This window comes from Megalobrama amblycephala, linkage group LG17, assembly GCF_018812025.1.
Source record: "Megalobrama amblycephala isolate DHTTF-2021 linkage group LG17, ASM1881202v1, whole genome shotgun sequence".
Classification (NCBI taxonomy): Eukaryota; Metazoa; Chordata; class Actinopteri; order Cypriniformes; family Xenocyprididae; genus Megalobrama; species Megalobrama amblycephala.
In genome coordinates, this window is record NC_063060.1 from 19,750,997 (window position 1) to 19,895,175 (window position 144,179).

A 144,179-nucleotide genomic window follows, 5' to 3' on the forward strand; every position below is an offset into this window, starting at 1 on the left:
GTAACATATTATACAATTTTACAAAATACTTTACAATCAAATTTTGATGGACACAATCAAGCCTGTCCTACATTTTTTTCGTTAAAAAAGCCATTTTTCTAAGAAATATGTCAAAATAGTGAAGAAAGACATTTGAAATTTTTGCTTTCATTCCAACTTTAAAAGAGAAGTGGGCCATCAAGTTCCGCTGCGTACATCAGTTTTTGTATCGTTGAATTATCTAAAACAGGGGTTCTAAACTCTGTTTTGCTCCAACCCTAATCAAACATACCTGAACAACCTAATCAAGGTCTTCAGGATTATAAAATTATAAGCAGGTTAATTTGATCAAGGTTGGAGCTAAATGCAGGAAAGTGGACTTTGAGTGCCAGAGTTGAGAACCCCTGATCTAAAACATCCTTCAAAATATGGAGAGTTTAACTGATGGATAAAAAGTTAGATCAATCAATTCATAATCAATGTAAAATAATTACTGCATACCATTTTGTAATGTAAAACTTTGTTTTGTGTGTGCCATATTGTAATGTAAAAAACTGATTTTACCTGCTTTTTAGAGCTTTTGAAGAGCTGAGCAATGATGTGGTCTGTGAGACCAGAATTACATAATTAATTTAATATTCTACAAAGAAGCACTTGTTCACTTAAATTGAGTAAACAAGCACATTCTAAAATTAACGTGCACAACTTGTGTAAAATAATTTAGCCTCATTACCTTTAGGATTATTCTGAAGTGTCAGAGCTGTCTTTGCATACCCTTAGCAATTTGCTGATTTTATACTCATTAATGTCAGTCAAAACTCATATTGCCTTGGAGAAACTAGGTTTTAAGCTCCAGTGGTGACAGAAACCTCTGTTTACGGCAACCTTTTAGTCACAAGCTGATCTCATTAAAAACACTTAAACAGCACCAAAGTTATGCAGCAAATATAACATTTGGAGAACTTTAGCCAGTCAATGAATGCTATGTTTATTATGTAATGATTAAATATTTCACTTCAGTAACCTTGGGAGATGTAAAGGTAAATGGAAGCTCAATTTTAAAAATAACAATTTCAAAACTTAACGTAATTGCATGTTTTCAGTTTTGTACTGGGTTTGACATGCAACAAACCTTTCTAAACTACAAAAAAAAAAAAAATGTTTTGATAGTTATCTACATACAGTTGAGGGCAAGTTTTGATCCTCCTTGCAGAATCTCCAAGATGTTTATCATTTGAAAAAAATTAGAGAGGTCAAGCACTGGACTGCTTTTCCCAAAAGCACTGTAAGCCTAAGTAGAATGTGACTAGTTTGTACTTAGGCTTAGAATGCTTTTGGGAAAAAGCCCAAAAATATTATATTCACTGCACATACATGCGCATTGGCTCGTCTAGCCTGACAAATACTTTTTAATGCTATTTGAGCATAAGAAACATCATATATGGGACAGTCAGATTTTGTTGCTGATTTGAAATATGTTATTTAATTGTAAGTTCGCCAAGCAGTTTTTGAGATTTCAGGATTCCCCCATTCAAATAGATAGGACTTGGATGCCTGAAATAGCTGCCTGGAAGTGTTGCAAATATGGCCGCGGAGTGAACAGACTTTCCTTGAAAGGGACGTTGGCTACATTCACTATAGCAGTTTGCAGCATGCTTCAGAGTTTCTCTGGATTCAGCATCTATAGATAAGTGAATGGTTTTCTTGTGCTATATCACTGTGCGCTTGCGTTGTCTGCTTTATCGGTTTCTTATGAAGTAGTAACACAAGGTTAATTTATTTGTTATGTTAACAGTCCTGTTTAATGCTCAGAGTGAATTGCTGGGCATGTTAGCAGCTAGTGAATAAGCATATTGCATTTATGCTGCAGCAGTAAGCAGACAATGTAGTTGCATGAGGAAACAGGAATAAGCTTTGCTGAACTCTTCAAAGTGAAATAGGCTTTCACTTTTGTATTCACATATCAAACGGTGCTAAAGCAATCCTAGTTTTTTTTTGCAGCATGTATAGTCATGTGTTGGCAAATGAATCGATCATGCAATGATTATGGGATTCACTATCAAATTTGCTTTGGGTCCACATCAAATACAGTACTTTAGTGCAGCAGTAGCAATTCAGATTGCATGTAGCGAAAATATAACAGCAGCAGCATGCATAAATTCAGACGGTAATGTTAGAGATTTTGCTAACAAGCAGCTGCATGCATAGCTATTTATAATGTTGCAAATAATATTAGCAGTGCAATGACAATATATATAAAAAAAAAAATCACTGACTTTGTGCAGCAGCATCATTCTATGTTTAGCAAACTCAGATTGTAATGTTTGTTAATAGTATTAACAGCAGCAGCATGCATAGCAAACTCAGATTGCAACTATGCAAACTGTATTAACAGCAACATCAACAAATTCAGTATTGCATGAAGTAAATATCATTATATCAAAAAAAAGATCATAAATATCAAATATCATTGTGATAGTGTGATAAAAACATATTTGTGATAACTTTGCAATTATTAAAAACAAAACAAAAAAACCCTGAAACATTACATTGACATAGGTATTCAGACCCTTTGCTTTGACATTTAAAATTTAGGTCAGGTGCATTCCATTTCTCTGGATCATGTTTGAAATGTTTCTACACATTGATTGGAGTAAATCTGTGGCAAATTCAATTCAAAAACACACCTAATTATAAGGTCTAACAGCTGAAAATGCATATCAAAGCAAAAACCGAGGCATGATGTCAAAGGAACTGCCTGCAGAGCACAAAGACAGGATTGTGTCAAGGCACAGATCTGGGGAAGGCTGCAAAAAATTCTGCTGAACTGAACATTCTAAAGAGCAAGAAAATACAGGACTCTTCCATGAGCTGGTCGTTTATGATAGAGTTGCTAGAGAGAAGCCTCTCTCTCAGGGGTCACTATGATTTTGCCAAGTAAGACATGTTCCTGGAGAAACATATTTTGTTGATCCTGGAACAACATTCCAGTCTGAACAGTCTTAACCCTATTCCTACCCCTAAACCTAATCCTACCCATAACTTATCCCTAAAATCAGAGGGGAATGGTAGGTGAATAACATTGATGTAGAAGCACCTAACCCTGGTTGCAAGCCTAAACTTGACATAAACAGTAAACTTGTCCCTCAAATCTGATTAGTTGATTGGAATGTTGTTCCAGGATCAACAAAGATGTCTTACTTGGCAAAATCATGGTGACCCTCTCTCATGCCCGTTTACACTAGTGCATTTTCATTTTGCTATGGTTACACCTGTCGTTTACTCTACTCTGGCGTTTTCGAACCTCGAAAATGGAGACTTTCGAAAATGCTGCAGACTCCGTTTTAGTTTGAAAACCCCGGGGTTGCCTTTCAGTATAAACAGACCAAAGCGGAGACTTTTGAAAACAATTGCGTGGCTGCCCACGTTCGCTCTTTTCTATCCTTTCGGCCGTGTAGAGTAGACAGAGATTGTTTCTGAAACGCTGTGGAAACGCCAATGTAAAAAATTTTAAAACAAAAACGCACTAGTGTAAACGGGGCCTCAATGCATGACACATGAAAGCCTGCTTGAAATTTGCAAAAATGCACCTAAAGGACTCTCAGACTGTGAGGAACATAGATTCTGTGATCTGATGAACCTCATTTTCAAGCATCTGTCTGTAGAAAATCAGGCACTGTTCATCACCTGCACAATACCATCCCAACTGATTCTCATTTTGATGAACCAATATTGATTCTTAAATGCCAAGAATTGAACTCTTAAACTGAAATTGCATACTTCCCTACTATATAGAAGGCAAAAAGCAGTATGTGACAAAAATATATCCGAATTCAAAGTACTCATAAAACAGTCAGCAAAAAGTACCCGGATGACCTACTTCCAGCGAGATCCTGAAGTGTGCATATGATGGACACTACTTTCTCATGAGGCCACAGGAGAGGATTTGTGAATGGCACTTATGCGACACAACTGATTTTGGTAGGTTCAATAGCCAAATTAGCTTTTAAGTTACTGAGCTTGTAATCTGAATTGATCGACAGAGGGAAAGTGAGATTACATAAGTCTGTTACCAAAAATGCAGCACAGCAAAAACTTTTTTCTCATGGATTCAGCTGGGCACTGTGCAAATAAGATGGTTTGTGCATGCTGTAATAATCAGGATGACAGGTATTAATATTTTTCTGGGGTTTTGGGACACTGAACAATAGCCCAGAACAAAAAGATGAATGGTCTAAGGCTCTAAGAGTCTGATCAATGAGCAGCCAGAACAGAATATGAACAGAAGCACAGAGCACAGAACAGGCCGTCTGCTACAAATTCACATTGAAGGCGTGTTTCATACTTCATGTGGGTTCTTGTGTTGTGTACAGTAAGTCAATCATGCAAGTATTGATTTCTCAATCAATGCACAATATTATTCATAAATACCAGTTTTTCCCAGAGGATCTGAGCAGGAATTTAAGATAAATGCCACAATAGTAAAATTATAAGCTTAATACAGTATGTTCTTTACTCCAGTGATCAAGGGGTATTTGTTTTAGTTCACCCAAAATGAAAAGGTGAAAAACACAAAAGGAGATACTTTGAAGAATGTTAGGTTACTTGCATAACCCCAGTTCTCTGAGAACAGAGTGAGGTATCTCACAATGGGAACCCCCAGGCGTGATAGACTATGGAAGCACCAATTACACCACGTCTGTCTGAAGGACGGACCAATCACAGCTCATTACAAGGAGCCCACCCCCTTCCTATATATATGGCTGTGATCCCCGAAAACGGCATTCTAAGCATGCTCTTCCCCTGTGTTATGCGACTAGGGAAGCTTGGTGAGATACCTCGCTCTGTTCTCAGAGAACCGGGGTTACGCAAGTAACCTAAAGTTCTCTTTCAAACAATCACTCAGTATCTCACAATGGGAATGATATAGCAAATTCCCGAAACACATGCTTTCCGAAGCCGCCGAACGAACCCGGCAAGAACGAAAGGTAACCTTTCAATTCCCCAAAGAGCCAACATTGAGAACTGCATGAGCCATAGAAGGCGCAGTGACATCCAGACGGTAAAATCTGATAAATGTATGAGGGGAAGCCCAGCTTGCCACTGCACAAATATCTCCTACCGAAATCCCCTTGAACAATGCTCACGAAGCAGCCATACCCCTTGTTGAATGAGCCCTTAAGCCTACTGGGGAATGAAGACCCATAGATGTATAGGCTAATTCAATCGCCTCCACCATTCAATGGGAAAGGCGCTGGGAGGAGATCGGCTTACCCTTACATTGATTGGCCCATGAAACAAATAACTGATCATTCTTCTTGAATGATCGTGTCCTGTTTACATAATAGCGTAACGCTCGTACAGGACAGAAAGTGTGCAATTTCCACTCCTCCTCCAAAGAAAAAGGAGGGGGTAAAAGGTACGCAACTCCAAAGCAGAGCAGTTATAAGCTGAATCACTGACTTTGGGAATGAATGCTGGGTAACTCACACACTCGCTTAGCTGAGACTAAAGCAAGTAGTAAGACTGTTTTCAGAGATAGGAGCTTAATATCAACACTCTCCAGAGGTTCAAATGGAGCCCGAGTTAGAGCATTAAGAACCATGGACAAGTCCCATGACTGGACCAGGCGCTTAGATACTGGTGTCAAATGCTTCACTCCCTTCATAAAATGGTATATAAGAGGGTGCCGTCCCACTGAAACTCCCTCAAAGCCTACATGACAAGCCAAAATAGCAGCCAGGTAAACTTTAATAGTAATTGTTCATTAAGCTTTGTAAAAAGCAGAGTACATTACTCACCATGCACTGAAAAGGAATAACTCCTTTACACTAGTCCTCAAACACACGCCATTTAAGGTCATATAGTGAGCACGTTGATGGAGCTCTAGCGCTCTGTATATAACCTCTTGCAGAAGCCCGAGTGCATTTAAATTTAACCCTTCATGGGCCAGACCCAAAGATCAGAGCCGCCTGCTCCGTGCTCTGGGTTTTTGCAGTCCTGGATGCATTCAAAAACCTCCTGTTCTGCATCGGAGGAGCAGGACACGGGGGAACAGGAGAACGCATTTTTTTTTTTTTTTTTTACGTGGCAGACATATGTCAAAGTCTCGCCTTCCTTCTTCTGGAGGTCGCACCTCTGTCTCATCGCCACAACAGCCAGGCCAAACAATCCACTCTAATCCACAGGAGTGTTGAGAAAATCTAATTTCTCCTTGTCTTCAACGCTCAAGAGATTTAGCCACAGTGACCTCTTGCCCGCAACGGCAAGAGCCATGGTACGGCCGCAGCTTTGCACCACGCCACGTGAGGTGCGTAAATTGAGATCTGTTATGTTGCAGATCTCCTCCCAGACCACCGGGTTTGGATTGCCGGCCTCCAGCTGAGTGCCCAGCTCCTCCAACAAGTCGGCCTGATAGACTGTCAACAACGAAGTGACGTTAAGTGCCCGCACCGCCAATCCTGAGGATTTATACATTTTTTGGTACATGGAAGCGGTGAAGTGTTCCATTTTTCCTGGGAGTGAGGGACTGGCGGATGAGAGAGTGGTCTGCCTGTTCGGATACAGGTGGTGAGCCACTGACTGCTAGACCGTGGGAGGATTAGAGAGCCCAAGCCCTTTCATTTCACTCACATCAAGCGACGAGTAACCCTTGACGGGCACACAGTGAGAAAAGGGTTTGTCCCATGATCGCTTCATCTCTGCTACACACGCCGGCAATGCGGGAAGTAGTTGTTTAGCAGGTGGAAGGCGAGCAGGAAGCTTTTTGCCGCACTCTGAATCCATAATATCCCCCCACGAAGAAAGATCCTGTGGGGGAGAGTGCTGGACCCCATTTGTCAAAGGAGGGACAGAAGAGAGACCCGGATCATCTTTAGAAGATGCAGCCACCCGAAGCCTTCTTTCTAAGATCCTGGCCGGCATTACACGACAATGCGCGCAACTCTCCATAAACACGCGATACACATCGGACACCATACACTCTCCCATTGTGAGATACTGAGCGATTGTTTGAAAGAGAACTGTTTTTGTACATATAATGAAAATCAGTGAAGCCCAATATCCCTGTATTGGTAACACTTTATAATTATACAGTAATAAAGTATTTACAAATCATTTGCTAACTATTAGTTTGTAGTTAATAGTTTATAAACTGTAGTTAATACATTAATAGACTATATACAAACAGTGATTCTTCATTCATTGTCACTGTAATTTACAAATAATTGTTTAATTGGCTCATTTATAAAAAGTTAGATAATGATTTGTTAACGTATTAACTGTAAGTAGTTCTCACTTTAGATTAGGTCATGAAATATAGGAAAATTGCTTTACACCATCCTTTATTGGACATGAATTACATTAGAATTAAGAGTTCCTTAAAATGTTTACAAATACATTTAACCTTTTCCAAAGCTAAACATAACCACTTAAAAAAAATAACAATGCTGTCAATATGAAATACATACAAAAATATATTTGTACAGTATAAAAATCGTGATTTCTATGAAAAGTCCCCTTAAAACATGAAAACCCAATGTGTGTGTGCTCCTAATGTTTTGTAAACATTTTAAAGAACTCTTGATACTAATGTAATTAATGTCTCATAAAGGCTAGATTAGAGCACTTTTCTGATTAATGACAATGAATGACATTTTCTGATTTTCTGTGACCTAATCTAAAGTGAGAACTATTTATGGTTAAGTTGTTAACAAAGCATTATCTAACTCTTTACATGAGCTAATTAAACAATTATACTTTGTTATTACAGTGACAACAAATGAACAACTCACTATAGTCTATTAATGTATTAACTATAGTTTATAAATTATTAATAACTATAAACTAATAGTTTGCAAATGATTTATGAGTGCTTGGTTACTGCATACTTAAGTGTTACCCTTTTATTTAATGGGGAAAAAATCAAATATTTTCATTTGTGTTGCACAGAGGAAAGAAAATCATACAGGTATGGAATGACATGAGGATAATTAAATGATGATGGGTAAACCATCCTTTTAAGACAATCGGGTTTTCTTCTTGAGGTGGTGTGATGTAGTGACTTGGAGCTGGTAATCAAGAGGTTGCTGGTTTGATTGAACCCTGAAACAAGCAAGTCATGAGCAACCACCATTGCCCTAGAGCATGAATTCAAAATTGACCCTATTTACTTTAATAGTGCACATTACTAGTCTTGTGGTGAATTAATCTTCACTCAGAAATACATCACAATACTGAAAGGGTTAGTTCACCCAAAAATGAAAACTCTGTCATTAATTACTTACCCTCATGTCGTTCCACACATGTAAGACCTTTGTTCATCTTCAGAACACAAATATTTTTGATAAAATTTGATGACTCAGAGAGGCTTGCATTGCCAGCAATGTCACTGAACTTCTCAAGATCCAGAAAGGTACTAAAGGCATCATTAAAACAGTCAACGTGACTACAGTGGTTTTATGAAGCGACGAGAATACTTTTTGTGCAAAGAAAAATAAATAAATAAATAAATAAGGACTTTGTTCAACAAGTTCTCTTCCAGCTGGGCTTCTGGCATGCGCTCATGAAAGCACTGCATGAAGTAAAATTAGAAGTAAAGTAAAATTGCAGACAAATTTAACAGTCATTCCCATTCTATCTATCTATCTATCTATCTATCTATCTATCTATCTATCTATCTCAGGCGATTTCAAACTGATTATTTTGGTGTGGATCCTGTGTTCATATATGCTTAAAAAAAAAAACTAGGAGAAAATGTTCCAGGTTCTAAAACAAACAAACAAACAAACAAACAAACCGGTAAAATTAGGGGTTCTCAACTCTGGCCCTCAAGGTCCACCTTCCTGCAGAGTTTAGCTCCAACCCTATAATCAAACACACAAGCTAATCAAGGTCTTCAGGATTACTACAAAGTTACAGGCAGGTGAATTGGATCAGTGTTGGAGCTAAACTCTGCAGGAAAGTGGACCTTAAAGTCCAGAGAACCCCTGTTTTACAATAAGTTGCATTTGTTAGTTAATATGAACTAACAATGAAAATTATTCACCCTCATGTCATTCCACACCCATAAGACCTTTGTTCATCTTCGGAGCACAAATTAAGATTTTTTTGATAAAATCCGATGGCTCAGATGATTTCAAAACACTGCTTCATGAAGCTTTGAAGCTTTATGAATCTTTTGTTTTGAATCAGTGGTTCAGAGCACGTATAAAACTACCAAAGTCACGTAAACCATTAAAATTTCAAAACACTTCTGACGTAACAAAACCTTGTTTACTGAAATCACGTGACTTTGGCACTCTGAACCACTGATTTAAAATAAGATTTGTAAAGCTCTGTAGCTTCATGAAGCAGTGTTTTGAAATCGCCCATCATTAGATATTGTTGAATAAAGTCGTTATTTATTTTTTATTTTTTTGTGCACAAAAAGTATTCTTGTTGCTTCATAACATTAAGGTTGAACCACAGTAGTCCCATAAACTGTTTTAAATATAACTTTAGTACCTTTCTGGGTGTTTGAAAGTGTAGATGAACTTGCTTTCAATGCAGGCCTCACTGAGCCATCGGATTTTATCAAATGAGGGTAATTCATGACAGAATTTTCATTTTTGGGTGAACCATTTAAACCCTTTATATCCATGCTTGATTGTTTCTGTGTTTGCAGCTCACAAATCAAAGTCATGTTTGATCTTGCTACATGTTTTTGTGCTGTTAGTACCAAGAAAGTTACCCAACGGTTCATTGTATCACTACACAACACCCTTAGCAACCACTCTTAGCAGCATAAACTGTATGTTCTCAATTGATATTGTTCATTGAAGCTTACTATATTATGTAGAAGAGTATTGTGAGAAAGAGATCGAGTGAGTGAGTTTGTTACCTGCATTCAGATTTATCATTTCCTTCAGGTCAGTCCTATGTTCATAATAAAAAATCTGTTTAAATGTCTGATGTATTATCTTGTACTTTTAACAGTTAAGGGATTTTCCCGTAACTGACAGTCACTTTGTCAGTTGTGTCTTGTTCCGTGTTCACAACAAATTGTCTTTTCAATGTAAAAGTCTTCACTACTGACTGACACACTCATATAGACAGTCTTTGCTGCCATCTAATGGCATAATAATTTAACTTCTGTTGCCGTTTATGGTCAGGGACTATTTTTTTCCGGCGGTAGAAAGGCTTTAGTGAAAGTTTACTTCATGAAAGTTGCATTGATACATATTTTTGGCTTTAATATCTTTAACCGTTTTATAAAAGCAATAAGGTACTCGAGGCTAATGCTGTATTGTGAATAAGTCACGGCTGAAGGGGTTGCAGGCACTCCGCTTCGCGTTGTGCCTAACAACGCCCTTCAGCCATGACTTATTCAGGATACAGCACAGCCTATAAGCTGATTTAAATATTTAAAATGAATTATAACTTATCAATAATTACTTCCTGTTTGAGCTAATTTGCTACAGATTGACATTCTATTTCCGGGTGGTCGGTGAAAAATATGAGGGAAAAAACTATCCAAAATAAGGCTGTCAAAGTATAAGTACTGTTGTCCCTTCACACAGTATTTTGCATCACAGTGTTTTAAAAGTGTTCAAGAGGAAGGAAGAAAATATAAAGACACTTCCACAGAAAAAGATAAAAAATAATCATTTTAATAAAAAATACATATATTTATATTATATACTATAAATGTGCATCATTATGCTTTTTACACAATTAGGATACAAAGGTTCTAGTTTGTAAAGCTATTGTGAAAAATGGAACTAATGAACATGTAAATGGGAACACAGGGTTATCAGGCAACTCACTTCAGTCTTCCTAAAACTACAACAGCATAAATGTAAGACTAGCTTCCACTCTTGACTGAATCTTCAGATGATCAGCAGCAGGGTGCAGAATGGTGTTCCATCATGCACAACACAGAATTTACCAGGGTAACAAATACTATAAGTCCCATTCTCAGATTGCCGGGACACAGGAGAAGACGGTGGACAGCGTTCCATCACGAACACGGAAGCAGCATCTATGCGGTACCCACACATACAACACTGAGCATTCACAAAGTAAGGGTGCTACAGTCAACACACAACACAGTTAGAATGCCATTCAGTGGTACAGGAAAAAGGGCTCTCTTAAACTTTTAACATTGCTGTGGACTCATTTGCTGTTTTTCTGTTATTTGTTGGTCACTGTTCAAGCACATCTATTTATGTAAGCAAGCAGTCTGAAACACCTTATTGCAGACATAAAATCTTTTGTACCTGAGTGTTACGATGCCAAAAATGCCATAACATGACTGTACAACTTTATAGGAGAAACTAATTGAGTCTAGTGTTGTGTCAACCACACTGAAACCGACATGTTAACAGTTGTGCTTCGTAAAAAATGACTAAGAAAAGGTTCAGTCACTTAATTGTGCTTAGGAGGTCTCCTGATGCATTTTCAAGCCTTTTGTCTTTTACTTTCAGATTGGAAGTATTGTGCAAATCAACAAAAAAAAGTGTTTCATGACTTCATCGATGACACCAGCTAAATCAATTGGCTTAAAATGAGTGATTCATAGTGATTCATGAGCAAAGTACAAAGTAAAAAAAAAAAAAAAAAAAAAAAAGGCAGAGAGGGTCTTAAGTCTGTCAACATGAAGGGCTTTAACATATAATACATCAATTCAACATACTGTACATACAACAATTGAAATAGGTCAGGATTCAAGAACTCTTACTCTGTTGCAAGTGACCCACACAAAAACAGATTAAATTAAAGCAAATGTAAAACTGACAAATATCTGACAAAGAACAACTCGAATCAGATGCACACATATAACCAAAACATCTGACAATATATACATACGTACGGCTTTTATAAGTTTGTCTATTCACCTCTCGTATAAAATTATGAAAAATGACAAGCAGCACCTTGTTTTCCATCTGTTGCAATCAACTGGAAAATAAAAAGCGGGTTCTTTAAAATTTGACCTGCGAATTCAGTATTGCACCCTAGAGGGAGACTTCTGGAGGAACACAGTCACTGTCTTATGCATGCATGTATAACACACACACAAAGTCAGATCTGGAGGTAAAATGTGCTAGGATAGAGTTATGGTTGGCCATCGGTGTCCCCTCTGTGCTCTCAACAGTCTTTTAGAGCATGAGGCTTTTCTAATGCATCATCGTCTGCAAAAAAAAGAAAATAAATATTTTATGCATAGAAATTTTGACAAAAACTTAAAATGGGTAGCAAAGCTAATACAGTACTTCAATATGATATAATCAAAAATGGGAGAGAGGAAAAATAGGAAAAAGGAAAATTGAAAAATAAAAATAATTGAAAGCTACACAAAAAAATGCCAAGAATGCAACTTGAAATGCAGTCCTGCAGAACTAAGTAGTGAAGGTATACAAACTTTTTTTTTTCTTTTTACAGGCAGCAAAAAACAAAATGTGCTGACTTTGGAATACCACACTCAACACTGACTGACTTTTTTTTTTTTTTTGTAGACTCAGCCCCCTCCCTGGATGTTTTCTTAAAGCAGAAATGTCTACAACAGATGGAAATTGAGGATAGGTACTGAAATTGATTAAAACTAGGATGAGCATTCCCTGAAGCATAATTGTAACGTTTAAAGTTATTGACTGAAATTAGTTTAGAGTTAATGCAACATCTCTGTGCAGGTGTCAGGAAAACTGCCTGAAGGCTCAGCAAACAAATCTGTCTCTTATCCTTGTTCAAGGCGTTGATTTCACTGTAGTCTGAGTACAATACACTGAAATGTTGTAACTAACGGCACATCAATTCCATGAAAGTTTTTAAAAGATTAGTTCACTTTCAAATGAAAATTAGCTCAATCTTTATTCACCCTCAAGCCATCCTAGGTGTATACGACTTTCTTCTTTCTGTTGAACACAATCTGAGAAATATTAATAAATATCCTGACGCATCCAAGCTTTATAATAGCAGTGAACAGGGTTCACGAGTATGAGCTGAAGTATAGAAGAAAGTGCATCCATCCACATCCATCTATCATAAACATAATCCACATGGCTCCGGGGGGTTAATAAAGGCCTTCTGAAATGAAGCAATGCATTTATGTAAAAAAAAAAAAAAAAAAAAATCCATATTTAACAAGTTATGAAGTAAAATATCTAACTTCCACCAGACCACCTTCCATATTCAACGTATGATGAATGTGTAAAACTGTTGCAGTTCAAAAAGCTTACCCTACGTCCTACACCTTCCCCATTTAGCTTACGGAAAAAGTGTAACTGATGAGACAGACACTTTCTTCATAACTTGAATGTGGAAGGCGGTGTGGCGGAAGCTAGATATTTTACTTCATAACTTGTTAAATATGGATTTTTAGGGCCCAAGCCCTATGCAATGTCCTCACTAAGACATAAATACAAACCTGTGGGTGTGTGTGTGTTTACCCATTTTTTGATGAACTTATAGAAATATTGAACTGCAAATGAGAACTTCACACTCATTTGAAATTGAACCATGATATTATAATCACTATTTGGACAGGACTACTTTTCAAATGTCATTTGAGTTACAACATACAAGACTTAAATCTTTGTTTTGTTTTGTTTTTACAAAGGAGAGTGTGTGTTTTCTTGACATGGGTGTTATAGAAAGTCATGTGCTGTGTTTGCAAACAACATGTACAACGCACGTCTTTAAATTAATTGATAAATAGTGATTTTTAATAAATTTGAATTATAAGTAAATTTCACTTGATTTTATAAAAGTGGCTGTCTGTTTAAAATAAACTTGCATACATGAGCAGAAAAATTTAGACATGTACCTTACTATTACCTGACACTGATATTAAAATTGTCTTTGCAGGTTCTGTGATTTGGCTTTATTTATTAATTTTTTTAATTTTATTTTTTCATCTTATACCACACATATTGAAATTAAATGAAAGCATGCTTTTGGAGCATAAGACTGGTGCACAAACGATAGTTCAGGGAGGTCTAAAAACACATGAAGAGAAGTGTTAGGATTATACAACATCAGAAATCACAGACATTCGCATTAGACTGGATTAGATTTCTCAGAGCACAGTAGAGTTTGAGCAAATAACAGTATATAATTTGCATCAAAATCTTATGGATGTGGTTGTTGTGGTTTGTGATCAAATGGGCACCAGCTGCTGCATTAAATGTGGTGTATTCAAATAACTTTGTCATAATCCTTTTATGTTTACCCCTTTTAAATGCCTCTTGCCCACTGTGCACAGTTACCGGGTAGGCGGTGCAACCGGGCTTGGGCCCGCCATATACATATCAGAGGTCGCGTTAACCGGAAATTTTCCGTCATTGACGGAATTTTTTTTTTATCAATGACGGAAAAATCTGAAGGCCGTCCGTCACGGTGACAGATTACACTGAGGGTGATCTACTGTAAATTGTAACTGTAATTCACACCCCTGTCCAGTTGGTGGCGAGTGCGCTCCAATGTAGCAGCAGAGCACTGGATCCAGAACAAAAATAAAACTGGCAGGAATCTTTTGCTATGCGTTTGATACTGATAACGCACAGGCGAGTACCCAGAAGCTATAACTCTCTATCACGCCACATTAAAGAGCGCCAAAACGGTATTTATTGCTTGAATTTCTTAATGAAATGGACAGAATTTGAAATCTGAGACTTTTGTTCCATATCAAAAGCAACACAAAGCGTTAAGCCTATTGCGATTTATTGGATGGGAGGGTTTAATCATCAACTGAAAACAGCATATAGCCTACCAAGAGATCGATTGTGATTTACGAATCGATATTGGTCTCATGAATGCGCAAAACAGCAAGGAGACATTTTAATTGTTTATTAATAAAGTAATGTTTTCTGAATCAGTGTCGGCTGCAAAGATGAAGTTGATATTGACTCATCATCTCATGATGCGCTAGAGAGAGAATGCACTTCATTCGGTTTAGTCTACATAATCAGGGTAGCCTATTTCTTTTCGTTTTGAATTAATTAGTTTTTGTTTAAAGTAGGTATTTAAAGCTTTCTGTAGATATATTTCTCATGTCTGTGAGGCAAGCAGCCGCTGAGTTTCGGTTCATTTAGCTGACGCGTTCCAGTTCACGCGCCAGTGATCGCGCCCGCGCCTCCATGTCATGATTATATTGTCTGCTATATTTGCTTCTTATTTATTACATCCAGGCAATTGGTTAATGAAACATTGATTAAAATTAAGATACAATTTTTACAAAACGAAATTCACTTTAAAGAAAGGCTTTCTACAAAATAAAACATAATGAAGTGTTTAAAATCATGTCTGACCCTCTCCATGTCTCCCGATATATTGCGCATCTTATGATGCATCTTACTCATGCTGTTTACTTTTCATAATCAAATAGATGAATTTAAAATATAACCTAGGACTATTTAAACATAAATATGAAACTACGTTTTCTTTAATGGCTACCATTGTAGCCTATAGTACAGTACAGAGAAATTTCACGTGTGAATTACCCGTCATTTTAATTTTCATATTTTAATTATAATAACACATTTAATTGCTTTTATTTTTGTTCAAATGCTATAACACATTTAATTTATTTTATTTGTGAACAAAAATAAAACCAATTAAATGTGTTATTATAATTAAAATATGAAAATTAAAATGACGGGTAGTAATAGATTATGACGGAATTTTTACGACCCTGTCCGTCGGACAATGTTAAAGTCTAACACAACCTCTGATATATATATATATATATATATATATATATATATATATATATATATATATATATATATATATATATATATATATATATATATATATATTTTTTTTTTTTTTTTTTTTTTTTTTTCCTCCAAAAAGGCATTGCTTTGCTTCAGAAGGCCTTTATTAACCCCTGAATTGGGTGCTATGGACATAAGTTTTCTGGAAAATTACAGACTCATGCTACAGATGAGAGGTTAAATTACCAGTAGGGGGCAGCACAGAATAACAAAAGAGAAAGATTACCTCAGCTTGACCGAGCCGTATGAGTCCAACAGTTGTGTACTGGCTAACTCCAGATTCCAGTCATACATCTCTAGAATCTTATGACACTCTACCCTTGTCTTTAGCCCTAGACAGAAGAGCTGCTCTACCTGTGAACCAAAAAAATGGGAAAAATGGAAAAGAGTAATTTAAGTCATTAGGTTCTACATGAACATCAATCTCTGTGTAAGAAACGTGCCAAAGACAAAGGAGAAAGGAGATTTCCAGTGGTTTTTTTTGTTTGTCTGATTACTTCAATTCAGTTACAATTTGATTACAACTAACCAGCCAGTGAATCAAAACAGCTGTGATGGCTGTTACCTTCAAGTAGTGTACAGCCTTCTGTACATTCCAGCTGTGATTCTGTAAAGCCGCCTGACATTCTTCAATTGTTACTCCATGTACAGCCTCTTGCACCTAAACAGGGCAAATCCAATCTATGACTATAAATCCTTAGATGGTCAGTAAATGAGTGGTTTGGAATAATCAGAGAGATTAATGTGAGCCTGCGATTAATATGAGTTTACACTTGCATATAATAATATAGATATAGTATAAAATATGCGTATTTGGCATGCTGTCTGAGGAGAGGGTTCTGAGCTCGGCACAAACCCAGAGCAAACCCCCTCCCCCCAGTCCCTGGCTGGGATAGGAATAATCGAGAGTGGGGAGTTGGGGTGGAGGAGAGATGTTGAAAAAAAGTCACGGTAAGTCAGCTCTATACATATGCCTCCTCTCAGGCTGACTGGTGGATTATCTAAACACTATTAAAACAAACAGCTACTCACAAGCACAAGAGACTCAACTCCAGAATAACTGACTGCAATAAAATTTTACATTTAGTATGGCTAATGATGTAACATGCAAAACAATGCATAGCATAACAAAAACAATTTTAATTTTATTAAACTTGCTTACATCAATACTGGGTATTGAATTAAATATAAAGTGGGGTCCTATTTACACAAACTCTGCTCACCATTGTCTGGTTAGGACAGACAAAATAAAGAAACCAGTTTGACCACCGGTAGAGTGATTTGGAGAGTAAAGACAGTGCATTTCGTTTTTGATGCGAGTTAGAATCTGCACGTATCTAGATTGAATGCATACAGGCTCTTCCTACATATAACTCTTCCTAGATATAACTGCCATTTTCTTCTGCTGTCTTGGATACATTTTCTCAAGTAGCTCTCTGCTATACATTGTAGGATTGTCTTCACCCAAAATGATACCTTAGATTTTGGCCTAAACAACTAAGTAAGCCTTCATGATAGGGAGTTTTTTGCCTTAATGAAGTTATCCATGTAGAAAACTCACTAGGGTTCCCTTAATTACGACCCCACATAGACAGCCCAAGTCACTCATGAATCACTATTCTGACAAAAAGAACATGACTGCTTATGTTGGAAGCACATAACCTTTTCTGAAAGTTCTGAAAGATAAACCACCAGTAATAAAAATTATCTGTTTAATATAAATCTCCAAATCTCTCACCAGTCGAACTCTGTCGTGGTTGTTGGTGCTGTCAGCCCTGTTAAATGAGCCATCAGAGCTTACTCGGCACAGGCTGAGAGAGTTCTTCAGCCCACCTCTAAATCCAGAGCCCGTCAGACTGCTGTTGTTATTGGAGGAGAAATTGGACTTGAGCTCCCCTTGTTGATGAACCATGGGCTTAACAGTGGCTGTGTTTATCTGCTTCTTTTCCTCACCGCTCTCAGCCTCTTTGAAGAACTTATCATATCGGTCCAGATACGGAGGCCTCTCAGGCAGGAGGTAGTAGTGCGTGTTGCTGACCTTCTTGCCGTCACGTACAATTGGCAGAATGCAGGGCCCTTTGGCTTGCTCCTTATCTTTGCCCTGTGCCTGGATGACTTTGGGAGCAGCATATTTGGGATCGGAGGCAAAGCTCTGAGTGGTTGGCATGAGTTTAGCAGGTGAGGTGGAGAGGTAGGATGGGCCGTAGATGGAAGAGGCTGAGCAAAGGCTGCTGCGAGTCTGAGGGGAGCCCACATGTGGACTTGGTGTGCGTGAGCCTGGCTGAGAGAGGGGGTCTCGTGGGGGAATCTGAGGTGGACGCTCCTTATCCTCAATTCCTGAGACTGGGGACAGCTCACCAGACCAGCGGGCATAATCGCCACCTGCACGTTTGACTGGACGGGGTGGTATGGGGATGCGTGGTGGTATCTGGGGTTTGTCTTCAGAAAATGTTAGGACAATCTGGCGGTGTGGCTCCAGAACAGGGCTGGTAGAGCTCACGGGTACATTGAGGTGCCTCATACACTCCTGCTGCAGCTCTTGGAAGATCTCAGCAGACTGTGAGAAGGTGCAGGCATTACTCTGCCTGCAGGGCAAAAATAAATTGTCTTCTACATGAGGTTTGCACTCTCCTGTAGGAGTGCAGGGTGTACTTGGAGAGCATGGTTCATCTGCTCCTCGTTCCACACTGTTGATAGAGCTCACTTCAAAGTCATCCTCATCTTGTGCTACATCATCATAGGCTGGGGGTGGAGGAAGGGGCCGGGCGTCCCAGTCCACCACTGGGGTAGGGTGAAGGGGGCGGGGTAGAGAGCGCGAGGGGCTCTGAGGAGGAGTTTTGTCCAAAATGTTCTCTGCTTCAAGTGCCAGTTTAGCAAGGGTTGGGATCTGGATTTCCATCACAGGAGAGGGTGAAGGTGAGGCCGATGGAAACTCTTCCCCAAAGTCTATGAGAGAGACTTCTGTGGGAGTGCTACCTCCTGGAGTCCGCACACCATATGTGGAACGATCACCTAATTTGGTAGCAGAGACCCAGGCGGCTGGTTTGAGCTTAAGGCCCTTCTTCTTCAAAGAGAGTCGCCGAAGACCTGATGAAGTTTGGTCCTCATCCTCAGCAACAGCATCATAGCAGGGTTCTGGTCACATAACAAAAACACATACAAACAAATGTCTATATGATCTGTTGAGCTTGACATGTAATTTAATGACAGAGGAAATGTAAAACAGAGTTATAGAGAAAAATACTGAGCATACATGAGAACAGTCACGAAGGTACAGTATCTCTCACATTCCTTCCGAGAAACTAATCAACACCAACACATCTCATACCCCTTTTTCACCAATATTTGAGTGGGAGCCAGCACTAAACAATTCTTCCAAGGGTCTAGATTTTGCAGTGTAACATGGTCTTGTTGAATGTGAATGCTAACACACATACGTCTTTGGCTTCTACATACAGAAAATGGCAGTTATGTGCTTGAAAAATCAGTTCCGAAATGAGACCAAATGTGCTCTTAAATCAGTTAGGAGGACTTATAAAACAGGGGCAGGGCTCAATGCTAAAGATTTTTTTTACCGGCATGTTCAGAACAGTGGTTCAAATGTTTAAGTGCCCTGTCAAAAATTTCACTGAAAATTTCAAACATTTTCACCACAAAAAAAGTAACACTAATAACATATAAGAGTTTCATTATTTTTCTATTTTATTTTTTATTTCATTCATTCATAATTTCTAATTTTACTTTTCAAACAGTAAAATTTCATAATTCTCGATTCCAATTTCAATCATGTCGAGAGAGATTTGCAGATCCTCTGTTAAGCACCAGCTCCTTAACCAGCATTATTTTGGTGAAAAATGGGTATTATGGGATCAGTCACATCAGCACATGAAACCACAGCAAATACACAACAAACATAAGACATAAAGAGCTGGAGCAATTGGGATAGAAGCAGTGGGAGGGAAAAAAGGCATACAATACAGATGTTCTGTACCTTTGAGGAGGGGTGCTAGCAGTGAACAGAGGGGGCATGAGCAGTGCTTAAACTGAACTGATGGTCCACACTTACTCTTAACCAGCAAAGATGGCTGAGGGGGCCGAGGGGGAGGCTCCTCTGTAGAGCAAGCAAGCAAGTGAAAGACAGAAAGCATATGCAAAGAAATTCAGCAGGTAGGAAAAAGAAAAAGAATAAAACATAACAAAAGTGAGAGAGCCCAAAGCATGAAGACCTGCATTAAAAGAAGCTGTTAACTGTTAACATTTTTTTTTTTTTTTTTTTTTTTTTTTAGAGTTAATATTTTTAAGTAGGGGTTTGGATTACAAGGATTCCTTTTTAACCAACATATTTCTTTCTAGTCATTTATGATTGCTAGATAGGGTTTTTTATTTTTATTTTAATAATTCGAGTCAAACTGATACACCAATAAATCATTCAGAGCACTGTTCATGTGCTTTTTATGTTCTGGGGTTTAGCTCATGACAGCATTTACAAATTTCATGATGGATGGACAACAGCTCGGCTGGCTTATTGCTTTCTGTTTATCACTATTATTTCTATTCATCAGTTTGAGTGTTAATCAGGGCTGGCTGCATCTGAAAAAATAATATTGCACCCGTTTTACAGTAGAGTCATTTAAAGGCATTTATTTTGATTATGAACTACAGTGATGTACTGACCCACAGATTTTGTAGGTCATAGGTATGGAGGACCAAATTACTCAAAATGAAATAACTAAATTAAATAACGAATTCAATAAAACAACAATTACATGTATCAGTTTATTCTGAAATAATTTATTTAATTATTTTGTAAGCATTTATAGTTTAATATATTACACAATATCCTCTTTCACACACTATTATTGTGTTTAAATATAAATTCTTTTCATAATTAAATGTTCTTTTTCAAAAAGTTGTTTCATAATATGCTGCATTTACGAATTAGGCCTATTTGACGAATAATGTATTTCCAAAACACGATTTTCCCAAAGATTTTTTTCATAATAGAGGACATTTCACAAATGCCACTCAACAGACAGTGGGCGGTGCTTGGCGTTAATTGGCTAATCCTTTCAGATGAATTACTTAGGTCTGGCAAGGTGAACTGAAAGATTTGAAACAAATATGGCTGTAAGACTTGATCATACTTGATCAAATTAAAAACGCACTGCTTTTATTTGCAGATGGAGTAGGAGGAAATGTTTTGTTTGGTGATGCTCTGTTATCTGGATTAGAAGACAAAGGATGTGCTAGTAGCAATAAGTGCATCAGAGGATCTAGAAATTGATGACTACATATGGAACACTTTACAAGTGACTGAACACAGAGTTCTTGTATATGAGTAGTTATGTAACAGGTGTAATTTGCGGGTGGGACATGTGATGTCTCCACCACATTTTGCCAGGGTCGATAGTCCCTACCACTTTTTTTTTTTTTAAATCTTGCTGTACGGATATACCTAATGCAATTGAAACATATCCAGTTGACATTAATGTGTAAAAAACAAAACAAAAAACATGAATGTGTTGTTTTTGAAATCATGCACAGTGCTTGTTGCCACTGTTTTTAGTGGCAGAACGTTCTATTTTGACTGGTGCACAGTCTTCACGTGGACGAGCACGCGTGTCAATCTATCATCAATCTAATGCCGTTGCAGAGGGTCTATTCTTTCCGGTGAACAAAATGAACACAAAAGTGTCCCTGCTCTTGACATACAATCATTTGATGAATATCTTTAATTTTAATGAGAAAAAAAACTATATGAGTGAGAAGCGTTCCGTGACTAATGTCACCAACCACAGGAAGATTAATTTGTCATGTCTGTCCACACTTCAACTTTCAACCAATTAGCACCAAAAACCGCCCACTTTCTGTTGATTGGCATTTGTGAATTGTCCTCTATTATTATGAAAAGAATCTTTGGGAAAATCGTGCTTTGGACATACATGATTCATGAAGGGGTCATTCGTAAATTCAGCATATTATTATGAAAAACAGCTTTTTGAAAAAGTACATTTAATTATGAAAAAAAATGATATTTAAACAATAATAGTGTGTGAAAGAGGATATTGTTAAAATTTTTAAAATAAATGTGTTTTATGGAATTCTACAAAACAAATTAATTATTATATTAATTATTTAATTATTGAATTATTTCAGAAAAAACTGTGTAGGAACTGTGGACAAACCAGACAAATGAATCATTCAGATGATTCTTTCAAAACATATTTCTAATTCAGAATCAAGGTTCCGGCTCCAGCTCGTCTACAGAGAGAACCAAGGCTGATTATTTTTACAACACCCTATGCTTCCTGATAGCAGGAGAAGTGACAAACCAAAGGGTCACCCAAGAAGATGAAGATTCTTTGATCACCAGAGCAAAGAAACAGAGAGACAATGCAGACCCTTTTGTTTCCTTACTTCACAGAAAAGCCAAAGAGACTGTTCTACAAATAAAACTGCATCAAAATTGTTCCAACAATTTTAATGGACTTATCAAACATCTTTTAACTACATACATTTTGCATTATGTGTCCACAAGTACTACCTGTAAACAGTTATGCTTAAGAACACTCACAATTCATGTAAATGTGTTAACTCTTGACTGACTGAAAGTATGCCTTATTTGGACTTAATTTGATTCTTTCCCCCTTTCCTATATCCTGACTTGAATGAAATCTGTTTAAAATGTATAGTATTCCATTTAATAGAAATTATGTTAAAATGGCATTCTCTGCTGAAGCAGAAACAGGATGTAACACCTATGTTTTATTGGGGGCAGAGAAAAGCCCTTTTGAAACAGGACAATATCTGATTGGCCAAAACTCCTCAGAGGTGTGACAAACAACTAAGTTTAAATTGTTATATTGCAAGTTAGTGAACCAGTTGGTTAGTTCTAAAAAAAAGAAGTCAAGACAAGTACCAAGAACAATGGAGTAACAAGAAGAACAGACAAGCCGCTCATTCAAGCCATCCAACCTTCACTCACTTTTCTTTTCTTTTACTTAATTTTTCTTTACCGCTGAAAGTCTTGTGTCCTAAGTTTCGCCGCAAAGTTCAACCAACGACTTTTGCCGCTTCAACTCCAGCGACAAAGAGACTTCCTTTCATTGTTCCACACGGACCTGACCCTGGATAAATCATCGACTTGGGGAAACCCTTCTCTGCACGACGAGGGAAATTCACATTTAAAGTCAACGCAAGCAAGTACCTCCAGATGAAAACTGAACTGGTGCATTTAAATTAATGATTCATGGTTTGTTCGGGTCTTTGAAATGCATTGATAGGAATTCTGTTAATCATATCCCACTCTCTCTCTCAAAACTCTTTCTCTCTCATTTCCTTCTTACTGCAACGCGTATGAATGTATGTGTGTGTGTGCGTGTGTTTGTGTTAGATTAGTTTGTGTTAGAATAAATAAAATCTCTTGTAGATTTTTAAAAGAAAGTGTCTTGTATTATGTGCTTCTGTAATTTAATGTCTTAAACTGAGATCTTACCGTGCTTTAATCAGTGTTTTCACGACTGTTGGATATTTATATCCGCTAGAAGAGCTTATTACGGCTCGAGCAAATGAACGCTGGACGACTCGTAAACTTACAACTCTTTATAATTCCCTAATAAATTATTTAATTTGAGCTAATTTTACTTCCTAGGGTGTTTTCCCTACAACTGGTACATTTAATTTTTGTTTTATTGAATTCATCATTTCATTTTGAGTAATTTGGTCCTCCACACATAGGACTATCAGTCCAGTGCTTCCCACAGGTTTGAAATATACTTGCGGTGGTAGCCGGGCGAAAAATCCTCCTATTACCCACGGCACAAAAATGGTTTTCTACATGTGACAAACAAATAATGTGTGATTTTTAACAGTATTTTTATTTATTGAAATTAAATTTTAATTACATAGCATATTACAAAAATTACATACTAATATTATGCATTATTATGCATTGTAAATTATGCAAAATTACAGCATTTAAATGGTTCACCTTTTCCTATGTTCTCCTTGCTGTCATATAGTGTCTCTCTCAGTGAATGGGACACAGATTTTACTAGTAAAATTTATAAAATGAATAATGTGTGTCAAATAATTTTCTTAGTCTTTTCTTCCTGTGGGAGAGACTAGAATAATTTACAATGAATTAAATGGAAATCAAATTAAATACAATTTATTGTGTAACCAAAATACCTATTAATGCCCAAAAGAAAAAGAAAAAACTTAGCGTGTGACTTTTAATTATAAACAAGCCTGAAATACACAGGTACTCTTATTTTGAAATGTCTGTACTATTGCAGGCTGATCTTTCAGATTCTTACAATCGTCTAAAACATTTTATATAAAGGCCATAAAGTAGACTTTGTAATAATTCATTAACTTGAGTTCATTAGCAATCGTTTGGCATAAATCTGCGCTTTTCATTGATTGAGAATCACTTTGAAGCAGACTGAAGCGCTGTTGCGCGAGCTTGTAGAACGCGCAACAGCGCCGCCTTGTGACTTTGCAAAATGCAGCGTCTGTGGGAATGTCAGCGGGAGTAAACAGTTCTGACGCACACGTAACGAGCAGGTATGAAACGACTAGTCTATCGATCGCGGATGGTTTCATTATCTTGCGCGGATATAAAAGTATAAGAGGATAAAAATAATAAAAGCAAAAATGTGTCTCCAAATATACTTGGGCGGTCGTTATTATACGTGGGCGGCCCGCCCAAGTAAAGTCTATGTGTGGGAAGCACTGCAGTCATTCTTTCTGGCTCATTCAGTCTTTTGGTGTCAGCAAGGCTGAATTTTCAGCAGTCACTACTCCAGTCTTCAGTGTCACATTATCAGTGTTGAAAAAAGTTGTGCTACCTAATATTTTGTGGGAAACAATACTTTTTTTGTATTTAGTCATGGCCTAATGTATAGAGAGTCAGACTAGTAACCCAAAGGTTGAGGGTTCGATTCTCAATACCAGCAGGAAACACTGAGGTGCCCTTGAGCAAGGCATTTTTATTTTATTTTATTTTTTTTATAAGACTCTGATGAACAAAGTTCAAAATAATTTTTTTATGCAAAAATCTTTACTGTCACTTTTGATCAATTTAATGCATCACTTCATTATTTATAGATTATTAATTTTTTATGATTTAAGATGTTACTAATGTTCAATTTAGGCCTGGAAAATTTTTAAAATGTCTGACATTTCCATGTTTTATATGACTGTGAGAAACCTGTTTATTAATATTTCAACTTTTCTAATTGAAAGTCATTTGCTTACTCTTAGCACGTCCAGGGAGTTGAGTTGGTCTGGCAGAGTTGAAATCCAGCCCTAGCACATCTGGAGGATCCATGGGATTCCCGAGATAAAGACTGCAAAAGCAAGAGAATGGCAGAAGCACTTAGCAGCCCATCAGTGTATATACGAGACCATTTCTTAAATCTAAGTTCACAAGAAAAGCAGGCTCTGGAACCCTGCCCATAGAAGATTTAATGACCCTGTATAACCAAAGTTGTAAAAAGACATTTCAGATTTTAACAACCACACTTATATTTCAATGGATGTTTTATGGTGGTATTTACAGCTGTGATATCAGTTGATACAACCAAGTTTATGGTAGAGACAGTGTACTGTGTTCTACTGCCACCTTGTGCTTATATGCTGTCATCATGTGCAAAGACTTGGGCCGTGGCTCCATCTGAGTGAATGTGTCACTTTACTTATTGGCCATGACAGAGGCATCTGTTATCCAGTGTGTGACCTGCAAGGTTTCATCTTTGCAACTTGCAAGTTTACATTCACACTCACTAAAAATTTGTATTATTTCCTCATTCATCTTAAGGACCCTAACTGATCTATATTAATGTAGCATTCATTCAAATGCGATGTGGCTATGTGAACAGCTACAGTAATTAAAAGAGAACCATGATTCTGTGAGAGGTTAGCAGAACATCAACATGTTTTGTGAGGTTACACAAATAAACACTGTCACTGTGATATAGACCAACATTTAAACTAGAGATAGACCAATAGATAGGTCTGGACAATTCATCAACCGATGTTAAGCTGATAACCATACTGTATCTGTGTAGCCACTTAATACATGAGCTCTCCAAAATGTATATACATCCTTGGATAAGAATAAAGGCTACTCTTTAGGGCTGGGACAATAAATCACTGAATCGCGAATTGAGAAACGATTCTGTATCGATTCTGAGATTTTCCGAATGTATTGCGTTTCTCTCTCGAATCGATTTTGAGCTTGGTTTTTAACAGCAGATGGCGCTGTGTGCTTTAGAAACAGCTGTCTGCTTGCTTCCAAATCCTTACACACACACCACTTGAGCCTTCCACAAAATAATCATTCAAAAGGTTGAAGTGAATTAAAAGGATGTTTGCAGTGGGCTGTTTACATTAATCTCGCGTTATAAAAGCATTCTGAGGTGCAAGCACATAGCCGAACGCACGCATGGACGCTCTTTTCTTCGGGAGCATTTGAGTGTGCCATTAAAAACTAGCCTAGAGCGCAATCTGCTGTTAAAAACCTAGCTCAGAATCAATTCAAGAGAGAATCGAGATGCATTCGGAAAATCTCAATTGATCCACGAATCAAGATGAATCAATTTATTGTCCCAGCTCTACTACTCTTTAAATATAGACATTGAAAAACAGCATTTTTTTAAGCTATTGGGGAAGAAGAAGAAAAAAAAAAAAAAAAAAACTAACACCAATTAACTCTTATTTCAGAGACCACAACAGTGAGAAAAAGTGCTATGTGAGGTAATATTTGAGAGACTCACTCATCGATCCTGTCAGGAAAGCCCCAGCAGCGGTGAGGATTAGTGTCTCCATGGCCTGTGTGAATGAAGCTGTTCTTCAGTGGACGGCTTATGTCATGGGCGGAGAGACCTGCAACTGACGTGACGGTGTTCCTGGGAAACTGACCAACCTTCAGGGTACGCTTGTTCTGACCTCTCCACCAGTAGTTCTCTGCCCTGCATGACACACAGAGACCATTTTTAAGAAAAGAACTGGAACAGCTCTCATATTTGGCTGCTTCATTAAAGAGGTGCAGACAGGGTTGGGAACTGAGAACCAGTTATTATTTATTTCAAGTTTATTTTTAAATATTAGAACCAGCAGCTGTTGATGTGACCAGTACAGTCTGATTCCTGAAAGAGTGACTCAAATGAGCAGATTCTTATTAGTAAATCAACACACTTATGAATCAGTTATTTAACCAGAATCTTTAAATGTATTACAATTCCCATCCTTTGTTGTAGACCAATGGTTCACAGCAAACTTCCAATAGGGCCTCTTATTTTAAAATGACTTAAAATTAGACAAAAGCGTTAAAATAAGCTAAAACAACTAAAAATCTAGATATTTCAGCCTCTTAAATTCATCCCATTTTTATACATTCTATGGTATAAGAGCTCACCTGCCCTCTATGATGGTAATGACATCATTCATCTGGATTTGAAGCTTGTCAGGTTCATCAAAGTCCTGCAGGGCCCTCATATCCGTAGGCATGGTTTCCACTAGAAATTCCCTTAAAGCCATAAAGGTGGGCCTGTCATCTGGTTTTTGAGCCCAACACTGCATCATGACATTATAGATGTCCTGAGGACAATCCTCTGGTTTAGGCAGCCTTTCACCCTCCTTATCTATTTTGTGGAGGATCTGTCAAAAACACACATTTAACATTTTTTGTGATTGACCCAGTAAATTAATGCAATAATAGCAGGATCACTATTAAGAAGCAAATCCAATATCAGGCTCTAAATTGAGTATCATTTTGATTTTGGCTTCCAATGATTATGAAAATACAATAATAGGGATAAAACTAATAAATAAAAAAATAGATGATAGATGAAAAATTCTGCCACATTCTGTCTGTTCTTTCCAGTGGTGCACTTTCTCTCCTCTTTAAAAGCTAAAACTTAACATAGCAAATGTTAAAAAACAAACAGCTGTGCAAAAAAATTGAATGTGCGATAGTATATTAGATCCATGCATTTGGTCTTAATGTGACAGCAGCCTAATAAACCTGCTGCCGCCTGTGTCCTTAAGCTCAAAATATACTTCGTTTTTTGCGTGTATGTGAGGGTACAGTGTGCGTGACGCAAATTTTGCCACCAGAATAGTACACGGGTCATCCAATTTTTGTAACAATGCATACTATGTATGCGCAAGGCCGCACATTCTCATTGAATTTGTTTTGCATTAATCAGTTGCCACAAGGTGGCAACACTGTCCCGGGCCAAGTTTTACAGTAGAAAACGAAACTAAAGAGACAGAACAAGAACAACAACAAAACGCAGGAGACTACAGATGCCCGACGGAGAACAGATACCCGCACTGACAAGCGCTTGTGTGAGGGATTATGAAATAGCTGCAACTTTAGATTAAAAGAATACAAAGACTTTTTTATTGGTCGTAAGTTTTATGGGAAAAATAGCACAGACACTGGACAAAGGTGAAACTTTCTATAGCGCATGTGTCCACTGCCTGCGTTTGCGCACACTATCAAATAGAGTATACTTTCAAAGGCTGCACGTTTTACTGCATGCATACGTGTAAAAATAGCGTACATGTAAAAAAAAAAAAGAAAAAAAAAGCATACTTTGGGCTTTAATGTTGATCTAAGACCAAAAGAACATGAGAAAATCACTCACTACTTTTGACTAAATGAATGAATGGTAGCTGAATACATTTAATTTATATCTTCTTTCTATTGTATCTGTCCTTTTATTTATACTTTGCTTTTTTGTTTTTGTTGTTTACTTGTTTTTTATTTACTTGTATTAACTGGCCTAGTATTCTGCTGTGGTATCAAAACTGGTATCAAGAATTGTGAAATTTTGCTGGTATCTAAAATTTAAATGTCATAGCAACCTTATTTCTAGCAAATATTTACTTGATATTTATATCACTACAGTAAACAAATTACTCATATAAGGTTTTGGTTTTCATGTGATTAAATAATAGTGATTACAATATTGACCAAAATATTCACGATTACGATTATAATCGAGCAGCCCTATTTGGGGTTACTGATACATATCTGTACAAAAGCTGGTCATTTATTAGGCATGTGTTTATGACTAATTCAAAGAACAGATTGTATGAGGTGAGGGTACCTGACTACCATTTAGGCCCAGCCAGGGCTCCTGACCGTAGGTAAACATTTCCCACAGTGTCACACCAAACATCCATGTGTCTGTGGCATGAGAAAATGTGCGCGTCTTCAGGCTCTCTGGGGCACACCTATGTGAAAAATGTAATGTATAGACATTAGGTCAGTAGAATAAAATGCCCGTAAATGAACAGCCCACCAAGGGGATAAATGAAATAAGAATCATGCACAGTTCATTTAATCAAAACAAGAGCCACAAACAATGATCTCATTTAAATTCAATCTGAATCCTGAGCTCTGGCCTGTCACTGCATATAAACAAAATCAACCAAATAATTTAAAGCTCTCCGTATCCCCTCTTGATCGAATCAAACCACATGCAAACACAAACTCTTTCTTTGTAAATATATCCAGCTTTCCAACCCTCTCTCTCACCAGGCGAAAGGGACTTTGCGATGCTCTTGCATGACGTAATGGTCATCGTTCTTAGGCAGTGCCCTCATCAGTCCAAAGTCTCCGATTTTGATCTGCTCACTGGAAGCCAGCAGGATGTTTCTGGCGGCCAGGTCTCTGTGGATGAAGCGTTTGGACTCTAGGTAAGCCATGCCATTGGATATCTGGATGGTGTACTGACACAAGGTGGAAATGAGGAAATGGCCCATGGTCTTTCGCAAACGATCCAGCATGGAACCGAGAGGTGCAAGCTCAGTCACCTTAGAGAAAGAAAGGTGATTAAGTGGGTCATTCAGGGAAGAGAGGCAGGGGGAGAAGAGGGGGCAATATTAAGTTTAATTTCATAGCTTATAACGACTGAAAAGTGATCTGACAAGAAGCATACTGCCAACCGAGACAATGAACACTGCCAATCAGGAATAAATCCAGAAGTCAGTGTCAGCAAATAATGAGTCTGAGAGAGCATGCAAATGTCAGGCCTTATTTTAGCCCACCCCTCCCTTCTCAAGACCTTGATACTTTAGCACCCTGTCTTTGCCACCAATTTGATTTAGATGTGAACATGCACACTCACTCACCATCTTCATGGGGTGCGTGAGGACAACTCCGTAGAGACGGATGAGGTTCTGGTGGTCGAGAGAGTGCATGGCATTGACCTCACAGATGAAGTCGTCCAGAGCATCTGGCTGGTTGAGCACGTCTGTCTTCAGACACTTCACTGCTACATTGAGCTGAGGGGGACATGTTGAAAGAACAGCTCAGAATGAAAATGAACACAATTTCATCATAGGTGTCTTTGAGGGCCAACACATCTGTCTTTGCTGGGGAGAGCTCACAGCAGCTGGAATGTTGCTAGCCTGTACACATAATAATCCTACAAAAACGCTAATGACCGCCTCTGAGACCTGAGTCTACAATGTTGCTGGTAATCAATGAAGTTAAAACAATCACAGAGGAACATTACTCCCTGTGTACCTGCTTAAACTCTGGTGCAAGTTCCATCTTTTGGAAAGAAATCATGTAACATCTGGCATTATTGAGAGTGCCTAAATTATGACTAAACACATCTGCATTGCTTCACGAGTTCATGTTAAAGGGATAGTTCACCCAAAAATGAAAAATTGATGTTTATCTGCTTACCTTCAGTAGAACACAAATGATAATTTTTAACTCCAACCGTTGCCGTCTATCAGCCATATAATGTGGGTCAATGGGAACTTCTTTTATAAGAGTAAATAAAACTTGCTTAGACAAATCCAAATTAAACCCTGTGGCTTATGATGACACATGACACACTTATGATTTGTGAGTGATTTAGAGCACAGCAGAACTCGGTCAGATAAAGGCTTATTGAGGAAAGTTCCTGTCAAAAAAATGTATTGTATTAAAAGGGCAGCTATAAAAAAAGCCAGTGTTGAGCAGCAAACAGGTATTTGAAGCTGCTGGTGTCTCTGGAGTCTTGAGAACCTCACCATGCAGGCTGGCAGTTGTGTGTAAAGATGCATTTTAGACACCACTAACCAAACCTAACAAAGAGAAACATTTACAGTGGGTTTAGAAATACATTTTCAAACAGTTTTATTGCTGTGGTGTTTTTTGCAGCATGGGATAGAGCATAGTGCATTGTACAATAGTGCATTGTACTATGCACTATCCTCCTTTTTATACCATAGCTGAAAATGGCCAGTTATGAACTCCACATATCTTGCAAAAGTCATTTTAATACCCTCCATTTCACTTCCGAGTATTCCAGCCCAAATCATCACCCACCAGCTCCTTGCTGACGTCGCAGTCTTGTTGGAATGTGGTGGCCATTCACCAACCATCCAGAAATCCATCCATTTAGACCATGCATTGTAGTACGGCATTAGTCAGTGAATAAAACTATTTAAAAATGAGTCTTCATGTATTTCTAAACCCACTGTAAATGTTTCTCTTTGTGAGGTTTTGTTTGGAGTGGCTGAAATGCATCTTTACACACAACTGCCAGCCAGCATGGAGAGCTTCTTGAGACTCCAGAGACACCAGCAGCTTCAAATACCTGTTTGCTGCTCAACACTGGCTTTTTTATAGCTGCCTTTTTAATGCAATTAATTTTTTTAACAGGAACTTTCCTCAATAAGCCTTTATCTGACCGAGTTCTGCTGTGCTCTAAATCACTCACAAATCTTATGATAATTCGATAATCTCCATTCAGTTTCACACAATATTAGTTGTTTTCATGCCTTTTGCACAACATTGCACCATTTCATGCTTTTCATCTTCAATAAGATCTTTCTTCCTCCCCATATTGCATGAGAACTGTGACTTGCTTAATAATGTGGAACAACCTCTAAGTAGGGTTTCCATAGATCTGGCAAATTATTTTGTCTGAGATTGATTCCAGTTATCTAAAAAGACATGGATAAATAAACGAACAAACATTTTCTTAGAAAAACTAAAATCTGAATGTTTATTGTACAGAAATCTTACTGATTTGTCTCTTGCATAATAATTTGGAACGCAGTGTATAGTGTAAAGGAGCAGTGTTTGATCAGCACAGATGGCCACAGGAAAGATGTTCCCACTCAAGTCCCATGTGGAAAGAACCCTTTGGTGTGCAACACACACTATCACTACAGCCTCCGGCTCAGTTCACACGACATCTGACCCCTCATCAGGTCATTAGAGGCCCATCTCTCCCACAAGCCTCCTCTAGAGAACACAGCTGCTACAATGACACAGAGATCAGCCCTGAAACAGGATGTTCACATGGAGTCTTGGAACACTTGAAGGGAAAGGTGGGACCACAAGTGTCTGAAAGCTAATCTTTGTTGATCTCAGTTTCTGAGTGCAACAAACAACGTTCCTGCCAAAAATGTGCTACAGTCATTAGTTTGTGATAGTGTCACTTGTGATGGAGATTTTAACAAAATAGATAAACATTTCACTCAAGTATCAACATCACAACCTAGTTGTAAATTTCATTAACGAAAACTGCCAAAAAATGTTAGTCATCGAGCTTTTGTCCCATGACCAAGAGAAGACAATGACGAGATGACACCAAGGGTCATTAAACAATAACTGTGACTATATCAACATGCAATATTGTTGACGAAAAAAGAGGAGACTAAAATGTAATTACAAACAAAAACTTACAAACAAAAAGCTTTATTTTTGTCAGAAAAAAAGACAAAATACTGCTTTACAAGCCTCCACGAGTGTTCATGTTTGCGGTTTCCAAATGTCAAGAGTTTAAATCCCCAAAGCTTTTCTGAATACATTTTCTACCCAGCATTTTACTTAATCTTTGATGTATGAGTTGACATTCTCAATTTGTACTTAGGTGAAAGTGCCATAATTCTGATGAAATGTAAAAAAAAAAAAAATTAAAAAAAAAATTAAAAATTCTCAAACGACAACTTATAATTTGTTTTTATTTGAGAATGAGAATAATTTTGATTTATTATTATTGATACTTATTAAGTTATTATCAGTTTAACCATTATGCAGCATGACAAAAATGTGACTTATGCTGCATCCCAATTCGCATACTATACATCATAAATAGTATGAGCGAACACTCTAATGGCTAATACTGCCCACAATATATTGCACGTTGGACAAGGATTCGATTAGACCTACAAAGACAGTGTTAAACTTTAAACATGATGGATATGCGAGTCTGACGGTTAAGTAGAGAGGTTTAGATAAATGGGCTTGAGTGATTAATTATCAGTATCTAACCAGACAAAAAATATTTATTTGTTATCCACATTATATTTAATCTGCAACAGCATTGTGAACTGATATGTTTGGTCGTTAACTTTTAAATGTATATTATGCAAATTGAAAACGCATGAGGAGGGTTCTCCACATGAAAGACCCACGACTAGCAGATCAACATGCTACTACATTTCTACATTGAATGTGGAGGAATTTAACTGTGGGGCAATTCCAGCGTTATGGACATGACATTTGCAGGCAAAACTTGAAACAAGTTCTCAGAGAATGCATTTAATACCAACATATTAAACTTTGTTTACATATTCATAGTCCCTTATTAAAGGAGTCCAGACATTAGAAAAATGTCAGTCTATACAATCGTTTTATATTTTAGATGAGGGAAATATACATGTGTTACGGATGTGACAAAAAAAGTCACCAAGTTTTAGGTGTCAACATTTTTTTTTTTTAGGAATTCTGTGAATTACACTGCGCGAACCAAAAGTAATACTGCCCGCCAAATGAAGGAAAGTTGGCTCTCCACAAAACATAAAATATTAATTTAACTAGAAGACTTTAACTTAAGACTGATTTAAAACTTCCATAGAGACCTCAAGCGGGATTTTAAACCACCACATGTTGATATCTGGGATACCAGAATGGTAAGACTGCAGAAAATAATCAACTTTATACTAAACTTTATACAACTTTATACCCTTTAGATCTATTGCAAGTGGTTATGGATTATTTCTCATGTTGACAAGCGTGTGCGTTGTTCAAGAATCAATTTAGAGATCATGTTTTTCCTTCTAACAGAACTGCTTGCTGAAATACATTAATATTAAAGTTTATCATATATCAGTTTAAAATTGCAGATTTCTCCCATAGGTGAACCGATCGACACTATTGTCACTCGCAAACATGTCAGTTTTATGTTCTGTGTCTAAATGATCGCACGGTTTTCAGCTAGTTTGTGCAGTTTAAAGCAAAGTCTTTCTTTCAAGTCAAAATTATTGCAATCTTATTTTTATTTTGTCAGCTTGATCGTGGGATTCTGATCAATAGGCTATTAATGTTTTAACCAATAGGTAAAAACGTGACATCCCGACGGAAGTGTCCTATGAGAGACAGTGCTTTTCTGTAAGTTGTACTGTATCAAACAGGCCTACCTTCTGATGTTCGTATTTCGTTCTGTAACTGCCAAAGGAAGAAAAGATCGGTTCATGTGTGCTTGATCCGCTGATCCGCCACTTACACAGATGCTGCAGTAATCTGCCATGAGCCGTATTAAAGAGCGACATCTATTGTTTGAATTTTGTTATAAAATAGACTGAATTTGAAAGTTGACACGTTTTTTTGGATTAAAACTAACAAAGCACAAAGATTACTGCAATTACTGGATATGTTCTGATATATATGGTAAGCCTGAAACAGATCACAGCAATATAAAGAAGCAAAGTCATATGCATGTGATTTAATATGAAGCACCCGTAACAGTCACATCCGTAATGCTTATTATGGTTGTTCAGAACAAAGTAGTGAGATGATTTGTTGATCCTAATAAGCATAAACATAATTTAGCTTTGTATATAAAGTTTCATGTTATTTGTATTTATACTGGTTATATGACAAACTTAATATTTAAAACGTTACGGACGTGACAGAACACTGAAGGATAAATACCCTTATAAATTAATCAGGCAGTGCTGTTATGACAAAATTAGTGTATTTCTCAGGCAAGTATCCATCTTTCTGCACAATACTTACTGTTAAAATAAAGTTTAAAAATGGGGTCTTTGATCCCTTTTTTGAAAGCATGAAACATTGTTGATTGAAAATTTTATTTAAGCATTGTTTCTTACCTTATATGTTGTTGATAAACAAGGCAATTGTCTTAATTTGTATTAGAGCACATTAATACAGTATATTACAGACCTAAATGGATAACTTAAAAAGGGTTTTGCTCTTTTGGTAAAAACTTTTTTTTTTTTTTTTTTTTCATGGTAAGGATGACTTTTGCATGGAATTGCCCTGTGACAAGACATTTGACAGGGTAGTTTAAATGCTGACAAGATGCACGTAACTAAGCGATAGAGCTGACCATTAAAGACACAATTAGATTTGCCAATAGCTGATAAAGAACTTAAAGAAAAAATTAAAAAGCTCCAACACAAAAAAAGCATCTGGACCTGATGGGATATTAAAAGAAATGATAAAACACACAAGCAGTAAATTCCAATTGGCCATTCTAAAACTATTCAGTGTGAGTGTAAGCTACTTCCCTGACATCTGGAATCAAGGCTTGATAACACCAATCCTTAAAAACGGAGATAAATTTGATCCTAACAACTACAGAGGCATCTGTGTGAGCAGCAACCTGGGAAAGTTAATGTGTAGCATAATAAATGCTCGACTATTAGACTTCATCATCACACTTCATCATGAGAGACAAAGCACCCAGGGCCTTCTACACCATAAAATGGCAATGTCCTATAGAAATCCCTATTAGAATTTGGATGAAAATATTAGAATCAGTAATTGAGCCCATTGCACACGATGGCAGTGAGGTGTGGAGTCCACTGACAAATCCAAATCAAGATCTCACCAAATGGGAAAAACATCCAATTGAGATCCTGCATGCAGAACTCTGTAAAACTATATTACACGTGCACTGGCATACAACAAATAACGCATGCGGAGCAGAATTAGGCAAATACCCTCTAATCTTAAAGATACAAAAAAGGGCAATTAAATTCTGGAAACATATGAAACTTAGTGACCCCCAATCATATCATTATAAAGCCCTGCAATACCAAGAGATAAGCAAAGAAAGCAACCCCTTCCCTCAGCTGATCCAGAGCTTCAGTCCTGATGTTTGACCAGATACACATTGACCAGATACAGACTCAGCGGACACAAGCTGATGATAGAGACGGGCAGACAAAGAAAAACATGGCTGCCCCAGAGCAGAGATTGTGTTCACACTGTGATCTGAATCAGATGGAAACAGAACTGCACTTCCTAACAGAATGCTCCAAATACACGGACATAGGGACAGTGTTCTATAATAAAATACAGCAGATCCACCCAACATTTAAAACTCTTTCAAACCACAAGTAACTGCCATATCTGTTAGGAGAACGCAAGAACTGCTGTGTGTTTGCTTCTCAATATGTGTCTGCCTGTAACCATAGAAGAGAAAACACTCAATCTGCCCTGATCTGATGTTTCCAGCACATGTAGATTGTATTAAACCATATTGTTCTGTTTTATTACTTATACTATATTACTCATCTTTTTTTCTTTTATAGTTTATATACTTGCATACATTAGTAATTCATTTTGCACTACATGCTTAATACTTTTATATATTATTATTATTATTATTATTATTATTCTTATTCTTTCTTTTTTTTCTGTTAATACATATATGCACTATTTGTAAGCAGCCCAGCTACAATTGCTTTGGCAATACAAATGTATAGTTTTTGTCATGCCAATAAAGCAGAATAGAATAGAATAGAATAGAATAGAATAGAATAGAATAGAATAGAATAGAATAGAATAGAATAGAATAGAGAATGTGCATGACTGAGCTGGTGCCTGAATTCTGGATCTGCAAAGCTGGTGTTTTCAATAAAGGCCCCTTCTGTTTTTCTAAATGCTTTCATCCCTTCTCCCTTCTTCTACTCACCACCTTTCCATTTGGCGTGAACCACTCTCCACGCTTGACCACGCCGAAGGAGCCGTCGCCCAGTTTCTCAAAGAGGGCAAGGTCTTTCTCACTGATGAGACAGGTGAGGGTCTGCTGCTGGCCGTCCACCAGTGGAGGTGTGGGGGAGGGTTTTCGGAAAGTACTTGCTGGTTGGGGATTAAAGTCTCCTTCTGGTCTCTTGCCACTAAACACCTGAGGGACAACAACAATAAATTCAAGGTCTAGGGGTGACAAATAAAAGCCATTATCAACACTTGGGAGCAAACCATCTTTTAATTGTGCACAGCTGGAACTGCATAGAATGATTACCAGAAACTTGAGGACTCCCTGGCTAGTCTCTATTCCATTGCGGTAATGATAACCACTAACATGGAACATCCCAAAATGAATGACAGCAGTAGAAATCACAACAAGAGAGACGGCAATTCTAGACAGAGCTAATCTTTCTAACTGCTTATCAGCTCTAGAGGCACTTTGTATGAGGAGCCTGTAGGTAGAGCTGAACCAGGGTGTGGGCTGAGGGAAGCCAGAGGCTGCACACTCAAGAGACAAGGAGGATGGGCAGGAATGGAAGATGGAGTAAGATATGACCCTAACCTTAACCCATTAAAAACAGACAGACACATCAGATTAGAGGGAGAGTTGACACTCCAAAAAAAGAGAAAACAGAAATAGAAAAGGATGGTACACAATGTCTGTAGCCTTGAGAGTGAGAGCCTGGATTTGACAGACAGGCTGAAAATAGAAAAACTGAACTGGGACCAGAGTGAATGTAGAGGATACAGACAGAGCCTTGAAGCCCAGACTATCGCATCATAACCGTACACATAGCAAAGATACATTACACACTGACAAATGCCTCAATGAGTAACAAATCCAAACGCATCTTTCTATCATGGTTTGGGACTTTCCAATGACTTCTATTGTTTTTAAACTGAACCAATGATATTTTCTGTCCCCTAAACCCCAAATCTGTCCCTCACAAAACCTCTGTACTTTTTATATTGGGTTGGGGGATTCTCTTGCTAAACATGGTCAAAGTTTAAAAAAATGAGTTGGACGTATGACACAGTATTTCTGTGCCAAATACACAAATACATCCTTCAGAGTTTGTACAAGTTTCGGAAAGTTTTTTTTCTGAGTTTGGCCCTTTATTACATGATAAAGGGCGGAATTCCTTGTATGGGCACTTCTCCGGAAATAGTGTGCGCACACATTAACCAGAGCACGGCCATCAATGTGCCGATGACTTCCATAAGCATCGCTGCACAGGTCTTGCACAAGAAAGATTTGTCACTTTGTTTTTAGACCACAAAATCAATGTCACCAAAGATGTGTATTTTTGGTTGTGAGGGAAAGATAACCTTGCTTCCCAAAGAACCCAGCGTTAAGTGAACAGTGGAGCTGAGCAGGGGGTTGCAGGTGTGATTTTGGTGACAGAATGCGGTTGACACTCCTGTAAATATCTAAATTGTGTGAAACCATAACAACACTCTGGGGTCCGAGGGTGTTTTTGGGCCCTCGATAATTTGACATGCCCAGTTGCTTATAAACATATTAATGGATAAAGTGTGAAAATCATCCTGCCCACTCATTCACATAAAACAATTTATTAATTTACATTTTGTAAGACACTTGATCATGAATAATTAAGTAATTCACACCTGGTAACACAATGACCCCTCCTCTAATGAGTCCATCAGTAAGGAATGTGACTGAGGGAACTGAGGGAACTACCAGAAAGAACGTGAGGAAATATTTTTTGTTTGTAGTTTATTTAGAATATAGTTAACAATACAATATAAATACAAATGATGGCCAAAGGCAAATTTTGAGTACACAGTCATACCTGGAAACAAATTGTTCAAATACATAAGTGAACATCACATACGTAATTTTTGTAATGTTGTACACGCATGCATGTATTATTACACAGTACATAATGAACAAAATTTGTATATTATATTTTATATTATATATTTAGCACATTCAAAACCTGCATCTTGAGCAGATATTTGCAAACAAATGCTTCATTGATGGAGGAAATATTTTACAGTAAAACACTTTATAATCTAAAACAGGCTAATAAAATCTTGTCTAAACATTCATGTTACTTTTATAACATTTTATATATCATATGTTATATTATATATGTTCATCCTATAGTTTAATATGGTGCTTATAACAAAGACATTTTATTTTTCAACATATTTCAGTCGATTTCACTCATCTCTAAGTAAAGCAATATAGTTTGGGAAAAGCTATATATTGGGAAAAGTCAATATATACATGTTTATGTAAAAAAAAAAAAAAAATAGAGCATGTTTACTAATATATGTAAGAATAAATAACTTGCCTGTTAAATATTATATCCTTGGCTGGATCAAGTCGCTTCTCAAAATGAAACCAAAACCACAGGTGAGCTCTTCTTCTGAGGTAATTCTTCCAGGATTATTCCTCACCGCATCCCAAAAAGATTTGAAGTAAATTAATCTGATGAAACTGCATTTTATTGAGTTGATGTGGGCGTTGTCTCTGTTTTGCATGGCTCGCCTCAGATCATAACCGTATGAATAGCACGCACGCGGTCCATAGGCGTGTTCACATTAACGATAATGGGCTAACACAAGAACAACTTTTCATACAGATTACATAGAGGATATTTGTTTTAATTTTGAATTAGATAATTTAGAAGACACTTAATTGTGCATATGTGTATATATATATATATATATTTATTTATTTATTTTTTCCCATGTCTGCGTGGCAAGTATTCGCTGAGTTTTGTTTCATTTTTGTGACATGCTCCAGAAAAAAGGTTAATAGAGACCAAGACAGCAGAAAGCACACCCTGTTTGTTTTCTTTATTTTATTTTTTAATTGTAAGTGGGCACATAAAAGTAGACCCTTGTTTCGAATTCATGTATTGCTTTTATCTGTATGACCAGTATTTTAAGTCGATTTTGCTGCTATATGAAGGAAAAAAAAAAAAATAAATAAAAAAAAATACGCCCAGAGGGTGAAGGAGTCAAATACAGGACTCATAACCATATTCTATTGCTTTGTGTACATAGCCATGGCAACCTCTGGTGCTTAGATACTAGCAGCTGGCCAGCCAGTTTGTGGAGATGGTGAAAAGAAAGAATGCAGAGGAGCATTGAAATTTTAAAGTAACTGGACTGATACACACACCGCACACAGGCGCGCACACACACACACACACACACACACACACACACACACACACACACACACACACACACACACACACACACACGTTTGTTTTTGTGAATTTTGGGGACATTCCATAGGCATAATGGTTTTTAAACTATACAAACCGTATTTTCTATCGGCCTACACCAACCCTACACCTAAACCTACCCATCACAGAAAACTGTGGACATTTTTACTTTCTCACAAAACTCATTCTGTATGATTTCTAAGCCTTTTGAAAATTGGGGACATGGGGTAATGTCTTCATAAGTCACCCTCTCCTTGTAATACCCATGTCATAATACAAATTTGTGTCCGGATGTGTCATAAAAATGCACACGCACACACAGAAAAGAGAGAGAGAGAGAGAGAGAGAGAGAGAGAGAGAGAGAGAGAGAGAGAGAGAGAGAGAGAGAGATAGAGAGAGAGAGAGAGAGTTTAAAAAAGGCTTTTTAAAAAAGCCTTTGATTCTGTATGGCATGATGGGCTTTTTCTAAAACTTATCCAAAGTGGAATAGGAGGAAGGACATATGATATCATAAAGGACATTTACAACGGGAACAAATGCTGTGTCAAGATCAATGACAAACGAACTGATTATTTCAGTCAAAATAAAGGGGTCCGTCAAGGCTGCAGCCTCAGCCCGACTCTCTTTAATATATATATCAATGAGTTGGCATCAGCACTTGAGAAGTCCTCCTGTCTTGGTCTGACCCTCGAGGGCAGAGAAATCAAATGCCTCCTGTACGCCGACGACCTTCTGCTGCTGTCACCTCATGAAGAAGGACTGCATGAAAGCCTCTCAATTCTAGAGAAGTACAGTAGCGACTGGGCCTTACCAATTAACATGGACAAATCCAAAATCATGATCTTCCAAAAAAAACCTCGCCTTACTGACAAAAAATATAATTTTACAATCGGGGGAACACTTCTCAATCATGTCACATATTATAATTATTTGGGTCTCACAATCTCAGCTTCTGGACAATTTGAAATGGCAATGAAAGATCTGACCGATAAGGCACGCAGGGCTTATTACAATATAAGAAAATCATTGTTCAAATTCAACCCACCCATAAAACTGTGGATGAAAATTTTTGATGCCATCATCAAGCCCATTCTTTTGTACGGCTGTGAAATCTGGGGCCCCAAATTTAAATTAAACTATGAATCGTGGGACAAAAATCCTATTGAAATTTTCCACCTCGAATTCTGCAAAAATATCCTGGGTCTCCACAGAAATGCCCCTAGTCTGGGTTGCAGGGCAGAACTGGGCAGATTCCCTCTCTTATCTGAAATCCAGAAGAGAGCAGCGAAGTTCTGGTTTCATCTGTCAGACTCACAGGCAGATGCCTACCATCACTGTGCTCTTTCATACAGGGCAGGACACCCAGAGAATGACCCCTTGCACTATTTAGTAGAAACACACCAACTAAATTCAAAAATTCAATTCAAACTCTCAAAAATTAAAGAAATAGGTCAAAGAACCCAGGAAAAATACACCCATGATTGGCAGATCAAAGCAGCACAAATAAACAAATTAAAATACTTTCACAAAATAAAGACAGAGTATCAATTGGCACCTTACTTAATAAAAATTAAAGAATATCGTCAGAGAAAGCTCCTGGCGAAGTATCGTCTGAGCGACCACAGCCTGTATATAGAGACGGGCCGACACAAACAGAGCTGGAGAGCCAAAGAGCTCAGACTCTGTTCAAACTGCTCCGATGGAGTCGTGGAAGATGAACTACATTTCCTTACACAGTGCAGCAAATATAATAATATTAGAGAAACATATTTCACCCAAATTGGTCAAATTCTACCTGAATTCCAACAAGCAAGCCACATTGAGAAACTTTGTTATATTTTAGGAGAGAAAGAGAAGTGTGTCCACCTGGCAGCAGAGTATGTGTCCTCCTGTCATATTATGAGGGACAAAGAATAAACCCTCTCCTTTCATTTTTTTTCTTTCTTTTTCTTTTCAATCTCATTACTGCTCTCTGTATTTATTTACCATGTTTTTTTTTTGTTTTTTGTTTTTTTAACCACTTGTTAAATTATATGATAACATATACAATATAGCCATGCATGTATATATATTTCTTTTTTCTCTTCTTCCTTTTATTTTATTTAATTATCAGTCTATACCTGTATAACCTATTACATGTTTATTGCTTTGGCAACATTGTATCATAACACAGTCATGCCAATAAAGCCGAATTGAATTGAATTGAAAATTGAATTGAGAGAGAGAGAGAGAGAGAGAGAGAGAGAGAGAGAGAGATTTTATGCAGCTCAGGTGGAAACTCGAAAAGCCCTGCACAATTAATTCCATAATGATACATTATTTATTGTTGCATTTTTATAGTTGTTTATGAATCTAAATTAAGATATTGTTATTGAAATATTATTGGAAAAACATGTTTTTAGAAAATTAATAATAATAGTAAAATATACGTTTTGGCATTGGCTCTTTAAAAAAAACGCATTAATGAAAAATGGGGGGGGGGGTACACTTTGGTGAAAAAAGGTTTATAACCCCTGCTATGTCCATACATATTTACATGAACATTTGAAATGCAAGAACACTTACTGAGGATAAGTGTCAACTAAAAGCATGCCCGCACACACTAACAGTGGAGTGGGGAGGCAGATTACTCAGTCTGCTCTTGGTGCCAGAAACGGAAACAAACAGGTGTAATTTTAGAAAGCTCTCATCCTCTCAGGCCACTTCCTGTAGACCCAGGCCAATGCTGCAACTAAAGCCTCCAGTTTGTGTGTATGTGTTTCATTATTTGATATGTATGAAAGAGCTGAGTGGAGGTTAAGTAAACATTCACATATTGAATGTATATATTAACCTGTGTGCATGTGCTACTTTTTGTGCAATTTTACAGAGGTAGTAAAAGTTATAACATACACTCAGATACTCAGACGTGCAAAATTGTACCTTTATGGATAACACAGCTTTTCACTGGGGCAATGCAGTCAAAGGGACACAGTAGTACCTTATGGGTACACATTACTACTCTAAGGTACTAATATGCACTTTTTAGGGTTACATAAGGTACAAAGTTGTCCCTTAAGGGTACTTCCCCAGTGAGAAGTTGTTGTACCCCTAAAAGTAAAAATGTTTCACTTTTTTTCCTGACAGTGTAAAGGACTAGAGAATATCTGTGTGTGTGCGCTTCAGTTAACACAAGTGTGCAATTTCTGGTGCCAAAGGTCAAGATGTCCTCTCATCCCACAGACAGAGGAATTTGCCCTGCACGCTGATGATTTAGACAAGCAATCACTCGTCTGACTCTGCGTGTATATCACTCCCACATACACACTTCCTCTCAAAAAGACTGTAAATGAGCACACACAGTCTATCATCCTTAAATGTATTTGGGAATAAGAGATTAATGATGTGGCAAGTCAAACAGAGCAGGAAGAAACAGATTCATTCTGTGGCCTCTCTAATTCCATTCTTGGCCCTTTGTACACTGTTACAAATGGGATACCAGTGAAGCACAAACACACACTTAACACATAAGACAAATACAAAGACAGAAACATTGTAGTGACATTAAACGAAGCAGAGCAGGGTGGACCAATATAAATAAACAGAAAAGAATAAATGTGTGTTATAACTACAAATGCATTAACTGCTGTTGCTGTTTACTCAGGTTAAAACTGACTCTGGCTCCAGTGAGATCTTTGGTCAGCAATAACCAGACATCTAGCCCTATGAAAACAAGTCTCACACAGAGGTGATGCTATAAACGGCCATACAAAAACAGCTCAATGAAAAGAATACATTTATTCTGGTCAGTTTATGGTGCATTATAAAAATATTTTGTGCATAACAAACCGCTTCTTTTGCACAGTTTGATATAGTTCCTAGCTTATTTTTTCACAGCAAACCAACATTTAAATCTCTCTCTCTCTCTATCTCTCTCTCTCTCTCTCTCTCTCTCTCTCTCTCTCTCTCTCTCTATATATATATATATATATATATATTATTAAAAAAGTAAAACTTAAATATCACATGGTCCTAAGTATTCAGACCCTTTGCTCAGTATTTAGTAGAAGCACCCTTTTGATCTAATACAGCCATGAGTCTTTTTGGGAAAGATGCAACAAGTTTTTCACACCTGGATTTGGGGATCCTCTGCCATTCCTCCTTGCAGATCCTCTCCAGTTCTGTCAGGTTGGATGGTAAACGTTGGTGGACAGCCATTTCTAGGTCTCTCCAGAGATGCTCAATTGGGTTTAAGTCAGGGCTCTGGCTGGGCCATTCAAGAACAGTCACGGAGTTGTTGTGAAGCCACTCCTTCGTTATTTTAGCTGTGTGCTTAGGGTCATTGTCTTGTTGGAAGGTAAACCTTCAGCCCTGAGCACTCTGGAGAAGGGTTTTGCCGCATTCATCTTTCCCTCGATTGCAACCAGTTGTCCTGTCCCTGCAGCTGAAAAACACCCCCACAGCAAGATGCTGCCACCACCATGCTTCACTGTTGGGACTGTATTGGACAGGTGATGAGCAGTGCCTGGTTTTCCACTTAGAATTAAGGCCAAAAAGTTTTATCTTGGTCTCATCAGACCAGAGAATCTTATTTCTCATCTTGGAGTCCTTCAGGTGTTTTTTTAGCAAACTCCATGTGGGCTTTCATGTGTCTTGCACTGAGGAGAGGCTTCCGTCGGGCCACTCTGCCATAAAGCCTCGACTGGTGGAGGGCTGCAGTGATGGTTGACTTTCTACAACTTTCTCCCATCCCCCGACTGCATCTCTGGAGCTCAGCCACAGTGATCTTTGGGTTCTTCTTTACCTCTCTCAGGGCTCTTCTCCCCCGACAGCTCAGTTTGGCTGGATGGCCAGCTCTAGGAAGGGTTCTGGTCATCCCAAACGTCTTCCATTTAAGGATTATGGAGGCCACTGTGCTCTTAGGAACCTTAAGTGCAGCAGAAATTTTTTTGTTACCTTGGCCAGATCTGTGCCTTGCCACAATTCTGTCTCTGAGCTCTTCAGGCAGTTCCTTTGACCTCATGATTCTCATTTGCTCTGACATGCACTGTGAGCTGTAAGGTCTTATATAGACAGGTGTGTGGCTTTCCTAATCAAGTTCAATCAGTATAATCAAACACAGCTGCACTCAAATGAAGGTGTAGAACCATCTCAAGGAAGATCAGAAGAAATGGACAGCACCTGAGTTAACACTCTGGGGTCGGCGGTCACACCGGCGTGATCACCGCGTTTTTTTTCTAACCAGTGTGAAAGAGACTCAAAATACTCTGTCAGTGTTGCACATACAATTAAGAGTTATACACCATTTTAATCTGTGGAATATTTTCTTTTATTTGTGTACACTCAGAGTAAAAACAAAATGTTGTGCTTTTTGTAAAATAAAGAAAACAAACATGATGTGTGATCTCTCGTCTCCCTCTGAACGAACTTCAATCTGATAGTTCTCAGAAAATGAACTGTAACTTAGTGAATACTAATCACAAAAAAATTATACTTGTGTCTAAAGAGACGTTGAAATGTCAGGTTTTAAATTGTGTAAGTCAAAACGAAAACAATCCTTCTGTGTTTATGTAATGTGTATAAAAAGAGAGCCATGTCAGAAGTCCTTGATTCAGCTCATTACGGAGCTCACAACTCCCACGGAGCCAGCGCTATTCAGACGCAAATTCTGAGTCAATACATGCATACATCGTCTCAATCGTGTATTTATTGTCTTGAAAAGTGTTTTGAATAGCCATAGTTAGCGATCTCTGGCCTCTGTTAGTTCAGTTATTTCCTGGATTGCCTATTCTTCTTTAGCATTGGCATTTGTGGACTAAAAGTGTACAGAGCGCCCTCCAGCTGCAAGTATGAATTGTAAACAGTATCCAGCGTTCATAGTGATAGCAATAAATATTGAATAAATATTACTCCTCTGTATAGAAAATTGACATAAAAATGAGAATCCATCAATATTTCTCCAAATGTGCATGCTTTTAAGCTAAAAGCCTATATGAAATGCCATAGAGGTAACATAACTGTTCAGACACTTTGTATCATAGAAATGCATTATATTTTAATAATAGAATACCATTATTTTAAATTGTAATAATATTTCACAGTATTGCTGTTTTTTCTGTATGTTTGATTTACATTATGATGAGCTTGAGACATGATCAAGCTCATCATAATGAGCTTATCATAATGAGGTTTTTTCACAGCTTACCTGTCTGAAAGAGCTCATTATTTGTGCAGGTCATTAGAGCTCTTTATCTGATTCTTTTGTCTTCTCAGGTGAGAATCACCCATTATTCATGATTATTCACACCTCCACGCATACTGTGTTTCTTGACCAAAGATGTTTTAGAAAATTTAAATCTCTCTATTGTTTTATATGAAGGAGTAGGAATGATAATTTTTTACATAATTTTGAAGCAAAAACTCTAGTCTACAACCTCCAATACCCAGAAGTCTTGTGAACACAGATTTAATATATATTTTTTGGCTTTATTTCATTGACGTATGTTTTTTGTTTTTTCAATAACCACACATAAACGTTATTCCTTCAAAAATACAAACATGTACATACATGTTCCTTACATATTATTGTAGCCTAGTTTGTGCTGAATAAAGTGTAATGACACTTTTGTCATTAATATGTTTATGAACAACTGAAAAAAGCACAAATGTCAGGGCATGTCAAAACTTCTCCAGGCCCCAAATCAGCCTCAGACCCCTGAGGGTTAAATATATGAGTGTCACAGCAAAAATGTCAACAAATCTGTGTCAACAAATCAAATCAAATTTTTCTGTCAATATGGGGTGTTGTGTGTACATTAATATATACACACACACACATATTATATATATATATATATATATATATATATATATATATATATATATATATATATATATATACACACACATATATATATATATATATATATATATATATATATATATATATATATATATATATATATATATATATATATATATATATATATATATACACACACATACACACACACTCAAATTGCTTAACTTTGAAATCACAGGAATAATAATTTTGACAAATGCTGCCAAGTAGGGATGTCATGGTAAGGAAATTTTCACACCAGCAAATAAACCTGTGACAAAACCACATTTTTTTGCTATAAAAAATGTAAAATGACCGTGGGGGCGGTGTCGTGGTTGGCACGTAATGTAATCAGTGTACGGCAGAACACTGTGCAACACTGGTAAACACATACATACTACCGCAGCAAGCCTACTGCCAAGTCGATTTAAAATGGTTAAAACAAAAAGTGAAATGCAAGTACAAGGACATGTAAGGGGTCTCAAGAACATTTAATTAATAAAACAAAGAAGTGATTATCTGTCACTATTAGTTAAATATTTATGATATTTGTTCACTTTATATTATCAACAAAATATTGTAAAAAAAAAAAAAAAAAAAAAAAAAAAGCATCATCCAATATTCACCATAAATTTACTATGGCAGAATGCTGTAAACTATGCTGCATAAATTTTAGTCTGGCCAACAGAATCAACAACTAACTTAATTTCCTCTGAATTCTGAATCTATCGTCAAACACGCGCACACACAAACCCCAGAGAATAGCCCACATTGTGCCGATTTATTGCTTGTGACTGAGGCCAATTTGAGGTTCTTCCTGCAGCATTTGATGGACCATTAACCTGGTTAGTGCTTTAGTGAGTGAGCAGCAGGCCTGAATGGACGCTTCCTGCACTCAGTGACCAGTGACCCCCCCCTTTTGTTAACAGGACAGAGTGGACTCAATTCCTGGACTTCTTGGCTCCATGAACAGTGAGTTATCTTCAAAGAAGCATTATGACTGACCTCGGCTTGACAAAAGTGATCACGTAGGCTATGTTGAGCAAAAGATACAAGGCTGCTGAAATCATCTACATCAAGTGCTTTAAATGTTTATTCCTTTCAGGTTTAATAAGAAATTTGGCAAGTGAGAGACTTTAAAGCGCTTGGGGGAAAATGTGAGCTGAATGACCAATGACTGAAGTGAAGCTCTTGGATCTCTGCATCTGTGTGTGTATAGATGTGTGTTTGTGTGTGGGACCTGACCTTGGACTGGAAGTCTCATTAATCTGTCAGTACGTGTGAGGAAGGTTGATGACATACCTTGCTCATCCAAGACTTGCGTTTGCACATGGTTTTTCTCCTCTTCACGACCTCCCACAGCCGTCTTTGCCCTGTCAAAGCAAGCAAATGAGAGAATGTTATTTTATAAATGTTGCAGGTTCAAAACAAGTTCAGCTTTAAGAAGAGTGACATCTGTGACATGATGTCAATTACCACATAAAAAAAGACACTGTATTCTTCAGTCAAACAAACACTGTGGTTACAGTAATATACTTACAATATGTATGAAGCAAACCAATGCACTTGAATATAGAATTTAAATGGACACTTTAGTACTAGTGCTATAAATTGCTTACTACTAGACTTGTGCCGATATTCGGTAATGCAATATATCACGATAATGAATATGCACGGTATTGTTATCGTGGGCATTTCAAAATACCGTAAATAATAATTTATTACCAATTATTAAAATTTTTATAATGCATATAGCCTACGAATACTTTCCCCATCAACCGTATAAAATGCACAACACCGCTGTATTCTGCGTCAAAAGAACACGCGCTCAGATGTAAACAAGCTCAATGTGCATGAGAAGCACATGGCGGAACAAGTGAAGGAGACGCGCTGAATGAAAGTGCACGTTCACTCTCTGACAGCAGAGGGCGCTGATGGAACAGCAGAGTGAAACGGTTACCCTGGAAACGCCATAAACAAAGCAACTATGTTGGGGAAGTTTTTAAATGCCTCAAACATATATTTTAATCTGGACTACAACATGCCCTAATGATTAGAAACGTTCTGATTATTTGTTATTGTTCAGTAAAACTTAAAGACAAACGGCTTCATTAGTTAACATGTTAATTCATTATTACCAAACTGACAATGAAAAATACTTATAAAGCATTAATTATTCTTAGTTGATGTTAATTTCTTAGTTACTGTTTAATAACATTACTAAAATCAAAAGAACTTTAAAATTTAATGGACCTGAGATAAAACTGGCAATGATCAGTTGTGTTTCTTAACTAACATTAACAAAAAAATAATACTTTCTGTAACAAATGTAGCTGTTGCTCAATCTTATTTAATGCAATAAATTAAGAAACCTTATTGTAAAGTGTTTCCTGTTGTTCTTTATAGCCTAATTCTTTTGCACTTTAATCTGTTTGAAAATTTGACTTTATATTTTTTGTGTATTGTATTTAAACATTCAGTTATTTTTGTTATTACAAAAAGAGTTCTTAAACCTGTTATACTATGACAACACTTTTTTTGCAACTTATTTCAATATCGTGATAATACCGTATACCGTGATAAAAGCTTGAAACATGAAAATTTTATACCGTCACATGCCTATTTACTACCTGTGCAAAGTGAAGCTGATCAACCTTTTAATTGTCGCATGACGTGCAAGGACACTAGAAAAGTTTTTCTATTAATATAGAGAAAAATCCACCCTAAGGAATTACATCTGTAATGTATTACCAGAAATGTATCCACATAGAACAGTAGTCTCAAGTATAATTTAGAAAACTTCACAACCACATAACTTCAACTGACGGACGAGTCAAATCATCCTCTGTGATCAATATCATGCCACAGATGCTGTAAATAGAGTTCAATACAGAAAGTTCACTTAAATTTTCACAAACTTCTAATTTCAAATCTATTTCTGCAAACAGTTCCTGTTGAGATAAAAAAAATTAACCAGGAAAAAAGAAACAAAGAGGAACAGAAACGGGATGAACACTGAAATTAATAATGTAAAAGCATTTGAGTATTTCTGCCACAATACCATAGTATGAGTAAGCGTTACTACATTAAATCTATTGTGATTTGTGGACTGGTGGGCCTTAACTTGTTCGTGGCACAGTGTTTTCTCCTGGTTTCCACGTCAGCGCTATTTAATCTGATATCTGTGGTCTAAAGCAAAGAATTCTGCTCTGAATTTGAATGCTTCCCACTAGATCTCACAGTGATGTCATTAATTTTGCTGCGCTGGTAACTGCAAGACCACGCTGAATGCAGTGAGTGCGTGTTAGAAATCAGGAACGGTGAGAGAACATTGTGCTTGGTACGTTTTTCATCTTTAAACCAAACTTAGTTCTTAGTTTAAAGCTGCAGTAGGTAACTTTTGTAAAAATGTATTTTTTACATATTTGTTAAATCTGTCATTATGTCCTGACAGTAGAATATGAGACAGATAATCTGTGAAAAAAATCAAGATCCTCTGGCTCCTCCCAGTGGTCCTATTGCCATTTGCAGAAATACACCGCTCCCGGTAAGAAACAACCAATCAGAGCCAGGAGGAGTGTCTTAGCAGTGTCAATCAAGCTTGCGTGCGCGCTGATCACACTCCTCTCATGCAGAGCGCGTACAGGCGTCAAATTCAAGATTAACGGTGTGCTGCAGCTTTGCTCATGGTGGAAAAACAATCCAAACTGCCAATTCCTCGAGTGGCACCTGCTCATAAAATAAAGACGGGTAAACGGAAAAAGACAGATAACGATGATAAAAAAGCCAAAAAGAAAGAATTAGATAGAGCCCGAAATAAAACGAGGGTAAATATCGGAGCAGCTTTTCCGAGGTGGAGGGAGCTACGTGTCCTGAAAGGATTAAAAACCGATGCAGAATCAGCCACATTTCTGCTTGACAAGTAAGTATCCCTGCTTGATTTGTTTCATTTTTTAAGAACTACACAACTAAGATAATTTCAAAACAGGCCTCCCCGTCCCCTGCCTGATGCTCCGCGCACACCATGGCTTCCTCTTCTCCCCGCCCGTTGACTCCTCGAAATCGCTGTGGGTGTGAATTCCTTGTCGGAGCCCATTGACTCGGTGTCAAAACTCTAGCCGCATAACATACAGATAAAATGTCACGCACTGTGCAAAGCAACTATTGAAACCTACTAATTCACTGGCTTGTCATGTTGCTGAAATAATGTACTAGCAAACCTTATTTAGCATTACATATTACATCCATATCAACACTGAGCTGAACTAAATCGTTGACTACACATTCTAAACGAAACAGAAGGAAGTCGCTAGGTGCATGATCTATATCATTTGCTATTAAATGCAAATCATTAGCAATGGTACTTAAAGTCCCTGTAAAAGTCAATTCTGAGAATTCTTTCTAAACACTTTATAAATGTTACAAATGTATTGCTGAAACACATTACAAAGTCTGTGAATTGTGTAATGCTTAATTGTGAAGTTAGAGCGTTAAACAGTTTTTCACCAAGTCTCTGCTCAGGATTTTTTGGGCGGAGCTAAAACGGGGGTCTAATGACGCACATCGTCCCCCGAGCATAGCCCCTCCCCTAACACTATATAACTGTCGATGACGCACCGAGCGTGGCGCCGCCTCTACAGCGGTTCACTCGCTCATTCTCGAGTGTCATTACAGTCATACAGCCCTTTGTACATTTAGCTAGTAATGCCTTCGTCACGCAAATGCATATTACATGGTTGTTAAAATATACAATATGCTCGGTCTCCTTATTTAAAAACTTTCATCAGACAGCTGGGATTCACAGATAATCTGCTGTTTTTGGTGAATGTGACTGAACAGACCTCGGCCCCCCTCCCGCCTCGGCCTTCTTACCGTCCCGGCGATAACCGATGATATATGGGGCCGGACAGAGTCTCTCCCGTCCCGGCCTTCATCCTCCCGTCTCGCGGCACCGTCATTTGTCGACTCGACAACAGTTCGGCAGTTCGTGCCCACCAATGAGTGTAGTCCACAGTAACTCTACTAAAATGTGCAACCCTCTAACGTGATTCTTTTGTTTATATGCATCAGTATGTTTGACTCATTAGACAAGTAAGTTGAGACGGCAGCTCTCGCGAGTGGGTGTGGTTTCAGCGCCGACAGCGGACACGCCCCCAGCGTTTGAGAGCAGAGAGCGCTGCCTATTTTTTCGAGATTTTGATAACTTATTTTATTTACTTGCAGATTTTTTTAATCATTCAAATTTGGCTGGGTGGTTAATAACACATTTTTCTGTGGTGTGACAAACTCAAAACACATACTTTAAAATGACTTTACAGGGACTTTAAAAACCCGCCATATTTAGCAGAACTAGTATCCACAGTAGTACAGCCGTAACGATAACGATCCTGTTTAACCAATCCTATACTGAGAGAGGTTAGGACCTCCTACCTTATTAAAGCAGAACTAAGTAATGTTTTTTTACCTTCATAAATAGTTTTCTAAGTCCTTACGATGGTTAATTGACTTTGTGTGTTTGAGGTGAGCACTAACCCCCTCTGGCACATCTACGCCAAAAAACAGCACTTGCAAGTTGAGCTTCGCCGACCAGACACAATCTCGCCTCATGTTCGCGTTCAGGCAAGAGTGACAAAATGCTTTACGGTAATTCAAAAACAATGTACTATGACTTTATAAGACAATTTCGAAAATTACCCACCTCCATCCAGATTTCTTGTACTGTATTTGCAAAATTACTGCACTGGTGAGCATTGTAGTCGTTGTAGTCCAGAGCTGCGCTTGGAGTATTTACGACTGGAGTATTTAGTGTGATTCACTGAAGGAACCTGAGTTCCGCTTTAACATACGTACACAGAAAAAAATAAATGTAGAAATGCATAAATAAAAGTAGAAATACATAAATGTAAAAATACTGAAATGTAGAAAAAATGTAGCATAACACTACGGTGGGACAACACGATAGAACACTAAATGGTACATAAATTATTTATTTATGTATTAATTCATGCATATCTGCATTTATTTATTTATTTATTTATTTCAGCATTTAATTATTTATTCATTCATTCATTCATTTATTGATGTATTTCTGCATTTATTTATTTCAGCATTTATTTATTTATGTATTTCTGCATTTATTAATGGATTTAAAAAAATTTAATGGATTTAAATTTTTATTTATTTATTCATTTATTTACTTATGCATGTCTACATGTATTTATTTATTCATTTATTTCTTTATGTATTTCTATATTTATTTATTTATTTATGCATTTACGTATTTATTTATTTTATACTTAAGTCATTTCTCGTCCTCCACAGAAGAGAACAAAATCGTCACTTCCTGATAAACTGCCACTAAATATCACTAAAAAAAGTAGGAGAAGCCACTGTATAATAATTTTTCCATGTAATAAATTAATTGTGTCTTAGAGCGTGCAGACGAAATGCATCGTCTTTCTTTCAGAAGCAGATGCTTGCTTTTTGGGAAAGCAGTCATGTAAGACAGTTCTGGGAGGTAATTTTACCAAACCTCTTTGATGACAGACTCTACTCAGGCATTTCAGAATGACCAAAACAGCATTTCAGATGCTAGTCCACGACATCTCCTGGTCCATCCAGTTATGCTGTCCCATCCCGCAAAGTTATATGATTCTTTCGATGCGCATTTAGGAATATATTTGATAACTGAGTTTCCATCATAGTTTATGCGCATGCTTTCTTAGTGGATAAAAAATGTGTTAGTCTCAAACAAGCTCATAAGTTTATAAGTGCATTTTTATAATTTATGCACATCTTGGCGTTTCCATCCAGCAGTTTTTTATGCAATATCCCAAAATAAGCATAAAAATAGATGGATGGAAACATTTAATTTATCAATTAAAATCATAAAAAATTTGGTTTGCATCTCTGCATAACTGTTTATGTAGGATCTCTGTGTGAACTGCCTTATGGAAGGTATTATTTGTGATAAAGCTACAAGCAAAACACCTTGGTTGGACTCACCGGGCCGGCCCATTCCGATCTTCTCCAGGTCCTCATTCTTCACATAGTCAAAGTGTGAGAGACGTGTAACGTTGAGCTCATCACGGATGCGCAGGAAGTACTGCTGCAGTTGTACTTCCATCAGCAGTTCCAGCAACCACTCAGTGCCCTCCTCACACTGCATACTGCTGCCCAACTTCTGCACAGAAATAGACACATCAATGAAGTCCAAAGAGCTGTTGCCAATAGGCAATAGCGTTGTCACAAAATACCAACCACGGTACCAAGTCGGTACTGAAATTTTAAAAATGTGACGCTTTGAGCGTTGTTGAGTGGATTTGTAAACACCTCTGATTGGCAATTGTGTTGACTCGCTCATAAGATATGTCTGTGATTGGCTACAATGATCAACGTTTCAAAAACATTGTAAACAGTAGGGGTGTGACGAGATCTCGTGACACGAGATCTCGCGAGACTAAAATTTCGAGATTTCTCATAGAGGCGAAAAGTAGTCTCGTGATATTGCCATGACAGAGTGTTAGAATGATTAGGATAGAATATGCCACCGCTACGTTTACATTACGCCTCCACTGTCGTTTTGCTTTGTATTTAAATAAAAAAACATTTAATTCAGTTGGATAACGGTCACCGCCACTGCTCCATATTTACAGAGTACACGTGATCGCGAAAGTGAAAGTAAACGCGAGGGTGCATTCAAACGCGATTCAATACCCCGCATTTTGAAAGCGGCTCCCTGATGCATGCAAATATCTTCCAATATGAAAGCTATCTCAGGCTGGGCTGTGTAGCTGTAACCATCTCTTATCTCTGTATCAAAGAAAAAAAAATTTCTTATTAAAAATTTGCACTTTTAATATTGAGAGAGTGCGATTATGGTTGCACTTATTGTAAAGTCTTACCATAAAAATGAATAACAGTTTTCCCTTAATCTGATTAAGCACAAACAATAAGGTTTCATTTGTTAATATTAGTTTATGCACTGTGAACTAACAATGAATGATTATTTTTATTAATCAACATAGATTAAAAAAAATACTGTAGCAAATATATTGCTCATTGTTAGTTGATGTTGGTTAATACATTAATGTTAATAAATGAGACCTTATTGTAAAGTGTTACCATTTTTATTTATACTGTTTTTATTTCTATAAGTTTGTGGAAAGGAGTTCAGTTAGGAAGTCAAAAGTTGTAGAAGCTCATAAATCATGTACAGCAAGGTCTGACGAGACTGAAATCATACAGAAGAGAAGTCAGTCAGTTGAGTTAGTGGCAAAACCTTTTACAGTACTGTACAGTATTGTTGTCTTTTACTGCATATAATTCATACTGAGAAAGTAGAACTTAAATGACATTCATTACAAGATGATTAGTTAAAACATTTCAAATGCACCTGCAGAATATTTTTTCTAGTCTTATATTTTGCCATTGAGGATTTCTTAAATACTGTGTAAAAATCTTGTCTCGTCTCGTTCTCGTGAACTCAGTCTCGAGTCTCATCTCTTCTTGTGAGCTACCTGTCTTGTCACACCCCTAGTAAACAGACATCAATGACACTCTTCACTGAGCGCTTACACAGATACACACAGGAGCAATTGAAAGCAATCCCACTTTCAAATTCAAACACTTTCAAACGCTTTCAAACGGTCCCGTGCGTTGATCATTGTAGCCAATCACAGATATATCTGATAAACGTGTTGACACACAGGCCAATCAGAGAAGTCTACAAATCCACTCAACAGCGTCACATTTTTAAAATTTCAGTACCGACTTAATATCGTGGTCGGTACTTTTGAACACTAATAGGCAATGACTCTCCCAAATTCCCAGAAGCAAACATGCTCATGCCATTCAAAACAAAACATTCCCTAACCATTGTCCAAAAATAAATAGTAGTGTCCATCTAGAGAGTAATAAGTGATCAAGTCTAAAAGTGTGATTGAGCTGAATCACTTTTAATAGCATGTTAAATGCTCAGACTATGCGGTAACAACAGCTCATAAAAAAAATAAATAAATAATATGATACAGTTGGCTTTCACTGTTCAACTGTGGCGCACATCTGGTGAGCACACACGAAAAACGAATACTCACACCTGAAGTTCATAAAACACAGATGGCATTGGTCCTGGCCCAGGCCACATGTGCTGAGTCGCTCTCTAAGCTTTTTAATTCCTCCCAAAAGAAGCACCTCCACAGCTCCAAAACTAACCAGCTACACAGGCCTTACCTTTCCACAGCAGCTGCTGCATCTCTAATTCCACTTCTGACCCAATTAAAAACGTTTCCATAAAAATCATAAGCACTCAATTCCCAAAGTCCTTATCACCTTTTAAACAATGAACATCCACGTTCCCTTTAAGCTTCTGTTTTGTAACAAGGGAAAAACATGAATGAAACGGCAAACGGATGGAAGAACACTGGCATTGGTGGTTGGAAGCTCTGGGACAACTAAAAGTGTGCTACTGTTTTCCATAGTCTGCTTTTGTGCTTATTCTTTTTTCTGTTGGAGCATATTGGACATCAGCTGCTTTAAATTTTCAATCTCTCCCTCCCCCTGCACTCCTTCACACTGGTGTTCTTTCTCTCTGACACACTTTCCTTCTCTGGAGGCCTTGTGGTCAGTCACGTCTTAACAACATTAAGGCAATTGGGAGAAAGCAGAACAATCTTGCGATCAGAGAGGCTGCAGTGCCTTCTCACCCTTTTGAATGACATTGTGCTTTTGTGTGATCATGTAACTTTTAAGCTTTTGTTCTTAACACTTTCACATACAATGAAACTGCATATGGTGTGTGCATCTAACTAACAGGCTGTTAAGATTGCATACTGTACATGCCAGAAATATTACAGTAGCAATACAATTGTAAACATGGGTTTGTGCTTTGATTGTAATGCTAAATCCATGTGAGAAATTGCTTCAGACTCACTTAGAAGCAATCACTCAATCTGCAATGCCAAAAAGTGACGAACAAGCAGCTGTGAGGGAGTGTGGGTAAAGTTTCTCTTGATGTGTTGAAATTAGGGCTGTCAAAGTTTTTAATCAAACCGTTTACATGATATGCCAATTAATTACATATTAACAATTGCTGAAAAAGCTCTGAAATGAAAATAATTCAAAAGTCTTTGCATTACTGTGAAAGAAACAAGCAAACATCTAATAGAAAAAAAAAAAAATTAAAATAAGTCAATATACTGCTGGTTTCAGTGGCTTACAGTCCACAACAACCCATTCAATTGGGTTTTGTCTATTTGTAAATGTTAGATTAAGGTGTCTTTGAGTTCTGTCAGGGCTCTTTTTTAATAGTTGGTCTGTGCAGACAGAAGTCTTCAGATGTTGCTGATTTGTGAAAGAGGCGGAACCTTGCAAAGATGTTTGTGTAAAACAAGGGGTTAAAAAGTCAACAGGTTTCTTGAATGAGTGTCAGAAGGTTAGAGAGCATAAGAAGTCTTTTGTGCCCAAAGTGCTTCCTGTGTTGACACATGAAAAGCCATGGGTCATAAGGGTTAGGGCCTTTTTGACATTAATTTAACCATCAATAACTTTCAGAATGCATTTCATTTCTGTAAAGTTCTCTCATTTTTTGCTTCAACTACAAGAATGAGCATTATTAATTTAAGGGCCCTATGATTTCTGTGATGCAGAAACCGCAAAATCCATAAAAACATTATTTACTGAATGTCACAGAGTTTGGCAAATTTTGAATTTAGAATCCAGAAAAACTAAAACAGAAAACAAGTTTATATTGACAAAATAGAGGGTCACAAATCCAAATTACTAAAAATCTACAAGCAGCCACATCCTTTCCCACACTGAACTTCCCAGGATTTTTTCACACTTAAACTGGGAACAGATCCAATGTCATGTCTAAGTATGCCTATTTTCGGTCTACTTCGCATGCTCGTAAGCTTAAGGGTCTTGACGTCAAAGTTCAGATCTCTGAACAGGGTGCATGATATACCTGTAGACACGATAAACAGGTAGAAATTTGTCAACCGGTAGAGTTTTGGATTATCTTGCTGCGTCGTCACAAAATCTTATTTAAATGCGTTTTTAAGCCAGCAGAAGAGAACTCATTTAATAATAATAATAATAGTTTTTATTTATATAGCACCTTTGCAACACCCAAGGTCGCTTTACAAAGACAAGTTCAGGGAACAGAACCAAATAAACATCAAAGCACAATATGAAAAGTTAGAGATAGAAACAAAGAGGGATTCAAACAAATAACATATCCATAAAGTACAATTTATAGATTGAGAGCAGTAATATTCAGAGAAAAAACAGGTTTTTAAGAGGTTTTTGAAGGAGAGAAGGGAGGATAGCCCTTCAGCTTCCTTTCAGTATATGCGCATGTCTGAGAGACAGTTTTGGAGCACACCCTGATTCTGAATAGACAAATAAAAGTAATTTACTTGATGCTCTGACAAAATTTGTATTGATGCACTATTTAAAAATATTGGTATGAATGAATGAATCAATGACTAATTCAGGGGTCGACAACCTTTTTGTCATGAAGTGCCATTTTTACGTTTCTGAGTTAATCACTGTGCCACTGCGCACATTAAATATTCATAATGGCTAATATAGAAACAGTGCATCCCTTTAAGTAATTTAAGTATTTCTGAAGCAATTTTACATACAATTTGTAAAAATCCTTTAGTTTGTTTTCAGATTTAAATTAGACTTGAACAGATTTCCAGTGAGCCTATTTAAATCTGGTCATTCATGTGTTATGTTATTTCATGTGTTCAATTTAACAGTTCACGTCCAAAAAAGCAAGATATGAGCTTAATTTTATTTTTCATCAGGCAATTTCAAGATCGAACACCGCAACTGGAGAGAGAGCCAGCATCAGCACTCATAAGACAGTTTAGAGTCTCATAAGATAATTAAAATTTTACTTTTAATGAAGACGACTATGTGTTGAGCTTCATGATGTGACGCACAACTTTGTTTAATTTGCAGTAGTTTGCACGTCAGCTTCTGAAGAGATGCTCAGCTGCTATCTGCAGCGACGCATGCTGCAGTAGTGCTGTCATATCTGGGTACCAGGAGCCGTTATAACACGCTCTCATGTTTAGTTTTACCATTTTAAGAATTAAAATATACATGTGGCTTCAACAACCAGACACATTTTGTCCAGATTCATCTAGAATGCGAAATAATGCCTTTTTTACTATTATAGATAGCTATCCGGTCAGAGAAAACACATGAAGTGACCAGGTACACATGAACAGAGTTTCCACATGCATCACAGTCATTTTGATGTGTGTGGAATGTTTAATAGGACTCAATATACTTGGCTGAATATGTCCAAAATGTATAGCATTGACTATGTACAGCGGAAGCAGCTGTAAGCTGTCAGACAGTAATTTGTGTGCATGTGATGAACACTTATCAATAGCCAATAGTCAGAGCTGCATGCTTGCATTGACTTGCACAGTTTAATTTTCACACTTTAATATTATTTATACTTTATCTGAAAGAAATAATACACCTCTCTCGCTTTTGCTAACGTGCCAGCGATTACCCCTCATATGCCATAAGATGCCGACCCCTAGACTAACTTGTAAAGACTTAACTTTTTATTATTAGATGGATCAGTGATTTTGAACGAATCTCTTGGACGATTCAATGAAAAATAAATTTTTTACATTCATTTATAATTGATGCAAGTAAAATTATGTAATTGATACAATCTTTATTTGACGTGTTATGTTACTTTCAAAAGGTGATTTACACTATTTTGATCACTATCATAGACGTCAGAGTTCATTTCTGAACTATACATTTTTATTCCAGTACTTCTGTGATAATTTGAATCATTGTAACAGAAATAATGATTCTGTGTGGTTGGAAAGAAGCCATTGTGAAGCTGTTTCATACCTATACATGACAACTGCTCTCTCTGGCTCAGCGGCAGCACCAGTGCAGATCTGAATGTTCACTGTGATCGTACTTGTCAAAAGTTTACACATAGCCAAATCGTTGTCATTTAGGAATAAGGTCGCATGGGTGTTTGAATCGAGATAGCAATCTTTCAACAATTAATCGTGCAGGTCTAACTCACACAGAAACTGCATGGCTTTGTCTTGATTTTCTTGATTTTAGAACCCCATTAACACTCTGAAGTCTGAGGTATCGCCGGCGATACAACCTCAGTTTTTTTACTTACCAGTGTGAAAGAGACTCAAAATACTCCATCAATGTTGCACATAAGAGTTATACACCATTTTAATCTGTGGAATATCTTCTTTTATTTGTGTACACTCAGAGTAAAAACAAAATATTGTGCTTTTTGTAAAATAAAGAAAACAAACATGATGCATGATCTGTCATCTCCCTCTGAACAAAATCCAATCTGGTAGTTGTCAGAAAATAAAGTGTAACTTAGTGAATACTAAATCACAAAAAAAATTGGACTTCTGTCTAAAGAAACGTTGAAATGTCAGGTTTGAAATTGTGTAAGTCAAATCGAAATCAAATATTCTCCGTTTATGTAATATGTATGAAAAAGACACGTCAGATGCCCATGATTCAGCTCATTATCCACTAATGCGGCCACGCCCACGGAGCCAGCGCTATTCAGACACAAATTCTGAGGCAATACATGCATACATCGTCTCAATCGTCTATTTATTATCTTCAAAAGTGTTTATCTGGATGTTAACCCTCCGGAGTCTGAGGCTGATTTGGGGCCTGGAGAAGTTTTGACATGCCCTGACATTTGTGCTTTTTTCAGTTGTTCATAAACATATTAAAATGGAAAAGTGTCATTACACTGAATTCAGCACAAACTAGGCTACCATAATATGTGAGGAACATGCATGTACATATTTGTGTTTTTGAAGGAATAACGTTTATGCGTGGTTATTGAAAAAACAAAAAACTAATATTGCTAATACTAAAAAAATATTATATACGTGTTCACAAGACTTCTGGGTATTGGAGGTTGTAGACTAGAGTTTTTGCTTCAAAATTATGTAAAAATTATCCTGCCTACTTGTTCATTTATAACAATATATTAATTTAGTTTTTGTAAGACACTTTTTGTCAAGAAACACAGTATGCGTGAATCATCATGAATAATGGGTGATTTACACCTGAGAAGACAAAAGAATCGCATAAAGAACCTCTAATGAGCTGCATAATAATGAGGCCTTTCAGACAGGTAGGCTGTGAAAAAAACCCTCTGTGATCATGTCTCAAGCTCATCATTGTGTATATCAAACATACAGAAAAAACAGCAATACTGTGAAATTACTACAATTTAAAATAATGGTATTCTATTATATACTTTAAAATATAATGTATTTCTGTGATGCAAAGTGTCTGAATAATTGTTACCTCTATGGCATTTCATATAGGCTTTTAGCTTAAAAGCATGCACATTTGGAGAAATATTGATGGATTCTCATGTTTATGTCAATTTTCTATACAGAGGAGTAATATTTATTCAATATTTATTGTCATCACTGTGAGCACTGGATACTGTGGATATTGTTTCAATTCATACTTGCAGCCAGAGGGCGCTCTGTGCACATTTAGTCCACAAATTAATCTAAAGAATAGGCCATGTGACAATCCAGGAACTAACAGGCTTCCAGAGATCACTAACTATGGCAATTCAAAACACTTTTGAAGACAATAAATACACGATTGAGACGATGCATACATGTATTGCCTCAGAATTTGCGTCTGAATAGCGCTGGCTCCGTGGGAGTGGCCCCATTAGTGGATAATGAGCTGAATCACGGAGGTCTGACATGCGTCTCTTTTCATACAGATTACATAAAGAGAATATTTGTTTTCGATTTGACTTACACGATTTAAAACCTGACATTTCAACGTTTTTTTAGACAAGTCTCATTTTTGTGTCATTAGTATTGACTAAGTTACAGTTCATTTTCTGAGAACTAGCAGATTGGACTTCGTTCAGAGGGAGACGACAGATCACGCATCATGTTAGTTTTCTTTATTTTGCAAAAAGCACAACATTTTGTTTTTACTCTGAGTGTACACAAATAAAAGATGATATTCTATAGTTTCAATTGATATATTACTGTCTATGACAAAAAAAATGGAGTATTTTAAGTCTGTTTTGCTGCAATGTGAAAAAAATCCTGCAAAACGCGCCGGCGCGTTACCCTACTCAAGAGAGTTAAAGCAATCTCTGGAAGCCTGTTAGTTCCTGGAATGTCACATGGTATAGTTTGTCAAGTGCACATTAACATTTAGGCTATATAATATAACAAATATATTAGCCTACATGAAATGCCATAGAGGTAGGAATGTTCAGACGCTTTGTATAACAGAAATACATTATATTTTAAAGTATATCAAAATAGAAAACCATTATTTGGTTAGAGAATTAAGACTTAAAAAAAATTAAAAAAAAAAAAAAAAAAAAAAAATGCATCCAATCTTTTGACTGGTACTGTAATTTAACATAGGCCTATACAAAATTTTCTTCACATCATGTGCAATACGTGCATGCATGAGATCACAAAAATAATGTTTTTGTCAAGAGTGAACATTAATCCTCTTATCAGCATGATCACAGAGGGTTTTTTCACAGCCTACCTGACTGAAAGAGCTCATTAATATGCAATATTACAGGTCATTATTACGCGGATCTTTGTCTTCTCAGATGTGAATTACAGCATTATTCATGATGATTCACGCCTCCACACATACTGTGTTTCTTGACAAAAAGTGTCTTAGAAAAATTAAATCTCTCTATTGTTTTATATGAACACGTAGGCACAATAATTTTTTCATAATTTTGAAGCAAAAACTCTAGTCTACAATCTCCAATACCCAGAAGTCTTGTGAACACAGATTTATTTTTTTATTTTTTTTGGCCTTATTTCAGTGACTTAAGTTTTTTGTTTTTTCAATAACCATGCATAGACGTTATTCCTTCAAAAACACAAACATGTACATACATGTTCCACACATATTATGGTAGCCTAATTTTTGCTGAATACAGTGTAAGCACAAATGTCAGGGCATGTCAAAACTTCTCCAGGCCCCCAAAAATCCTCAGACCCCAGAGGGTTAAACAGATCAAGCAATAAGATTATTACACTATTACAAAAAAAAAAAAAATTACAGTTTTATATTACAGATTCTAACTATATTGCATCTTAGAGGAGTGTATGCGACCATTGGGTGTTATATTATATTGTTTTGTTTTTTTGTTTTTTTTAAACAAAAAAAGATGGTGAAACTACAGAAAAAAAAATAATTAAAAAAATAATTCGGTATTCGGTATTTTTGACATTGTAAGCTATCTGGCTATAATGCTAATTTAGTTGTGAATTCAGCCATCTGTCACAATCACGTAACTGTCCAAGTGTGGATGGGCAGGAAAACGATTAATGCATCGGACTGGGGTGAATTGGGTGACTAAGTAATTTGGTTATGTTTTTTTTTTTTTTTTTTTTGGGGGGGGGGTTCACTTTTTTGTAATATTTTGATTTAATAGTATTCAAACAGTATTGGTTTAAAAAAAAAAAAAAAAAAAAAAAAAAAAAACACTCATTTGGAGCACCCTAGCATTTGCCTATTCCGTCGTAGTTGTAGTAGTAGTATCCAGTGCTTCCCAAACATAGACTTTACTTGGGCGGGTTGCCCAGGAATAACGGCCGCCCAAGTATATTTGGAGACACGTTTTTGCTTTTATTATTTTTATGCTCTTATACTTTTGTATCCGCCTGAGATAATGAAAGCATCCGCAATCAAATAACTAGTGGAAAATATCCCCTCGCCCTACGTGTTTCGTATCGGCTTGTTCTGTGTGCGTGAGAACTGTTTACTCCCGGATATCTGGATATTTCACAAAAGAAAAGACTAAAAACATTTGACACATATTATTCAACATATGGATTTTACTAGTATCAGTAAATTCTGTGTCCCATTCACAGAGAGACACTATATGACAAAGCAAGGATAACTTGCCATTTGAATGCTGTAATTTTGTATAATTTACAATGCATAATAATGCATTAATTAAATGTAATAGTAGCTTAGGTAATTAAAATTAATTTCAATTAATAAAAATATTGTTAAAAAAAAAATCACGCATTATTTGTTGTTTGACATGTAGTATGTGGCATGTGTAAGGATTATTCACCTGGCTACCACCGCAAGTGTATTTTAAACCTGTGGGAAGCACTGGTATCAATAGTAGTACTGCTATATTAAAATATTTATTGTTATATTATATATGTGTATATTATATATATATTGCAGTTTTATCATCAGACAACAGTTTATCATCTTCACGTGACAAACACTTGCCAAACAGGTGAACATTTCACAAATTATTACTACATGTTTTGTCTCTTAGAAATGCACATTTGACAGTAGCTTGAGTTAGGATGCAGATACAAATTTATGTTCATTAAAATCAAACATCTGCAAGAATTGTCATTTAAATCTGTAAAAACTTAAATTTAGGGTCAAATTTGGTCTTCGCACACATATTGCAGCTCACTACTATGGTAAAAAGTATGCCTAAGTATATTGTTTCTAAGGTATTTGTTTTAGATAACAGAAGCCAAAATACATTTAGTATAATACAAATGCACAAAAATGGCTAAAAGCTTAACAAAAATACTGTAATTACAGTGGGTACGGAAAGTATTCAGACCCCCTTAAATTTTTCACTCTTTGTTATATTGCAGCCATTTGCTAAAATCATTTAAGTTTATTTTTTCCCCCATTAATGTACACACAGCACTCCATATTGACAGAAAAACATAGAATTGTTGACATTTTTGCAGATTTATTAAAAAAGAAAAACTGAAATATCACATGGTCCTAAGTATTCAGACCCTTTGCTGTGACACTCATATATTTAACTCAGGTGCAGTCCATTTCTTCTGATCATCCTTGAGATGGTTCTACACCTTCATTTGAGACCAGCTGTGTTTGATTATACTGATTGGACTTTATTAGGAAAGCCACACACCTGTCTATATAAGACCTTACAGCTCACAGTGCATGTCAGAGCAAATGAGAATCATGAGGTCAAAGGAACTGCCTGAAGAGCTCAGAGACAGAATTGTGGCAAGGCACAGATCTGGCCAAGGTTACAAAAAAAATTTCTTCTTCACTTAAGGTTCCTAAGAGCACAGTGGTCGCCATAATCCTTAAAATGGAAGACGTTTGGGACGACCAGAACCCTTCCTAGAGCTGGCCGTCCAGGCCAAACTGAGCTATCGGGGGAGAAGAGCCTTGGTGAGAGAGGTAAAGAAGAACCCAAAGATCACTGTGGCTGAAAGTTGTAGAAAGTCAACCATCACTGAAGCCCTCTACCAGTCGGGGCTTTATGGCAGAGTGGCCCGACGGAAGCCTCTCCTCAGCCACGCAATACCGCATTCATGTCGCAGATGAATCGCCTTCGATAATGAACGCGATATTGCGTGGCTTGTCAGTGAACTACGGCTCTGTCTATTAAATGCCGCTCCATTTGAAAGCAGGTGATGGCGATTTAGCGGTAATCAGGGAACCGGCTTTACTGACGAAATGCGCATGACAATCGCATGCGATATATCGGTCAGCCCTAGTCTGATGAGACCAAGATAGAACTTTTTGTAGTGGTAGCTACACAAGCGGTATGCGTGGAGAAAACCAGGCACTGCTCATCACCTGTCCAATACAGTCCCAACAGTGAAGCATGGTGGTGGCAGCATTATGCTGTGGGGGTGTTTTTCAGCTGCAGGGACAGGACGACTGGTTGCAATCGAGGGAAAGATGAATGCGGCCAAGTAAAGGGATATCCTGGACGAAAACCTTCTCCAGAGTGCTCAGGACCTCAGACTGGGCCGAAGGTTTACCTTCCAACAAGACAATGACCCTAAGCACACAGCTAAAATAACGAAGAAGTGGCTTCTTGAATGGCCCAGCCAGAGCCCTGACTTAAACCCAATTGAGCATCTCTGGAGAGACCTAACGTCCACCAACGTTTACCATCCAACCTGACAGAACTGGAGAGGATCTGCAAGGAGGAATGGCAGAGGATCCCCAAATCCAGGTGTGAAAAACTTGTTGCATCTTTCCCAAAAAGACTCATGGCTGTATTAGATCAAAAGGGTGCTTCTACTAAATACTGAGCAAAGGGTCTGAATACTTAGGACCATGTGATATTTCAGTTTTTCTTTTTTAATAAATCTGCAAAAATGTCAACAATTCTGTGTTTTTCTGTCAATATGGGGTGCTGTGTGTACATTAATGAGAAAAAAAAAAAATGAACTTAAATAATTCTGGCAAATGGCTGCAATATAACAAAGAGTGAAAAATTTAAAGGGGTTTGAATACTTTCCATACCCACTGTATATTCCATTACTCATTTAATACATTTAATGTCCATATTAATAACATAATAAAATTATATATGAATCCCCCACATTTCTGCCACAATACCATGGTTACAGTTTGTTTTACCAGAGTAAATCCATCAGTGATTGTGGATTAAAAACTGGATCGTTGTATGGGACAAATCTGCACCGAACTCGAGAGCTTCACACTGGATCTGACAGCGGTGTTTAGTGGCCGTGGGTTTCAGATGCTCAGCAAGTAAACACTTCACTCTAAGTTCACTCTGCGGTGTGTTTTGAGCCAAGCTGATAAAGGGTTTCACTTTTATCGTGAAATTTTTGCCCCCTTATCTAGCACCAAGCTCTGTTAATTTCTGACCCTTGGTGATCAACATTTAATTAATGACATATACACTGTCATTTACATTATGTCTGGCAAAAAGTTGTTTTACAGTTACATTTTAAATCCCGAAAAATCAACCATTCATTAGCCTATAAGAATTTGCTAATGGCTACTTGTTTCAACCATAATTTGTATTTTTTGTTCTCAAGCCAATACACATTAAAACAGCAACGTCCCAGCATGCTGTCATCTCATAGAGGGCGCACATTACAAAAAACTGGCAGATGAACTATAGCAACACACAGAAACTCGAGCGGAGTTGCTTTCATTTTAAGCAAAAGGCAAAAACACTTATTTTATCTGAATAGTAAACTTTTCAGTAACATAGCAAATTATTATGAAAGCAATGCACTCACAATCTCAAGCATTTAAGCACTTTTCTAGCCTTGAAAACACTACATTCAAATTCAAGCATTTTTCCAGGATTTCCAGCACCTGTACAAACCCTGTTCACAGCAAAGTTAAGGAAGCAGAATAAACTTCAATTTGAATCAAAGTTATGTCTACAATAACAAAATAACAACAACACACTGAAATACAGCATTTTTTTTTTTTTTAAATGAAAGCTTCTCATGGTACAAGCATGTTAATGAGATTTTGTTCCTCGCAAAACTCTGTGGCATGGTAAGAAGTTGGATACCAAGTTTCTATCAGGAGTTGCAGAATGATTCACTACAGATTGTGAGAATTCCAAACAAAACCCAGATCCTGTAAAATCCACCAAACTCAGATCATACTCAGACATAATGGGATTTGCAGTTTGCTTAAAATGTGCATTAAGTGGCAGTTTTAATCACTTTTAATCACAATTTGTAATCACTGGTCTATGTATATATGCATGTTTTTATTGTCTTGCACAATGTGCTTTGCATTTTATGATGCAGTCATATTAAAACGAATTCTTTGAAAAACACATCCAGAGATTTCAGCATTGTTTCACTTTGTTGTACTGCTTTTTGTGTCCTGTGTGAACGGTTCTTTAGTCTGAGCTACAAGCACTGCTCCAAAACTGAATTGAGCTTGAGTACTGCATGTGAGGATATAAGCATGCATTAATATTCATAATAATATGCATCATGGTATTATCATTTTGAAAATATTGTGGTGCTGCAGGGATTCCAAAGCTTGGATATTGCGGTATTACCGAAGCACAGGTACACTATAATGCTAGAGGCAATAAGTTAAGCTTGTGCAGTGTGAAGTGCATATGGTGTTAGAAGGCTGTAGCCTCTAATCCCAAGGGAACTATTACCATTCGACAAAGGCAAAGAGTGATTACACCCTTCACACAAACTTGAGAAAGAACATTACAAAAGTGAATTAGGCCTAATAGATGCACACTGAATGGTATATAAACGCCAAACAAACAAAACACCCGACTGCTGACAGTGCATGCTACATAAATAAAGGGTGAACTGTTAGGACAAGTTATGCAATGTGAAGGTCTGATGAAGGCCTATTGTTGGGGATAAGGCTCTAGCTAATCTCTGGCACATGTGTAAAGGCATGGTGTGGTTTCACACCAACACAGATGCTGAACCAATACTCATGCATGTGTCAAGTCCTGAGATTCCCAGCTCCATTCTTCATACTAAAACCCAGCATGCTCTGCACAAAAAAAATAAAATCCAGACTTACTCTGTACACATGGAAATGAGCAAGAAACGGGAATGATTTTTTGAGCTTGTCAAATCGACGCATCTTAAGTTCTATGAGAATCCACAAAAAGTCAAGCTAAGAATCCGAGACTCTTTTGCTGGAGAACAAGGTCCAAGATGAAGAGACCACTCCAAAACGGTGAAGGTCTCCTCAGTTTGAAGGTCTCCTGAAGTTGTACAGCCCACGTACTACATTCCATCGCGGGCAATCCACATTAAGCTCCTTTAACCGAAGATCAGTGCTAGTCTGGAGAACTTGTATGCAGGGGGACCGTGTGGGGAAAGGCAAGAAAACACCAGAGAGAGAGAGGTTTGCCAAAGGGAACTGTTCACATGCCAGCCTAGTTAGAACATCTCAAAACCAAGATCACACTGCAGGCTGTGGAGCGAGTACAAGTCCTCCTTATTGCAAAAAGATTTCACAGAATGTACTGGAGTCAGTTTCCTCAGTTGTCAATTCCTCTATCCATTCGCTCAGTCCACCACCCAGCTATTAATAGGACAGTTTCTTCTATTCCCAAATCCCTCACTCAGATGACAGCCACAGTGGAAGTGATAAGAGAATCAAAAGAGCTGCAAAGCCCAGACAAAGTCGTCCCTTAGTGCCTCTGTGGTCTGCTTAGAAGAGTTACTGGCTTTTTTTTGTCTTTTCACATGTTTGTGTCAGAGGGGACGTGTTGTTCTGGAGCAGGAGGAGCGTCTAGGATTCTCTCTTTTTTTCACTCTCCCTAGTGCGTGACTGTGTAATTCCTGCAACTCGCAAACAGACACTGGGGAAGTGCCCCTTCTCTTTCCCTCCCTCTCGCTCTCCCTCTCCTCCCTCCATCAGCCTGTGCCTGGGACAGAGACTCTATGGTATTCGGATGGAGGAGCATTTGATCGTGAGCCAAAAGGTCAGATTTAACTGCAGGATGGAGAGCTCATTTCCTGTGTTCCTCCCATATGTTGGACTTTTAACAAATCCCCCTCCAGAACACCATCATATCCCCTCCTATCTCTGGCTCTCACCACATCTTTCTTTTATATTCACTCACTCTCTTCCACTCTGCTCTAAGCATGGCCTGACTTTTCTTCTTTATTTAGTTTTCAGCATTCTCCTTTCTCAATCTCTCTAAAAACATTATCTCAACCTCTTGTAAACAAACACATTCAAACCACCTCCCCCCGCCCAAATTTAAAGGGGACATTTTGGCTTCATCACCCCTAGCAGAATAAACCATGTTTTATTTACATCCTTTCTCCCTCCCTCCCTTAGTCCCCACTCGTTCATCAAGCCCACAGACTAAACCAGATGTGCAACTTTTAGAGCGATAAACAAAACGTATAATGCTGGTTGAGCGGTGTTGTTTTTTTTTTCCAGGAGTAAGAGGGAAGATGAGGTGAGCAAGGACAGATGCAGTAAAGCAGGGCCCTGCGTGTCAAATGGTCTGCCTCCAATTACTGCCCTGACACAAAGAATTTCCAGCACTGCTTCAGACCGAGCAGCTAATGCAGCAGGAATTTTCTGGAGACTTACCGAAGAATGAGCTTTATTTTAGCGACAAGAGAATTTGGGGGGGGAATTGGTAATGCTAGCACAGCTGTGAATAAGGGGAAAGTGTGGGTCCCTGTGACTAAGCTCAGAAATTTGGTTGAACATTTAAACCAGCTGTACACTGTAGACACTGTAGGTGGCGTTGTGTTTGGTCAGTTCAAGTTTGCGCTTCCGTTTATCATATTTTATGTGCTCCATGTATGTGTGCTGATCAATGTGTATATTCGAAAAAAAGCATAACTTAAATCTGATCATCATATAAAGTGACCATGTCTCTTCAGTCCATTTGGATTACAGTGCTTTGTTCATATGGATAACTTAAAAAAAAAAAAAATGTGTTCAGAAGATGAACAAAAGTCTTAGGAACAAAAGTGTTGGGGTGAATAAACAATGACAATTTTCATGTTTCGCATTATAAAATGTAAAAACCAAAGAAAGAAGGTGAAGGTGTTGTCATCAAGGAACACTTTCTTTAATGTGCATGTGTGTATGTGACCTGTAGTTACCACTGCTTTGCACATTTGGACCAGATGAGCCAAGCTCACGCTACACCTCCATTTGTAGCACCTCACAGAGAAGACAAATCCACCTTCGCTCTAATGTCTGCCTGCAAGATTCAATGATGGTCCATGTTAAAACAGCAACAAACTCGATTAATGGAATCAGATCTACTCTGTTAAACCCATAAGACTACTGTATCGCTTGTTCTAGCTAACTTGATGTTTTTTACAGAAATATTTCTTGCAGTGGTCAGATGGATCACTTGTGCTGCAGAGCTCTAATGAACCACCAGAGGGCAGCAATCACACAGAAGTGCTTGTGACCTGTGGCATTTGAATGACACCCAGTAATGTCCACACTTCAGACCTAGAAGATACTTTACATTTACTCACAAATCAGTTAAATCAATATGACAGATATTGCTTTATTTTCGCATACACTGTTGAAGGGACTCCAGAGTATGAACTCTGCTCCAGAATTCAGATGAAAAAGCCATAATCTTCTCTAATGTCAAGCATGTTCATCTGGAAATATCATGCAGACAGAAGAAAAAAAGAAAAAAAAAAAAAAAAATTGAACACAGCTAAAAAAGACAACACATGCTTCTGTTTACATGCTTCAATTCAGCTTTGTAATTGATACTGAATATGCAGCTCAATTCTCCAGCACATAGCTTTAGAGATGTGAAAAAAATATCCATAAAAGTTCTTATAACTTCCATACAGTATTTCATAGAGAAACAACATTCTGAACATTCTGCAATAAATGACTTGATTTTATTCACAGGGATTTCATTGGATCAAACAAGAAAGTGAAAGTACTGAATCTACAGCAGAATGTAAAATTAATTACAGTTACTCCTTTTAATGGCAAGATTAACACTTTAACAATTTCTATGAGTTGTCCTCACAGACAAACTCAACAATTCCCCTGTAATGTAGTCTCCTTCACACAGAATGCTATCCTTATATCCTATCCTTCACACAATAATATCCTTATATATTATATATTTTCCTTCTTAAAGCTGCAGTCCATAACTTTTTTTGATTAAAAATTATCCAAAATCAATTTTTGAGCAAGTACATAAGCAGCCAGTGTTCAAAACCATCTCATTATCTTAGCTTGATTCACAACGGTAAGCTTGTAATAATGTTTTATAATAAGAGCGACATGGTGGATTCCGCGGGAAATTTGAGCATGCAGCAGTTCCTCTGTGCGTCATTACATCACGTCCGTAAACAAAGGAAGGAGTCCAGGCTAATCGGATTTATCACGTGAGGACGCAGCGGATAGCGGATCATTTATAGCCTGTTCTCACAGCAGCTGAAATAATTAAACTTATTTTGATGGTGGATTGTAATCCAGAAAGGTCTAAATGACAATCATCAGTGACAACTGGAGATTCACTCGTAGTCAAAAAGCAAAAGACTTGGACTGTGGAGTGGCTACAGAAATTGAAATCTACAGGTAACTCTAATACACACTAAATACAAAGTCACGCAATGCTGATGTTGTTAACATTAACAATTTGAGAGCAAAGTATAACAGTAATAATAATTTGCAAGGTTTGACGTGAACCGAGCTAAGCCATTGTTAGATTTAATCATCATTGGCAGCACGATTTGGTCAGAACAAAAGTGGCAGAAATGTTACTTGCTCAGATGATATTTTCCAGTGAAAATTCTTATATTGGTCATACTTTCAAGATGTAGAATCTGATTCTGAAGTACAGTATCCACAACGGTGCGGTGACTGACAGCAAACATTAGATTCATCTGCGCTGAGAGCTGTGCCGAGGCACAACGCACGTACAGATAACTGTTCCACATGACTGCAATTGCAGGTTTCAAACAAGAGATGGCGACAAAGAGGGAAAAAAAAAAAAAAAAAAAAAAAAAAAAAAAAAAAAAAAAAAAAAAAAAAAATCGCAGACTGCAGCTTTAAATATCTCCAGAAAAGTTGTTTAGCTAACTCTTCTAGCATTGCAAGATTCTGTTCATTCACACTGCCAGAGCTTTCTCATCTTCTGTGCTTTTATTCACACACATCCTGGACAGTCTCGTAAAAACAAAGTGTCCTGCTTTTTCTTTTTTGTGTTGACCTCCCGTAAACAACTGCACTGCTTACAGTAGGGCTGTGCAGAAATCGATACAACTAAAAATATATAAAATACAAAATATAAAATAATTTAAGTTCTCAAAATATAGTAGACACTCGAAAACAACTTTTGAGTTGACTACAGTACATTATTGTTTATAGCAGAGCCTACTGTAACACGGGAGTTAGGAGAAAAGGCAGCTCGTCTAAAGGCAGTTTTACACAGGACGCGCCAAGTGGAATCACAGTGCAACTGCCGCTTTCTCTTGTTGTTTGAAGCGTTTTGTGCGGTCGAGGCAGTGCTCACGTCACGGTCTCAGAGCGGACGATGCCATAACTCGAGCTACAGAAGGGAACAGTCAGACTCAGAACCATTTTCGCAATATATTGTGACCCATGTATCATGATATGATATCATCATGAAGCCCTTCGGCATCGTGAAGCCCTTGCCAATACAGCCCTAGCTTATAGTAACACTAATGTATTTGGGTGCTTTATTTAATCATCTGCATGGATAGTGAGTAGTTCCATAGTCTCATTCGCAGTTATAGTTATTATTTTATAGTTATAGGGATTGCACTGTTTACACAGATGCTGGGATTAATCCCAGTGAAGGTATTTGGGTCTGATTCGGCATAAGAGTACTGAATTTTGTCCTGCATTCACACAGAAAGTGCTCTGGCAATTTGATGGAAATTTTACAGAATCAAAGCTCAGAGGTAAAAGACAAAAACAGGAAATGGGGTGAAAAAATATAGGGTGATAACTGAAGGAGAAATAGCCAAAGACAAAATAGTCAAAAGACAAAAAAAAAAAAAAAACTGATGACAGATGTGTGAAGTCATTTTAGTTTCCGCAGGACTGAAACATCATCTGCGTCTCTCAAGGGGTGGATGAGGTCATAGAGAAACAGACAGAGAAACAGTGTTAACAAACACACACGCGCACACATACACACACAAAAACGAACTGGAGTTAGAAATATAAAAGACATCGAGTGTAATTTAAGTGTTTGTATATAAATAAGTTAATTTTGACCTTCAATATTATAGTAATGTAGTACCAACTGACACCCATGTGTAGTTTAGAGCATTAGTTGAGAGATTTTTCTCCTCTAGAAAATTTGCCATGTACTATATCTGATATACTACATCCAAAATAATTAATATCGAATTGCAAGAATGTGAATAGAAATCGAATGAAATCGTGAAAATTGTGTCAATACCTAGCCCTATCATTTAATTCTACCCCACCTTAAAATAACATTAAAAGCATGTATTTCTAACAGGCAAAATGTTGTAAATACATGACATCCAATCTTTTGTGGTCAAAACTGACGGAATCCACACAAGCAGCATGCAAATATGTTGCATGCCGAGTATGCTCTCTTAACAAACCGCGCTACATTACTGCCATTCTAAACAATGCACCTTTGTAAAAGTGGGGATTTAGCACTTACTACCATGAAGAACAAATAGCCTATAAACACAGGCTGTGCATAGAAGTTGATTTAAGACTCAAACTCTCTTCAATACAAAAACCCTGTGAGTTCTTGTTTTTAATGTTGATAATAGATTATACAAGCAAGAATGCAATTTTTCCCCAAATATCCACACGATTGTAAATGTGACATTGATTTTATATAACAGTTCAATAAAAAAAGGGTAATATTAAGTGATAAACATTTTAAATGGAGTACTGACTGGAGTAGTCAGTGTTGTTTGCTCAATTTTGCAACGAAATAATAGTTCCAACGAAAGCCAAGAAGAACAGCAACACGCAGCAGTGTTTCCTGAATGAATCTGCGGCTCTGAATGAATCATAAGAGTAAATGATTCAATGACCCATTCATAAATACAAATTAATGACTCAACTCACTTACTAAGACAGTGACTTACTGCCACCTACTGGTGGTTTTAGTTTAATATTCAAAAGTATCACTTCATTTTTACAATCATTACATAGTTCTCTATTGAACCTTTTTTATTTAAAACATTTTTTTTTTTTTTAAGTATTTATAAAAGGTAAAAAAAAAAAAAAAAAAAAAACACTGGAAAATCAATTTAAGGGGGCAACTATTGTTTAGGGCTGCCCTCGACTAAAGATTTTTCTAGTCGACCAGTAGTCGTTCATTTAAGCCATTAGTCGACTAAACACGCATTTATATTAAAAAGCTGTAATTAATCTTAATAATGAGCCTTAATCTTCTATATAGCCTAATCAGTGCTCAAACGCACGCATAAAGCTTGCCTCAGCGCACCGGCAAACGTAATCTTGAAACAACAGCAAAGGAGACTGTCTAAACATTTCAATAATTTATTGATAATGTTTTCTGCGTTTTCAGCTGCAGAGATTAAGTCAACGATGCCGACTCGCCATCTCCACACTAGTGGACTAGTGGATCCGAGAATTTTTATTTTCCATTTAAATTGGCTTGTTTAAAAGTAGAAATTCCAAGCTTTTTATATATATATATTTCTCGTGTTTGTGAGGCAAGTATACGATGAGTTATGGTTCATGTTTGTTCACTGAGACCGAGAGCAGAAAACACATACTTATTGTCTTCATTGTTTTACTTACACACACACATACCTCAGCCTAATGGCTTACATGAATGACTACTGGTCGACTAGAAAAATCTTTAGTCGAGGGCAGATCCACACACACACACACACACACACACACACACACACACACACACACACACACACACAGTTGTAGTCAGAATTATTGGCACCCTTGGTAAATATGATCAAAGATGATTATAAAAATAAATCTACATTGTTTTATTTGCTAATTTTATGAATTAATGTTTCTCTCCATAACAACTATTGGCACCCCTAGAAATTCTTATGAGTAAAATATCTCTGAAGTATATTCCCATTCATATTTACATTTTTTTAGCACACCAGTGTGATCATGAACATGAAATTGTCCAGCCATGACTTTCTGTTCCACAGGAGTATAAACATGAGGAAACACAAAGGCCAAATTCCGTTAATCATTCATCACAATGAGTAAAACCAAAGAATATAATTCTGATGTGCAGCAAAAGACTGTTGAACTTCACAAAATAGAAAGTGGCTGTAAGAAAACAACCAAAAATTGAAAATCCCCATTTCCACTATCAGGGCAATAATTAAGAAGTTCCAATCAACAAAGACGTAACAAATCTGCCTGGAAGAGGACGTGTGTCTAAATCGTCCTAATGTGCAGTGAGGAGGAAAGTTTGAGTGGCCAAAAACTCTCCAAGGATCCAAGGAGAATTACAGAGAATAGTTGAGTCTTGAGTCTCAGAAAGCCTAAAAAAAAAATATGATCAATCAGCATCCCCACAAGTTGTTTAGGAGGGTTTCAAGAAAAATCCTCTGCTCTCACCCAGAAACAATCTCCAGCATATTCAGTTGTCAGACAAGACTGGAACTTCAAACGGGAACAGATTCTATGGTCAGATAAAACTTAAAAAAAAAAAAAAAAAAAAAAAAAAAAAAAAAAGAGCTTTTTGGCAGCAAACCCACCAGATGTGTTTGGTGCACACATATATAAAAAGTACCCCATGCCCACAGTTAAATATACTGCTGGATCTTTAATGTTGTGGGCCTATTTTTTTGCTGGAGGTCCTGGACATCTTGTTCAGATACATGGTATCATGGATTCTATCAAACACCCCCACTTTTCAATTCTTTTCCTTTAATGAAAGGTTAGATTTTTGCTAATTTTATGAATTAAAGATCAAAAGGATAAACAAGGAAGATTTTTACAGTCATCTATGATCATATTTATCAAGGGTACCAATAATTCTGACCACAACTGTGTATATATGTATGTACAGGGCTGGGTATCATTCAAAATTTTTCGATACCGAGACGATACCAATACCTTGACTTCGATACCGATTCCTGAACGATACCTTTTTCGATACCATTTTTATCAAATCTGTTTTAACAAGATTACATTACCTCAAAAAATCTTTGGTTTTATATTTTAAGTTTGTTGACTTTTTTTTACAGACTCAAAGACTCATCTCCTGAGCCTCTGCACAAAGGAATAAAAAAAGCACAAATTAAAATTAACACAAATTAGTGCAAATAGCATTTTAATAAACTTCAGTTTTCAATGCAAAATTCAGTATGTGAGGCTCACTGAAGATCTTTTTTAATTACTCAGCAATTGTTTTTGTTGCTCTTCTTCAAATATATAGAAAATTTTGTACATTTTAATGATAAATTCATCAATTTGGTGTACTTTGAGAGTTCAAAATAAAGAGCTCCAACCCATGTTCATTGTGCAACTTTAACAAAGACAAAGTCAACCGTCCGATGATATTCTCTGATTTATCAGATTATCTGCATTTTATCATCACATTACAATTATTAAAATTCTCAGTGTTAAGCATGATGATATGGTAACTCATCACACTGAAGTAGGCTGCTTATAAATTAACATCTATTTAAAATTAAAGTTCTTATTTGGCTTAATTTAATTTCCTTAGCCTAAAAACAGGCTTTACTCCCTTAAAACTGTTAATGTTTCCTTACATCATTGCTGGATTTAATTATATAATTTGTTAGTTAAGCTTGTGTATATTTTTAGTCAAAGCTGTTAAGTGAAGAGAAATACATTCAGTTCAAAGTGAAAGTAAGAGTGACGCACGTTCGTTGTGTCTTACCGTGAAATGACAGCTCCTTGTCTTTACTAAAATTAACACATTAATGATTCGTCTCTCATCCGCCCGCAATTAATTGGAATGTTTATTTTATTTTTTTATTACTTGGACCGACCCGCGGATTAACCACGGTATGGCAGTATCAGGAGGACATTGATACCCCTTTTCCACCAGAATTGTTCACATTCTGGAGCCAGAGCTTGTCACGAACCGGTCGCGTGTTTCCATAGACTTGAGGAACGAACACTGATGTAACGCTGCTCTGTGTTGTACCTGTCCATAACTTGTCTAAAAACATTGCGCGTCCCGCTGTTGCTGCAGACAGTGCGACACTTCGGTTTGCTGTTCACAGTATCTGTAGTGAACCGTCCTTTTCGAAGATAAACTGAAAGTGAAACCGCTGATCGCACATAGGGGCTCTCTCGCGTGCATAGTTTATATATTTAGATATAAATAACGTAGTGCAATGTTATTACTTGCTCAACGAGACGGCGAAAGCATTTCCCCGCCCCCTCTCCCCCGCTCCGTTCTGAGGTATCGAAATTTGGTACCCAATGACAAGACACTTTTCAATACTCGATAGTATCGAGGCAATTCGGTCGGTACCTAAAAAGTATTGAGTTCGGTACCCATCCCTATATATATATATATAGTACAGTCCAAAAGTTTGGAACCACTAAGATTTTTAATGTTTTTAAAAGAAGTTTCGTCTGCTCACCAAGGCTACATTTATTTAATTAAAAATGCAGTAAAAAACAGTAATATTGTGAAATATTATTACAATTTAAAATAACTGTGTACTATTTAAATATATTTGACAAAGTAATTTATTCCTGTGATGCAAAGCTGAATTTTCAGCATCGTTACTCCAGTCTTCAGTGTCACATGATCCTTCAGAAATCATTCTAATATGCTGATTTGCTGCTCAATAAACATTTATGATTATTTTCAATGTTGAAAACAGTTGTGTACTTTTTTTTTCAGGATTCCTTGATGAATAGAAAGTTCAAAAGAACAGCATTTATCTGAAATACAAAGCTTCTGTAGCATTATACACTACCGTTCAAAAGTTTGGGGTCAGTAAGAATTTTTATTTTTATTTTTTTGAAAAGAAATTAAAGAAATGAATACTTTTATTCAGCAAGGATGCATTAAATCAATCAAAAGTGGCAATAAAGACATTTATAATGTTACAAAAGATTAGATTTCAGATAAACACTGTTCTTTTGCACTTTCTATTCATCAAATAATCCTGAAAAAAAATATTGTACACAAATATTTTGTACAATTGTATACATTAAATGTTTCTTGAGCAGCAGATCAGCATTAGAATGATTTCTGAAGGATCATGTGACACTGAAGACTGGAGTAATGATGCTGAAAATTCAGCTTTGCCATCACAGGAATAAATTACTTTGTGAAATATATTCAAATAGAAAACAGTTATTTTAAATTGTAATAATATTTCACAATATTACTGTTTTTTACTGTATTTTTAATTAAATAAATTTAGCCTTGGGGAGCAGACGAAACTTCTTTTAAAAACATTACAAATCTTAGTGGTTCCAAACTTTTGGACTGGACTGTATATATATATATATATATATATATATATATATATATATATATATATATATATATATATATATATATATATATATATATATATATATATATATATATACACACATATATATACACACACACACACAGTATATATACATATATATACACACACACCCACCCACCATGGCAAGCGTAGTTGAGCAAAAAATGCCATGTAAACACACAGATGCAACACACTGTTGTTCAGACTAACAAACAACAACAACAACAGTAGAACACAGTCTTGTTCATTTCACATGCTCATTGACCAAATACCTGTTTGTGCAAGACAGGGAAAGGAAAATTTAGGGCACCCACAACCACACTAATCGGAGTACCACACATCACATCACATTTCATCCACATGTGGGTTACTGTAACATCTTACAGACACACTGACACACTTACCAGAAGTGTGAGTGCCTACTTAGTGGTTAGTGTTTATCCACCTTTGCGCATGCAATTCTTACTGTACAGATAATAAGCTGAAATAAGCTAAAATGTGTAAGGGACATTAACAAATTAAAATACTAATAATAAATATTCAGCAAATAAATAACAGCAGCAAAACTGTTATCAGTTATCTAGATAGTCTGTAATACCTCGTCCTCATCGCAATCGCTGAACAGACGCTGGTATCCTGCCAAGTCCCCCATGTTAAGGTCAAACGAAGAGTCCAGCTGCTTTGCTTGTCCGCAATCCAGTTCAAATCGACATGGATGTGGCCTGATCCTCTCCACACAGGTGACACCACTGATTTTTGCTCATAACAGGCTGCTGCTCCTGGTTCCCTGATATCTGGTCAGTGTGTATTTGTTTGATGCCACACTACCAGTTAGAGGAGTCAGTCCATCACATCCATAAGCATTTCCCAACTCTATTGTGTACAAAGCAGATCGCACATTCTCTCTCACCGAGCTGTTTTTCAATTGAGCTCCTTCATCTGAAACGCTCCATCCCTCCCTCTTTTCCTTTCCCAAACAGCTGTGTGCGATGAGAGTTTTTTTTGATGGAGTCCTGATGCCATGGGTTAATCCCTTGTTATTGTTGTCATGTTTTCTCCTCCAATTTCTCCCTCCTTTTCTTTCCCCTCCTTCTTTAAGCCCTGGCTGCCGGTCTCCACTGCTGCAGTGAGTGGTCGCCCCCGACAACAGTGGCTACCTCATCAAGTGCACTCACCAGTGAGCAGTGGGCTTAAGGCTCTCATCCAATCAGAACGCACACAGGCACTGCTTGATGAAGAGGCTTTAATCCAGCAGGCGAGTGTGTTCGAGAGAGAGAGTAATAGACGGCGAGGGAGAGACAAAAATCAGGGCCATCTGGGAGCCCATAGTCCATGCATTAGATGGATGAATGAATAGGGAGGTGAAGGGTAGTCCGTTTGCTTCCTCCTGTCTCCTAATCTCTCCACACTCTCTCTGAGCAGGCTTAATGTGTGGCCAATCTGCTGTTTTTCAGCCCACCCAACCAGCGGTCTTCGCTCATCTGACCCTGTGAGGCAAAGTCTTAACTAGGATACCAAAACAGCTGCTGTGTCAGCTTACAGCGCTCCTTATTAATGCAGATTTCCCCAGAACATCTGGAGACTGGAGTTAGCATAATGTACATCCAGGTAAATTTTTTCTGTCTAGGGCATTTCGACTAGGTACCCTGTGTGATGTTTTCCTCATTACAGAATTGTCAGTGCCACATGAACCCTGCAGTCTCAGTGCTGTAAGCTATGAGAGAAACATTTTCCACCGAGGTGTGAACAATACAGTACACTCTGTTCCTCTGACAGCCAACACAGACAAACAGACAAGCCACCTCTCTATTTCTCTCCGTTTCTCTCTCAGCCATCAAGAAGTTTTCATATGTAAATACTTGGATTTTGCCTTCCCAAGGAAAGCTCATTTGAAACCACCCCAACTATCTGTTCAACAACTGGCCTACAGGATGCCAGTAAGTGCTCTTAAAAATCATACTCCTTCCCACGATTCTTCAGTGCAGTTCTTTTTCGACCCATCTCAGGGGTATAAAACAGTTGTTCGCTAAGGGAAGGCTGAGACCGTTTGCTGGCCTGTGACTACCCTGCCCATTATTGGTCCTATCTACATGCTAAACTACATGAAATACTAAAACAGTGTTGCTTTGGGTAGTAAGTAGGAATGCATGATTTACATCATGCAAATCATGCAAAAAGCCTCTCTCTTTCTCAATAATTACTTGTCTTGATACTAGGGATGCACAGATACCAGTATCGGTATAGGGCCCAATACTGTGCTTGTGTACTCATACTCATTAAAATGCTCCGATACCAACAAAAGGATACCACACAGCATGTACAGTACAGTGCTTGTGACAAAGAAACAGAGAGGAGAATAGATATATCACAGAAGGATGTCTAGGAAGTAAATTTATCGAATTAATAGAATGTTAAACAGATTAACTATTTATGACTATATAGCTGCTGTGTGCGAGCTGATAAGCAAAACGCAGAGTGGATTGAGCGTGCAGCGGCACAGATGCGTGAGCTTGTGGAGCGCACATTCATTTTTCACAGACATCGCTGGAAAGTTTGTAGTTCGGTTGGATATAGCAATAGCATAGAAAGTAAAATTAATAAAAAATTAAAACTAGCTAAATCGTATGTGCAAGTAAAAATATGAACCGTTACATGATTTATGTATAACGTTACAGGAAGGCGGTAGAGTAATTACATGATGTTTTCAAGACAATTTCTGTGCGCAAACATCTGAAGTGTGCAAATTTTTCAATTTGTTTACACTCAAAAAAATGATTTTTGGATGGTATTCACTTTATTTAAACAATTGTGATTTAACACAATTGTATCATGGTTTCTAGTTCAAATGTGATTGCTTCATGTTAAATTGACTTGAAACTGTTACTCTTTGACTTGATGTTTTCATTTTGAAATAACATGAAATAACAGAAAATGGGGAGACTTGTTTAATGTTCTATTATGTTGGTATTTAAAAGTTTGTTATGTTAGTGTTTGGGGGGTTAACATTGTGGTAAAGTGTGGAGCTTGTGATTGGGTTGAGGACCTGCTAACAAAAATTCAAATTGCTTTAATAATAAAAGTCACCACTATGGTAGTGGTCGGGGTAAAACCAGTATCACTTTTGGAATGTCAACACCAAACATTGTACGTGTAAAGAAAAGTTATACTTAGTTTATGTAAGTCACGGGACTAAACAGGAAGCATTATTTCAATGGCAATTTAAATGAAAACCATTTATTTAAGTTAAAGGTGCTACAGAGGATCTTTTCGTCGACTGAGAAACCAAAGACTGTTACTGAGTTTTTTAAAATGAGCGCATGCGTAAGAACAACCCCCCTCTTCACAGCTCATTTTGAGGGAACGACTCCCAAAACTCGTGCACGAGTATTGGAACACGAGTGTTTACCACCGGCATTCGCTGTGTCGTGTTAGTGGTTTCATTATGTCGGACTCACCGCAGGTAACTCATAATCTGCAGTTGTTATTCCTGTCTCCTGACAAAAACACTGCATGCGGCGCCTGTGGAGTGTGGAAAGTTACTGGAGTGCGCAGCCGTGCACGTCTCTTACAAGGAACGTCATGGCAGTGATTGACAAGCCAGAGGGCCAATCCGTGCACGTCTCTCACAAGGAACGTAATGGCAGTGATTGCCAAGCCAGAGGACCGATCATCGCGTAAACGATTGGCTGAAGTTAAGGCCCTATCTCATGCACAGATGATGTATATTAATGTTATTTCTTTCAGTGGACCTAATGAATAGTCTTATCAGTTAGTATAGACAGTTTCAAGTAATATTGCAAAAATGTATAAAACAAAACATCCTCTGTAGCACCTTTAAACTAAAACCATTCATTCAAATTAAATGAACACCATTGATTCTAGTTAGTTGTACACGGTTGATTCTATTTGGTTTTACTTGTTTCAATCACGTGGAACCACTGTCCATGATTGAATCATGTTCAGCCAAAGAACTATTTTTGGAGATGTGAGCTTTATCACATGGTTATGGTTATTACTGTCTATCAAATTTAATCATGAATTTAAATATGGTTGTCAATACAGAAACTTTGCAATGTGTAGTTAGCAGTATGAAAAATATATAGGGGTGAATTCAGGTTTATTAGCACACTTTCCCAGTCATCTCAATAGCAAAATGTGTCCCAATCACCATGAATTCACCCTCTTATATACAGAAAGTGAGCAAAGAATTATCTGTATTGACTAGACTTATTCAACCATTTAGTGTTATATATTTCAATTAAAATATTTGTACAACAAAACTTGTGTATCTTTAACTACACATGCATTCATGTAAACATCTTGTCAGCAAGTCTAATTTACTAACCGCTAATGGAGTCAACGAGTAATTCATTACAATAACTAATTAAATGCTGATTTTTGGCATTTTTTAATTCATCGGCATTGGCCGATTGTGCTGCAAATTAGGCCGATTAATAGGTAGACGTGATTGCCATTACACTGGCATACAGTCTTGCGCGCGAGCCTTTCAAAGTAGCCTATACAACTTTGGCCGTGGGCGCGGAAAAACGCGTTTGGCGGGTGCGCACTAGTGGCCTGCTGTTTTCAAGCACTCAAGTCACTCACACATGCCGTTTTACACACGGACGGGGTGTGCGAGCCTTCAACCAGCTGTACTTTAGGCTACAGGTAGGCACGGGTACCAAAACCTGGTAATGAGCCCAGCAGCTAAATTATTATACTAGCCTGCGTTAGATAAGCTCTGACGTGATCAATTCTGTTTCTGTACGTTACTGGAGAATTTCTCTCCCTCTGAGGCTGCCTGTGAGATGGAGCAACTCACACTCTGTAGCTGCGCCTCATTCACACACAGCTTCGGCTAACGATAGCTGGGGAAAACAGACCGTTTCAAAAGCGCAATGATGTTGTAGTCTACTAGAATTGATGCTGACCATTCTTATCATAAGTGTGACAAGTCATTTGCATGTGAAAGTAGAAACACGTTCAATTCAGACGAAACCTCTGGCGTTATGATAACTTCTGGTGTAGGAAGCTTCGGAGCGTTATGATTCTTCTGTGTCGAATCATGATTCGGATCGCGTCAAACCGCCAAACTGCTGAAATCACGTGACTCTGGCGCTCTGAACCGCTGATTCGACACGCTGATTCATAAAGCTCCAAAGCTTCCTGAAGCAGTGTTTTGAAATTGGCCATCACTATATAAGTCATTATTTTGTTTTTTTGGTGCACTAAAAATATTCTCGTCACTTTATAATATTAATATTGAACCACTGTACTCAAATAAAGTGATTTAAATATGTTTTTAGTACCTTTATGGATCTTGAGTGGAAATGTCATTGCTCCCTATGCAGGCCTCACGGAGCCATCGGATTTCAACAAAAATAGGGATGCACCGATCCGCCTTTTTCGCTTCCGATACCTGGGATTAAGTATCGGCCGATACCGATCCGATATTCAAGTTATAAGAAAAGTGCTAAATGACCTAATAAACTGTATGCCTCACTTAGGGCTGTGACGGTCGGCATGACAACCGCACCACCGCGGTCGTGTAGTGTAACCGGCGGTAGTGTGGCATTTATATAATATATAATTTCAAAGGTCGCGTTAACCGAAAATTTTCCGTCATTGATGGAATTTTTTTTTAGCAGTGACGGAAAAAATCTGCAGCCTGTCCGTCATTTTGACAGATTACTGAGGCTGATGTTGCTTGTAACTGTAATTCCCACCCCTGTCCAGTAGGTGGTGAGTGTGCTCCAGTGTGGCCGCAAGAGGGCGAGTTCAGTCTCCAGAACAAAATGAAAACGATGCGTTTGATTACACACACCCAGTTTGTCCATTTTACTTTACAACACTGATTGAACTGACGTGATACAGATTTCGGTAAACTACTGCAACTTTCAACATTTTTTGATATTCATTCATGTTTATTTCCTTCTGTAAAGTAGTAAAGAGGAAGAGATGATCGCGTTCACTCACGATCCTCAAAAAGTGTTGAGATGAGATGAAAAATAAAAACTGAAAAGTGACGCAGACTTTTGTTTAACTTTTTTTCATAATACTTTCTTTTAATAATATAAATAAATGCATAGCCTAGGCCTATTTGTTTATCATATAAGTGAATAAATATGAAATCAGAAGCTATTAAATGTCTTATAATTAAAATATAAAAATTAAACTGATGCAGCAACATATGATAGATAGGACAGAACAAAAAATGCTATTAACAATCTTTCATTGTGCAAAAGTATTATAATATGAACGGCTCCATACAGAGCGGCACAAAGCGCTTATGCGCATCCCGTGTGCAGAATGATGCGCTTGAAGCATCATGGAGTCACAGCGCGCAGCGGCAGCGCTCCGCAGTGAAAAGTTCAAAGCACAAACTAGTGAAGATATATTGATGCGTACTGTATTACCGGTATCTTGATTAAGTATGATAATAGAAACATTGATTCATCTCGGAGAGTTTCATTGTGTTGACTGTCGTAACCGAACGCGACACGCATACTGAATGCTGAATGGAGAATGACTGACAGCCGCAGCGGAGGGAGGCATTTACATGAACTTTAATTTAACGACTTAAATATTTATCTGTACTTCAAATTAAACTATGGAATGGCTTCAGAACACTTGGAATATAGTGCACAGAAACTTTATGGTGCTTTTTAATGTTTTTGTGCCTTTTGTGGAGCTTAACAATAACACAGATTAGTACACGCACAGTATCGGATTTGGATCGGTCCCGTCCGGCCGATATCCGATCCGGCAAAAATGGCAGTATCGGAGCCGATACCGATCTGAATATCGGATCGGTGCATCCCTAAACAAAAATATTTTAATTTGCATCCCGAAGATTAACAAAGGTCTTACGGGTGTGGAACAGCATGAGGATGAGTAATAAATGACAGAATTTTCATTTTTGGGTGAACTAACCCTTTAACCCTTTCGCACGCAAGTTTAAAATATTCTGTCTGAGCCCCCAGCGTGAGTTTAAGGTGACCGTTATTTAGAACGTATCACTTTGTTTCCATGGTGACGCGTCATTGCTTGTCACGTGAACAAACCACAGCGCTGTATGACTGATGATCTGCTTTTATTACATTTTTCCTTTTTTATTCAAAATATTCATAAATGTGTTAACTATAGGATGAAATATCTGATATTCCGATTGTCAAATATGTGCAAGTGGATGTGTTTTGCTGTTTAACCCTCTGGAGTCTGAGGCTGATTTGGGGCCTGGAGAAGTTTTGACATGCCCTGACATTTGTGCTTTTTTCAGTTGTTCATAAACATATTAATGGAAAAAGTGTCATTACACTGTATTCAGCACAAACTAGGCTACAATAATATGTGAGGAACATGTATGTACATGTTTGTGTTTTTGAAGGAATAACATTTATGCGTGGTTATTGAAAAAACAAAAAAACTTAAGTCACTGAAATAAGGCCAAAAAAAGTATAGTAAATCTGTGTTTACAATACTTTAGGGTATTGGAGGTTGTAGACTAGAGTTTTTGCTTCAAAATTATGTAAAACTTATGCTGCCTACTCTTTCATATAAAACAATATACTGATTTAGTTTTTGTAAGACACTTTTTGCCAAGAAACACAGTATGCGTGGAGGCGTGAATTGCATAGTAATGAATAGAATTGCATAGTAATGAGCTGAAATGACTTGCATATTAATGAGGCATTTCAGTCAGGTAGGCTGTGAAAAAACCTTCTGTGATGTCTCAAGCTCATCATGATATATGAAACATACAGAAAAATATTACTACAATATAAAATAATGGTTTTATATTATACTATAATAATAATATATTTATATTATAAAATATAATGTATTTCTGTGATGCAAAGAGTCTGAATATAGGCTTTTAGTTTAAAAGCATGCACATTTGGAGAAATATTGGATTCTCATATGCTTATGTCAATTTTCTATACAAAGGAGTTATATTTATTTAATATTCATTGTCATTACTATGAGCGCTGGTGTTTTCAATTCATACTTGAAGTCGGAGGGCGCTCTCTGTGCATTTTTAGTCCACAAATTCATCTAAAAGAAGAAGAGGCTGTTCCATGAATGGAGTTTCCAATTCATACTGCAGCCGGAGGGCGCTAAAGAAACAAAAACTCATCTAAAATTCATCTATAGAAGAAAAGAAAACAGGAACTAACTGCATGTCTTCTAGAGCTCGCTAACCATGACTTTTACATCCAGATAAACACTTTTCAAGACAATAAATACACGATTGAGACGATGAATGCATGTATTGCCTCTGAATTTGCGTCTGAATAGCGCTGGCTCCGTGGGCGTGGCCGCATTAGCGGATAATGAGCTGAATCACGGACTTCTGACATGGCTCTCTTTTCATACAGATTACATAAACACAGAAGGTTTGTTTTCGATTTGACTTACATGATTTAAAACCTGACATCTAAACATTTTTTTAGACATAAGTGTAATTTTTCTGTGATTAGTATTCACTAAGTTACAGTTCATTTTCTGAGAACTATCAGATTGGACTTCGTTCAGAGGGAGAGGAGAAATCACGCATCATGTTAGTTTTCTTTATTTTACAAAAAGCACAACATTTAGTTTTTACTCTGAGTGTATATAAATAAAAGAAGATATTCTTTAGTTTCAATTGATATATTACTTATGTCTCTATGACAAAAAAATGACAGTATTTTAAGTCTGTTTTGCTGCAATGTGAAAAAAAACCTGCAAAACGCGCCGGCGCGTTTTCAGACCTCAGAGAGTTAAACACCTTTATAGCGATCGCGTTAGTTGAGCTGCATGCACGATGGACGCCGCCATTTTAGTTTGTGCTGCACAGAGAATCGGATCTTTTGAATTTACAACATGTGAATTCATCCACTTCACCCGAAATACATGAAAGTGAGTCGGTGAACTAGGGAAGAATAGAGTAAGCTTTAAAGTTACTTACACAATGTGTATCTGATATGAATAAAAGTGTCGTCTAATTATAACGGAAAGGGTTGTTATTTCCACTTCTATAGACATTGTGTATTTTACAAAATCTAAATATATTATTTTATTAGTACTCATGTATTTAAATGTCTGAAACCTAAAAATAAACCTTATGTGGTTGAAAACACTGCATATGTGTGATATGAAAAGCGCGCAAGCATATTTTAGCGCCAGCCAAAGCGTGCAAGCATATTTGAATTTGGCATTTGATCACGTGATGCGCTGAACGTTCTAATCACACCAAGACAGCCAAGACTGATCACATCGGTGTGATCGTATGCGTCAAATGGTTAAAGAACCGTCTGTATTAGTGCCAGGTCACTTTTCTCATCTGTCGCTTTCGGTGTTTCTAAGCTTTGTTTGCATCAGGACTCACTCTCTCTGAGCAGATGGCTGAAGCATCAACAGCAATGTCATTAAATCCCACTTCACTCACATACCCTCCTCCCCCACCCACTGTTAGGGGATATTCTCCTGCTGCCGGGCCATAACCGCACACGTCAATATGACACACAGACTAGCGTTCACCCCTACACTGCCTTCATTCATAGACAAAATCACCACCACACAAGCCCAGTACTAGGTTTCACTTTGAATCAACAGGCTGGGTGTAAATTAACTGATTTAGAGTAGGACATGGCCTTACAGAACAAACCATTTTTAATGACATGATCAAAGTCACAATTATTTAACAAAAAAACCTAGTTACACAGCTCTTTGCTCAACACCACATGAACTCGTCACCCGATACCAAGATAGTAGCTGCTGAAATAAAGGGAAAAGATGAAAGAAAGTTGAGAGCGATGAGAAAGAGAGAAAGTGGGTGTATGTTACCATCCATCACCATGGTGCTTCTAAGCATTCTCTCAGATCAAGCTTTAAAACAAGGCTATATGATATTCCACATGATCACTCACACAGGTATGGAAAATGGATTTAGAGCCTATAGTCTGACCTGCATGCTAAACAGGTACTGTTATAGATACGTAAAGACTAATACAACAGCCACACACACATGAAATCTGATTTCCAGAGGCTGCATGTTACAATGGAGATTCATTTTCTACATATATATATATATATATATATATATATATATATATATATATATATATATATATATATATATATATATATATATATATATATATATATATATATATATATATATTATTTATTTATTTATTTATTTATTTTATTTTTTATTTTTTTTTTTACCTGTAAGGCCAATAAATAAAAATATTCTATATTATAGAATCACCCATTTTCTTCTGGCAAAAATCAAACTGCAGCCTCAAAACCATCTTAGGCTCAAAATCAAATAATGCTTTCAGATCATACAGCCAGTCAAAATATAAACACTACAGATTGTTCATTAGACGCTACATCCAAAAAAAAAAAAAAAAAAAAAAAAAAAAAAAAAAAAGTGGATTTACAGCACAGCTTTTTAACGAGGCAGCAACAAATGATAGGACAGAACAAAAAAGGCTATTAACAATCTTTCATTGCGCAGAAGTATTATAATATGAAAGGCTCTAATACAGAGAGGCAAAGTGCTTATGCACATCCCGTACGCAGAATGAAGCACCATGGAGTCACAGTGCGCAGCGCTCCACTTTAAAAAGTTCAAGGCACAAAGGGAAAAGATATTGACGCATGGTGTATTATATATTTAAGCAATAGTTTGAGCCTTTTCTTTTAACAGTTTTAAATTTCAAATCACTGTGCGTGTGAAGAACAATTCATGGTGCTCTGTACTCGTGTTGTGATCTGACAGACACCTGGAAGAAAGATGACATGATTTAGAACGCAAAATCATAGACCTTTTTTTATGTAAAACCATAGACCTTTATCTACAGATCAAATATAATAATAGAAACATTGAATCTTCTTGGAGAGAGTTTTATCATTTTGACTGTCATAACCGAATGTGACATGATGTTTGAATGCTGAATGGAAAATGACTGACAGCCGCAGCGGAGAGAGGCATTTACGTGAACTTGAATTTGGGGGGGGGGGGGGGGGGTCAAAGACTGCAGATTGTGTACTGTAAAATGATTGCAGCCGCAAATCAAATAGCCACGCTACCGTCTCAGTCTCAGAAATCAGAGCTTTGTCAAGAGTACTGTCAACTAAAATACTACATTTGATATGTATATTTATGCTTTTAAAACTTGTATGATATAGTAGACTGATAAGTTTAAATTCTATGAATGAAATGTCTTTTCGTCTTTTCTACTAAATGTTTCGCTGTACGATATGATCTTGTCGTTTCAACCAATAAATAGCTCAGTGGTTACATGCAGTGTGGGTCTTACAAAGTGGTCTTGGCTTATGATAGCAAGTATACATCTCGAAAAGCGATGGATATAAACACGCAATTGAGAAAAAAAGTCAAAATTGCCAGATTGTTTATATCTGATCATTTTTATCTTGTGATTATATCACGCATTTGTGATAAAAAAAAAAAAGACGGAATTGTGAGAAAGTCACAATTATCTTTTACATTTTTTTTATACCATGATGTAAGCTTCCATAGTTCCCATATTTGTCTGCAACAAATAAAAATGGAACCTACTACGTGAATGAAAGTCAAGTACAAAAAATTGCTTCCAGAATGCTTCTGGTATCCAATTAAACTGACGGTGTTACAACTAACCCCATGTTACAACATTCCTGGTCTCTAAAACCACATAAGCAAGATTTCTGTTATATTGTTGTACTAATCTAAGCATGGCTGTGATTAGCTTAATTTTTTCCCCCCTCAAACCAGTTATGCACAAAGCCCGCCCCGCAGCTGATTTCATTGGTCAAATCAAAACTGTTAAGAAAAGTACAGACTTCAGAAAAATCATGGATGGATCTAATTGCGATAAACAGTAAAGGATGTGCTACCAATGTTATACTAAGGTTAAGGTTAGTGGTTAGTATGTTTTTCAGTGACTGACAAATTAAAGTCCCTGTGAATCGGAAGTTGCAAACGACTTTTCTCCAGTGTTGTGACGTATTTCCAAGTGAAATGGAATATTGAATAGAGGGAAGGCTTTTACCTTAGTGCTCCTCCTTTCCATCTCTCACTCATAGCAGACTTATGGTTGGAGAGGAGTGGTTTAAGCGTTTTCAACCCGAGCTGTCAAACTGACGTCATCAGAGAAGGAACGCCATTCCAGACCAGAGGTAACTTTTCAGATTTTGATTAAAGATTACCACGACAAACAATTTTTTTCTGTGTATTAACTTGCACGGATTAATTGTTCAACACAAGACTAGTAATATGCACTAACAAAGTAAAAAGGGTCAATTTTGATTTCATGACGACTTTAAATGACCAATGAAATCTTTAGAATCGGTTGCAGTGCAAGGTTTGTACTTAACTGGTTTTTAATTTTTGTTTTGGATTTGGACTATACTGTGACGCTCTCTATTGCTGCATTTTATTTGATAAGTCATGCAATGTTGTAATTAAATGTAATGATTTAATTTGATTGAAGATATGGTTAAAATGTCAATTATTTTGAATAGACAATTTTAATGATAAAGTTTTATTAATATTAATAACAGAATTCAGAAAAACAGAAATTCAGAAACAAAACAAAAAAACATAGGAACCTAAAGTATATATCATAAAAACAACCAAAGTGAAAATATAAAATAGACTAGACTAGAAATACAGTATATTAATAAATTCACTGCAAGTAATAAAAGTATGCATAAGTATGATAAAATAGGTCATCAAGGTATAAAATCCATTCTTAAAATAAATGACTTAAAAACAAAACAAAAAAAAAAATTTAGCAAACCATGATAGCCCTAACACGGCCCCATTATCCTTACTTCCTAGAAAGATTTACAGTTACCTTCAGCCACAGACAGGAGTGCATGGGATAGGAATCCAGGATAAACGCACACATTGTGAGTGTGTATGCAGGATGACTAATCTCTGCTTTTGTGGCATCTTTCTAGAAAGCCTCGTGCAGCCATGTAAGCCAGACTGGCATCAAGGCAGCGTGGGTGTGTATATTTAACAGGTGTGGTTTAAGAGGGTATGCGAGGCGAGAGGATTACTGATCTCTGGTGAAGAGTGGAGGGGACAGGGTGACCCAGGTGTATCCTGGGGTCAAACAAATCCACTGAGCCTGGAATGATGGCATCCAGCTGCATCACGCTTGAGGGCAGTGAGACAGTCAGAGTGACTGACAGACTATAAGCAATGTGCTATAAATGACAGACAAACAAGAAGTGATCTGTCCAGGGTTACTACTGCAAATGAGCTTTATGGACTTAATATGAAACCAACAGCAGCAAAGCACCAAATCATGTGTAAGATACATAAAAAAATCATAGTTCATTCTATTGCCAGTGTTTAGTTGCACTCCAGAGCCCTTCAACACCCCTTTTTTCCCTGACCTGAGAAAGCTTGACAGCCCTAACATTAGTGAATGACAGGAATGAAAAACCTGCAAAGCATGCCTCATGTCAACCGGGCTACACACTAACTGCGCACAGCACATAAGCAGACTCACTCTCAAAATTCAGTTGTGAGATTGAAAAATTAAGGGAGTCACTTCTTTATTAACCAAACTACTAAAGAACTACTAAGTATTTTTAGCACAACAAATAGTGGATAATGGATGACTGCTGTACAGGAGGCAGCAAAGAAAAATGAAACAAGTCTAAAACAAGTAAAAAGAAGCCCAGAGCTGAGAAGAGTTTATTCAAAGAGATTGGAAGACTATTTTTTTGTTTTTTCCAGAAAAAAAAATCTTCTCACAAATGTTAAGCTGTAAAAGGTCTTTAAGAAAATCTATACATCTTACATGTGATTTGGTGCTTTGTTACTATGTTATATAAAACATTTGTACATTTATAATGTGGCCAATTCCATCCAAAAATATAAATATGTTATATTATGGTATAGTATAAATATGTGCTGTGTTTCACACTTGAAAACACACACACACACACACACACACACACACACACACACACACACACACACACACACACACAGGCCCTCACACCTGTGAAACACACAGAATCACAGCTAAGCCTGTCCTAAAGTTGGGTGTCAACCAGACACTGCTGATCACTGGAGACCGTCATTCTAAAAATAGATCCTTAGTAAGACAGAGGTTGTTGCACTAAAATCTCAGTTCAGGGTTTGTAAACCTCTGGGAGTTTGTGAGTTGACGAAAACCTAATAATTATTTAAATTGAATGAAATACTAAAATGAACAAATGGGGCAGCACAACAAACAAAAACAAAACAAAAAAAACAACAACATATTTCGTATCAAATTGTGAAATGAAAGTGAATAATTTAAGCAGGGCTTGATGTTTCGTTTTCCTCCATGCCCCACCCCCCATTAAGTCAGCTGCCTTCGTAATAATCCTCTGATATGTGCAACTGAAAATCGCCGCGCAGCATAAATGAAAAATCTATTGGGCAGTACCTTTGCATTTCTTCTTGTTTTCTTCTATACAAAAAGTTGCATTGTATATGCAACAAGCGTGCTTCGGCCTGGAACGTTAAGCGCAATGTGAGTGCGGGCCAGCGGGGGAGTGGGGTCAATCGCTCGGGCTCGGTTCAAGGCAACCGTGCCTAGTGTGAGTACACCCTAAGGCAGATGTAAATGTATGTTCATTAACAAAAACAGTTAACATCTGTAAAAATTAACACAACCTAATTTTTACAGGGTAAAATTTGGTCTTCCATAGATTTTTGGATCATGTTAACCACAGGTAAAATGACGCACATGCATTGAACCTCAATACCATGGTAAAAAGTAACATTAGTATAATACAAATGCACAAAAACTGCTATACCCTATTAACAAAAATACTGTAACAATTATATTCCATAACTCTAATACATTTATTGTCTACATTAATAATATAATACATTTCAATATGAATTTCCCACATTTCTGCCACAATACCATGGTTTCAGTTAGGGGTGACCCTAAATAGTTAAAGATTCGATGCTTCGATAGGAGGAGCCTAATTCAACTACCCATATCACAGTCGAATCTTCGCAGAGATGTTATGCGACGAGGATCATGCCACTTTGGCTATATGGGGGTGCTCAATGTCTGATTTTACATAAAACTACCGGTTTTCTCCCAATAAGTTAATATACAGCCTATTATAATAATGCTGTAAATAAAACTGTGAAAAGAAAGAAGCTTTTAATAAACATTTTGTGCGTGAATAAATCCAACCACCCTTGTGACAGATTTAAGTTTAATTTTCCATGATCCTATTTAAACCTTTAACAGTCTACGAAAACCTAAAGTGTGGAATCGGATACACTTTGAAATGGTAAAAGATTATCCAAAAACAGTATTTAGTTGCCACTTATAGTACACTTGAACCCAAAGTGTGCTACAAGTGGTAACTAAATACATTTTTTAAATACAGAGGTAGTTTATTAAAAGCACATTTTAGTTCATATTTTATGGTGTCTCAAAATATCACAGTTGAGTACACTTAGATGTTCTTAAGATTATCTTAAGAAGTACTAAAGAAGATTTTTTAGTATATTAAGTACAAAATTTGTGCACAAAAATAGAGCACTTTAAGTACATTATAGAAAAGTACTTTTCATTTTTTCACCTGGGAAAGTATACTCCTTTGGCCATGAGTGCGGAAAGACACATCCGCTGCGTGCGCACCATCTAGTGGACTGGAGTATTGTGTGAGTAAAAGTTTCAGTGACATTACTACATTAAACTACTATATACACAGTATAATGTTGATTATAATGTATAACAATGCAATTGGGGAATATTTGTGGGTCCTGATTAAAAAAAAAAAAAAAAAAAGTAAAAAATAATAATAATAACAATAACAATAACAACAACAACAATAACAACAATAACAACAACAATAACAATAACAACAACAACAACAACAATAACAATAACAATAACAATAACAATAACAATAACAACAATAACAATAACAATAATAATAATAATAATAATAATAATAATAATAATAATAATCCTCTCCTTTACTTTTGGCTTGAAATATTGTGATCATTATCGTATCGTATTGTGAGTTCATTATCGCGATTTGTATCGAATCATGACATGACTGCATCATTACACCCCTAGTTATGTAATATGACAGTCCCAATAATAGTTATTATTGTCATGCACTGCTGTAGGAGCTGCATGCGCTGAAGCTAAAGATGATCACCGGCAAGCATCTGAGAAGCAGTCAAGCATCAGAAGTGGACAATAACATGTAAGTGTATTTGTTTCTTTTCTGGTTTGATTTTAGCAGTTGTCTCTACTAGGAAACATTGTTTTGTTTACTGTGTTTACTGTGTTTACTGTGGGTACAGTGGCATAACTTTGTTTTAAAAGGTGGGTTGGACAGGAATGTGTTGGGGGGGGGGGGGGGGTATTGTTATTGTATCATTACAATAATTAATGCACAAAATTTATTGACATAGACCTCATGTTTAATATTATAGTTTTGTCCTTACATCTACTACTAATAGTTTGATCGGCATCTAATATTACAATGTCCTGATGGACGAGGAGTAGAATTTTTGTTCAGTGTGCCAGAGGTTCTGGGTTCTAATCTGCCCTCGTGTTATTTTATTTTTTTCCTCATTAAAACCAAAGATGTTCATCAGTGATTGTAAATCAAGAGCGGGGACACATTTATGTGCATTTTGTTTGTGATTTCACTGGAACAAATAGAGTCTCCGGCCGCAACAGCAATAGATAGAAGCGCTCGTCCATGTGAAGACTGCAGTGTGCACGAGCGCAAAGAGAAAACTGTTGCGCAATGAGCACTCAACATGATTAAAAAAAACAAACAAAAAAAACACATCCTATCATCTAACACAAATGAACAAATTGCTAATCAACTAGAGCAACACCTTATAACCAACACCTTTGAAGAGATGGCGCCAACTCCTGCGAGGACTTCAGAAGACGCTATCAGCTGGATTAACATGCACATTCCCAAATTTCTATATATCCTAATTATTGTTAATATGCAATTCATTTTTCCAGGAGCTCATTGCTTCTACCTGCAGTTAACACTCTGAGGTCTAAAAACGCGCCGGCGCGTTTTGCAGGTTTTTTTTCACATTGCAGCAAAACAGACTTAAAATACTCCGTCATTTTTTGTCATAGAAACATAAGTAATACATCAATTGAAACTATAGAATATCTCCTTTTATTTGTATACACTCAGAGTAAAAACAAAATGTTGTGCTTTTTGTAAAATAAAGAAAACTAACATGATGCGTGATCTCTCATCTCCCTCTGAACGAAGTCCAATCTGATAGTTCTCAGAAAATGAAGTGTAACTTAGTGAATACTAATCACAAAAAATTCATACTTATGTCTAACAAAACGTTGAAATGTCAGGTTTTAAATCGTGCAAGTCAAATCGAAAACAAACATTCTGTGTTTATGTAATCTGTATGAAACGAGAGCCATGTCAGAAGTCCGTGATTCAGCTCATTACCCACTAATGCGGCCACACCCACGGAGCCAGCGCTATTCACAGGCAAATTCAGAGACAACACATGCATTCATCATCTCAATCGTGTATTTATTGCCTTGAAAATTGTTTATCTGGATGAAAAAGCCATGGTTAGCGATCTCTGGAAGACATTCAGTAAATTCCTGTTTGTTTTCTTCTATTGATAAGTTTTAAGTGAGTTTTTGTTTCTTTAGCGCCCTCCGGCTGTAGTATGAATTGGTAAACACCATTCATGGAATATCGTCTTCTTCTTAGGTGAATTTGTGGACTAAAATGCACAGAGCGCCCTCCGGCTGCAGTATGAATTGCAAACACCAGCGCTCATAGAGATAACAATGAATATTAAATAAAAAATAACTCCTCTGTATAGAAAATTGACATAAACATATGAGAATCCTATATTTCTCCAAATGTGCATGCTTTTAAACTAAAAGCCTATATTCAGACTCTTTGCATCACAGAAATACATTATATTTTAAAGTATAATATAAAACCATTATTTTATATTGTAATAAAATTTTTCTGTATGTTTCATATATCATGATGAGCTTGAGACATCACAGAAGTTTTTTTTCACAGCCTACCTGACTGAAATGCCTCATTAATATGCAAGTCTTTTCAGGTCATTACTATTCAATTCTTTTGTCTTCACAGGTGAGAATGAGCCATTATTCATGGAGATTCACGCCTCCTCGCATACCGTGTTTCTTGGCAAAAAGTGTCTTACAAAAACTAAATCAGTATATTGTTATAAATGAAAGAGTAGTCAGCATAATTTTTACATAATTTTGAAGCAAAAACTCTAGTCTACAACCTTCAATACCCAAAAGTCTTGTGAACACAGATTTAATATACTTTTATTGGCCTTATATCAGTGACTTAAGTTTTTTGTTTTTTCAGTAACCACGCATAAACGTTATTCCTTCAAAAACACAAACATGTACACACATGTTCCTCACATATTATGGTAGCCTAGTTTGTGCTGAATACAGTGTAATGACACTTGTGTCATTAATATGTTTATGAACAACTGAAAAAAGCACAAATGTCAGGGCATGTCAAAACTTCTCCAGGCCCCAAATCAGCCTCAGACTCCAGAGGGTTAAACTGCTAACAGTGATTGTAAATTAATTGCCTAAATTATTACATTATTTGCTAACTGCATTCTTTAAATTGTAATGTTGACATGCATTCTCTGTAAAGCTGCTTTGAAACGATATGTATTGTGAAAAGCTTTATACAAATAAATGCGAATTGAATTGAATTGAACTAGAGATGTTTCTTTTGTATTAGTATACATGCGTGACGCAAGATGTTTCAAAAAGCGGTGGGGACAATATCGACCCTGGCATGTCCCACCTGTCCCACCCGCAAATTACGCCTATGTGTGGGTAAACTGTGCTCAAGTTGTGTTTGTTCTTATGCAGTGTCAGATGGCTTTTCAGTTTCATTTTGTTAAATACTAAGGCATGGCCAAAGCCAGGTAAAGTACTTAAACAGTGTTAGTAAATAATCATTAGGAGAAGCAGTCAAGCAACAGAAGTGGACAACAGCGTGTAAGTGTATTTGTTTCTTTTCTCGTTTCATTTTAGCACAGTTGTCGTTGCTAGGACACATTTTTTGTTTACGGTGTTTACTGTGGTAATGCGTGCTGAAGTCTTGTTTGTTCTCGTGCAGTGTCACGTGGCTTTTCAGTTTAGTTTTGTTGAATACTAAGGCGTGGCCTGATGAATTCAATAACATATCATGCACATGTAATTGGTTAGTATACTGCAGCACAACTGAGCGAGGACACAGACAAGGCACTTCAGTATTGCTTTTTTTCCTTCCTATTTTCGACAGCTTGTTCTCATCTGTTTTTGTGACCCCCACTTCACTATGTGCTTCCATATTACTTTCTTTTCTTATTGGTCTCTGGAATTGCCAGCCTGCCATTTACAAAGCAGACTTCATTACATCTATTAAAAGTCATTTAGGTCTTAACATCATGGCCCTGACTGAGACCTGGATCAGACCAATGACAATGCTACACCTGTAGCCCTCTCCACTAATTTCACTCACCTGACTAGGAGAGCTGGGGGTACTGGTCAGCTTAGAGCTGTGCAATTAATTGTATTTCCGATTTCGGTTTCCGATTATAAAAACAAGATAATCGAGATAAAACGATTACTGTACCGCTACCACGTTTCGTCCAGCGCAATTTCCTTTCCTTCACAGCGGTGCGCTTTCATTCCTCCCCATCCCAAACTTAACATCCAAATCAGCCAAATAAGTGAGTGATGTAAAATGCAGTATACTGTTGCTAAACTGCAGGACGTGCTTGATATTAAACAGTGCTAATAAAATAACACTAAGCAACGGATAAGACGATGTTCCCTAGGTGGCCATCTGTGCGTGTGCTCCGAGACGGGGTGGAATGCACATAAGCAAAGTAAACTATGGGCTTCAGATTTGCGTCTAAACGGTCAACACTAACTGCAGTCATTGTTAATCTAAAAAGAAAAAGACAAAAGATAAAAATCACCCGAATGCTCTCGAATGAAGAACTCGAACTGCTCTCGATAAAATCACTCGAATTGCTCTCGAATGAAGAACTTTTGTAGTTTTAAATAAGGATTATATTTAATGTATACAGCAGTTATTTTACATTTGATTACTTTATTCAATTTCTGTTGGATATTACTTATCTGAACACCAATGTTAGTACATCTTTATGAAAAACCTAAAGCACGGTTTATTGCATTTATATTTTTGTTCAGTTGTATTTTTTGGTTGGTTTTGTCTGTAATTAACACCCTGAGGTCTGAGGTATCGCCGACGATACCACCGCGTTTTTTTTCTTACCAGTGTGAAAGAGACTCAAAATACTCTGTCAATGTTGCACATACAATTAAGAGTTATACACCATTTTAATCTGTGGAATATCTTTTATTTGTGTACACTCAGAGTAAAAACAAAATGTTGTGCTTTTTGCAAAATAAAGAAAACAAACATGATGCGTGATCTCTCGTCTCCCTCTGAACGAAGTCCAATCTGATAGTTCTCAGAAAATAAACTGTAACTTAGTGAATACTAATCACAAAAAAAATTGACTTATGTCTAAAAAAAACATTGAAATGTCAGGTTTTAAATCGTGTAAGTCAAATCGAAAACAAATACTCTGTTTATATAATCTGTATGAAAACAGAGCCATGTCAGAAGTCCGTGATTTAGCTCATTATCTGCTAATGCGGCCACGCCCAGACGCAAATTCAGTCAATACATGCATTCATCGTCTCAATCGTGTATTTATTGTCTTGAAAAGTGTTTTGAATAGCCATAGTTAGCGATCTCTGGCCTCTGTTAGTTCGGTTATTTCCTGGATTGCCTATTCTTCTTTAGCAGGTATTTGTGGACTAAAGGTGTACAGAGCGCCCTCCGGCTGCAACTATGAATTGAAAACAGTATCCAGCGCTCATAGTAATGACAATAAATCCTGAATAAATATTACTCCTCTGTATAGAAAATTGACAAACATATGAGAATCCATCAATATTTCTCCAAACGTGCATGCTTTTAAGCTAAAAGCCTATATGAAATGCCATAGAGGTAACATAATTGTTCAGACACTTTGCATCACAGAAATACATTATATTTTAAAGTATATAATAGAATGCCATTATTTTAAATTGTAATAATATTTCACAGTATTGCTGTTTTTTCTGTATGTTTGATTTACACCATGATGAGCTTTGAGACATGATCACAGAGGGTTTTTTTTTTTCACAGCCTACCTGTCTGAAAGAGCTCATTATTTATGCAGGTCATTAGAGCTCTTTATGCGATTATTTTGTCTTCTCAGGTGAGAATCACCCATTATCCATGATGATTCACGCCTCCACGCATACTGTGTTTCTTGACCAAAGATGTTTTAGAAAACTTAAATCTCTCTATTATTTTATATGAAGGAGTAGGAAGGATAATTTTTACATAATTTTGAAGCAAAAACTCTAGTCTACAATCTCCAATACCCAGAAGTCTTGTGAACACATAAATAATATTATGTTTTTGGTCTTATTTCAGTGACTTAAGTTTTTTGTTTTTTCAATAACCATGCATAAGTGTTATTCCTTCAAAAATACAAACATGTACATACATGTTCCTCACATATTATTGTAGCCTAGTTTGTGCTGAATACAGTGTAGTGACACTTTTTCCATTAATATGTTTATGAACAATTGAAAAAAAGCACAAATGTCAGGGCATGTCAAAACTTCTCCAGGCCCCAAATCAGCCTCAGACTCCAGAGGGTTAATTTCTTTGTTCTTATTTTATTGTTGACTGTTTACTTGTGTTCTGTAGCCATTTTGAAGACTTTTACTTACATTAATTAACCTAGTATTAGTATGGATAATTGTGAAAATTCACTAGCATAGGTAAGCTAGGTAACTTGTTGGAGGAGTTGGATGCGTTACTCTCATCCTTCCCTGAGGATGGTACTACTCTGGTAGTACTTGGAGACTTCAACATCCACCTAGAAAAACCTCAGACTGCTGACTTCCACACTCTGCTTGCCTCAATTGACCTCAAGCAAGTGTCTACTACAGCTACTCACAAATCAGGTAACCAACTGGACCTTATTTGCACACGCCACTGCTCCACTGATCATACGATGGTTACTCTACTGCACGCCTCAGATCACTTCCTCCTCACTCTTTAACCTCAAACTGGCTCCTGACACACACTCCTCCACAGTAGAGGTGGGTGATATGGCAGAAATATCTCAATTTTTTATTTATTTATTTTTTGGGGGGAGGGGGGGGGGGTTACGATTGATTTTTTTAAATGTTGGTTTTACCATTTTGCAAGTGACTGAGCAGTACAGCCAAACTAATTTCCCCATTTTAAAAATGTAGCATTACAAGGTAAAATATAAAACGAAAAAAGAATGACAGACTATTTAGTAGAGATGGGCGAAGATGAAAATCTTTATTTCATTATTTTATCTATTAAAAATAAGAACAAAGATGCACATTACAAATACAATACAATATACTATACAAATGAAATAAACAGTGGCTCGGGCAGCTACGGCAGGTCAGGTGGCTCGGGCAGCCGTGGCAGGTCAGGTGGCTCGGGCAGCCACGGCAGGTCAGGTGGCTCGGGCAGCCACGGCAGGTCAGGTGGTCTGAGCAGCCACGGCAGGACAGAGTCCATAGATGACCCCAGCGGGTCAGAGTCCATTAGTGGCCATACTAAATTGCAGTCCAAAGGTGGCCATAACAGTTCAAAGGCCCACGACGGCAGTGGTCGGGCAAGGTCCCCCCCACAAGCTCCCCACCCTCAGGTATACTGAAAAAATTTCTTTGGGATTTCAACGGGGTCCGTTGCGGGCTCGTGGGCAAGGAGTTCGGATGGCTCCGGCAGGGCAAGGCGTTTGGACGGCGCCGGCAGGGCAAGACGCTTGAGTGGCGCTGGCAGATCAAGGAGCTTGGGCGGCGCTGGCAGAGCAAGTAGCTTAGGCGACGCTGGCAGGGTTAGGAGCTTGGACGGTGCTGGCAGAGCGAGGAGCTTGGGCGGCGCTGGCAGAGCGAGGAGCTCGAGTGGCGCCAGCAGGGCAAGGAGCTCAGGTGGCGCCGGCAGGGCAAGACGCTTGGGCGCAGCAAGAAAGACCTCTGGAGTGGTCTCCGGGCCCACAGCGGGCTCTGGGAAGGCCTCCGATCCCTGAAGGAAGCCTTCTTCCTCCTCCTCCTCCTCCTCTTCCGAAGGCGAGGCGATGGTTCACCGGTTGGAGCGGGTTCTGGAGCGGACTCAATGGTTGGAACGCCCCCTACATCCTTGAGCACCGCAGGGGCGGCCATCTTGCCCGTGGGCACTGGCAAAGCAGCCATTTTGTCCATCGCGTCCAGGGCGCTTGAGTGTGTTGCAACTGGCGAACTTGACTGCGTTGCAACCGGCGAACATGAGTCCATAGCAACCCGCGGACTTGAGTAAGTTGCAATCGGCGAACATGAGTCCATAGCAAACGCCGAACTTGAGAGCGTTGCAACCGGCGAACTTGAGAGCATTGCAACAGGCGAACTTGAGAGCGTTGCAACAGACGAACTTGAGAGCGTTGCAACAGACGATCTTGAGAGCGTTGCAACAGACGATCTTGAGAGCGTTGCAACAGACGATCTTGAGAGCGTTGCAACAGACGATCTTGAGAGCGTTGCAACAGACGATCTTGAGAGCGTTGCAACAGACGAACTTGCGTGCGAAGCGTCCAACGAGCTTGAGTGCGAAGCGGCCGGCTGGCTTGAGTGCGAAGCGGCCGGCTGGCTTGAGTGCGAAGCGGCCGGCTGGCTTGAGTGCGAAGCGGCCGGCTGGCTTGAGAGCGAAGCGGCCGGCTGGCTTGAGAGCGAAGCGGCCGGCTGAGGCTTCGGAATGCCAGCCGCTCAAGCTGAAGTCAGCGGAGGATCAGCCACACTGGAAGCTGAAGTCAGCGGAGGATCAGCCACACTGGAACGCAACCCTCTCCGCTCCCTGACTGATCTAGAGACGTGACGTGACTCTGGGCGATCAGCGGAGACGTGGCATTGCTCAGGACGATCAGCGGAGATGGGACGTTGCTCTGGGAGATCTGTGGTGACGTGACTTGACTCTGGAAAATCTGGGAAGATGTGACTTGTTGCGGTCACCATTTTGCGCGTGTTCTCGGGCGTGGCAGCCATTACGGGATTCACCGTGGTGACGGAATCCTTCGCGACACCCACAGTAAAACGTGAACCACCAGTTAACAGGGCAAAGTCCAGAAGTTCAACGAATGATCCTCAGGGACCGTTGGTGATTAAATAGCCCTTCAGTGGTTCGTTTAACCCATAACAAAAAAAGTCAATGAGGGCACAGTCCGGCAGATCAGATAAATTAGCTATATCCAAAAAGTTCTGAATGTGCACCTCGAGGGTACGGGTACCTTGGTGGAGGCTGACCAATCGCATCGCTGGGTCCATGTTGAGACTGGACACGCTCGAAAAAGCTGCTGGATCCGGGTTTGGCGAAGTCTTCTGTAACGATGGCAGACTCAGGCAGGGGATCCAAATGCAGCGTTTTATTAAAGGTAAGCGTGGTCGTACAGGCAGGGTCAAACAGGATCAAACGGGTACAGCAGAGGGTAGACAGAATCGTAATCCAGATACAGGCAGAGGTCAGGACTGGCAGATATCACTCACAGGTCGGTATACAAAGCAAGGGTCAGGATAGGCAGCAACGGGTCAATAAGCAGGAAACAGGCAGGATTGGTAACAATAAGCAGGCAGACAATAAACACAGGGAAACGCTCAGAAATGTCACACAGGGTAAACAAGATCAGGAGGTGTGTGTGTGAGTCATTTATAGTCCAGATAACAAGCTTCAGGTGTATGTGGCAGATGATGATTGGAGTGGAGTGTGTGCATGTGACTGGCAGGGAGGATTATGGGAAATGAAGTCCGGGAACTGACAGGAACAGATGGTGATCATGACAAATCGGACTCGATGGCTTAAGCTATCATTGTTATGCGGATGACACCCATATTAATATTAGCACTCAGCCTAATCTCACTTCTTCCTCTTCGACTCGCTCTGCCTGTTTGTTATAAATCAAGGAATGGATGAGAAACAACTTTCTTAAGCTAAATTGTTTCAAAACTGAAATTTTATTAACACTCTGAGGTCTAAAAACGCGCCGGCGCGTTTTGCAGGTTTTTTTTCACATTGCAGCAAAACAGACTTAAAATACTCTGTCATTTTTTGTCATAGAGACATAAGTAATACATCAATTGAAACTATAGAATATCTCATTTTATTTGTATACACTCAGAGTAAAAACAAAATGTTGTGCTTTTTGTAAAATAAAGAAAACTAACATGATGCGTGATCTCTCATCTCCCTCTGAACGAAGTCCAATCTGATAGTTCTCAGAAAATGAAGTGTAACTTAGTGAATACTAATCACAAAAAATTCATACTTATGTCTAACAAAACGTTGAAATGTCAGGTTTTAAATCGTGCAAGTCAAATCGAAAACAAACATTCTGTGTTTATGTAATCTGTATGAAAAGAGAGCCATGTCAGAAGTCCGTGATTCAGCTCATTACCCACTAATGCGGCCACGCCCACGGAGCCAGCGCTATTCACAGGCAAATTCAGAGACAACACATGCATTCATCATCTCAATCGTGTATTTATTGCCTTGAAAATTGTTTATCTGGATGAAAAAGCCATGGTTAGCGATCTCTGGAAGACATTCAGTAAATTCCTGTTTGTTTTCTTCTATTGATAAGTTTTAAGTGAGTTTTTGTTTCTTTAGCGCCCTCCGGCTGTAGTATGAATTGGTAAACACCATTCATGGAATATCGTCTTCTTCTTAGGTGAATTTGTGGACTAAAATGCACAGAGCGCCCTCCGGCTGCAGTATGAATTGCAAACACCAGCACTCATAGAGATAACAATGAATATTAAATAAAAAATAACTCCTCTGTATAGAAAATTGACAAACATATGAGAATCCTATATTTCTCCAAATGTGCATGCTTTTAAACTAAAAGCCTATATTCAGACTCTTTGCATCACAGAAATACATTATATTTTAAAGTATAATATAAAACCATTATTTTATATTGTAATACAATTTTTCTGTATGTTTCATATACCATGATGAGCTTGAGACATCACAGAAGTTTTTTTTCACAGCCTACCTGACTGAAATGCCTCATTAATATGCAAGTCTTTTCAGGTCATTACTATTCAATTCTTTTGTCTTCACAGGTGAGAATGAGCCATTATTCATGGAGATTCACGCCTCCTCGCATACCGTGTTTCTTGGCAAAAAGTGTCTTACAAAAACTAAATCAGTATATTGTTATAAATGAAAGAGTAGTCAGCATAATTTTTACATAATTTTGAAGCAAAAACTCTAGTCTACAACCTTCAATACCCAAAAGTCTTGTGAACACAGATTTAATATACTTTTATTGGCCTTATATCAGTGACTTAAGTTTTTTGTTTTTTCAGTAACCACGCATAAACGTTATTCCTTCAAAAACACAAACATGTACACACATGTTCCTCACATATTATGGTAGCCTAGTTTGTGCTGAATACAGTGTAATGACACTTGTGTCATTAATATGTTTATGAACAACTGAAAAAAGCACAAATGTCAGGGCATGTCAAAACTTCTCCAGGCCCCAAATCAGCCTCAGACTCCAGAGGGTTAACGGACACTCCTTATGTCAAAGAGTACAATGATTTTAAACTTTCAGTTGACAATACCCAAATGTCCCCTTCCGTCCATGTGCGTAATTTGGGCGTGAGGTTGAGATGCGCAACTGACTTTTAATTCTCATTTTAAAAACGTAACAAAGGTTGACACACATCCGGTTTTCTCCCAACTGTTTATGTTCACTTAAGACATAACCAGTTGTGTTTATGTAAACCTTGTGTATATTTGACAGTTTAAGTGCAATAAACAGAAAACGTTAGTTTAGTACTCAAGCGCTGTTTGACAGGCAATTCACATGAGCGTGACCCTACCCGTGTTAACGTGACGTGAATGTACTAAATGATTAAATGTAAATGTAAATTACCACACTGATTCTTAACAAAATGTATCCTATATGAGAAATACATACATACATACATACATACATACATGGGCGTACAAAGAATTCACAACATTATTTTACAGTAATGTTTTCATTATAATTTTATGTAGCCTATATGACAGACTTGCGCTGCACATTTTGCACAACTGCATTTTCCTTTTCGAAGTCGATCCAATCATATTTTAAGCAATTCAAAACCATCATGGCAAACAGTGCGCATCTGAAGTGTGAAGGAATTATTATTATTATTATTATTATTATTATTATTATTATTATTATTATTATTATTATTATTATTATTATTAATAGAAATAAATCACATACTAAACATTTTTTGAAATTAAAAAAAAAAAAAATAAAATGCAGTTTTCTGTGATGGGTAGGTTTAGGGGTAGGGATAGTATAGGGGGATAGAATATACAGTTTGTACAGTTTAAAAACAATTACGTCTATGGAGAGTCCCTGTAAACAATATATATGAGTGAGTGAGCGAGCGAGTGACATGTGATTATTATTATAGAAATATTGACTTAAAATCTCAGGGGGTACTTCCAAGTAAATATTTTACATCTAAAGGGATTGGTTGGATAAAAATGTCCCATTTTAAGCAAAACACAGTTGTTGAAATATGCTTTTGTTTCTGATGTTGAAACTTAACAGGCAAAGCAGAACTGTAACTATGCATGAGTATTAAACACAAAAAGATGAGCTCATGGGCTTGGTGTTTACTCCACTGAGTTAAACCAGGTCCTTAGAGACACACCAAGACAGGTGAACAGTCAGCTGACAGAAAGTGAGGGTTAGAGACACAAAAAGTGAAGGACAAAACTTTGGATATTATGTTGAAAAGACGCTCAAGAAGAAAGCGATGGAGTTTTTTTTGATCCTTTACTGTTATGTTTAGTAATCCGACAAATTTAACAGTGTTTTTGTTTGTGATGCATAAGCAGGCATGAGCAACACTTTTATGAATGGATTTTTGACATGTGGGTGGCTATCATTGGCATGCCATACAAAGTGGCTGTGGGTGTGTGTGTGGACATGCTGTTCTGAAAACAGAGGTGTTCTCAGTAAGAGACCTGGCCTATTGCATCATCTCCTGCTCTGTTATATGACACACAGCGGATGATCTTATCATACTATAACCTGCTCCCTCCTCCTGACGTGATGCTGAACTACACTGCAAAAAAAAAGTGAGAGAAGGTTTGAGCTATTAAACATCTCCGCCCAGTTTTTGAATCTTCTGTCTGGTGTCATCTATCTTCATCCCACATCCTAGTCTGCCAAGGACCACATTAGGAGCACTCCAGGAAGCCTTGTCACCACTGACATATGTCCTTGAGGTGGGGGCACTGTAAGGCGATGCTGGTCCATTTGAAGAAGTGGACAGAGAAATGGGGTGGGGGTGGACATGGGCGAAACACAGGAAGTGACGGATAGAAGGGTTAAAATAACATTGTGCTCTGAGCTCCTTCCTCATACCTCCACGCAGAGCCCCAGAGTTGTTGGTCTTGGCTCTTCAGTCTCTCCAGGCATTTGCGACACCACTCCACAAGAAGCACGCTCGTGGCTATTTCGGCATACACAGACACACACTTCCTATGAGATAAAAATAGCCACACTTCCCCTGATGGGAGCTAAAGCCCCCAACCTCTGCGAGCCTCCCTTCTGTTCTAAAAAACGCTCAGGGACATTCTTTTCAAGAGGCAGAGCTGGTGTGAGCGTCACTGATTGAGTTTATCACCTTGTTAAAAAAGAAACCCTAAGACCAACACTGAATCAGCATCAAAATCAAAATTTCTAAAACTTCCTAAAAGATTTTCTGGATCCAGAATTCCAGCCAGGAGACATGAACTGCGCAACATATGCATATGGTCACAAACACTCGTACAAAGACATTTAAGCAGGTGTATGTCAGAACTGCTCCACCTCCAGATAAAAATCTAAAAGTGTTGGTAATGAACTCTTTAAAACCCTGTTCTAATTATAGTGCAGTTTCACTAAGATGAGAGCCGTGCAGAGCAGATAAGCATACAGTAATTACACTCAGCCAGAGATAATTTCCTCCCAGCACAAAGTGCTGAACGCACAGACTGATGTTTTCACTGACTGCAAAACTGTTGCACCATGACTATATGCCAGGCAGTCAGACAGTCACACTCACACATGCGCTCTGGGCTTATCTCAGCCCAAAACAGCACTGTGCAGTCTTTGTGCTGTGTTTTGAGAAAAAATAACTAGATAGTCAGATATCTGGGACTGACGTGTTTTCCTCCTGTTTATAAAGTAGACAGATGACCAGTGTTTTTTGTATAACCAAGAGTCACCATTATGGTCTGCAATAACACAACAAGCACACCCTTGGGTATGTTTGCACAATGGAGGAGTGTAGTACATCCAAATCAAGTAAAAGAGACAGATCTCGAAGCAACTACAGGGGGGCTACATGGGGAGGCAGGTCAAGGCTACGGACCACATGGAGGGTGTTTGACTCTGGATAACACGAGCGAGCAGAGAGTCAAATGACGGAGTTCCAGGCACTTCAGTGCACAGAGTAATAAGATACAAAGTACTCACCTTCGTTGTCCATTTGATCCTCTGCACAGCTAATGATGGATGGGACAAGGGTAGAGAGCCGTGTGGCATGTGCGCAGTGCAGCACAGAGAAGTGATACATGTGCAACACCACACATGCATAGACACACAAGTGCCTGCTGCAAATGCTAGCTCTCTCATAACTGAAGACAACACCAGCTCATTCATTCAAAAACAAAATTGCTAAAACAGAAAATACCCCCTAGACCAGGGGTGGTGAATTGCAGTCCTGGAGAGGCACAGTGCTGCAGAGCTCAGCTCCAACCCTAATAAAAACTCACCTGACTACAGCTTCCCAGTAACCCTTCAGACCTTGATTAGGTTGTTCAAGTGTGTTTGATTAGGGCTGAAGCAAAACTCTGCAGGACTGTGGCTCTCCAGAACCAACGTTTGCCACCCCTCCCAATGCAGAGTGGACTTACCAGCTGTCCGCTATGTAGGAGGACTGTTGGTTACTTTAGCTTTATGGCCAGTGTGTGTGTGTTGCACAGCAATAGGTTCACACACTGTCTGCAGGCAGACTGTCTGTGCAGTGGCTGACTTCACAGGCTGCTAAGTCCATCACACCATCGTGCACATCTCCGTCCATGGGGATCCACTGCAACTGTAATTAAATAAATAAATAAATAAATAAATAGGATTAATACAGTGTTTCAAACCAGGGCTCTGAACCGGTTCAAGGAACGGAAACGAAAAACGTAAACGAACGAAATTTTGACCGGAACATAACCAGAAATGGAAACTAAATCAAATTTAATCGTTCTGAACAGAAACGCTATTTTGAAATGGCCATTAACCGGTTAATAACGTTATTTTATCGTTCCGTTTAATATTTTGATTTGGCAGTCAACCAATCACGAATTCAAATAGTAGGCTACAGATGCGTGACGCTCACGCATCCAACGAGTGAAATGACCCGCACTCACGCTCTACAGTGAGATGTCCACGCTCACGCGCTCAGGCTCAGCTGTCAAATCATCATAGGTTAGGTAAGTCACAATGGCAATACCCTGGCCTGGCATTAGTTTTTCCGATGATATATGAAACCAACCGTCAAGTATTAGGCCTACATTTTAGTGAAAATGAATGTCAAGTAATATGCAGCTTGTTGTGTGTTTTGAAACCAGCGAAAATTACAGGATAGTACAATTTTCAACGTCACATCACGCATCTGCGCTTCTGTGAACGGAGAAACCTAGACCTACCTACATAACACATATAAAATAAAAGGGAATGTTAAATTTTAGGCCTATAGGCTACGCGAAATATTTCATTTAAATAATTAAGTCTACAGATTAACAAAACGAAAGTGGTTCATTGTGGCGAACTCCAAAGATAGAAAAGGAATCAGACATTCTGCTTGTTTTCGTTATTTGAGTGTCTTTTGTAAATGTATGAATTATGTCTTGTTTTTACCTATGACCATAAATTACGGAGACAGTTTACTGATAGAAGGAAAACAAATCCAGTGCTCGCGCCGGCGCTTTGCGCGCGCACACTAATTCTTGCATTGCTTACTTGATATCGCAGCCTGTTAAATATTAAAATAAAATGCATTCAAACAAACGTTACACTGCTCAATTCAATTCTGTAATACAATCTGCCGTTTACCCCCCGTGACCACCGCCTGACTGTGCTGTTATGTGAAGGATGATGTTTTACGTCGATAATGCGAGTGAAGTACAAAGCTCATATAATAAATAATAGTTTAGCATTCATCTCGAAAATGAAAACAGTTGGATTCGTGCCGAATGAGAAAGTTAGGCTACAGATTCACTTTAAATTAATTCGTTTTGCATCTTATTTAGTTTTATTTCCAATAAATAAACCTGTTTCTCGCCTTGAATATAGAAATAGAAGCTGGAATGGCGTTAAAAAAGAGATTTTTTTATTCGTTTTGGCTTGACGTTTAGCCTGAATAGTCCAACTGTTAATTTTAGAGGTTTTGTTGTGGAGTACATAAGTGGATAGGTAAAATAATATAGGACAGTTTTGTTCATAATTTATGTTTACAAACATTATAAACAAAGCTATGTAGCTATAGGCTACTTTTACATTTTACTTTATTTACCGAAATTTATTATCATTATTTCTGAATGTAATAATAATAAAATGCGACGCCTATGCGACTATCCTCTCAGGAATAGCATCGGTATTTTTAACCATGCAGCAAACATTAAAATATCTTGAAAAAATACTTTAATTTATAATCCATTGTTTTTCCTTTTGTTTAATAGTTTTAGGTTTACATTTGGGCAGAATTGCTATAACGCCTGTTTCACACATAATCCGTCTGCAGTGCGTATGCGTTGCGTATTTTTTTACGCACCCATGTTAACGGATTAGAGCGTTCACACTGCACGCGGTTGAGGTCCGTCATTGCGTTCCAGGAGTGATGCGTCTGCAGCAGTGCAGCGATCGTTTACGTACCGAGTCTATTTTTGCTGTGCTGCAAGTGTGTGGGCAAAATGAACATGGATTGACCTGAAATTGTAAAAAAAAAAAAAAAAAAAAAGAAAAGAAATTATGCACATTTAAACTACTTTGTACATTTAGTACATTACATAAAGATTTTTTTTTTTTTAAATGATTTAACGCCATGCCAGCAACAAGCTATATTCATGCCAAAAGGAAACATTTCAATTTCACAGTTCAGTTGTATCATTTCAAAACAATTATTTAAAAAAAAAAAATGAACAGTGTTTAGGTAGACGTAATTTTCACCCTGGCCGCGTGCAGGCCAAATTTCGAGACCACGCGGACAGTCCGCGTGCAACAGCGCATTCGCAAGCAGTATAGAACAGTCCACTAGGTGGCAATACGCACAGTATTGAGAACAGTGTTCAGCCGTCAAAGAAGAGTGTGAAAAGACCGTTTTAAAAACAACACGCTTGAAAAGAGAAAAACACGACAATGGACAGCGAGCTTGACGAGCGTTTGTGTGAAGAGATTAGAAAGTAACCACATTTGTACAATTCATGTTTAAAGAGTACAAAGACGTGTTTAGGGCGGCAAATTCATGGAGGGGGATAAGTAAAATATGGAAAAGGATGCACTTCTTTTCTTCTCCGATCATGCCCAGTAAATGTCACGTTGATGACACGACTCAGTGCTGCTCTCTCCGATGTCTGGCAGAACATAGATAAAAGCTGTACTGCGCATGTGACGAACGTGGTCATCCTCGCGTATCCGTGATGTAGTATACTTTGAAAGATGCGCGGACGCGACTGCGCACGTGACGCGTCCAGGCGCGGAAAGTGAAGTATACCCGTGGCTTAAGTCTCGTAGCGCACTGCAAACGTGTGCTGTGTGAAAGCACAATGGCCGCTTCCTGCTTCAGCAACACATTTACAAGTAATTGTAATTACAGACGGATTATGTCTGAAACAGGCGTAAGACGGCAAATAGCCTCTCTTTGCTTTTTAATAAATAAAATGCTGAACGTATTATTAAGTAGACTACATTAAAAATAAATAAATACACAAATAAAAATAACATTATTAACCGTTATTTTTTCTAATCAAACCGGTTTCGGAACATTTATAATATGAAGGAACGCTGGAACAGAAAATACCGATTCTGCTCGGAGTGGAACGATTGAATTTTTTTAAGCCCTGTTTTTTTTTTTTTAAGCCCTGTTTCAAACTAACATGGGTGGCGGAGGGGGTATTAAAAATATTACATGTTTATCTCTTAAAAATACACATTTGACAGTAGCTTGAGCTGGGATGCAGATGTAAATTTATTTTCATTAACAAAAACAGTAACATCTGTAAAAATTAACCTCACTTAAAATTTAAATAAAATGCTGATCGAGTTAGGACTCTCCTTATAATAAAATTAACCATTGGTTTTCCACAGTATCATAAATCTGTAGATCATAAACACAGGTAAAACCACGCATGGCACCTCATTACCATGGCTAACCTCGTGGATTCTAAGGTATTGGTTATGAAAACCAGTTGCATAAAGACAGTTAGTATAAATACAAATGCACAAAAACTGCTATAGCTCGACAAAAATACCATTATATTCTATTGCTTAATACATGTCTACATTATTAATATAATAAAATACCACAATACCATTGTTACAGTTAGTGTTATTAGAGAAAATTCATAGTAAATGTTGGTGATTTGTGGATTGAAAAGCCTTCAAACCGGATTTTTGTTTAACAATGTTTCCCCAGTTTTCCACATAAGTGTTGTTGAGAATGTCAGCACCGTTTCATCAGGCTTTAAACTAGTTTAAATTATAGAGACATTTCATTGGAGAACTCACAAGCAATGTTTAGTAGTCACATGATCGAGACCGGTCAGCTAGTAAACCAACGCATTCGCTCAAGCTCGCATTGCACGGTATTTTGGGCCGACCTGAAAAATGTGGCGCGGTTCAAACCAGTAGCACTGTTTCATCCTGCTTTTGGAGCATTTGCCATTTAATGTTTCTCATGTGCAACAGAAATTACAGTGTTTATCAGCAATGTTCCCTCTAAGCTGTGCGCGTGCGCGGCCGCGCACTTCTAAAGCCGCGGCCGTGCAGAAAAAATAATTGCCACGCAGAGAACAGACATGAAAATCATGTGTGGGGAAATCCATTTGATTGTAGTATTTTAAATGAGAAATAATTGCAGTGCTTTGGACAACCGCTATAGAGTTATTGTCGCTATAGAGTTAGAACCGGTGAATGCGGTTTACAGGTTTCATAGAAAGAGAACGATTGAGCGCGTGTGAGCTGGCTGGCCCTGAGCCAAATCAGTCGCGGTAAGAATACTGTAATGTTTGCAGACTAAATACCTCAACATGAGAGGCAACGTGAAACGAAAAGAAATGTGAAATAAAACGCCATGTTTTAATGAAAAGTGATGGAAATAACGGATGGGCACAGAATGCTAACAAAACTCTTGAGACATTTACAATCACACACCCACCACAGGTGTAGCTTGCAAACTCAAAATACATCAGTGATATACCTCAGTTTAAATAGATTTTTGTGTGTGGTGGTGGTGTGGGTTTCAGGGATGTTTAGATAACTATAAAAGAGTTAACGTTCACTTTTCTTAAAATATATATAATATATTTCTTAAAATATTTAGCTATCAGATCTGTTTAAATGCTTCAGTTTGTTTTCACTTTATAATATATTAAAACAAATGGAAGCATAATACTGTATAATACATAATATAATACTGTATATCAGTTTAAATACTTAAATATTATATTTTATTATATTATAATGTAAGCCTAATAAAAAATTAATGTAGTATTTTAGTTGACAGTACTCTTGACAAAGCTCTGATTTCTGAGACAGAGATGTCAGCGTGGCTATTTGATTTGTGGCTGCACTCAGTTTAGAGTAGTTTTACTTGTGTATAAGCTATCCCCTGGCTCACCTTTTATTCATTAGAATTCTTTGTGCAGCTTTCCCTGGATTATTTGGCACAGTAATAAGTTTTCCTTCAGTAATTGTTTGCCTTATCGCACTCATAGTTAGAGGTTTGAGTGACATGTTGTGACCGAAAGAGTGCACAAGAGTGGGAGCACATGCGCAAAACAATATATATAACAAATACATTATATAAATTATAAATGTGCTCCCACTCTCGCACGCTCTTTCGTCCACAACACAGAAGACGGCACTCAAGGCTTATATAATATATAGTTTTTCTTAGTTACGGACACAAACCCAAAGCTATTCATGAAACCTTAACCAGAACCCGAACCCGACCCAAAACCCACAAGGTCTTCAGGACCCTTCGGGCTCAGGTCGGGTAGCAGACCTCTAGGCTGGACACACTAAGCCAGGTGAGCAGACAGTCAGCTGACACAAATTTCACAATTCAGGGCTCAACGCTAAGGATTTTTTCTACTGGCCCAGTCGGGCCAGTGGTTCAAATTTTTACTTGCCCCGCAACAAAAAATTTATAAAGTAACAGAAAAGAAAATGGACCTATAAAATAAGCCAAGTTATTGTTTTCGTTGTTTTTGATACATGTAAGCTTAATAAATAAGGTTATGACACCAAAAGCTACTAGATTAACTCAATTAAATTTTAAATATTGTTAGATAAATAAACAGCAAGTAATAAAATAGTAATCAAATTACAAGTGCTAGCACAAATGAATACAACAGAACATATATATTTTAAATAAACAATGCTCTTCAAGTTTTTCATGTAGGTTTAAACGGGATTTTCAGGTACAGAAATTGTAATATCTATAATTATATAACTATAGATAACTATAGATTAAACTTCAGTCAAGAGCAGTTACAGATGCATAAATAATGTTTTGAAATGTTGAAAATATAAAACGTTAAATACTGTTATTTGAAATTATTTTAAAAATGAAAAGACACTTTAAACCTGAAATTAAACCCACCAGTAGGTGGCAGCAAGTCACTGTTAAAGAGCGAGTCATTGAGATTCAACCGATTCATTGAAATTGCTGATTCATTCAGGAAGTGTTGCTCAGAGATGCAAAACAATTCTGAGGACTTTGTTTGGAACCATTTTCGTTGGCGAAAGAGTGAAACAGGCGATTTGGTGTTTAAAATGTAAGTCACTTGATATTAAGTTCTTGTTCATTAAATTGTACTCTGTATAAAATCAATATCACTTTTGTAATTGCTGATATTTGGAGAAAAACGGTGCTGTGTAACATTGGTTAACTAAATGATATAAATATAAAATATATACTGGGGCATTTTTGCCCCTTATCTTGAATTCTGGGGCATTCTAAAGGCATTTTAGTAGACTAAATCACACAGTGAAAGTGTACACTCTAAATATGCACGCGCACTAGTCTTACCTACTAGACTACGTCACGTAGTGCATGCGTGCACTCAATAGGTGTGTTTTTGTTTGGTTTTTGTAAATTGAGGGACATACTCAATTTCAGATCGTTAAATCAACAATTACAAAATCATAGACGATATATATCGCACTCCCTACAGCACTGGCCCGATCGGGCAAGTGACCGTTCCATCTACTGCCCCGAGAGTCATTCACACTGGCCCCGGTCCATCGGGCAGTCCTTATTGTCGAGCCCTGCAATTGGATTTGATTTTGATTCACAGGCTTCCAATGATTCGTTTACAATATTGTTTCAATTTGATTACATATAATTTAATTTGGATATATCTCAGGTACAGTACCTGTCAATTTTTCAGAAAAAAAAAAAAAAAAAAAAAACATCTTCCTGAACTATATATGAAATCCAAAATGTATGCCTTTTTTTTTTACTGTACCAGTCATTTTTTATGAACAATTAAACTGAGCATATAGGACAGTACAGACTGAGCTGCCTATTTCGTCATCAGCTTCTTTCACAGCGCAGTTTCTCGGCCTCCACAGTGTTACATTTGTTGATGGGAACATAAGGCCTTGAAATATGACATACTGCTCTAACAAAAGCCAAAATTTGAGCACCTTTTACTGTGCCAATCTGTTTTTATGGCCCCCTGATCTTGGCAAATACTCACACAGCCGTATTGAGCCATTAGCTCATGTCACAGCACGGTTTCTCGGCAGTAACAAAGGATGCGTTAAAGCGGACTTAACCTGGCCATGGTATAAGAGGTATATTTACCTAAAGAAAGCCACAATTTGAGCAAATAGATCTTTAATAATACATGTGCATCTATACTCTCGTTTTCTTTATAATTGAAATGGCAGTGGTGCACAAAGGAAACAGGTTATAGACAATAGATAATCTGGACACTGTAACGTATGCGCACGTGAAAAGCTTCTCGTGAGAAGAAAAAGTTTCTTGTGTACACGTGAAAGTTCTCAAGAGCACACAATAGGTTTGTGCGCGCATAAATGAGAAAGTTTCTCATGCACACATGAAAGTCTGCATATTTTTAATTTTTGCAAAGTTCCCTTTAGGGGCTCCATATGGTTCTCCCACAATTCTGAAAACATTAAATAGAACAGTTTGTCTAATGTTATGTTATAAATGAGTCTAATAAATATTAATAAATGTCTAAAATGTTATAAAAAAATAGTAATATTAAATTAATACATTGTGAAAAAAATCATTTGAAATTAATGAAATGACGTCTAGAGTTTTTGAAACGAATATCAAATACATTTTAAAAGCCACTGGTCGCCACCTACTGGCATAATGTAATACAATCTTTATTTGAAGTGTAACATTAGTTTCAAAGGTCATTTACTCTTTTTGATCACCACTGCAAAATCAGCGTTTCTATCCGGCCAGGGTCTGCTAAAATGTGGCCTACAGTATCTGCTTCATCGCAGCTAGGTGGTTCTTTCCTTTCTACACTGGGGTTATTTACTTCACATTATTATGTTTCTTGGGTCTGTGCTATACCCTTCAAAGCAAACAAACCAGCACGCAAATGAAATTGCACAAAACATCTTGTGAGTGTAAAAGCAAACTGTATAATTACGTTGTGGTTATGACAATATAATATAGTAGAGCTCAACTAAAGATGTATTTGTTGGCAAAATGGTAATGTTAGTAGCATTATACAAGTTGTATTTGGAATAAAAAGTATGTTTGATTCGGTGGAAATAACACTAACGTTAAAATCAAAGTCAGCCATGTTAGGCTTATTAACAGTCCCAAGCTTTACAAATCGATATGTATGCCAATTAAATTAAGGTTATCATAACACTACTCTATGAAATTCTTACATTAAGGCATGCAGGCAGACCTAGCGGAGATGACTATCTTCAGTCATGCACTCTCTTCCCAGGAGTGTTATATGTGGTGTGAAGCCGGGAGGTAGAGGATTTTTTTGGGTTTTTTTGGACAACTGTTAATCATTACTATGTTGGGCTGCGTGTCTATTTTTCTTAAATGCATCAACTCAGAATGCCTAATTTTGGCTTGATTGCTTGCGTTACATGAGAAAATATTAAATTAATCAGAAAACAGAATTAAATTTATGCTGCTGTCAGATAATGGATCGGATGTTCCATTGCGTGTACAGGGCAGGTGCGGATTTACCAAACAGGACCTATGCAGGACTCTGAACTAAGGCACTACAGCAATGTCATGCCACATTAAAGAGCACCAAAGTGGTATTTATTGTTTGGATTTCATAATAAAATGGACAGAATTTGAAATCTGAGGCTTTGTTTTTATATCAAAAGTAACAAAGGACAAAGCTTATTGCAATTTAATGGATTGGAGCCATGCTACAAATTTGTTCATCCATCAACTAAAAACAGCATCATCTAAAAAGATTGATTCTTGGGATTCAAGAATTGACAATGGTTCATCAAAATCAATCAATTTGAAAGCTAAACTCTGTTTCATATCAAAAGTAACTAAGCACAAAACTTGTGATTCAATGGATGGGGAGAATGCTACAAATAATGTTTAGTGAAGTGTTGTTCACACATCAGTTGAAAACAGCACAGGTTAAAGATCAATTATTAGGGTTTAAAAATGGATACTGGTTCATCAAAGTGAGAATCATGTAAAATTGAGCCATGGTCACCAGTCATAGCCAGCACCCTCATGTTTTCTTCACTGCCTCCAACACTGCTGCATATATTTAAAATATTTATAATGCACTCCCTGTCAACTATTATGAAAAAGCCTGAGCTGATAGTATCACTCCTGCAGACTGCTGATTGTACTCTTGACGCCAATCTGTATGAATACACTTACACACCCACATACAGCTCAGGCCTGCTGGGAATGAGCACAGCATTGAATGGCTCACAGCATTTAAAGTTCATAAAGTTCATGCTGTAATTATCCCACTGAGACACCATTCAGCTGTGTTTACCATAACCTGGTGATATGTTCTCCAGTACCTGTGTGTGTTTGTTTGTTTGTTTGTTTGTTTGTTTGTTTGTTTGTTTGTTTGTTTGTTTGTTTGTTTGTTTGTTTGTGTGTGTGTGTTTAGGGGGGGGGGAGTTGTGTGACCCATATCTAGCAGGCCTCATCAGAATGTAAAGTTTTGCCAAACCAAAATTTGTAAAAATAAATAGATAAATAAATGAAATGAAATAAAACAAAAAAACAAAAACAAAAAACAGCTGATAACTTTTACAACTTTGTTGTATACTGCAGCTGGCTAGGTTAAACGGTATGAGACAAAATAGAGAGAAAATCATCCACACATGTTTTTTTTTTTTTTTTTTTTTTTTTTTTTGAAGTCAATTCAGAAACATTTTCTGATATTATTTTAACTCTTTCAAAGACTGGACTGGTCCCAATAGGCATCTGGTCTTTGATTAGGACCAGACAGAAGCTATAGTATGTACAGGTTTTGGTAGGTCATTTACAGATAAATTTAACCACTTTGGATGAAAAGTAAGGAGGAAATTTGCCGGCAAGACAATTAACACTGAAAATGTATGTGTGAGAACTAGACTTGGTTACACATACCTGCAGGAACTGAAAGTGAGATCTCTCTCTTGGCATTGTACACCATTCTCAATATCACTCTTTATCTAGCTCTGACACAAAGACCCCAAGCAGTGTCTTTCAACAAAGAATTCACATTACACTACACAATCATCCTTACTTTGACTGCAATCCTCATCTATCAAAACTTTACTAGCGAGATGCTGGTTAGCATTATCCAGCCGAGAAACAGTTTGCATATCATCTGGCCATACAGCCGTGGAATGTTTCAACGTTTCGTTCAGACAGGAACAGTGCAATGCAGCAGGGCTCGCGCTCTTCAGATACAATGACAGAATATGACAGAGGGTTTGTGTTTTAAAGTGAAACAGACACTGGAATGAATAATTCTCACTGCCATCTCTGATATAATCAGCATGGACTTTTAAGATCATCTAACTGCATGACGTAAATTACATTATGACAATTTCACATGCTTCAGTAATTTTTTTGTGTTAAATTATTTTAACGTGTTAAGGATTTTGAATTAATCGCATGCGTCAACGTTGACAGCCCTAGTTTATAAGCAACTGAAGAAAGCACAAATGTCAGGGCATGTCAAAACTACTCTAGGGTCCCAAATTAGTCTCAGACCTCCAGAAGTTATTTCAAGATATCAAGTCATTATTTTGACATATTAAGTCGTTATTACAACATATCTTGTTATTATATAAAATTGAATAAAAGACGTGCAAAGTCAACATCTTTGCCACGATCACCGCGGGTTCGAATCCACCTTTCTCTGAGCTCGCTCTTCAGAAAGGCATTTATTTTCAATAAAAATTAAAATAATGTTCTAAAAGTGGAAATAAAGTGCCTAACAGGGATGCGCGGTATACTGGTACTGGAAAAATACCGGTATATATTGCATTTCAAACGGTAAAATATCATGATTTTGTTCATTTCGGTATATGCTGCTCTTCTGAAGTTCACCGCTAGGTTGCAGTGTGCTACCCAAACTGACGTGAAACCAGCAAATGTGACTACACTGAGGAACAAAATGGAAAAAGCAGTTGGATCTTGTCATGCAATACGCCCAAAACTAATTAATAATGAGAGCAGCATGAAATTTGAAATGACTTTGCTTATAAAATTGATGAAGAACCATCAAACCTTGCCAAGCATCTGTAACTTGCCCAACTTGTACAAGACGTAAGAGATCGACAGGTCAGTGCATCATTAATAGGGGTGGGACAAAATATCGATATGGCGATATATCGTCATCCTTCTCTGTGCGATACGAGAATCGAATCGCTGCGCCAAATATCGATATTATAATTTAAAAAAAAAAAGCGCTATATATAGATTTCTTTGCTCAAAGCGTCCTACTTCAAGGCGGCGCTCGACACATGAATGAGGGAAACGTGAACTAAAGTTAACTAGCCTAAGAAAAAGAGGTTATTAACAGGATGGCGGACAGCAGTGTGAGTAAAATAGATGCCCCAGCCACGTTTAAGTTCAAAGTCTTGACGCACTTTTATACCATTGATGTGACAGTCGTAGACATCTTTGACGTTCTTCACCGAGCGCTTAGATATACACGGGAGCATTTGAAAGCATATATTATGGATCCTCTGATAGACGCCTGCTTTCGAACGCTCCCGTGTATATCTAAGCGCTTGAAGAACGTCAAAGGGTCTGTTTGCACCTGGTGACTTCATGCATTTTCTCTGATCGGATAGCTATCCGATTGTGAAAAGACCAGGTCTAAATGCCTAAATGCCTAAAAACGCATTTGAGACGGATTTAAATCCGATCGCTCAAACCACTTCAGGAGATGGTCTGGGACGCATTCCAGTCAAAACTGTCTATGCTCAGTCTAAATGCATCTGGTTGTTGAAACTACATATGTAAATATTACTTCTCCCAAAAATACTAAAACTGAAATATGTGAGTCAGATATGACAACGCTACTGCATCACACATCGCCGCAGATCTCTTCAGCAAGCTGACGCGCAAACTGCCGCATATGAAAGTGAAAGTAAGTTGCAGACGCATAACACACAATTATCTTCATTAAAAGTAATGAGACCTTATACCAGTGCTGTTGCCGCTCTCTCCTATTGCAGTCTTTGATTTTGAAATTAACTGATGGTCAATAAAATGCACCTCATATTTCTTGCTTTCGGTGACGTGAACTCTATTAAATGTACATATAAGATCGGATTTATCCGTTAACCTGCATTTAACCTTTTCACGTGCATTTTGTTTTCATATTAAGACCAATATCGCGATGTATCATTATAGGATTGTCTAGCGATATATCGATTATCGCAGAATCGCTGACTCGCGATATTATCGTTATCGTGAGCCATTTATCGTGATCGTATCGTATCGTGAGGTACCCTCCGATTCCCACCCCTAATCATTAAAACGATCTAATGTAATATAGACATTTACACTGTATGTGCGTTGATCATATCGTTTAGATAACACAAAAGCTCCAGCGTGCCTTTGAACCAATGATGTTTAAATCTCATAATATATTTGCACTTAAAGGTGCCCTATAATTAGGGCCCAAGCGAAAATTCGCGCAGGGCCCTCTTGTTCTTCTAAGGATTATTATTATTAGGGCCCGAGCACCGATGGTGTGAGGACCCTATTGGAATTGCTCCGTTTATTATTTATTATTATTATTATTATTATTATTATTATTATTATTATTATTATTATTATTATTATTATTATTATTATTATTATTATTATTATTATTATTATTATTATTATTATTATTATTATTCTTCTCCAAAGTGAATCGCATTTTAGAGGGCCTAAACGTGCTCGAAAACTCACGAAACTTTGCACACGCGTCAGAAGTGGTGAAAATTTACGTCTGTTATGGGTTTCGGAATTGGGCGTGGCAAAATGGCTCGATAGCGCCATCTAACGTACAGCCCCGCTCGCTACATAACACTAGGGGTTTGAAATTCGGTACACACATTTATCAGCCCAGTACCTACAAAAAATTCTCTTGGAGCGAAATCCGAAACCAAACAGGAAGTCAGATATTTTGAATTAATTCACCGTTTTTTGCATTTTCCAGACGTTGTACTTTAACGAACTCCTCCTAGAGATTTAATCAGATCAATGTCATTTTTGGTCAGTCTAATCTAAAGGCCTTTGTGACGTTAAATTGCGAAGATCTAGAGTTTTCNGCGTGGCAGGGGGGCTCAACAGCGCCCCCTTGAAAAAGGTCTGAAAATTTGGTCCATATATTAAACACGCTTGCACGTATTAGTCTGAAACTCGTACACATATAGACCTCATCGGGCCAAACAACTTTCGTGCTCTAAGTTAAACGTCACGCCAACAGGAAGTCAGCTATTAAGGGTTGTTTGAAAAACGCATGCTCTGGAATTGATATACTCCTCCTAGACGATTAATCCGATCGCCACAAACTCGTCAGCATGAAGTCAAGACACTGATGATTAAAAATTGCCAGGGATTTTTGATATCTCGAGTTTGTCCGTGGCGAGGCAACGAATTTATGGCGAGAAAAAGGAAACAGGAAATGTGTTATAAACGTCTGCATACATATATTGATCTTTATGAAACTTCACAAGTGTGTTCGTTATAGGATCTGATCACATGTATGTGACTATTGTGAGTCAAAGTTATAGCGCCACCAACTGGCAGCAGGAAGTGTATCACTTTTGAAATGTTTGAGATCACCCTCTTATTTTTACCTGATTTGCTTCAAACTTCATCAGTGTAATGTCAATACACAGCAGATGTAGACCTATGACAGGATTTTTGATATTTGAAATATTGTTGCCATGGCAACAGGTCAAACTGTAATAATATTCTTGAGTGTTTTTGAGGCTCTTAACATGCTTCAAATTGCATGAAACTCGACACACACATCAATATTGTCAACCAGTAGACATGGACAAAGCCATAGAAATGGGCGTGGTGGAGGGGCTCAGTAGCGCCACCTTTTGACAAAAGTGGGGGGTTGTTTTCCTACAGTCACCAAACTTGGTACACATATTGTTCTCATCAAGCCGGACAATTTTCTAATTTACATTCATTAGCTCCGACCAACAGGAAGTCAGCTATTTTGGTTTGAATGTTAATTTTTTGAAAAAACAGGCTATGAATTTTATACTACTACTCCTACAGGGTTTATCCAATTTACACCAAGCTTTTTTTAACTTGTTGCTAACACATTGAAGTTGTTTAATTGCAAACGGATTTTGGATATCTCAAACGGTTTGGCCGTGGCGAGGCAACGAATTATGGCAAGAAAAGGGAAACAAAGTGTTATAACTTCTGCATACATTAATTGATTTTGATGAAACTTCGGCTTAGTCTTCGTTGTACAAGGCTGATCACATGGATGTGACTATTGTGATTCAAAGTCATAGCGCCACCAACTGGAAGCAGAAAATGTGTCACTTTCAGCATACATTGAGATCACCCTCTTATTTTTACCTGATTTGCTTCAAAATTCATCAGAATAATGTTAAAACTTGGCACATGTAATCCTTTGAAAATGGGCAGGGAGGAGGGGCTCTATAGTGGCACCTTGTAGTGCAGTAAATGTGGAGTGAATTTGACATAGTCCTTTGATGTTTAACCGTTTTAAGTGCCTATTGCCCGCTGTGCACAGTTGCCCTGAAGCCACCGGGGTGGCGGTGCCACCGGGCTTGGGCCCGCCATCGCTGCTCGCAGCTATATTTTAATTTATTATTTGTTTGTTTTTTTTTATTTTTGTTTATCTATTGTTTCATAGTTTATTATTTCATGTTTTATTACTTTTTATGCATTTATCTATTTCATTTGATTTTTATTACTTCATTATTTGTTTTTATTTACTTATGCATTTATCATTTTTATTTAAAAAAAGGCCATAATGTGACAGAATGACAGCGTTTCCTATCTATGACCCTTTTGTTAACTTTCAAAAGCACAAATGACATCATTGTTGTTGTTTTTCCTCAGACAACAACGCATACAGCTTTGGACGTACAACAATCGCCAACTTGGATTCCAAGTGAGACATTTTATTCACTGCACATACATTGAAAACCTCCCCATACGCTTTAATTGAAGAGGTCATGATGTGCTCTGAGGATTCTGGGTAAAGTGGACACGTCTCTTTCTCCCTGTGCTCCAGGAATAACCTCTTGTGGCTGCACACGTCATTCGCCTTCATGTACCTGCTCCTCACCGTCTACAGCATGAGGCGCCACACGTCCAAGATGCACTACAAAGAAGACGATCTGGTACGTCATCAAAACGTGCATCATTTATGTTTCACTGAAGAAAGATTGTCATATGAGTTTGAAACAAAATGAGGGTTGTTAAATGATTTTTGCAAGGACTAATCATTTAAACTTTGAGTACAGTAATAACATGAGAAGATGCATGATGTAAAATCAAGTCTCGAGGCTCTTGTGACGTGCAGCTGCAGCGCTGCATGCTGTAATGCTTATGAAATATTCATGAAGTCTGTCTCTTGCAATGACCTACATTTCTGAGCCGGGAGTTTAACCTCAATCTGCACTGCAGCGTCCTCCAGCATCTGTGCACGTGTAAATAACATACAAATAACATGTTTTCCTCTCTTTCTCAGGTGAAACGCACTTTATTTATCAACGGCATTTCTAAATATGCAGAAGAAAGCCATATAAAACAGCACTTTGAGTAAGACGTCTCTCTTTTTTCATCTTTCTTATGCTTTAAACTTCTATGCTTCCCTTAAATGGGTCACTGGAAGAGCTGCGCGCTGTAGATCGTGTCATATGTAAAATATTAAAATCACATGTGTGTGGTTTGTGCGTCAGGGATGTGCATGTTCTCCTCGTATGCTGCGAGACTCCAGCATCTGCCGTAATTGTCTAAATGAGTGTTTTAAATTCGAGTCATGCGGCCCATCAGCCGAGGCTGCGCTTGCCAAAAATGAGTGTGACGAGGCGCTGGGGAGGATCTATGAATAGACTCGAGTGTCTAATGTCATTTTACCTGAGAGCTGCTGTTCCCTCCTGCAAAACTCAATGACAAACATCACAGGCTGGATTATTGTCTGTTATTTACTGTAATCATGAACAGTAGGGATGTTATAGAGATATTTGGTTATTAGTGAAATGTGCAGTTTTAGATGTTAAAATACTTTTTTTTTAAGGGTTTAAAGGATGCAAATTATCCTGTAATTAGAGGTTCAAGCACGTATTTCTGAAACTCTGTTGTAATTGTTAAATTGTCCAAATATTAGCATTTTATAGAGACTTGAAAGTCATAGAGAATTAAGTCGTAGAGACTTGAAACTTTGAGGGCTGGTAGTACTCACATTGTCTACATTGTCACCAATGCTCACCCCAAACGGCCTGACGGGGGCGCTACACCGGAGAAAAGTACGAAATCACTCCTAAATCCATACAAAAAAAAAAACATACTTTTGCGAACTAGTCCTAGGTTTTTGGCCTGATCAGAACCAAAACAGTGCAGTGAGATTCTCTGGAGTCTCATTGTCAATAATTACTAAAAAAAGTTGAAATTTTGATTCACGGTCGCCAAAACATTCAAAGTTTTACTAAAATGTCTATAACTCGTGAACCGAATGAGACATTTTCACCAAATTTGGCACATCTATGTAAGAGCTCATTCTGTGGTCACATGAAAAAGGATGTGACAACTGGCCACTTGGTGGCGCTATAACAGGGGAAAAAAACATGAAACAGCTATAACTACTTAAAGGATTAGTTCACTTTCAAATAAAATTTTCTTGATAATTTACTCACCCCCATGTCATCCAAGATGTTCATGTCCTTCTTTCTTCAGTCGAAAAGAAATTAATTTAATTTTTGATGAAAACATTCCAGGATTTTTCTCCATATAGTGGACTTCAGTGGCCTCCAAACGTTTGAAGGTCAAAATTACAGTTTCAGTGCAGCTTCAAAGAGCTTTAAACGATACCAGACGAGGAATAAGAGTCTCATCTAGAGAAACCATCACTCATTTTCGAAAAAAATACAACTGTATATGCTTTATAAACACACATGATCACATTCCACACATATACAGTTGTATTTTTTTCAAAAATGTCCGATGGTTTCGCTAGATAAGACTCTTATTCCTCGTCTGGTATCATTTAAAGCTCTTTGAATCTGCACTGAAACTGTAATTTTGACCTTCAACAGTTTGGTGCCCATTGAAGTCCACTATATGGAGAAAAATCCTAGAATGTTTTCATCAAAAACCTTCATTTCTTTTCGACTGAAGAAAGAAAGACATGAACATCTTGGATGACATGGAGGTGAGTAAATTATCAAGAAAATTTAATTTGAAAGTGAACTAATCCTTTAACCATTAGTCTGATCACTTGCCTCTAGGACTGCCGCTGTTTATCGAATTGTTCATTAAATATTGGAGATTATTTTAATAACCACCTTTGGCGAACTAGTCCTAGCTTTTGGCTCAACCTCGACTGTTTAAAAGCTTTATAATCACTTGATAAATTTAATGCATCCTTGCTGAATAAAACTCTTGAACAAAATAAAAAAATCTTACCGTCCCCAAACTTTTTACTGATTGCAAATATTTACTCAATTCTCTATAATTAAATCGTTTACGGTATACGATCCACTGACAAAGCTTATGGTTTTTCCAGAAACTGTGAAAATCTAGTTTTTGCGTTTCCGAAATGTGTGCATTGCAAGTTTAATGTTCATAACCAAAGCAACAGTTTTATAGCTGATAGTCTGATGTCATAATTATAATTTTAGGAGTGTGAGATGTTGATTTCTTCATTTGTGTCTCTCAGACAGGCGTACGAGAACTGCGTCGTACTGGAAGCACGTGTTTGCTACAACGTGGCGAAACTAATGTCTCTCAACGCAGAGAGGTAAAAACTCAAGCTTCACTGAATCAGAAAGATTTGGCTCTGTGTCTCTTTTAGGTTCAGAAATGATCCGACCTCTGAGACCTTCTATTGATCTCTTAAACGGGCTGAAGTTTCTGTTCTCTGAGGGGACGAGCATCGATCCACTGAGTTTAGTGTGTGTGTGTGTGTGTGTGTGTGTCCTGCAGGAAGAAGACTGAACGCAGTAAGAAGTTTTTCACGGATCTGATGGCTAAGGAACACATGCCCACCATGATCAACCCGAAGCCCTGCGGTCACCTGTGCTGCTGTGCCATTACAGGCTGTGAAGAGGTATAAACGCATTACCCACAATGCCTGTGCACTTTGAATATATAGTACAATATAAGTGCCAATGCCAGAGGAAAAACTCAACATTGATTAATAAGTTGGGTTTAAACCGTCTTTTCATTTGTTAACCACAATTATCATTATTATTAGCACCTATTATATCCGTTAGTGTTCTTCTTCCGCTCTCGAGTCTATGGCAGCCCATAGAACCACATGGTGAAAATTTGTGAAATTTGGCACACAGATAGAGGACAGTCTGAACATTAACCACAGCGAATTTGGAGCCTCTACTGCAATCTCTCTAGCGCCACCTACTGGCCAAATTTCATGTTTATGCTAATAACTTTTGAACCATAAGGGCTAGAAACGAAATTCCATTTTCATCTGATTCCTTGATTCCAAGCTGATTGATGCCATTTTTTTTGACAAATCCAACCGTTCTTGAATAACATGCAAATTAATTTGATGAAGAGCACGCCAAATTGGATGCAAGGCTATATCTTCACAACGCTTTAGCGTATTGAGGCAATTCTTGGTAGATATCATCACAAGCATGACTTGAGGCTACATGCAGTGTTTTAGCACAGTGCCACCTACTGGTCAGGAGATTCAAGAGAAAATTGCTCATTTCGCTTGTAACTTTGTAACTTTTTTTAATTTAGTACAACATACCAAGTTGAATGATAACCAGTTTTCCCGTATCAGCCATTTTGGGTGTCAGCCATTTTGAGTTTTTTCATAAAATGCTGTATTTTTGATAGCTTTTTGACCAAACCGTTTCATCAGACCAATTAGAATCAAGTGTTCCAAAGAGCCATTTAATAAGTCTATTTATTTAATAGAATTTTTATTAGAAATTATTTAATTTTAATCAATAATGGATTCTTTATTCTTAAGTGGCACTACTAGTCCTAGTTCTCTTGGTTTAATGAACCCGCATCAGGCTCTTTGTGTGTCCTTGAATAAAGCATTTGTGGTGTGTCAGAGAATCGTTCGGAGGAAATGAAAGCTCTCCTGAGAGGAAGTAATAAAGCGGCAGGTTTCAGGAGGGTCGTGTCTGGTGCTCTGATTTGGTGATTCATTCGTGCTGAAAGTCTATGTGGTTTTATAGGAGGAGGCTGTGAGTTATTACACCAAACTGGAGGCCAAACTGAAAGAGGAATACAGGAAGGAGAAAGAGAAGGTCAACACCAAACCGCTGGGCATGGCGTTCGTCACCTTCCAGAACGAGGCCATGACAGCAATGTGAGTACGACACATGAGCTTTTTCAAACAAATAGCACTAGTCATGTGAAGTGATGTTGGAATATGAATAAAAATAACATTGTGTAAAAAAAAAAAAATACTAATTATATTAAATTGGAATTAAACATGATTATTTTAAAAACTACATTACCCATGATGCTGTACAGAAAATTCCACCAATTATAGAGTCGAAAAAAGCAACACATGCCGAAAGAGCTCTTTAGCTCCGCCCACTCCCATGAAGCACTGCTAATGATGTAATCGAGTCGATTTCTCTATGCTCTCACAATACTGAAATGTTTATATATTTGCAATACACTTAAAATATATTGTTTTTATATGTATAATCAACATTAGTTTTATATTTCTCCATCATTTTTAATTCGATTATGCTGTTTGCAGTGCCGCTCCTCCCTATACGCAAAGTACGCAAGTTGCGTAGGCCCCCAAACCACCGGGAATAGAATTTTAATTTCGGTTTTGACTGAACGTAAACATTTGGGAAAGTAATCGAATGCTTGTCAGTATATTAGATCGGTGCATTTGGTCTTAAAGTGACAGCAGCCTAATAAACCTGCTGCCGTCTGTGTTATTAATGTTGATAAAACTAAAGAAAACGAGAGAATCATTCACTGAATAACTTTAGTAACATTAATAAGAATCAGAGGATATTTAATTCATACAGTGAAGACTATACAGAGTTTTATTTTTACATTTTATCTTTACATTTTCATTTGTATCTGTTTTTTTTCCTATTGTATTTGTCCTGTTGTTTGTAATTTTAATTTTTCGATTTTTCTACTGTGTGTTTCTGCAGAATCCTGAAGGACTTTAATGCGTGTCAGTGTCAGGGCTGTAAGTGCCGTCAGGAGCTGCGTTCCTCTCAATTCAGTGAAAATCTTCATGTCTATAACTGGAGCGTCAGCTATGCACCGGATCCCCAAAACGTGCGCTGGTGAGAAACAGACGCATCTCATTCTCTTTCTGACTCTTTTTCTTTGTCTCTCTTATTCATTCTCTGGCTATATTTTCTGCATGCATGGAAAATGACCTGTTAGATTAGTTAAAATGTGCAGAATAAAACCAGAGCACACTGTGTGGTGTACTGGGTTAAAAACAAACCAAGTTGGGCTGAAAATGGACAAACCCAACGATTGGGTTGTTTTAATCCAGCGGTTGGGTTAAATGTTTTCCCAAAGTGCTGGGCAGTTTTATTTAACTCAACTATTGTTTAAAAATGACTATATGACTGACTTAATGAACCCAAAATAGGTTGGAAATTAAAAATCAGACACATAATTACTAGAGGCAACAATAATAATCAAAAGATGAAGATTTATTAATAAGCAATTTAATAAATTCTTACCGTTTTTAATTATTATTCATTAAACTTTTTAAACATATTAATAATTGTTAATTTCCAACATATTTTGGTTTCATTTTAAGCAAGAAATAGTCATTTTTAAACAATAGTTGAGTTCAATAAAACTACCCAGCAGGTTGGGCAAACATTTAACCCAGTGGCTGGGTTAAAAACAACCCAATCGCTGGGTTAAAGCAACCCTGTCACTGGGTTAAAAACAACCCATTTGTTGGGTTAAAACAACCCTGTCACTGGGTTAAAAACAACCCATTCGCTGGGTTAAAAACAACCCATTCGTTTGGTTAAAACAACCCTGTCACTGGGTTAAAAACAACCCATTTGCTGGGTTAAAAACAACCCATTCGCTGGGTTAAAAACAACCCTGTCACTGGGTTAAAAACAACCCATTCGTTGGGTTAAAACAACCCTGTCACTGGGTTAAAAACAACCTAATCGCTGGGTTAAAAACAACCCATTCGTTGGGTTAAAACAACCCTGTCACTGGGTTAAAAACAACCCATTCATTGGGTTAAAACAACCCATTCATTGGGTTAAAACAACCCTGTCACTGGGTTAAAAACAACCCTGTCACTGGGTTAAAAACAACCCATTCATTGGGTTAAAACAACCCATTCATTGGGTTAAAACAACCCATTCATTGGGTTAAAACAACCCTGTCACTGAGTTAAAAACAACCCATTCATTGGGTTAAAACAACCCATTCATTGGGTTAAAACAACCCTGTCACTGGGTTAAAAACAACCCATTCATTGGGTTAAAACAACCCTGTCACTGAGTTAAAAACAACCCATTCATTGGGTTAAAACAACCCATTCATTGGGTTAAAACCACCCATTCATTGGGTTAAAACAACCCTGTCACTGGGTTAAAACCACCCATTCATTGGGTTAAAACAACCCATTCATTGGGTTAAAACAACCCTGTCACTGAGTTAAAAACAACCCATTCATTGGGTTAAAACAACCCTGTCACTGAGTTAAAAACAACCCATTCATTGGGTTAAAACAACCCTGTCACTGAGTTAAAAACAACCCATTCATTGGGTTAAAACAACCCTGTCACTGGGTTTAAAACAACCCTGTCACTGGGTTAAAAACAACCCATTCATTGGGTTAAAACAACCCATTCATTGGGTTAAAACAACCCATTCATTGGGTTAAAACAACCCTGTCACTGAGTTAAAAACAACCCATTCATTGGGTTAAAACAACCCTGTCACTGAGTTAAAAACAACCCATTCATTGGGTTAAAACAACCCTGTCACTGAGTTAAAAACAACCCATTCATTGGGTTAAAACAACCCTGTCACTGAGTTAAAAACAACCCATTCATTGGGTTAAAACAACCCTGTCACTGGGTTAAAAACAACCCATTTGTTGGGTTAAAACCAATCCAATCGCTGGGTTTAAAAAAAAACATTTGTTGGGTTAAAACAACCCTGTCACTGGGTTTGTCCATTTTTAACCCAACTTAGGTTGTTTTCAATCCAGCATTTTTTTGAGTGTACCATGTCCCACAATGCAATGCTTTGACTTGATCTTCCAATTCTTGACTGCAAATAATTAAGATGCTTTTACACAAAACTAAATTGCAGAAATGCAAAATAACGCCACTTTGTTGTTAATTAATGCTTACTTTAGGCCGTATGATGCAGATGGAATCACAGAATCCGGTCATAATGGAAAATTCACAGAATGGATGAATAAATCAAAAGTACATCAAATCACAATACATACACAGAAACTTTCACTACAGCCCTGTTGAAATGAAAGTTTCGTTACTACTACTACAAAATATAGTAGTCTACACTGAAACAGTACAGTAAGCAATGCGCTGTCTCCATCTGTCAGCCGTTTCTTTGCTGACTTCATTATGTTCAGGAATTACCCATGAGCAGTCGATACCTTATCAAGCTAAAAGATTTTATACGTTCTGCTGAGTGTGTGTGTGTGTGTGTGTGTGTGTGTGTGTGTGTGTGTGTGTGTGTGTGTGTGTGTGTGTGTGTGTGTGTGTGTGTGTGTGGACTGACGTGGGTTTTTTGCTGTACACCACAGGTTGAATTAAACTCTGTTTGCTGACGTGTTGTTTCGCTCACAGGGAGCATCTGTCTTTGGGAGGAGTTTCCTGGTGGCTTCGCTGCTTCATCATCAACTGCATCCTCTTCATCCTCCTCTTCTTCCTCACCACCCCAGCCATCATCATCTCCACGATGGACAAGTTCAACGTCACCAAGCCTGTGGAGTATCTGAACGTAAGGCTGCGATCCGTCATGAAGTCCCGAGCAGACGTTTCTAGCATTAAGTCATCTGTGAAAGTGAAAATGCTGCAGAAAAATCAAATTATTTTGTTTTAAGGATGTTTAGATATTTTTCCTGGAAAATGATAAATGTTGATCAAGAAAATGATTTTTGCTTTTGCATGTCTACAAACCGTGGCACGATGCTGTTGACGGTCACGGCTGGTTAAAACAAATCCCAGATTATGATGGATGAGATGCGATTTCTGTGTTGTCACGGCTGGTTAGGGTGCGGTGAAGAGCCTCAGCTGGGGTTCTCAGTGTTTCTTCTGTGGATGGAGGTTCACGAGTCATGTGATCGGCTCATCAGGGTTGTCGAGTTCACTAGTCAGTGACGTTAATGCGCTCAGACCTGCTGCTCTGCAACTTACAGTACAATGATTTCAGCTGTTATTGTGAGGTGACTCTCATGAGACCTGACAAGAACATCAAAAATGGCATATTTCACCCCTAAATAATTAAAAATAATGAAGAAATCACATTTTGCATAGCAAAAATTCTGCCTTTGCATTGTGACATTGATTAGCATTCATTTGTGCCAATTTCTCACCTCTACAATTGTCTTTACAGTAATAATAATTTGTATAATATATAATTACAAGTTGCGTATCATAATAGTAACAATGATAATGTTTAATGTATTATTAAGAAATTATTATTACTGTTAATATAATTTATACTATTTATAATATTAATAATTACAAAAATTACATAATTTATGTATAATTACAATGTTATCTGTCATAATAATTACATTACATTTTTGTTTAACAATATTATTATTATTAGTAGTAGAATTAATAATAATATAATTACAATAAGTTATATATAATGATATATAGCTATAATAAAATGTAATAAATTATGATTAGTAATAATAAAACATATGTATTTTTTTATATATTTTTTTATTTCATTGGTTAGTTCAATTACTATAATAATATTCATCATGCTATTTTTTTACAATTATTTTTATTCCACTTAATTTGTTCAATGCAAAAAATCTCAATGATCCTAAAATTGGCTTTATTTATTTTTGCACTATTTTATTTTATTTATTTTTTTGACCTGGACGTGTTAGTTCACTCAGAGTCACTCCATTATTATTTCATAATATTTTCCTCATGTACTGAGACAGATGAGGTGAAATACCTTCTAGAAATATAATGGATGAAACTGTAAACACATGATCACGTGTCTGTATGTGTCTCTCTATCCAGAACCCGATCGTCACCCAGTTTTTCCCCACGCTGCTCCTGTGGGCCTTCTCCGCCCTGCTGCCCACCATCGTCTACTATTCTGCCTTCTTTGAAGCCCACTGGACCAGGTACAATCCCACAATCCCTCATGTCATCATAAAATCCTCCCCAGTCGAAATCAAACGGCTGATTATCATCTTCTCCTGCTGATTTTCCCGTGTGTTCCTCAGGTCGGGGGAGAACAGGACCACCATGCACAAGTGTTACACGTTCCTCATCTTCATGGTTCTCCTGCTGCCGTCTCTGGGCCTCAGCAGGTACATTTCCCTCCATTTGAGACACATGATCACAGCCGTTTGTGATGTAACTCTGTTTTTCTGCCGAGCCTGTGGAAGTGGGTGGTTTATTTGAATCTTTTATTCATAATCAAATCTTTATTTATATCTGTCAGGGGACTCATTTGGGAAGCTGCCTCGAGCTCTCATCCAAACCATCAGCAATTTATTGCAGAAGCTCTCATTGTTTTGAATGATTTCACTATAATGAGCTCTTTTAATATATTAAACATCAGATTACTAGAGCTGACGCGAACTGACACTTTCATAATACTAAATGTTCTTCTGTGTCTTAGTTTGGACGTTTTCTTCCGCTGGCTGTTCGACAAAAAATTCCTGGCTGATGCCACTGTCAGATTTGAGTAAGTCAAATATTTATTTTATTTTATTTTATTTAATTTTGTTTTTATTTTAATTTAATTTAATTTTTTTTTTTTTTAATTTAATTTTATTATTTTTTTTTTATTTTGTTGTATTTTATTATTTAAATAAAATAATATATATATATATATATATATATATATATATTTTTTTTTTTTTTTTTTCATCTTAAACTTTTCAGTTGTAGCAATATATCTAAATATTATAAATAATATATTATTGAACTTGTGTGGTTTTTATATATATATATATATATATATATATATATATATATATATATATATATATATATAATTTTTTTTGTATTATTTATTTATTTTTTTTTTTATTGCACCTAATTTTATTGCTAATTTCAGGTGTGTCTTCCTTCCTGATAACGGAGCGTTTTTCGTGAACTACGTCATCGCATCAGCGTTCATCGGAAACGCCATGGACCTGCTGCGGATTCCAGGTCTTCTCATGTACATGATCCGGCTGTGTTTGGCTCGCTCGGCCGCAGAGAGACGCAACGTCAAACGGGTACAAACACACTGACCTTTCAAATTATTCACATGACCTTGTTCCTTATCTTCACACACTTAGTGTCAGTGTTCAATTGAATCTGAAAAAACGTGTCAGGAACACATCCGAGTCGTGTTTTATCCCAATTATTAAATGCATATACATATATTAATGATCATTTCTAGATTAAATACATAGAAAGAAATGGGAAATTTTGCATGGGAAAAAAAAAGTGAAAAAATGTTTTTAGGACTGTTAAATTTTATTGCATTGTGACATTATTTTTATGAATATTAAACGCATTTTGAGCCAAAAATGTTTTATTTATATATTTCAGCATCAAATTAAGACAAATTAAGCTTTTTTGCATTTAATTTCTCGCCTCTACAATTCTATTTACAGTAATATTAATAAATTGTGTAATTACAACAAGTTATGTTTCATAATAATAATATTTAATTTAATTTTAATTTATTAATATTGTATTATTAGTACTATTAATATTTAATAATTACAAAAATTACATTAATAATAAATGATGTATAATTACAATGTTATCATAATAATAACAATAAATTTAATTAATTTTCGTTTAACAATGATTATATTATTTTTTATTACATGAAAAAATTTAAATGTTTTTAGGACCATTTTATTGCATTGTGACATTATTTTTATGAATATTAAACACATTTTAAGCCAAAAATGTTTTATTTATATATTTCAGCATCAAATTAAGACAAATTAAGCTTTTTTGCACTTAATTTCTCGCCTCTACAATTCTATTTACAGTAATATTAATAAATTGTGTAATTACAACAAGTTATGTATCATAATAATAATATTTAATTTAATTTTAATTAATATTGTATTATTAGTATTATTATTTATTATTTAATAATTACAAAAATTACATTAATAATAAATGATGTATAATTACAATGTTATCTTAATAATAACAATAAATGTTATTAATTTTCGTTTAATAATAATTATATTATTTTTTTATTACATGAAAAAATGTAAATGTTTTAGGACCATTTTATGGCATTGTGACATTTTCTTAGGGAAAAATAAACATATTGAGCCAAAAAAAAAATATATATATATATATATATATATTTCAGCTTTTTTTTGCATTATGTAAGAAATAATGAAATAAATTGATCTCCTTCAAGCAAAAAAAAAAAAATTATTTCATGTTGATGTTGGAATAAAATGTGACTGAAATAGGACGTGATTTTGACGAGGTTTTTGTGGGATTCATCCACCCATCAATGAGATATTTTTACCTGCTGTTCACCTGGATGTTGTTCCAGTCTGTGCTGTTTAGTTGTGTAACCTCTGTGTGTGTGTGTGTGTGTGTGTGTGTGTGTGTGTGTGTGTGTGTGTGTGTGTGTGCAGCATCAAGCCTATGAGTTTCAGTTTGGGGCTGCCTACGCCTGGATGATGTGCGTTTTCACCGTCGTTATGACGTACAGCATCACCTGCCCAATCATCGTTCCCTTCGGTGAGTCAGACCACGCCCACTCTCGCATCAGCCCATTCACGAAATGACAGAGCAACAGCCAATCAGAGAGAGGGAGAGAGAGATGAGCAACAAGGATGAAAGGGAGAATGCAGGGAGAAACGGTGTGAATGACACCACTGAAAAAGCACAAGTGCGTGTGGAAGAAGTGTGTGTATCAATAGTGCCCCCTGCTGGCCACATGTCAGCATGCAGCATCTAACAATGGAAAAAGCCCACTGCGCCAGCAGAGACCACCTGCCTACGCGCCGTGTGTCTGTGTGTCGGAATAAATATAGATCCTCGGCCTGCGTTCTTCACTCCGAATCACAGAAACAGGGAGGAAACGCTGCATTTGAGCAATAATCTCTTTGTTTTTCTGTCACTGAGCTTTTGTATGCGCGCACTATTTCTAGAACTCTCTGAGAAACACACACACACACACACACACACACACGCGTCCTCCAGCTGGCGGTGCATGACTCATCGGGTCGTGGAGGTTCTGTTATGCGGAGGAACAGAACCGGGATACTTTTATACGTCTCTCAGCCCACACTGTGAACGCAGACGGAGATGTTCATCTCGGACACAGTGTTCAACAGCTGACACACTGATTGACCTCATGACTGTCCGTCTGCAGACGTGATGATTTGAAATGTGGCGTCTCGAATGAAAACAGACTGATACATGACATACTCATGTTTTCGGCCTAAGAAAGACCTTGTGAGATTAAAATTGTAGTTTTGATGCTTTTAGTCCGTCTGTACATGATTGTAGTCCTAAAAGTTGATGAAATATACTTTTAATAGATATATGCATTCAGTATTTTAGGTCCATTTGATACATCTTGTTTGCTCGTGTGTAGAGCATATATTTAAAAAAAAAGAAAAAAAAAGTCTAATTGTTTTTTTTCTTAAATTTTTTTTATTTCAAAAAGGGACAGTGTACATTAATCAACATTCATGAATGTAAATGTACCCAAATTAGCCCAAATGCTATTTTTTTATTGGTAGTCCCTTCACCAGATGTTATTAGGCGTTAAAACGTATATAAATATGAATTATTATTATTTTTATTTATTTTTTTAAGCTCCAGGTTTGCTCTATGGCTGCACAATTAAAGAAAAAAAAAGATATTATATATCAATAATTATTAATATAATTATTTGTATTACCAAATAAAAATATTAAACATAAATAAAAAGTATTACTATTGTAAATTAACTCCTTAAACCCAAAGTTTACACTATCAAGCAACCACTGAATTGAATAACACAAATTAGGTTTTAAAGCTTAGATTTTTAATGCATCGAACCATTTTGATCAACTCTTAACTACGGAAGAGGATTAGGGCCAAGCAATAATAAAAAAATAAAACCATCTCGAGATTAAAGTTGCTAAATTACGAGAAAAAACTCGTTAAATTTCGAGAAAAAAGTCGAGATAAAATGTTGAGAATAAAGTCATTAAATTATGAGAAACAAGTCGTTAAATTACGAATTTGTTCTCATAATTTAACAACTTTTTTCTCGTAATTTAATGACTTTTTTCTCATAATTTAATGTCTTTATTCTCAACATTTTATCTCGACTTTTTTCTCGAAATTTAATGACATTTTTCTCATAATTTAATGAATTTGTTCTCGTAATTTAACGACTTTTTTCTCATAATTTAATGACTTTATTCTCAACATTTTCTCAACATTTTTCTAGAAATTTAACGACATTTTTCTCATAATTTAATGAATTTGTTCTCGTAATTTAACTTTTTTCTCATAATTTAATGTCTTTATTCTCAACATTTTATCTCGACTTTTTTCTCAATTTAACGACATTTTTCTCATAATTTAATGAATTTGTTCTCGTAATTTAACGACTTTTTTCTCATAATTTAATGTCTTTATTCTCAACATTTTCTCAACATTTTTCTAGAAATTTAACGACATTTTTCTTATAATTTAATGTCTTTATTCTCAACATTTTATCTCGACTTTTTTCTCAATTTAACAACATTTTTCTCATAATTTAATGAATTTGTTCTCGTAATTTAACGACTTTTTTCTCATAATTTAATGACTTTATTCTCAACATTTTCTCAACATTTTTCTAGAAATTTAACGACATTTTTCTCATAATTTAATGAATTTGTTCTCGTAATTTAACTTTTTTCTCATAATTTAATGTCTTTATTCTCAACATTTTATCTCGACTTTTTTCTCAATTTAACGACATTTTTCTCATAATTTAATGAATTTGTTCTCGTAATTTAACGACTTTTTTCTCGTAATTTAATGACTTTATCGACATTTTATCTCAACTTTTTTCTCAGAATTTAACGAGTTTTTTCTCGTAATTTAACGAGTTTATTCTCAACATTTTATTTCGACTTTTTTATCGAAATTTAACAACTTTAATCTCGATGGTTTTATTTTTTTATTATTGCTTGGCCCTAATCCTCTTCCATACTTAACAAGTGCTGAGTAGTCTCTCTCAAACAATGTACCGCCCCTTAGGGCCACCTAGCTACGAAAAGAATAATAATTATATTTTTCAAAACTACTGCCTTGATCAACACAAAATAGGTGTCATTTGAAAGCTTAGAGTCTGAACTTTTACAGTGCATGTAGGCAATTTGATTAGCTCCTAAGTAGTGCTGAGTTATTTGTTGATTTTAAAAAAAAAAACAATTTATAAAATACTTTTTTTTGTACTGTATACATCAAAAAAATCATACAGCTCAGATAGTCATGTGTCATATGTCATTTGAAAGGTCTCACAGAGTAGAATACAAGTATAATTGTTTTTGGCTTTGACTAAACTTGAGTGAATTTTTGTACAAGAAGCCCCGCAAGACGGATGCAACAGTTGTCACGTTTTCACACGTAACTTCATGAAACAAGCTCCGATTGTGGAATATTGCATTGTACATAACATAGCATTATTTTCAGCAGATCCTCACAATTAAAATTCCATGTCCAAAATCAAAATTTTAATTTTGATGGGAAACCGCAGTCTTTTGTTGACAATTGTCAGTGCTTCTTGTTACAAGTATGGGAAACAGATTTGCACATGTTGTGTCTTCAAATGTGATGAGTTCATATAGAGCAGAATTTAGCTGCTCGGAAACACTGAAAAAACATCCAAATGTAATGCGACTCATCTGTTGACATAAACAAGGCTGTTTGGGCGGGGCTTAAAAATATTATCCAATTACCTCAAAACCCACTTTTTACAAGCCAATCACTTCCGCCCTATATATTCCCTCAGAAATGCGTCTTATTACAGGAGTTTATCGTGTTGATGTTTTTGCGTTTGTGTAGTGAGCTAGTGTGTGTTTGTGTCTTCAGGACTGATGTACATGCTCCTGAAGCACCTGGTGGACAGGTACAACATGTACTACGCTTACCTGCCCTCTAAACTCGACAAGAAGATCCACTCTGGAGCCGTCAATCAGGTGGTGGCCGCGCCCATCCTGTGCCTCTTCTGGCTACTGTTCTTCTCCACCGTGCGGACAGGTGCGTGTTTTTGAGTGTTTTCTAGCATACAGACCGTCATAGTGAAAATAGCCAATCACACTACTTCCAGCTTACTTGCGTGCAATGATAAACAGCACATGGACACAATACACACCAGATTCACCAACCTCTCTGCCACTTCTTTCCAGGCTTGGTAAGAGTCCTGGTACGTATATAAAGACTGATTGTAAAGAACCAGGTGATTAACCACCACAATTTTTGATGTTCCTTTATTTTCCAGTGTTGCATAAACACTAGGGTATTTGCATAAGGTGATCTGATTGGCTGATGCCTGTTGATGCTTGAAAAAGATGAAAATTTTTCAACTTCTGCCGCAAACAACATCAATGACACGACGCAATGGAAACCACAATTCAGTTCGGCAACGCATGACGTCACCCATTCAAAGTCAATGAGAAGCATTAAAGGATTAGTTCACTTCAGGATTAAAATTTCCTGATAATTTACTCACCTCCATGTCATCCAAGATGTTCATGTCTTTCTTTCTTCAGTCGAAAAGAAATTGAGGAAAACATTCCAGGATTTTTCTCCATATAGTGGACTTCACTGGGGTTCAACGGGTTGAAGGTCCAAATGTCAGTTTCAGTGCAGCTTCAAAGAGCTCTACATGATCCCAGACGAGGAATAAGAGTCTTATCTAGAGAAACCATTGGACATTTTTAAAAAAAAAAAATAAAACATAACAAAATCCGCCCAATGGACTATATGCACGGATCGTTCTTTAGAACATCCGCAATAATATAAGCCAGCTGGAAAACTTCCGGTGAGAGTCATGTGCTGGTGTGTTGAGCATCAGTATTTATAATCAGAATATAGTCACTTAAATATTCAGGCACAGCATTAATTTAGTTATTCAAGCGTAAGACGGCATAAAAAATAAATAAATAAAGACGTACCTCAGTGTTCCTCCTCGACTAAATTCAATTTGACCATCAGATTTCACTTTTATGTGAAAAAAAGCTTCAAAAATTAAATATTTATTGTGCACTTTAGTTAGATTAATTGAATAAAGTGTGCTGAAATCATTGATCTTGTGCTGCACTGACTGACAGCTGCTGTGATTATAAAGAGAGAGCGGCGCTCGCTTTCTGTGTCATTCATTCACAAGAAAAGTTATTGTTTTTCATGAGATTTTTTGAGTATTTCATACTTCACATTGACTAAATGTATTTTTAAACCTAGCTATTTTATAATGTTTAATATTTATTCAAAAACAGAGAAAAACGATTAGAGCAAATGGCTGATATATGCACAAATAAATGCTACTTTGCTGCCACCTGCTGGTTAAAGTGGTAATTATTGTCTTTTTTTATTTTTAAATAAGTGTTTTCTATCAAATGTTGAATTTCCTACATTTTTAAACGTTCGGTTTTACAATGGAGACAATCTCAGAAGGATGAACAAGTAATGTTTGTGGTCATCACATTAAAAATAATATTTGAAGTGCTGGAAAATAATGCGTGTGTGTGTCTAATTACAGATACAGCGTTTTTAAACGTCCCAATAGCTTCGTCTTTAATGCAATCAATAAAACTGGTTTATTAGGGAAATGTGATAACTGCATTAAAATATGAATACAACATTAAAAAGTCAACCATTGATGGATTTGTGTCGATGTACAGCGAATACAGAATGAACAGATCACCGGAAATGCCCGAGCTGACTTAACCACAACCATGTAGTAACTGTGCTTATAGCGCGTTGCTACTCAAAACTAGCCCAATCGCGTTTCAGGGTGGGTCCCAAAGTAAAAAAAACGCATTCCGGTGGGTAAAATATGCATTCCAGGGGCTACATATATTATTTGGGGTCACTTCAACCCACAGACATGAAAAACAACCTGCGGCAACAGTGCAAAAGTAGCCCAATTTGGCAGGAAAACCACGGACTTGGCAACACTGGCCGTGACGTTTAAAAAATATGCTTTATTTTTGTAATTCCGCTAGGTGCCACTAGTCTCGCCAAAACTACATACTGCAACTTTAACCTATTATTGCGTTTAGTCTGAGGTTTTATTGTCATTTGATTACCTGTGGAATATGGTCATGTGACTAACCACATGTGAAGCATGAGTTCTTTTCACTGATGTGCCTTTTAAATGCATCTTATTCCTTCTCATTTCTCAGGGTTTTCGACCCCGACATCCATGTTTACCTTCGTGGTGCTCATCATCACCATCGTGGTCTGCCTGTCGCACGTCTGTTTCGGTCACTTTAAATACCTCAGCGCGCACAACTACAAGGTACGAGTTGCGGTACTACAGGTATGAGCTTGCGGGGTCAGTCCACCGGGCGGCACGGGTAGCTCTGGTAGACTGTCACCTGTTCCATAGCAGAAACGCTCACTGTGACCTCTTTCTCATTTCAGATCGACACCAAGGACACAGAGGTTGACGGAGTGGAGAACGGACGTCCTGCAAGATCTTCACCCTCCAACAAATCTCAGGTAAATACTTAAACGTAGAGTAAACTCACTTGAGGACTTGTTTAGTAAGATTTTACCAGAAGAGGAAAATGCCATTTTATTCATATTCTTAATTAAACAAATTGACCTTTTTATGACCGATGTCTGTTTTCATCCACCGCAGCAGATGTACATCGCCCAGGTCCTGCAAGACCCAAACTCTGATGAGATCGGAACAGGCAGCGGAGAGGACGACGGTCAGGGGTCCTCGCAGGACGAGGAGATGATCAACGGCGGCAACAGCCTGAACGAGGCCGACTTCCAGTCCGGAGAGGACAGTCTCATCGCCAACGAAGTCCACCATTAACAAAGCCGGAAGGATGAGAGCATGAAAAAGATCCAATCGCAAGGCCTTCATCCGCACACGTCTGTTTTGTCCCCTCTCCGAATTTGCCGGATGTTTGTTGGCTCAAAACATCAGCACCTTAGAAACCCACGTCTGCCAAAACACTTGAACACAGACTGTACATAAGCACACGCGCCCGCACACATCGAGGCCAACACGCTTCAAAAGACCATCATGTGCATGAACGCTCAACGGCGGCGACTGCTTGTTTGGAACCGAATCAAATTCCGATTGGAACCAAGACTTCCCCTTTTGTAAAGGTCCATGCATATTTCCTAGTTTGGTTCGAATACCCTCAGGAAAAGGAAAATCGGATGAAAAGAAAGCTCTACTCTTTCTTATCTCGGAAGCATCCCATGGTTCGCCTTAACAGCGATGGCATTCCCAGTCGACGCCGCTTAATTTGCTTGCTTTTTCTTGTCCTTTGCCTAAACGATTGGATTTCATCTGGCATTCCAAAGGAAATGTGCAATAGTGAGAGCGTAGAGGAGGAATCGCGCCTGAAAACGTGTTGGCTTTGACGAACTGCGGTCACTGTACAGTATTCTGCCAGAACACTAAGAGACTCCGTACTGACTGAACTTCTCCCCGATGTACAGTATTTCCAGAGACGCGCTGTGTGTTTGTGTTGTCATTGAATGATCCATATTCTTACGTTTTTGTTTTGGTATTTTTATTGCTAATTTTGCCTTGACAACCTTTAATGGATGTGTTTGTATGCCTGCAACGGAGTACCGAAGTCCTCGTCCTCGTAGCGCAGTAGAAACCAATCGCCGCTCATGACGGACTAGATGCAAATCAGCGATGGAGAATCAGTCATTCAGTCACTGGTCGTTTGCGTCCCGCAGTAGACGGGTTGATCGGGAAACTATGGAAGCTTGTTTCCGCCACTGAATTAAAAAATATAAAAGGTAATTGTGACTTTTTATCTCACAATTCTGACTCTTTTTTTTCTTCTCAGAATTGTGAGATATAAAGTTGCAATTGCGAGATATAAAGTCAGAATTGCGAGATTAATATATGAATTGTGATATGAACTCGCAAGTGTGAGAAATTGAATAATGTGTGAAATAAAGTAGTCAGAATTGCGTGATTGATATATGAATTGTGATATGAACTCGCAATTGTGAAAAATAGTGAAAATTGCATGAAATATAGTTGCAATTGCGAGATATGAAGTCAGAATTGCGAGATTGATATATGAATTGTGATATGAACTCGCAATTGTGAGAAATAGAGAACTGCGTGAAATATAGTCGCAATTGCAATTGACTTTTTCTCAAAATTATATGAACACGAAATTGCGAGGGGGGGAAAAAAGTCAGAATTGTGAGGAAAAAGTCAGAATTGCGAGTTTATAATCTCTCAGTTCTGACTTTATCGCAATTGTGAGTTTATAACTCGCAATTCTGACTTTATTTCTTGTAATTGATGTTATATCTCGCAATTCTGACATAACTCTGCAATTTCCGCCACTGAATAAAAGAAAAATAATTGCGACTTTTTATCTCACAATTTTGAGTTTATATCTCGCAATTCTGAGAAAAGAAGTAAGAATTGTGAGAGAAAAAGTCGCAATTATCATTTTATTTTTTATTCAGTGGCGGAAACAAGATTTCATAGAAAACTGCCGATCCAGATCTTATCGAATGTTAGTTTAGAAACTGCGTCCCTGTAGACTGAATGGTTTAAACGAAGACAGTCCATGAAAAACGGCAAGCGTTCCCTGTTCGGTGCCTGCTTTTGTACGAGACATTTTGGGAGATGCATTGGAAATGCATTTTGTTCAGTCGGTTTTCTTTTTCTAGTCGTGTAGTTAAACCTTGTGAGGTCGATCTAATCGAAGTACTAATACTTCGAGAAATGTAGCGTCACGTGAAGCACTTGACAGTCGATACGAAGCAGCAGCAACATATTAGTTTTACTGAGCTAGATGAGTAAAATAATAATGGCTAGTTATTAAGAGATCTGGATCCGTTTGCAATAAACCCCAAGCTGAGAAAACACTTATATTTAATTAAGCCTTTTTTTTAAATTTACGAATTTCGATTAATAGTAAAATTCCATCAAATTGAATTAAATAATCCTTACATGAGTAAAAAAAAAAAAAAAAGCGTAAAAAAATTTGTATAAATCTTAATGGAAAAGGGGATTGGTC

General features: G+C 37.3%; 2 protein-coding genes across 9 annotated transcripts; one reads left to right on the plus strand and one right to left on the minus strand.

Annotated features, from left to right (window-relative positions):
• Window positions 1-10,612: 10,612 nt before the first annotated feature.
• tnk2b (tyrosine kinase, non-receptor, 2b) lies at window positions 10,613-108,918 on the minus strand. 8 transcript variants are annotated; one of them, XM_048164555.1, is made up of 15 exons: window positions 108,711-108,918; window positions 53,776-53,968; window positions 48,088-48,158; window positions 36,704-36,916; window positions 29,883-30,035; window positions 29,287-29,564; window positions 28,856-28,982; window positions 27,154-27,395; window positions 26,513-26,707; window positions 24,993-25,084; window positions 19,723-19,842; window positions 17,470-18,866; window positions 16,297-16,392; window positions 15,958-16,085; window positions 10,613-12,149 (listed from the first exon to the last, which is right to left on the minus strand). In XM_048164555.1, the coding sequence occupies exons 2-15, from the start codon at window positions 53,951-53,953 to the stop codon at window positions 12,143-12,145; spliced, it is 3,297 nt and encodes a 1,098-aa protein (XP_048020512.1). In that variant the 5' UTR covers window positions 53,954-53,968; window positions 108,711-108,918; the 3' UTR covers window positions 10,613-12,142. The 8 variants fall into 8 exon arrangements, with proteins under 8 accessions (XP_048020512.1, XP_048020509.1, XP_048020508.1 ...); XM_048164552.1 differs by lacking the exon at window positions 108,711-108,918 and adding an exon at window positions 79,183-79,560; XM_048164551.1 differs by lacking the exon at window positions 108,711-108,918 and adding an exon at window positions 68,158-69,359.
• A 14,683-nt stretch (window positions 108,919-123,601) lies between these two features.
• LOC125251063 (CSC1-like protein 2) lies at window positions 123,602-143,329 on the plus strand. Its single transcript, XM_048163959.1, has 17 exons — window positions 123,602-123,674; window positions 123,798-123,906; window positions 124,257-124,327; window positions 126,444-126,524; window positions 126,710-126,833; window positions 127,942-128,075; window positions 128,893-129,030; window positions 131,557-131,710; window positions 132,976-133,082; window positions 133,185-133,271; window positions 133,586-133,651; window positions 134,027-134,189; window positions 135,576-135,681; window positions 139,024-139,191; window positions 141,339-141,454; window positions 141,580-141,657; window positions 141,800-143,329. Exons 2-17 carry the CDS (start codon window positions 123,835-123,837, stop codon window positions 141,980-141,982), a joined length of 1,848 nt encoding a protein of 615 aa, XP_048019916.1. The 5' UTR covers window positions 123,602-123,674; window positions 123,798-123,834; the 3' UTR covers window positions 141,983-143,329.
• The last annotated feature ends 850 nt before the right edge of the window (window positions 143,330-144,179 follow it).

Coding starts and splice junctions, on each gene's coding strand:
- LOC125251063 (XM_048163959.1), top strand. CDS start 123,835: ATGTACCTGCTCCTCACCGTCTACAGCATGAGGCGCCACACGTCCAAG. Junction 133,652..134,026: donor GATGCCACTGTCAGATTTGA/GTAAGTCAAATA, acceptor TGCTAATTTCAG/GTGTGTCTTCCTTCCTGATA. Junction 135,682..139,023: donor CCCAATCATCGTTCCCTTCG/GTGAGTCAGACC, acceptor TTGTGTCTTCAG/GACTGATGTACATGCTCCTG.
- tnk2b (XM_048164551.1), bottom strand. CDS start 68,220: ATGCGTCGATTTGACAAGCTCAAAAAATCATTCCCGTTTCTTGCTCAT. Junction 28,983..29,286: donor CGCAAAGTCCCTTTCGCCTG/GTGAGAGAGAGG, acceptor TTTTTCACATAG/GTGTGCCCCAGAGAGCCTGA. Junction 26,708..27,153: donor ATTACCATCATAGAGGGCAG/GTGAGCTCTTAT, acceptor TGTGTCATGCAG/GGCAGAGAACTACTGGTGGA.